The following is a 144,179-nucleotide window of genomic DNA, read 5'->3' as shown; positions in this document are numbered from 1 at the left end:
TTCGAGCCTATACAGCTTGGAGTAAGACAACATGCATGAAGAGGATGAAGTGGACAAAATACTCATTTGCCTAATAATTCTGCACTCCCTGTACAATGAACTGACTCTGTAATGTCAGCTGAATCAACTACTTAGAAAAATGCACCAGATGTTTGTAATGGTTGTGAACGCTCACATCCTACATTTATGACACTTAAATGCACACTTTAAATAATTCTGTACATTACTAATATTCATAGAATTAGCACAGAAATACAGTGCTGTGGAAAAAGTCTTTCAAAATTTTTCTTTGGCCATTAGCTGCTTTTCATTCATTTTCCATCCAGTCCTTGTACCTTACTATTTTCAGAAGAATGTTCTTATGTTTCTTGAGGTACTTTACACTGACCTTTGAATCATTCAAGAATAAAAAAGGCACCCGACTAAAGGGATAATTTATTACACCTTAGCAAAGAATGCATTTTTTGCTTTTTTCTGTCACAGAAACACATCATCTGTTCCCATTTCCTGAGTTATATCTAAATAAATGTCAAAGATAACACAGTTTGACAAGCATGAAATTGTTTTTTGGAGGGTTTTTTTGCATCAACAAGGTGATTCCTAAAGAGCTGTTTGTTAAAATCCTACTATAACATTTCCATGTTGTGTAGTGTGTCGTTGAAAAATTTGAGGCAGCTGGAAAAGTGGAGGTTGAAAGAAGTGCATACAGTTAGATCCATATATATTTGGACACCGACACAGGTTTTATTACCTGTTTACTGAGACAGGAGTTTCAACTCCTTGCCATGTGCCATCCTCTTGTTAAAGGGACAAAAAGTAATTGGACTCTATTTTGTGGGCAGGTGTGGGCAGTTCTTTTGTTATGTCATTATCAATTAAACAGATAAAAGGCCTGAAGTTGATTTAAGGTATTGTGCTTGCATTTGGAAGTTTTTACCATGACAACATGTGGTCAAAGGCTCTCGTCATGCAGGTGAAACAAGCCATCATGATTGAAACAATATCACATCATCTGTAAAACGTGGCAGAGGCAGTGTGATGGCTTGGATGTGCATGGCTGCCAGTGTTTATTAATGATGTGACACAGGACAGAAACAGCCGAATAACCTCTGAGGTGTTCAGAGACATACTGTCTGTTCACATCCAGCTAAACACAGTCAAACTGATTGGGCAGCATTTCATAATACAGATGGACAATGACCCAAAACAAACAGTTAACGCAACCCAGGAGATTGTTAAAGAAAAGAAGTTGAATATTCTCGAATGGCCAAGTCAGTCACTGATCCTGACCCAGTTAAGAATGCATTTCACTTGTTCAAGACTAAACTTCAGACAGAAAGGCCCAAGAACAAACAATAAGTGAAAGCAGCTGCAGTAAAGACCTGGCAGAACATTACAATTTCAATTCACTGTTGTAATGTACAGAACCAAAACTTTCTAAATATTTATGGCTCTAACTGTACCTGGATAGGAAAAGTTAATTGAACACTATCAGTTATGGATCGGCCTCCCCAGATTTCAGACATCAACATGACAGAGAACAGAAAAAAAGGCAACCAGCATACTATTAATTAATACTATTAATGAAGACTACTTCAAAAAATTATAAGAAAGCTTGAAGAAGAGTGTTTAGATGTGATGAAGAGTATTTGAAGATGTTTAGAATTGTACAGACCCTGTTTTTGCCTTTTTATACTGTATTTCCATTTATGTTTGCACATGTTTTAATAAATAGCTTGCACCCATTTCCCATTTTCCCCAGCAAAATATAAAGAAATGATGCGTGGTTCATGACTTTGGCGCAGTACCTTATGATTTCCTGTTCTCATGTCTCCAAATATCATCAAAACATTAGCTAAACTAATGTGTTGCAGCTGCCTCATTTCTTTCTGACCGGAATTGCTGAAACCCACAGAGGTTGTGAGACCTACATACCAGCTGGGAATTTCCCATTTATAACTCGAACTCCGTCATATCCAAGAAAATAATATTGCCTGGTAACAGGAAGAGTTAAATCTGATGAAGTGTTATTTAATATTTCTTTAAGCTAAGACAGAAAATGCTGGATTTTTAATATTTTGGTTAGATTAAACTGTCATGGTCCTGGGTCGGTGACCCAGCGCTTTTAGTTATCATTTTCTAGGTTATGATGATGATGATTATTATTGTTTGAGTTCTGTGTGTTATATTTGGTCTGCCTTTGAGTCTGTCTCTGTCTATGGTGTCACCCCATCTGTTTGTGAATCTGTCTGTTTAGTTCAATGTCTTGCCTGGTTCCATGTGTCTGAGTTTCCTGTTTTATTGTGAAAGTTTGTGTCATATGTGAGTGTGCTCAGTTACGTTTCCCCTGTCTCGTCAGCTGTGATTTCTCCCAGGTGTGTTCTCCTTCTGTCTCTCATCCCTTGATTACTGCCGTCTGTGTATTTAAGCCCTGTGTTTCTCTGTGTCAGTGTCGCGTCGTACCCTCAACTAGCTGTGTGTTCTGCTTCTATGGTCCTAGTGTTTGGTCTCCGGCTCCAGTTTAGTGTTTCCTTCCAGTGTTTCAGTCCTTGGTTCCTCTGTTCTGACTTTTGGTTTTCTTTTGGTGAGTTTAGTTTGTACGAGGTTTTTCCCAGCAATAAAGCTGCGCCTTAAGTTTCACTTCCGTGTCTGAGTTCTGCATTTTGGGTCCACCACTCCTGCTTGCCTGCCACACAGCGATTCATGACATAAACTCAAAGTCATGATTTCTAATTTCCTTTTTTGGCATGTGACCCCTCAAAATAAATGAAGGTCTGCTTTTAGTGAATGTTTCAGCTGAAGAATGTTTTTTTTTTTCTTTGTTTAGTTTTATTAATTTTTAGAGGAAAAATAAGAGTGCAAAACAAATGTTTCTATTTTAATTCTACTGGAAAATATATGTGATTGCCAGCCCTGCCAATGTATTCTCCTTCTACTGGTTCCTTGTAGAGCCGCCTTAAGAAGCAATAACTAGACTAATTGTTTTCTGTATGACTCTGTATGACAATACTTCCAAATAAGCCATACTTGTTCACCCTGTTTTATTGTACTTTAATGAACTTTAACATTTAATTTGCTGATTGATGCCTGTAGAGTCTAAGATGTAACTCTTGTTATTTTTATTTGATTCTTTTTGCTTTTTGGTCAGACCTTGGGGTGAATTTCCTGGGACATGCACTCCTGGCAAGCCTAAAAGATGCCTTGAATCCTTTTTCATTGTAAATAATCTTCCCCACTATAGAATGATGGAGCTTAAATTGTTTGAAATGGCCGTGTAACCCTTCCAGATATTGATGAGCATCAACAGCTGCTTCTCTGAAATCATCCCTGATGTCTTTCCTCCTCTTCATTGTGTTAACACAAACCTGATTGCTCCAGACCTGCAAACTGCAAAAACTCCTGCTTTTACAGAGGCGTTAACACTTGCTGATGATGAGTTAATGAAGTGCATTTGATTAGCAGCACGTGGCTGATTAGCAGTAAGGATGTACTTAGATTTTCACACACACTACTTCTGCATTTTGGCTTAATGTTTGTATTAATAAATAATGGCGCAGTTTGGTGTGTTATATTTGGTTGTATTTACGTCATTTTAAATGATTATTTTCATTATGGCTTGAAATGAGAGAGGGTGCACTTTCTTTTTACTATGACGGTAGCAAGATGGCTTGAGAGCATGAGCTTTATAGTGGAAGAGTGGGGAGGGTTAGTACAGTGTCTAGTTTCCATATGCCTGTCTCTTAAAAATAAAGCAAAGATTAAGAGTTACATTGAAGGTATTGTAAGGTTGGAAATAAAATGATGAGGGCATTTACGTTTTGGGGATATTTCTTAATGCAAGGAGAATTTCTTGATGTTTCCTTCCAGGATGGGTTTCCCTCAGACTAGTACATGATTCAAAATTAGAATCAGCTGGTCCACTACAAAGTCTCTCACTGGGTGTGTTACACTTGTTTCCCAGGGTGGCAGTTAGCTGCTTCAAGAGGCAGGTGTTAGATCATGTGGTAGGATGGTTGACATCTTGTCTAATGCTGCTTGGCTTGCTCGGAATTCAGAAAACTGGCCCTAATTGTTTGTCAGCTCATTGGCCACTATTTTCTCAACTACTTACTCAGAGTTTATTTTAATAGCTGGCAATGGTGTTGTGTGGGCTAAAAGAAACACTGTCGTGTCTAAGTTTACCTAAACAGCACTGAGAACTATCTGTGCTTAATGGACTGACATTTATTAAAAGCATGCAACCCTATATACCTTCCTGTTTGGAACAACATTAAGTAGATTTCCTCTGTGGCTTGAGCAGTCGTTTGGACTGTTACTAATGTGAGATGACAGGTAAACTTGTGACTCTCTCCCGCATCGCAGCGACCGGTACTGAGAGTCTGTGTGTTTGTGGCGCTGTAGGGGAGTAGCCAGCAGTGTGTCAATGCAATAATCAGCTCGTAAACTCCATTAAGCTGTGTTTTCTCTGGAAGACTTTGGGGGGGACCAAGGAAAAGCAGGAAGGTGGGTGAGAAGGAAATAGGCAGTAAAAGCTTGGTTAGCTCTGTCCACTCTCCTTCAGTCAGCACAGGGGAACAGAGCAAAGCCTGAGGAAAAAGGAGAACATAAAACACGGGGGAAGTCAAACAGGTTGGCAAAGAGTACGAGAGCAGCAGGACAAAAGAAATATATGGTTTCTCTGGGGTTTGGAAGTATTTGTAAAAATGTTTTATAGAATGTTACAGCCTTCTGTGGCGGCAGATGGCTGGAGTTTGACACATGTGACAATAAATAAAAATTAATAGGCTGACTGGGGTTTGGGTGTGGGGGGATGGTGGTGGTCTGTCCTCCAGTCACAGCCCTGCATAATCTCAGTCATCACTTGTCTCTCGTTTGTCAGTAGCAGCAGACACATGTGGCGCACTGAAACACACACACCCTGCTGACTTCAGAGGTCATCCTGAAAGGGGGCGTGTAGAGGAGGATGGGGTTGATGATATGTTAAGGCGTGTGTGTGTGTGTGTGTGTGTGTGTGTGTGTGTGTGTGTGTGTGTGTGTGTGTGTGTGTGCGCCTAATGTTGCAATGTAAATGGTCAACTCTGTCAGGTTATGCAGTGGTCACAGCAACTGTTGCGATGAAAGCACAACTTAATTAGATACCAAACAATCACAGGCACAGGACCACTCAGACCAAATAACTAGAGGTGTGTGTGTGTGTGTGTGTGTGTGTGTGTGTGTGTGTGTGTGTGTGTGTGTGTGTGTGTGTGTGTGTGTGTGTTCTTTCTGGAGTATTACTTGTAACAGGACCCAGTAATGAAGCTCTTGAGAGCTTCCTGTTTTGACTCTGAGCTGCTGTGGAAGTTCAAACACTTGTTCCCAACAAAAGTAACCCAAACAACAGTTCACGGCCTCGACTGTGTTTTAGCACATCTGTTTATTTTAAGGCTATAGCACACTTTTACTTTAAAAAAAATAGTTCCAGTAGCGTCATTAAACTGATATACATAATTTGGTCAGTTTCAGACTGATGTATACTGTTCTACATACTGATTATTTATATTTATAGTGCAGAACTCATACTGTACTTGTAACAGTGTTTTATCACTGTAATCCAGCTACTTCTACTCAGTAAAGGACCTACTTGTTTCACATGACTCATGAATACATTGATGCGTGAGTTTGTAGTACTCGCAGGTTGGATCCTACCCTACCATCATTTACCTCAGCTTTCAGTCTGATCCCAGCTGCACGCTCAAAAAATGTACTGGCTGCATCCTACTACTGAGCTGACAAAATCTGCTTAAAGACAAGCTATACAGTTCTGTGCAAAAGTCTTGAGCCAGCCTTCGTTTCTTTATATTTTGGGAAAATGGGAAATAGATGTATTGTTTTATTAAAACACTTACAAGCATGCATGAGAACACAGTATATAAGTCAAAAACAAAATGTTGTACAATTATAACAAGCTTGAAAGTCAACATTTAGTATGACTTTTCTTCAACACCACTTGAATTTGCTTAGCCAAGCTTTCTTTTAGTTTTGCTAAGCAGTCTTCAGGAATGGTTCTCCAGGCTTTTTGAAGGACAGCCAAAGCTCTTTTTTGGATGGTTTTGCCTTTTGTTCTTTGTTCTGTCCAGATGATCCCACACTACTTCTAAAGTTGAGATCCGGGCTCTGGGGAGATGAATCAATGACTGATAGTGCTCCACTGTGTGTTTTTCTAACCCTGGATGTTTTTACTGCATTGTCAGTGTTTGGGATCATTGTCATGCTGAAAAATGAAGGAACATGCCAGTCAGAAACTTTCAGATGGAATTGCATGGTGGAACAAAATCTGATGATACCTTTCTGTGTTCATAATTCCATCAATTTTGAGATTATCCCCAAAAACACTGGCCCCAAAACTTAATGTAGCCTCCATCATGTTTTATAGATGGCTGTAGACACTCATTGTTGTACCTTTCTCCCCACCATAAATATTATAATGAAATTTTGATTCATTACTCCATAAGACCTTTTGCCACTGATTCTCATCCCAGTTCTTGTGCAATCTGGGATACATATGTTGCCCTTCATTAAGAAAGCAACACTTCCACTGAGACAATTTCTGATGAGGCTTGATTGAACAGTAGATGATCAACTGAAGGGTTAAGTTAAGAAAAATTTTTGAAAGACCTTTAGAAAGACTGGAAAAATATTGCTCAAGACCACTTTAAAAATGATACGAAAATCTGGCTACTTAGAAGCAAAATATAAAAAACTGAGAGTGGCTCAAGACACAGGTAGAAAGCCACATGCTGTGCATACTGTGACATTACCGTCACACACGCCCTAAACTTGTACACAAATTTAATACATTTTCTTATTTTGAAAAGCACCAGCTTTATCACAGATGGTGTAAAAGATGTACAAAGTTTACAGGCCACCAACAGAGAATTACTTATTCTGTTTTATGAAGACCTTTGATTTTATGGAAGTTTATGGTAAAAATAGCTCTTTCTCCATGGCTTTGGTAAGCACTCTATTGCTAGTTTCAGGACATCCTGAATAAAACATCAAGTCCACTTCCCATCCACTCCCTTGTTTGTTGCAGTTGTTTTGCAAATTTACCAAAGGGTGTCATCATGGTCCATCTTTTATACTGTCCATGGTACTTTGTTTATGGCCAGAAAGACAGACAGCAACTACAAGATGGTTATATTTATCTATGCCTCAGGTTCAGTATGTTTTAATAAGTGATCGCCTCCATGGAGGATGTCAAATTGCCACTATTGTTAGTTCATCTCACAATAGCTCAGACACATTTTTCCACAACATGAGTGACTCAAACAAAATCTGTCCAAATTACAAACTGTGTGTAATTTCTCCCATTTGAGATTTCTGGACAGGCATGAGGTTTTTGGTAAATGTACACATAAAGATACGCATTAAATTTGCATCTTTCTTGTCTATTCAAGCACATGTATTGTTATTTAAGCTCTGGAAAGGAACAGACAGAGCAGCATTAAGCTGTTTTTACCCAGAACAGAAAACGTTGATTTTTTTTAAATGATTTTTTAACCCCGATAATTAAATGAATGTACTTTTGTGAGTGATATCAAGAATGGCTTTGCAGATCTATGTTGTTCTCTGCTGACAACTGTTAAAGGAAATTTATCTTGAAAGATGCAATCACAGACTAAGGGAGGCGATTATAAGCATTTACAGTTGTTGACATCTCAACATTACCGCTTTTAAATCATTGAAATCAAACAGCATGTGATTCATTCTTTGTCTGAGTTTTCTTTTCTTTTTTTTTGAAAAGCAATTAAGATTTTAAAAAGATTGATTTTTGCATCTCCAGCCACCCCCCATACCTGCCATCCCCCACTGTAACATACACTTAACATACACGAATAAATGTGCAAACACTCACACTCACACACACACTCCCTTGTGAGATCTCACACTGAATGTTTGAAGCTGTAGAGATTGTCAGGATGCATTTTTGCCAGAAAGCCCATGGGCCTCATTTTCATGTTTAAGAATAAGGAGGTGCTTTCACATGTTTCATGCGGCATAGGAGAGAAGGTGATGTAGGAAAATAAATAAATAAATAAATAAATAAATAAATAAATAAAGCTGAAGAGAAGCTGTAGCTGTAGAGACTTTTAGATCTCATGTTAACAAAAATAAAGTGTACAACTCGGAAACACATTTTGTTAGCAGAAACAGAAATTATATACAGTAGCAAAGAAGTGTGAATATCCCTTTAAAGCCTGAACCATGAAATTATTGGCATAAAACTCAATTTTGGGGGGGAAATGGAGAGTTTATTGAACCATCTGACAAATTTGTCTAAAAATTATTTAAAATTTGAATTTCCATACATTATTATGAATATTTGCTACGCCAGCATTTTAAAAAATTTCCTGTGCAATTTATTTAGCTTTTTTAGGGGGAAGAATTACATTGATAAGTCTCAAAAACTTTAAAAAAAAAAAACTTTATGTATCAAATATGATAAACTCGACATTAAGGGGTTAACAGACATCTTCAGCAGCCAAACTAGATGGTTAAGAAATTAAAAATATCAGATCAACTGAACCCTAAAGTGCAAAACAAAAGAAAGAAGGTGGCTCTCAATACATGATCATGTTTGTTTATATTCTTATTATGCATTTTAACAGCTGAAAGCCTGGACCAAAAGTTTATCACATTTAACTAAAGAGGAACGTGTCTTGATTCAAACAGATGTAAGCTATGAAAATCTTCCACAACAAGAAGCTTCCTGGTTCAAACCATAGATGACGTCTTTTTCTCTGTGCCTGCATGCGTTTTCTCTGCAAATGTGCTTATAGAAGAAAGTGCTGTAAGTACGGTTAAAACTTGCAAGGAGACCCAAACTCTTCATTAGGGAGAGTTCCAAAAAAATGATGGTATAATCAGCAGAATTAGTTAAATTCACTGTGTCTCCCGCACCACCGCCACCACCACCCCAGACAGGCTCACGTGGGTGGCAGCACCAATTTTTGTCGCTGTGGTTAATGTAGCTGAGGTTAACACAACACTGTAAATTACTACAGCATGTACTGTTTATAACATAACATGAACTAAATGTGTGTATGTGTGTGTGTCTGTTTGACCATGTGTCACATTGCACTGCATGTCCGTGTTTGTGCGCTGTTCTAATTGAGCAGCCGTTGTGTGTAACGGCTGTGATGTTTATCAGGGTGGTAAGGTCAGGTACGATAACGATCTGGGTTGCCAGGTTTGGTCTCAGGGTTGCAGGACATGGTCTTGTGTCGAGAGCCCCTCCTGCAATGCATTATGAAGCCTGTAATGAGTGACAAAACAACTTAATAGAGCAGCAGAGGGGGGGTTGCTTTTTTCTGGTTCATTCCCAGAGTACTGAATGTCGGTTATTTATCGTCACTCAAGTCTGAGAGCCTCTCAATTTATTTATAAAGTTGGATCAGTGGCAGAAGCAGACCAGCCTTAAGCAGCTATTTTGGTAAAATGTGTATACAAGAACGCTTCACTGAACATGGACTTTAAGATTAATTAAACTCTGTGATCAGTGAAGGCTTTTGTACTTAGTTTACCTTAAATGAACTTTTAAAAAGTCATAGATTTGTGTTGTTGACTGATAGCAAAGCATTGTGTCAGACAGATGTTATGTCTTGTGGTTCCTAGGTTATTTAAAAGTAGAATGGGAGGCAGAGCCTTCAGCTTTCAGGCCCCTCTTCTGTGGAGCCAGCTCCCAGTTTTGATTTGGGAGACACACACCCTCTCTACTTTTATGATTAGGCTTAAAACTTTTCTTAAGCATATAGCTAGGACTGGATCACCTGATCATCCCTCAGTTACGTTGCAGTAAGCCTTGGCTGCTGGGACATTCCCATCATGCATCACTGTTTCTTCTTCCCATTCTTCATCTCTTTTCAGTACACAACTGCATTTAATCATTATTAATCTCTGGTTTCTTCTTCTACTCTTGCCCCATCTTCTTTCCATCCATCACAGCAGATGGCTGCCCCTCCCTTCCTGCTAAAAGGGAGTTTTTCTTTCCCACTGTCACCAAGTCATTGCTCATAGGTGGTTGTCTTTCTCTGTGTTATTGTAGGGTCTTTACCTTACAATATAAAGTTTGGTGCTATATAAATAAAAATGAATTGAACTGAACTAAAAGTGCTCACCATGAATGGAAAATGACGAGTTTAAGACTGTATCAAACCTCCCCTGAATCAATCTTGGTCTTGACATTTCAACGGGCTTTGTTGAGATTAGGAAAAATGGGGATTACAGAATATCAGATAACCTAGTGTTTGGGTGGTTTAGCATAGACCGCATGGGCAAAAATGTTCACAGACCCAGAGTTTGCTTTCCCAAGTGGTTGACCAGACGTTTGCGTTTTCTACTCTCTAGTCCAGGCAAAATGCTTTTATTCATGTTTTTTGTTTTGTTTTCATCTCTATATCAGCTTTAATTTGATAAAGACAGAGCATAAAAGAGAGGGGATTTCATTTGGTTTATAGAATATATATGATATAAAGATGGATGTAGCTCCTGAGCCTGAAACATGACATTTTTCAGGTTCAAAACTCCAAGTAGACAACAGCGAAAAGACCACGTCACAGGAGTACATCCATCTTTTATACTGTCTATGGTTTAGCTCAGCACCACACTTGATCATTTTGTTTGGCTGTAGTTGTCAAACAAACTGGTGTCAGACTACCAGTCTTAAGCCCTTTTTTTCCTCCCAGTATGCTGTGTAAACATACCAAAACAACACAGACAAACAGGGGTTTAAACACAGCAGTCTAATGGTTTCCATAATGTGTTCAGCATTCAGTGGCCTGAAGGGAAGAATAAGCCTTACTCTTGAACTTGCAGAGTGCCTTGATGCTAAGATCAGGTCCTGGGCAAATCTTAAGGGCAGCTGCAGCCATTCATTTGTGGCCACCCAGGACAAGCCTTTGCATGTAAGTGTATGTGTGTATGTTTGTGTCTGTCTGTGTGTCTGTGTGTGTGTTATTGAGTGAGAAGGCAGGACAGCTGCAGAGGTCTATTCATAGTGCACTAAGACTGATGTCTCCTCCGTGCTCTGAAAACCTACCATCCCTCCATCATCTTGACTTATTTCTGTCAGTTCTACCATCACTGTTCTTTTACAGCTTTTGCAACTATCACATCATCTGCAAGGAGGATGTAACACACCTGTGAACAGGGCAAAGCTGAGATGGATGGTTTTTTATCAAAGCTGCTCGCATCACGCGGATATGCACAAGGCGTCCACTGGAGTTCATACTGAGAGGCACAGAGGTTATGATGAGAGTGGCACACGAGCATTTTGCTCTTTAAAAGAAGACCTGGCATTTAATATTACATCGGCACCGACACGACAAGGTATCTCACAAACATAAGTGACAGATTTTTTAAATCCTGGATTGCACAGTGAACCAACTACAGAGGACCTAGTCCTTTTTTGTTTTGCATCAGCCCTTTACACTGCAGTTAATTTTATTTGTCATGACAATGCCATGAGATTGTGAAATGCAAAAACATCAATAACAAAATTCACTTGTGTTGTCTCTCTTGTGTTTTACCCCAAACAAGTCCAACAGACACACCACCAAATTTGGAAAAGAAATACTCCGTTGTCTGCTCCATCTGTCGTCCCAAGCTACATTTGATGGTCCTCAAGGGAAATTTGCCTGTAAATGCTGACAGGGGAGTGGCTTCTCTGTACTCTATATATCTATCTATCTGTCTGTCTATCATACCTGGTTCTAAGTTCATCTTCCCACACCCTGTTTTCTTGTCCTCCAAATGGTCTATAAGTCCATAACTGTTAATACAGTTATTAGCCTCAACACAAACTTACTGAACAAAATGCACACACATACACACATATAGACACAAACAAACCACAACTGGCCCAGCAGAAGCACATTTAACCAAGACGCCTCAAGGGACAGCCAGAAGGTAGCCGGAGGGTAGAAAATAGAGCGAGAATGAGGTGGAGGGTAGAAAGAAAAGTGCAAACATTTAAGGTCACATACCTCGTGGTGCAGCTAGCTTCCCTCTTTGATTAAAATTGATTTGAAGTTTTGTACCTACAATTATTAGCATTAAAGAGACTCTGTGTACGTGGGAGTATTTCTGCATGCCAGCATTTCTTGACTTAACTCTGACAGACATCGTCTTGTTCGTGTAAGCCGCATTCTTCCATATTTGGGCATCATTCCCATTTCCTGTTATGAATATGTATGTAAGGCGCTGGAATCTACCATAAACAGACCACAGAAGGCCTCTAACACACACACACACACACACACACCTGAATACCAAGTAGAGCTGATTGATGTATATAACCCACATCAGTAGCTAAAAAACTCAAATATGTTACATATAAGATATATAAGGAAAAGTTAAAGCAATGATCATTGTCTGCTTGATTAATAAATAAAGTACCACCAGGTTGGTCAAAGTTAATTGTGTAACTTCCACAGAAACACGTAAATTTACCAGATAGTATACCTTCGTTGCTATACTGACTATAACCAACATGTAGCTAGAGTCCTGGAGTATAAGTGAAATGATGAAGATGGCTGTGTTTTGTCCTAACTAAAAGGTAAATAGTGCCAGTCTTTTCATGCAGCTTTCACAACAATTGCCTTTACCGCTGTTAACGTAGAAGTACAAAAATAACTGTCTACAGCTTCAAAAGTTTGAATTTACTGTGGGAAAAGAACAAGAATGTGACGGAAAACTGTGAAAACTGTGCACAGGCCAGAAACAACTCTCCACTGCTGAAAACACACTATCAAATCTCTCCAAGCTCTTCCAACGACAACATGCTAACACTGAACTAGCAATAAAAAACACTTGAACGCACACAGGCTTGTAGCATCATACATTTCTACCAGTACCTCTTTCTGTCGCAGATTCATCACCACACACTTTTTTTGTGAACTTTGTTGTTAGCCTTGTTGTAACATTCACTACTGAAGAAGGATCTTGTGCATGTTCTCCTTCTTAGAATGTAGGGATATTTATGTTGTTTCCCCTAAACATCCACCAGATCAGGGCTGGGTCTTATTTTAGCTACATGCTAAAGATGCAGAGTTTTGAGAAACTAGATAATGCAGCTAGCTGCTGAGTTTAAAGTTCTTTGAAAGTAGTGGGAACACTTAACCCTGACCCTAGATGGGTTGAACTGGTGAATGTTAAGAGGTTAAGCGATCCACTTATGGTTATTTTACTTGTTTTGTTTAAAGCTAGTATAGGAAATAGTATACTAGCTTTACAATAGCTAAAGTTCTCTCTGGCTAAGAAAGAAAATCAGTGGACTTTTTAATAATGCTACATTCACACTGAGGACAATGGTAATGACGATCACAGCACAACACTGATGATTGAAACAGTGTACAATGAACTTACAATCTGGTTGTATTTAACACAGAGAGCAGGTGTGCAACCACTTGCAGTCAGTTACCATCTTCAAAGCAACTTTGATGCATGGCTATAAAACAGCTGTTAAAGTCAGTCCATATTAGTTTGCAACTGAATGGGGTAAAGTTGGCAATTACACACAATGTGTTTGTGACAATATAACAATTAACTGTGATAAATCAGCAAAAGCTGCAAATCTGTTGCGTCTACATACAGAAACATTTACGTCACAAGTCATGATTACTGAAGAACATTGATTTTGCCAAATGACATAGGTGCTCGGTAATCTTTTATATAAACATACAACAAGAACACAACCAGTTGGCAACCAGCTGAGAGGAGTCCACTATTGCAAAGAGATGCATCAGAGATGGGTTGTGCTCATCGGTGCAGACTGACTCAGACTGATTGCAACATGTTAACATTTTTCTGCCTTTAGAAATTAGATGCTAACAGTCACCAGTTTTTCTGAGAATGACAAGTCAGTCCAAGTTTGTTTGGAGGCAGGTTACCTCCTTACATGAAGTAACTACAGGGAGTGCAGAATTATTAGGCAAGTTGTATTTTTGAGGAATAATGTTATTATTGAACAACAACCATGTTCTCAATGAACCCAAAAAACTCATTAATATCAAAGCTGAATGTTTTTGGAAGTAGTTTTTAGTTTGTTTTTAGTTTTAGCTGTTTTAGGGGGATATCTGCGTGTGCAGGTGACTATTACTGTGCATAATTATTAGGCAACTTAACAAAAAACAAATATATACCCATTTCAATTATTTATTTTTACCAGTGACACCAATATAACATCTCCACATTCACAAATATACATTTCTGGCATTCAAAAACAAAACAAAAACAAATCAGCGACCAATATAGCCACCTTTCTTTGCAAGGACACTCAAAAGCCTGCCATCCATGGATTCTGTCAGTGTTTTGATCTGTTCACCATCAACATTGCGTGCAGCAGCAACCACAGCCTCCCAGACACTGTTCAGAGAGGTGTACTGTTTTCCCTCCTTGTAAATCTCACATTTGATGATGGACCACAGGTTCTCAATGGGGTTCAGATCAGGTGAACAAGGAGGCCATGTCATTAGTTTTTCTTCTTTTATACCCTTTCTTGCCAGCCACGCTGTGGAGTACTTGGACGCGTGTGATGGAGCATTGTCCTGCATGAAAATCATGTTTTTCTTGAAGGATGCAGACTTCTTCCTGTACCACTGCTTGAAGAAGGTGTCTTCCAGAAACTGGCAGAAGGACTGGGAGTTGAGCTTGACTCCATCCTCAACCCGAAAAGGCCCCACAAGCTCATCTTTGATGATACCAGCCCAAACCAGTACTCCACCTCCACCTTGCTGGCGTCTGAGTCGGACCGGAGCTCTCTGCCCTTTACCAATCCAGCCACGGGCCCATCCATCTGGCCCATCAAGACTCACTCTCATTTCATCAGTCCATAAAACCTTAGAAAAACCAGTCTTGAGATATTTCTTGGCCCAGTCTTGACGTTTCAGCTTGTGTGTCTTGTTCAGTGGTGGTCGTCTTTCAGCCTTTCTTACCTTGGCCATGTCTCTGAGTATTGCACACCTTGTGCTTTTGGGCACTCCAGTGATGTTGCAGCTCTGAAATATGGCCAAACTGGTGGCAAGTGGCATCTTGGCAGCTGCACGCTTGACTTTTCTCAGTTCATGGGCAGTTATTTTGCGCCTTGGTTTTTCCACACGCTTCTTGCGACCCTGTTGACTATTTTGAATGAAACACTTGATTGTTCGGTGATCACGCTTCAGAAGCTTTGCAATTTTGAGACTGCTGCATCCCTCTGCAAGATATCTCACTATTTCTGAGCCTGTCAAGTCCTTCTTTTGACCCATTTTGCCAAAGGAAAGGACGTTGCCTAATAATTATACACACCTGATATAGGGTGTTGATGTCATTAGACCACACCCCTTCTCATTACAGAGATGCACATCACCTAATATGCTTAATTAGTAGTAGGCTTTCGAGCCTATACAGCTTGGAGTAAGACAACATGCATGAAGAGGATGATGTGGACAAAATACTCATTTGCCTAATAATTCTGCACTCCCTGTATTTGACCAGATGAAGTGGCATGAATGCTATTAGAGTTTCTGGTCAGTTGTAAGAGTCATAGGCTGAGCTGTCTGCAGACACCGGTATAATTTTATTGCCTCTCTCTGTGCAATGTCCTCGATTACACTTAATGTCCAAACATTCTGCACATTGTTGTTTGTTTTGGTTTTTTGGTGGGGGGTTTTGCAGATGATTGCAGACTTCAGAATCAAATTATCACATCATTACATTGAGACAATGCTTATGTTTCCAATTAGCTCTTTATCTCAGCCTTGTAGGTAAGACTGCAGAGCTGTGCAGCAGTTATAAACACCTATTGTGAAACAAGAGCGCACAGGACACAAGCTGAGTGAGAAAAAGTTGCAAACACCTCTGACACGTTAAGACAATCGGGGGGTGAGGTGAGTATCCACAGTTTTTCCTTATTAGTGTCACAACATTTAACCTCAGCACAGTATCGCACTGGTGGAAACAGATGTGCACCACACAGACATACAGACAAAAACCTCACTTTACATAACGTGCATATTGCACACACAGACATATTCACTCTGTGCTGCTGCTACACTGTGATGTGTGACAATGATGTGGAGCATCATTACACAGAGACAAAGCAAACTATTTTTGTTCAGCAAAAACAAAACAGGATTCAACACTTTGTAGCATTCTGTTTGCAGACAAAGTATAAACAAGCAGTATAATTATGGGCTCATTTCGAGACAAACAACCAACGTATTGTGTGTGTGTGTGTGTGTGTGTGTGTGTGTGTGTGTGTGTGTGTGTGTGTGTGTGTGTGTGTGTGTGTGTGTGTGTGTGTGCGCGCGCGCGCATGCACATGTGTGTAATTCTGTGCAAACACAACTATGTTCTCTATCAGGGATGAGATGAGAGGAAAAGGATAAAAGATATCTCTGTCTTACTTGGCAGATGACAAATAAATGACAGCACGCACACGCATCGATACACACCTACACCCATGTATGCGCACGTGTAACAATCTCACACGGGCACACACACACACGCACCACACAAATTTGTTTGAAAAGTGACAGAAGTCTCACACTGTCATTACACTGCTTATGGCTGTCATTTTATTGTTTCTCATCAGTACATCACACAGACAAAAAAAAGTGCTCACACATACATGTGCAAGCACACACACGCGCGCACGCACACTGCTACCATACTAAGCTGACAAAATCCCTTTAACACAAACAGTGTGCGTGCACAACCTGGGAGTTACAAAACCTCTTGCACTGCTACAAAACAAACTGCCTTTTTAGCTGTGATGAAGCTCTAACAGCAAGTGCTAATGAATACAAACACACATATGGTGGATAAAAGGATGTATGTTCATATGGGGTAATATTAGCATCAGAAACTGTCAGTTCTGTTCTCTCGAGGGAAAGCACCACCACACGTATAAATATGATGGGTTTTTAGTGTAAATATCATATAGCATCCAACACCCCTCATATGTCACAAACGTTTAAATGCATGAACAAAATGTGATTGTGGGCAGAGACGACTACGGTCTGTAACAGAATAAAGAATAAATAAATAAAAGGCCAATCAACATCTCAAGACTAATTACTGCTTTAACTTATTTTGCTTGAGCTAATATCGCTGGTGAATTTGCAGTAAATCACCTCAAAATGTGTTTGGAGCAGTCACAGTATAAACAAGAGTGATTATCTTTTGATTAAAACCATCACAAACTTCCCCGAAGCGCCTGTTGCTACAGAACTGGCTCTAAAACAATGCTTTTCAGATTTCTTTTATGACTTCTGACCCCTCGGTTGCAACATGTAAAATCCATTTCTCCCCCCCGAAATGGAAAGACACTGAATCATGAAGAGGTCGGCTCTTTTTTGGCTCAAATTTTCTCTTAAGTAATTCTACCCTTTTTAGCTCAAGGGGGGCGCCAAAGGAAAACTGTGTTATTTTCGCCTTTGTTTGTGCAAACTACCAAACTACATTGTTGCATTTTTCATTATGACAACAAGAGTAGAAAATAGGTCAAACCGAGACTTATGTCACTCTTTAGCGCTGCCTCTATTGAGATTTTCCAGCTCCTGGAAAGATCACATCAAGCTGCTTTAAAATATGCATAAATCATATTGTATTCTATTACAGTGTAAAGCACTGTCTTGTACATTGAAAGAGTGCTTTGGCAGACTGAAGGGTGTGATGGACAGAGCCACACTGCCCCCTGTTGTTATTGTTGTCAAACAGAGTCATATACTATATATAATCTAAAATAAAGAGGCTCACGGCCTTTCCTCATGAAGGTAACAAATGCTCAGCAAGAGGAGCTTTTAATGTGTCAGTGTGTTCATATTTCTCTGCAGCAATGGCAGTATTTGAATCCTTCAGTAAGCTTCTAATAGGTTAATGTAATAAAAGTTTTAAAGATTTTTTTTAAAGCACACATACACGAAAATGAATGTGAACAAGTAAATAAATTCAATTCAAAGTAAAAGTACTCTTTTTGTACAAAAATGACTCATATATTATTAAGTATGGTATTTGGGCTAGTTTAGGGTACTGTTCCAACCTGATGCTGGACTGATGCTGACAAGTGAACCTGTGTTTAGGTTCACCTGTGCACCTGCTTGTTTATGTAGACATCTATTCAGCCAATCACATGACAGTGCATTTATGCAAGCAGACATGGTCGAGATCATCTTCTGGGAAGAAATGCAAGACTGCTGATCTGCTGGTATTTTCAAACACGACTATTAGCAGACAATGCTTTACTGATGCCAGAGGTCAGGCGAGAATAGTCAGACTACTTCAAGCTGATAGGATGGCGAGAGGAGCTCATATAACTGCCCATTATGACCGAGGTATGCAGAGGAGCGTCTATGAATCGACAAATTCTTGAAGCAGATGGACGACAGGAGCAGAAGACCACATCAGATGCCACTCCTGTCAGTTAAGAAACAGGAAACCGAGGCTACAGTTCACACAGGATCACCAAAATGAGGTAATAGAAGACTGGAAAACTGTTGCCTGCACTGAGCAGTGTTGATTTCTGCTCTTTGTTGCAAAAACAATATATTAAAAGTATGACGTGTATTTTTATTGAGCTAAATTTGAGAAGTCAACGAGTTTCATTACAGCTAATGATGTTATGCTGTTATCTGTATATGACAAAAAAGACTTGAAACGTGAGAGCTGGGTCCTCTGCTAAGGGTCCACACATGTAGGGCTATGAAGACGTTAGCTCTGTACAGAGAAGAGGGCAAAGAATTCTACAGTTTACGTTTTTTATGTTTAAAATAATGGATCAGTTTGGCTTTGTTCTTTTAATCTGCTATGAAACTAAAATATATCTGAAATTCAATGTCATAATCTTTAAAATGTTGTGTTATTTATTAGCCTGTCATGTATTTATATTTGTTAGTGTATGTTTTTAATGTCAATGTAAACTCAAACTGTGAATTCATAGAGAAGCAAAAGGTCAAGTGGAACTGAAGTCTTTAACTCAGCAACAAATGCCACACTTAAGGACAGTATTTGAGGAACTATAATTGCTTTCCACAAACTGGTGAACTGTATAAATAGTGTTTTATCACTAACATAAAAATGCAACTGTGGCTTGTAACATTTTCATTTTAGATTTGAAGTTACTCTCCCACAAGATTGTACTGTTTGACCCTACATTTCTCAATTTTCTCTTTCTTTCTTTCTTTCTTTCTTTCTTTCTTTCTTTCTTTCTTTCTTTCTTTCTTTCTTTTGCTCTCTGTTTGTCTGGTAAATATATCCAAACTTGGCCAGATGACTCGCTACTGGGGCAGAGAGCTTCATCAACAGAGAGGGGGAGAGGGAGGGAGAAAGAGATGGATGAACGCAGAAAAGAAGAAGACAAAGTGTAGAAGAAAAATAGTAAACTCTGACAGATGAGCGACAAAAACAGAGGCCTGAATGGAGAGATTGATGGCTGGCTGCAAAAAAGATGGAGGGTAGAAGGGGAGAGATGGATAAAAACAGTTGAAGCTGGCAGCCAAAGTGAGTGAGAGGTTGAAAGAGGAGATGAAAAAGTAGAGGAAAGGTTCATCTTTCTCCCTCTCCTCCTCTCAATCCCTTCCTCTCTGTCTTTCTCTTTTGGCCTGTTGACAACTCAGTAGGAGTCAGACGACCATCTGTCTATTGGAAAGGAGTGAACACCCTTCCACCTTCTTCTCCTCCTCCTCCTGACTAGCCTCCTTATCTCCTTAAATTTTCTCCTTCTTTGCCTCCTGATGATGAAACTCTTCCTCTCCATTCTTACAGCGTGTGAAGGAAAGAAAACCAGACAGAGCCAACTGACAGACAGGATGCTAATACACTAATATGCTAATCCTGCTTTGCACTTGTATGCTATCTGTGCTCGAAAGAAAGTGTGTGTGCATGTGTGTTTGTGTGTGTGGCAAGACCAAGCCCCTGGGTAATAAAACAATACAAAGAGAGCTTTAGGCCTGCTGGGCCCGCAACAGCACTTGAATACCAAATCAGCCAGCAGAGATCACTGGGGGAAAGGTGTAGAGTGTGTGTGTGTGTGTGTGTGTGTGTGTGTGTGTGTGTGTGTGTGTGTGTGTGTGTGTGTGTGTGCGTGCATGCGTGTGTGTGTGTGTGTGTGTCTGTGTTTCTGAAGGAGTGAGACAGATAGCGGAAAGCAGCCTTGTTTTTCCAGTGGTGACCGTTGTTCAGTAACTCCTGCTTCTAAAAGTAGGAGAGTAACTTCGCAACAGCTCTGGGCACAGCTGGATGAATTTCTAAAAAAGAGAGGAAGATTGATGATGGGGGTGCACGAAAAGCAAACAAGAACGGTTATTTATAAAAAGACATGGAGCACCATAGAAAGGATTGTACAGTTAAAATGCTATTTCTACTAGTTTCACTTCTCTATTGGCTGACACGCGCACACATTCATATAGAAACACACCCATCGCTATTTTTTTCCCTTTTTTTCACCCTTCTTTGTCGCACCCTTGTCTGTCAGCCAGCCCTTGCCTTAATGGACCATACACACAATTACTACTGATTAATCTACCACTTAGCATTTTGACCCCACTCAGGCAACACACATGCATACTCGCACCACTTAACATTCTGGCCCTGCCCTGGTATCGCTGGCTTCTCAGGTACCCAGCATGCTCTGGGGCAGCCCCGCTGAGACCACTGCTGTCTGAAGAGGATGGTAAAAGTGTTCATGTGTGTGTGTGTGTGTGTGTGTGTGTGTGTGTGTGTGTGTGTGTGTGTGTGTGTGTGTGTGTGTGTGTGTGTGTGTGTGTGTGCGAGATGAGAACATGCTGGTGCCAGCCCCTGAAGGACAACCATCCAGTTCATGTCCTCAGGGAGCCTCGACACTTTAGGAGTGGCACTACAGCGGGGTAGCACCACAGCCAAGGGGCCCACAGGGATGAATGGTGTGTGTGTGTGTGTGTGTGTGTGTGTGTGTGTGTGTGTGTGTGTGTGTGTGTGTGTGTGTGTGTGTGTGTGTGTGTGGAGAGGATGAGGTCTAGATCATCATCAAGGGGCCCAAAGGGAAGACAGACTGATATGTGGGACTTGGAAAAAGATTATAAATGTAATGGAGAATGAGTGAATGTGAAGCTGCCAAAGTATCACAATATCAAAGACAAATTTAGCTGCAGTCAAACGCGTCACTTATACTGTCAATAATATTAGATTTACTCGTAATGGAAGCATGAAAAAAACAAACAAAACCTGAGAAAACATTACAAGCGAGTGAAAAGCAAAATAAAAGTGGGTTCAGTGGGGAGAACGAGGGCTAAATTTTATTATTTATTTTTTATTTTATTATTTATTATTATTTTATTTTATCATCCTCATGATTCATTTGAATCATGCAATAATAACACTGTTCTTTTGTAGTGTTTTGTTTAGCTGCTATAGGCCAGGCTTGATATGCTTTCCTATCATAAGAGACACTTTTAAGCAATTTTAAATCCAAGAAATCTGTAAAGAGCCACAGAACATATCTGAGTCATATATATCATAGCTTACTTATTTAAGCCACTTGTTGTATGTTTGTTGTGTCTTAATGAAGGGGATTCTGCCTATTAAGTAGCAGCGTAAAGTTTATATCTTTTACCATGTGTGACTAATCCACAGTGGGCCATTTATGATTATTTCATGCATTTCACAATAATACCATGTTTTTTATTGAACGTATAGAATCACAGAACTACAATACCTGAAACTGTTTGCTAGTTATTTACTACAGGCCACATTAGGTGCTAGCTGTACCTTTGCAAATTAATCAAATTCGATAATAAATTTAAGACAAAAAAGCAGACTAATGGGTTTAAATGTAGTGAAAGTAAACAAAAAACAGGAAAGGTTTGATTTTGTTTTGACTTCAGCAGTAGATCAGGCATTGCATTAAAACTCATAACAAATCTGTCCCCACACTGTTACATTTTCCTCCAAAACTTATGTATTTTGGATACTGACTCTATAGACTCACCACTGGCCATTAATGTGTTTACAACCATGCTAGAAGCTGCAATAGAGATTCAGCAAAATTGAGAGGAAATTTTCATTCAGCAAGTTCAGGACCACTCACTGCGTCTGGCTGTTGTTTGCTGCTAGGCAGGTTTTTGTTTTTGCTTGTTTCAGAGTTTTTCATTAAAGATGTTTGCTTTCTGTGGCTGCTAACGGTGGACTAACAAAAGCTGAGAGGAGCTTCAGAGAATCAGGTGAGGGTTTTCTATTGGTTCATAAATATGAGCAACCCATTAACTCCTCATTTTGCCATCATTCCCGTATTATAAAAATGTATTTTCCAAACAAACAAAATAATGGAACTTTTCATCATTGCTGCAGGGTATTGTTTGTAAACTCCCAAATCTAATACTTCCACAGAGGGCACAGGAGGACTGACTTTCACAATTCCAAGACACTCCTTTATGGTAAGGTTTGTCTGCTGGTGATTGCAGAGGTGTTTTACATATTAACTGCTGTGTGTTTAGACAGGGACAGCATGTGACTCACTCCACTGAGTTTAAGAGAACTAAATATTCCGCAGTCAACTGTTAGTGGGATTATAACAGAGTGGAAGCAATTGGGAACAACAGCAACTCAGCTAAGAAGTGGTAAGCCACATGAAATCCCAAAGCAGGGCTGAGGTGGAAATTTCAATCCCTACAAACCTCCAAACTTTATGTGGCCTTCAGATTATCTCAAGAACAGTGCACAGAGTTTCATGGAATGGGTTTCCACAGCTGAGCAGCTTCATCCACACCTCACATAATCAAGCACAATGCAAAGAACTGGATGCAGTGCTGTAAACATGCCACTACTGGACTCTAGAGCAGTGGAGACGTCCTCTTTGGAGTGATGAATCACACTTCTCTGTCTGGCAATCTCATGGACAAGTCTGGGTTTGGCGGTTGCCAGGACAACCGTACTTGTCTGACTGCATTGTACCAATTGTAAAATTTGGTGAAGGAGGGATTAAGGTCTGGGGTTGTTTTTCAGTTGGGCTGAGCCCCTTAGAACCAGTGAAAGGAACTCTTAATGCTTCAGCATATCACGACATTTTGAAACATTTCATGCACCTAACTTTTTGAGAACAGTTTGGGGACGAGGGTTACCCCTTCCTGTTTCAACATGACTGTGCACTGAGCAAGTCTGGTGTGGGAGAACTTGACTGGCCTGCACAGAGTCCTGACATCAACTAAATAGAACATAATTAGGATGAATTAAAGTGGAGACTGTGAGCCAGGCCTTCTGGTCCAGCGTCAGTGTGTGATTTCACAAATGCACTTGTGGAAAAATGCTCAGAAACGCCCTTAAACACTCCTAAACCTTATGGAAAGCCTTCGAGAAGAGTTGAAGCTGAGGTTATGGCTGCAAAGGTCGAGCCGACATTAAAAAATGGATTAAGAATGGGATGTCACTCAAGTTCGTTTATATGTGAAGACAGGCGAGTAAATACTTTTGGCAATACTGTTTTCTTATAACTCTGTTTGGTGATACCCAAAGTCCTTTTTTCATATCACCAGAGATTAAGAGACGTACTTTGCAAAGTGATGTACCGGTACTACAAATCGAGTTCAGTATAGCCAGACTTTCTTTGCATCGTGTTTAATTTATTGTACCAAAATTGTTTCCATTTATATAGACGGAAAGTCCATGGAGTCATATTTTCAACCAATGTAAACATGGTCCCATGCAGTCCTCCAAAATCCCAACATGTTGTTCGAAGTGGATGTTGCTGACTGGTTGACAACAGGAAATAGAGTGACACTGGAATTCACCGGGTATGTGACAAGCTTAAAAAAAGGCAAAATGGAAAGCACAGAAATCGGCTGCAGTGGATACTTTTCACTGTAACACTCTACTTCAGCTTGTAAGTTAAAACTTTAATCTTCTCCACTGCAAAAGCGAGAGTAGCCCGAAGACAGACTGCACTACCTATCTTTGACACTGTCCCCATCTGACAGCACTGCAGGTAGACAGCACTCTGCAGGTAGACGAGCACGCCGAAGCTGACGACGGGCTGCGGATGGACAGCTGGCGCAATACCACTGCTGAAGCACAGTTTAGCTGACTCAACAAATCAAAAACCCTGGTCAGTTATTCTCAACTGTCTCTCTTACCTCAGGCTTTCTGCTGCAGCATCTGTGCACTAACCATAAAAGGGGGCGTTGGGCAAGTCATCTGACTCTCAGAGGAAGGGGAAACCTGTCTATGAAGAATAAGACATGAACAGCTGCAAATAAAAGAGCAATGCTGCAGAAAATGATTAATCCATAAATTATGTAATTAATTCCCACTCAGTGCGCTCTCTGTGGCGATGTCTATTTCTAACATGACAGCTGCACATTAGAGCTGGAAAACTGCAAAAGTGATGACGGAGATGTGGAAAACACTCAAAGATCAAAGTGAAATTATTTTTCCTGGTTTAATATTCTTAATGATAGAAAAACTACAAATAGACTGATTATTTCTAATCTGTGTTTTGTTAGCTGCAGTTGAAGTAGTGATAAATGTGGCGAGAAATTAGGATAGAGCATAAAAATGTTTTGTAAATTTTCTGCATGAAAATTCACATCATTCACAGGGATTAGGCCATGCAAATCCCTGTGAATGATGTGAATATGCATCATATTTGCACTTTACTGCACAGCTTCCTTAAGTGGTGGAGCTAAAGATACCCATCAGGCCACATGTATGCAATGAATTCATGTAAGCGGTCATAGCTGTATATAGTTATATAGAAGTTAGATCATACTTTAAGCATGTCAGTAGAAAAGGAGGGAAATGTAGTTACTGGTGAACACCTGGTCTGGACACGGCTATAGTTTCAGGAGGGTCATCCAGCAAGGTCTGGCTTTAGGTTCAGCAGGTCTGTAGTCTCTTACAAATATGACCCAGTTTAAATGGACAAAACTGAAAGGAAAACAAAACAAACAAACAAAATGCTGACTCCTAACACGCTCTAGTAAGTGAGCTCACATTAGAATTTGTTATAAGCATTCTCACATGTACATCCAGAGCACTAAATGGAAAAGCTCCAGGCTATATATCTCAGCTTCTTGTTAAATAAATACATTTTAGTTACTTGCTTTTTCCTCAGTGGCTTGGGTCACAATGTTTTTGAAGATTCTGAAGATTCGTTTTGAGCTAATGCAGTTGTTGAATCAACACTTTATATATAACATCCAAAAAGTCTGTATGCAGTTCAAATCCATTACATTTTTGTCAGTGAACAAGTCGCTGCCACCAAAATGAAAAGTTCCTTCGACATAAGCAAACAAGATGCTTAGACATTTTTGCCAGAATGACACAGGACGTAACAAGGATGTTACTCATCTTCTAGTTTCCTTAAAATCTTGCTCACATGTATTCACAGATATTGATAAAACTAATATTTCTTTGAGGATAGGAGAACTGCTGTTTTGTCGCAGCAGTACATGAATGTGTTGTATTGGCTACACAGTAAAAACAATATAACAGGTTACACAGAACTTTAAAGAAACATCAACTACATAAGTACTACTACACATACTTTGTTTCTTCATAATATATAATAGTAACAAAACAGGGCTAGAAATCACTGGAGAGCCTGTTGTCATGTTCCTTTAGACACAAGTAACAAGGGAAGAGCTGCAATGTCACTTCCCACACCTTACTCCGACACTTTTAATTGTTTTTACGGGTATGTTCTTGAAATAATGTTCTTTCTGACAGTTTGCCGGTCAACAAGCCTGCATGGTAATTTTGGGTTTAACTGGAGAAACTATTCACTTTGTTATGGTAAGAGTGTGGAACTGAGCTGAGAGCAAAAAGGGATGAAAGAAACACAAATAGATAGGGGAATTAAACTACATGAAAAGAGAGAAAGAGAGGAAGACGAGACGTGCTGTATATTGATAAAAGGTTTGAATGTGGCACAAAGGTAGCAGGGAGGGAGAAAGGAGATCAAGGTCTATCATAGGGGCTGTAGCGATGGCGTGGCAAAGATGGAGGGAGTGCGAGTCAAAGAGAGATGAGAAGGGGAGAGGAGGATACTAATAATTTCCAGGGCAGTGATGTGAACACACCAGGGCCTCATGCACTCATGATGGAAATATGAGCATGCTTCTAACATCACACAAACCCAAGAGGCTTACTTTGTCCAAGACTACAACAGTTTGACAGGTCAGAAGTTAGAGTTTTTATTACTGCACGTTCAGAAGTGACAGGAGCAAACTGGGATTTCATTTATTTTTATACTCTCGACTGAAATTTCTCATCTATGCGCAATGCATACAAGAATCTGAGCTCTATTTTCATCACTGATGAAAATACTGTGAATACATACATGCACTTTTTGAACTGGACTCTTCATATTTACTTGAGTAAAATATTTTTTGCGTTTTCTCAATTTTTACTGTCATCCCAAGAACAATAAATCATTTGAATTCAATCAAGTAAATTATGCTGACTCTAAAGGCCCGTCAGCCACGGGTAGTGACGAGCAGTGTCATGGAGACCAGAGACCATGGAAAGTGAATGGGATGCAGCAAAGTCAAGTGATGATGGACAGAATAACCAGTGGCAAGTGAAACAGTGAGGTCGACGGTTAAATTCTTCCCAACTTCAAGGAGAACAATAAACATGCTTCTCATTCAGTGTGCAGAGTACCATTGACTGGCATATGACTGGGCAGGAAATGCATTACCTAACTATCAGAAACAAAGCAATGTGAATGAGCAAATCATTTCACTTTTGTGGATGAGGCTTTATGAACATGACAGTTCAATAAAACACCGAATGGCAACCTTATGACTGCATTCATGATGCATATGTTTGTTCACATCTAGTGTGCACTTGCTACATTTTTATGCTACATATTTTATAGCTATAGCTATATATATATATATATATATATATATATATATATATATATATATATATATATATATACATATATATATATATATATATATATATATATATATATATATATATATATATATATATATATATATATATATATATATATATATATATATATATATATATATATATAAATAAAAATAACACCCAGCACGCCCCTGCGGGCGGTTTATCCTTCAAGCTCGGGTCCTCTACCAGAGGCCTGGGAGCTTGAGGGTCCTGCGCAGTATCTTAGCTGTTCCCAGGACTGCGCTCTTCTGGACAGAGATCTCCGATGTTATTCCCGGGATCTGCTGGAGCCACTCGCCTAGCTTGGGAGTCACCGCACCTAGTGCTATATATATATATATATATATATATATATATATATATATATATATATATATATATATATAAATTTCAGTGTGTAGTTGCAATTTTGTAAAAGGAGAAAAATATATGCACACAGGTGCAGCACCTTCTACTGTCACTACTTCTGGCTTCTTTTGACAAGAATCTAATGAAACACGTATAAAAAAAGAAGGTCACACAAAAACAGTGCAGCCGACGAGGCTCTCAAATTTTATGGTAAATAACATGTTTCGGGAATTATTTATGCATGTTTGCCTGTGTGCAGTCCACTAATGAGATATTGACTCCATTGCGACTGTGCTACATTGTTTATCCCACTTATTTATTTATGAACGTTTAATATGTGAGTTCTGCCTAGTTCCTACAAACGCAAGTGGCGAACGAATGAGGCACACTGACGGAGAGATCAATGTGCAACATTAACACGGGATTGTCTTTAAAGTTATTTTCATTTGGAAGACACAGATCCGCTGTTTATTTCCACTTCCACAGCCCTCATTCTCTCGTGATCGGTGCCAGTGGTGCTCCTTACCTCAGCCGTCTCACACCCCACCTCCCCCCATCTCCCACACTCTCACAAGCATCACCCGGCCCTCTCTCTCTCTCTCTCTCTCTCCTGGCTTTGTCAGCAGCAGCAGTACTTGGGTCTTTGTGTCTCCTTCATATCATCTTGTTAAAAATTAAAGTGATTCTACTTTCCTCCATCTTCCTCTCTCTCTAATGCTAATCTGTTCCCTGTTGGACCAGTATGTAGATGAGACGCAAATACAGCGCAGCCTGATGAATAGTGATGAGCCTGCAGCATGTACACACACACACACACACTCAGGCACACACCTGAGCAGCCTTGGAATGCCCTGTGGTTTACCTGTCTGTCTGTCAATCAAAGCAGTGACCTAGTGAGGGAATGTTTGTGTGTCTGCGTGCATGCCCTTTAAATTACTCCTTAAACTAGAAAGTACCTCCTGAAATACTCTAATTTAATCAAATATATCACGTGTTTAATTTGCACGTTACCAGCTGATATTAGTGCTAAAATCTACATTTTACACTGTCCTTTTAGTGCAGAAAACTTAGCATATTTTCCCTTTGAGTCATGGGTGTTATAATGGAAAGCACCTTTGTTTAAATGTCCCATGGCCCCAGTCTTAAAGTTGGCAAACACTCACTGTATAAATACATGAAAATCTGTCAACTGTGAACCCCACTCGAGTGTTCAGCCACTACACTATGCTTCTCTAACTTAACAGGGGAAGTCCCCTTTGCCCCAGGGGGAGATGTATGGTTTCCTGCATGAGTGACCCGTATTTCAGTCCATTACATAGATAGAAAAAGGAAGACGAAAACAACTGGCTTAACATGTGCCCAAATTTGCATCTACACTGTGATAGTTATTAGAAGATGGTGGAAAAGACAGGATGTTTAATCACACCAGACATTACTTGCTGAACTGATGCTGAGTCCACACTGTTTGCAGACTAAGGTCTGATTTGGACTTCTGAGGGAAGTCTTCGTAGCGCTTACAACGTAACCATCGCCTCCTTATGCTTGTGTGTGGTGCATTATGTGTTAATTACCATGCGGTCATGTCCCAGTGTTTTATATGTGGCCAGTCAGCAGAAAAAAATAAATAAAAGGCTGGGGGGGGGGGGGGGTCCCTCCTAGGTCCCCACTCTTTGTTGTGGTCAGTTTGTGGGGGGGACAAACATATTTGTCCTTTGCACAATGCCTCACATCCGGTGCGACAGTTTCAGTCATCTCCCTCCAGGAGTTTGCTGACATTTGTGAGTCCTTATATTGATGCTATGATTATTATTCCTTATATGAGATGACGATTGTTATTCTCTCACTGATAAATATAAAATCTGTGGCGAAAAAGTAGTCGCAAACACACAGGAGGAATCGAGAGTACTGAACAGGCCAATCACAATAGTTGCAGGCTGTGTCCTGTAGTTACATTTCTTGAAAGCTTAATTCAAGCATTAGACAGAAAACTAAACATGTTAGATGTACACAGTGAGAACTACAGAACAGTAGGAGAAAAAGCATCCTCGAATGTCCTCCAATGGCCAGTTCTAAAGGAAAGTCTCCCATATTAAAATAGCCACTGTTACATCAGAAATAAACATGTCTACAGTGCGGTACAAATAAGATTTCTTGTCTCTGTAGCAAATTTCCCCGTTCACAGCCCCTTTATAAGGAGATAGATTTTATTATAGCTGACATGTTAAATTTGTAAAGTTATATATATAATCTGCAGTGTGGACACTCTGCCACTGTCAGTCTGTTAAACTCACCGTCGCTATTTCAAGTGTTGAGATCAGGTGACTAACTTCGCCACTGAAGAATATACTGAACTCTTAGGTTTGTAATGTGAAACTCTGATCAGTTTTCCAGCATTTGACTGAATCTGAGCAGACAGTATGGTCATGTACACCTCACAATTCATCCTGCCACCTTTGCCAGCAGTCACATCTTCAATAAACACTAGTGACCGGCAGCCATACATACCCATGCCATAACACTGTATCCACCACGTTTGACAGATGATATTGTAATGTATGATGATCACGAGCTAAATACTTTTCTCCTCACATGAGTCTGATAGAATAATTTTTCCCGAACTGTGTCTAATCTGGCCTTGCTCCTCTTCAGTGTAACCAGTGGTTTGCACTTTGTTGCAAACTATCTGTGTTTCTTGACTGTATTCGATGTTGTGAAGTTGTTTTTCTGAACCCCTGAAATAATTCTGTATCATCCCCTTCAGTGATCTCCTTCAGTGTTTTCAGGGGGGTTTCAATGTTGCTGAGCTGGTCACTTCATTATTTGTTTCTAAGGATGTACGAGATTGTTGGATTAGCTGCTCCTGCAGTTGTTGCTGTCTCTCTGACAGTTTTATTTTGGTTTTTCAGACTAACGATGGCCTCCTTTACTTGCATCAACATTTCCTTGTACGTCATATTGAGAGTTCCAGTGAAAAGACACTAAACAGACGTTAAATACTTTGAATCAAATCTAGATCTTTAATCTGTTTAATTTATCACGAAATAACGAGAGAACAGGCCTCACCCGCCTGTGAAACTGCTTGTCAGTCAATGGTCCGATTCATTTTAAGTTCCTGAAAAAGGGGGACTGTGTATAAACATTCTTGTGATTCCTTAACAGTTAATGAAAAAATTCCTGCTAACCCCTCAAATTAAAACTGAAGTCTGAACCTAAGCTCATTTAATTGATTTCCAATCCACTGCAGTTGTGTGTAGAAGCAAATTTACCAAAATAAAACCCAAATGTGTGTCCAAAAAACATATGGACCTTACTATAAGATAAATATCAAGAAGTTCAGTTAAACTCAAAAAATGTCAAACTGTTCTACGGTTTAGGATGAAAAGAGAGCACGATAGAGAGTGCCTCACATTTCCAGTTGTGACATCGTGCAATGCCACAGATCTCTGCACTCTTACTACATACATATATATTGCTTCTTCTTTCTATAATAGCAAGCTGCTGCTGGTAATGTCGAGCGCACACACACACACAGCTGCAGAGTAGGCTGTTTCCTGTATACCATTCTCAGTGTGTCTGCATTACTGTTCCATCTGCACAGGCATTTCCTGTCCGACCTTGAAATCATGCCCCCAGCCACCACCGTCACTTCACATAAATACATCCTCATCCCCCATTTCCCTACACACTCTGTGTGTTTTCAAGACAGGACATACTTATTTCCCTCATACACACATCCACATGCTCATCCACTGACAAACCCAACATACGTTAAGCACTAGAAAGTGTCCAAAATTAAAGAGCAACTTGGCAGAGACAATCACCAGTGGAATATAAATACATAAATGCCTCAAACATGCAATTATCTGTTGAGAAAAACCACCTATTGTTTTCATGACTAGAAGCTAAAATACAGCACAAAACTCCCGCTTTACGAGCGTCCAGAGTTACCCTAATCTGCCACTTTCACGCTGGGAAGCTGTGATGTCATCAATCAGCAACACAGTGTTCGAATGGCGGCCAACCTTCCCCAGATCGGCCACATGTGTTTTTATTCAGCAGGAAAGTTATAGCAGAAAGGTCAGGTCACAGATAGTTTACAATAATATTATTCATGTAAGGGAAAGTGGAAATGATCCCCACTTGTGACCTCACTCTATTTACACAAGCATGCCCCGAATACATTGATATCGCCAGCCAGTAAAACTCACCACGTGTGCGCACACACAGAAAGAAAGGGAGAGAACACAATACACATTCATTACATGAACTGGATTTCATAAGGTGATGGAAAGGAACCAAGCCAAAGTCCAACAATTAGCAAAGATTTAAAATAACAACCAAGGGCCCGAGGCACAGTGTTAAAGCAGAGGAGACATAATAAGGGTCAGAGTTATGATTCCAGCTCACAGGAGAAACAGAGACGCTGTTGTAGTGTCTGAATATTCAATGCCAAAATGATTACTAGCACTTGGATTAGATCTCTGGTTGTATTTAATGCTGACTTGATGAGGAATATTAATTAAAAATACAGCCCATTAAAGTTGTTGCATAGGCATTTTATAAATAAATGCTGCTGGCCTTGTTTTAAGACCACGGGGAAGGCAAACAAATGGATAGACCCAGGAGAAGATTATAAACTATGACTATTTTTGCTTTATATAACTGTATAACAGTTATATACTCTGTAACCCGCCCAAGTGAGAGTTTGTGCTTCTCCTCCCCAACTGGACACGAAAGACCTGCCCCGATGTTTCACGGTAAACCGTGAAACATCGGGGTTAAGTCTTTGTTGCTGGCTAAAGGACTGATGTAATGCAGTGTCCTTCAAAGTGACAAAAACAAGTCTGCGTGTGTTACAGTCATAGTTTCCATGTAAAAAGTGGATGCATCATCAGACACACAGGATGCAGCACCACATTTCCCATGGGAGAAAACAGAATATGGCAAGAGAGACTTAGTCATGACTGAACGTTCACATGGCTGTTGTCAAATAGTTCACACCACGCACATTTATAAACACGAAATTCCTTCTTTACTGCATGCTGAGTCCAAACCCCTGTACCTCCTGTTCATTAACGTATTTTTATTCAGTTCTGCGTACACCACGATCTCATTCATTTAGCAAAAAAAAGGCCTGGAAAGAGACATCTAATCACTGAAGACCACCATTTATCACATCCAATAACATCAGAAGTCCTCTATAACCTGTTTATGAACCTTTAAGCGACTCTGATTGTATTTTCATATTAATATTATTTGTAAGCAAACACAGGCAGTTCTAACTTTACAGCTACACGGTCTAACTGTTTGCACTTCAAAACTTTATCATTTGGTTCTCCTTTTTCAGCTGTGACTGGCAGCTTTTGATGCGTACTTCATATTCAGCAACATAACATGAAGTTGGAGGTTTGTTAGTGATTATGATCAGGCTAAATAGGCTGGTGGAGACCAAAAACAGAGCGAATATTAGACTTACATTAGGCAGACCCAGGACACGCTGGAGAGATTATATCTCTCGGCTGGCCTGGGAACGCCTTGGTATTCCCCCGGATAAGCTGGAGGAGGTGGCTGGGGAGAGGGAGGTCTGGGCCTCTTTGCTTAGGCTGCTGCCCCCGCGACCCGGCCCCGGACAAAGCGGATGAAAATGGATGGATGGATGGATGGATAGTCAGAAGAAAGGACTTTTTTGGGGCATTATTTCATATCAAGATTAAGATTTTTGAAACATTTTGTGATCAGAGTACTTGCAAATAATGAAAAGCTGGTCTGTTCATAGTGTTTTGAGTTCAAATCAATATGTAATCAAGGGCTTTCATGTTTTTCAGCACTACGATGAGAAGAAAAAAAGCATTTGCAAAAGTTTTCAAACTGATGCGTCTTCAGTTCTCGCCGTCTTTACCTTCTTTGCCTTGCTCAAAGTCCGCAGCCTCCGCTCTGTGAATGCTAAGCTGCTGTTAGTCTTTCCGCTGGTCCAACTTTGGTTTAGATTTGGGGGACAATGTCTTTTTTACAAACCCACGCACCAATAATAAACACACCCGCTTCTATAAAAGATCAACCCTGTGTCAGTTTCCCAGTAAACTGGAGCATCTGCAGCAAATCAGTGTGGCTTTTCAATCACTCCCACTTTTCTCTCTGTCTCCCACTCATTTACTTCCCCCCTCTTCCTCTATTTTTCCCCTCTTTGCATTTTTCTGTGATTAGGAACAAGTTTAACTGGCCAGAACTTCCTTTCTATTTTTCTAAAACACACACAGGCTTCTGATCCATGTTTGCTGTCATGAACAGGTGCTTGTCTTCAGCTCGACCTGCCTCATCAATCACACTTTCTCGACCAAAACCCCCAAAAAAGAGAAAGGAAAGAAGAGCTGAGGTGAAATAGGAAAAAAATATTAGAGCATTAATTTCCTTACTTCCCAGGCTCTCTGCAGAGCTTAATTCACCATCGAAATGTGGCTGCGTGTAGTCACATGTACTGCTTTCCTTCAGTAAAAACAAGTATTCTGTATTTCTGTCGTTGATGCCAGCCTAAATGACTTCTAAATGACTCAGCCTCGGTATAAGATTTCCCTGTAATCATGATTTTAAATTGACTGCATGTCTTCTTGGGCACTCGGCTGCTAAAATTCCTCCTTTACTCAATGGAAGTGCCCTCCTGTTCGCGCTGTTAATGGACCGGACCTGTCTATGCAATGCAGTGGACAGAATTTCCCATGGCTGATCATCATCTACGGTCATGGGTGCCTTCCAACTCCTCCATCTTGCCCTCTCCCCGTCCCAATGAAGAGGAAAGACAAATCAAACAATTCACAGTTTCCCATTATTCTCTCTGTCAGCATATGGTTCCAATCAACAGTGTGTGTGTGTGTGTGCGTGTGTGTGACACCATGTGAATGTTTTTATTTTCCATACATTACTCCTCAGATACAAAGCTCTTTGTTCACACTCTTTCTCCATCTCTCTTGCTCCTCCTTCCTCTCACGCCCTCGCCATCCTCCAGCTCTCTCTTTGATTCTCAGGTTTAAACTCTCTCTCTCTCTCTCTCTCTCTCTCTCTCTCTCTCTATTTTAGTCTTGCTTTTCTTGGCTGCAAGTCAGACCTCAGTCAGACCTAGAGGTCTTTTTCCCAAGCGATCTCCAGGGTGGACTCGAGGGAACAGAAAACACACACACACACTCGCAAACACGGGCCCTGCCCTCACATGCTCTTGTCCATTTCCTCCTCTGTCTCTGCTGCGATCCACAGCCATCTCCTGTCTGCACCTCTTTGTTCATTCATCGTTTTATTACTTTTAAAAACAAAACAAAAACATGTTTCAGTCATGCCTTATTGAGACAAAGAGAACACAGTGTTCAAAATCAAGTATTGTGTTTTTGGCCTGGTGAACTTTCTGCACTCGCTGGTACATTACAAGCTTTGTGGCCTGTTCTAGGACTTCATTTATCCAGGTTAGTCCCTCTGGAGTCAGGCATCTCATTTACAAGGGAGACCTGGCTCAGACTGAGGCAGCACATTTTCTCACAAATAGATCAACTGCACATGCAAACAAATGCACAAGGATGAAGAAGTGATAGAGGAATTAATAAGGCACCAAAAGAACCACAAGCGCTCATTATTCAATACCAACAACAAGTAATGGTAATTATTAGGTACCTTTCTAGTGCTGTCTAATTAATCTATATTTCCCAGTAATGCATAAACTTTATAACTTGTACGTAAAGTTAACAAATAAATGTAGTGAATATAATTGAAGATACACTCACCAGACACTTACTGGTACCATGTCGGATAACCCTTTTCCCTTCAGAGTTGCCTTAATTCTTCATAGCACAGATTCAACAAGGTGCTGGAAATATTCCTCAGAGATTTTGGTTCATATTGAAATGATAGCACCACACAGTTATGGCAGATTAGTCAGCTACATATCCATGAGCCAAATTTTCCATCCCATCACACCCCAGAGGTGCTCCATTGGATTAAGATCTGGTGACTGTGGAGGCCCTTTGAGTACAGAGAACTCATTGTCCTGTTCAAGAAACCAGTTTGAGATCATTTTAGCTTTGTGACATCACAAGTTATCCTGCTAGAATCAGCCATCTGACGATGGGCCCACTGTGAAGTACGATGGGGATGGTCAGCACCAATATTCAAGTAAGCTTCAGTGTTTAAACAATCTTCAGTTGTTACAAAGGGGTGTGAAGTGTACCAAGTGCACTGTTACACTAGCACCAGCTTGAGACGCTGATAAAAGGCAGGATATATGCATGCTTTCATGTTTTTATGCCAAATTGTGACTCATCAGCTTTGATTTTTCCAATCTTCTTTTGTCCTGTTTTGGTGAAACTGTGTGAACTGTGGCCTCAGTTTCCTGTTCTTAGCTGACAGGAGTGGAACTACAGCCTATGTGCTCCAAGGTCTAAGGAGGTGAGATGGTCTTCTTCATGCCTTAGTTGTAACGAGTGGTTGTTTGAGTTGCTGATGCCTACTGTTGAATCAACAATACACATTTTCTCTTTTTCATACCATTCTCTGTAAACCCTAGACAGGGTTGTGCAGGAAAATCCCAGTAGATTAACCGATTCTGAAATACTCAGATCAGGCATGCTATGTTCAAAGTCACGTAAATCACCTTTCTTTCCCATTTGAACTTCAGTAGTCTACATGCCTAAATGCATTGCAGTGTAATTGGCTTGTTAGATATTTATGAGTAAGTGAACAGTTGTACCTAATGAAGTAGCTGTATGTGAGTGCATAATTACAACAAACTACCTCAAAGCTTTACTCGTGTACAGTATTTACTACCACTGTCTGAGAGCCATATTTAGTAAGTCTCACAGTGGATTTACAGTCCTGACATAAAATTTTACATGTCAGATTTGAAACAGTGGAAATAGTTTTTGTTTACAAAACTTTAAATCTCTTCTTTAAAGAAGCAGCGCTGTTTTGTTTCACCGTGACATAACTGAGAGAGAGCAACGATAAATGAGGTTAGTCCGCTAACAGAGGCGACCACAGGGTTACAGTGCCATCTAGTGGTGAGGCAAAGTAGCACGCAGACGTTCTACACTAACCATGATCAAATGATGAGAACAACGAATATATTTGTATGATGCTGTCCTCGTTGCTGTTAATAAATCCATGCATAAAGTTTGGTTTTCACACGAGGCATATGTAAAACCTTCACAGTGATTCGGGGCTGAAAAAGAATTTAAAAAACAGGGGGAAATGGAAACATTTGGTTTAACATATTGTGCACAACATGTAACTGCAATGCAAATACTTAGCAAACACATGATTCCCACATGAAGGGGTAAGAAGGCTGAGGAGAGGACTGGAGCATAGGTTGGTGGCGTACGAGAGGAGGAAGGATGGACAGGAAGTGGGGCATGTGGAAAGTGGCAGAGTGGCGAAAAAGAAAAAATTGGAGCATTAAAATGATTGATGGGGCTGAGGAGAAAGCAAAAGAGCAGAAGAACCTCTCTCCTTTTTCATTTTGCCCTTTTTCTCTGTCACTTTTTAAGGCCAGCTTCTGAAATCAGCTGACGTGACATAGTTTAGCATTTTGTAACAGGAGTTTGGTTTCATCCTCCAGCTTGGACTCCTTTTTTATCCACTCTTTCTACTTGGTGAGCCACATTTCTTCTGTATTTTCGTAATGTTTCTGCAGCTCTTCCTTTGCTTCTCACGTCGGGGAATCCTCCAGAGCCATTTTTCCATGTTTGATCTCTGTCTTCTGTCCCTTGAGAAGTTGCCACAGTGGCCTCCATCCCACTCTATCCCTAGCATCCTCCTCTGTCACACTAACCTTCTCCATGTCCTCCTACATCCATGAACCTCCTCTGAGCTCTCCCTCTTTTCCTCCTCCCTGGCAGCTCCATCTTCAACACCCTTTGTCCAATACATCAACGATCCTTCCTCATGCCTCCTCTGCACATGTCCAAACCACCTCAGCCTTGCCTCCAAAACACTCAACTTGAAATGCACCGATGATATAATAATGTCCATCCCGGTCACTTTTAATTAGTGCCACCGTTACCAAACCATAGATCACAGCAGGTCTTCATTACCATCTTGTAAACCTTCCCATCTATCGCTGCTATCTTTGTGACATGAGTGTCTCCTGTAACACTTGTCAGTGCATCTACCTTTATCTGGTTTTAACTGTGACTCTCCTCCCTGTCTTCATAAAGATGTCTCAAACTAAATAGACACAGCAGTACAGATCAGACTCTTAAACAGAGGCAGGTGAGCAGATGTCCCACCATCGTTGTCTTCACTAACTGGTTCTTGTTTTAAGATTCCTCTCATATTAAGGTCGTTGATGTGCCGAGTAATGTTCAGTCTTTGAAAATCACTTTAATAAAAGTATTTTTTAGAACCAGCAATCATCTTTTTGTTGTTTATAGTGTAAATATGTCTTTAGTAGCCAGCTGTAGTGAAGATTTGGCAATATGCTGAATATAAATACACCTTACAATTTGTACCAAGTGGCTGAGTAAAATAAATGTACAAGGAGTCCCGTTTTTCAATTTTTATGCCATTTTTATGTTTTTTCTTTACAACTTTTGCTCAATGATTTTTGCAGTGTGTGCAAACGCTGATGGCTTCTCCCTTTGCAATCTCACATTTCCATCATGTGATTATTTTATGTTCCAATACTGCTCGGAAAATTGTCAGTGATTAAAGAACGAAACAAAGCAAATGTGAAATAAAATGAAAAACATAATGAAGCCAAACACGTTCATATCCAACAAAGTTTCAGTCTCTCTTGTGTTTTGTCATTAATATTTAGCTCTGTCACCATAATGCATAGTGTCAGCAAACTGCACTGAATTATGGGAGCGCTGTAAGGTGTAGCAAGCTGGTTGAGTGCATGTCTAATTACAGGGTGAACCACAATGATGAAAATAGGTTAGAGAAAATTAGTTTTATTTTCTACATTACAAAACAGCTTAAACTGTCCAAATTCCTCCTCCCTTTCTCAACAGGAAGTTTTCCCAAAGTTCACTTTAAGCAGGACATCCTAGTTGGTTGACACAGGGCCATAAAAGGAGGATGAGAGTATCTAAGCTTCCTCATCCTCACTTCCTGCTAGGCTGCTGTCAGTGGAGTCCACTTCCTCCTCCTGTTGCTCCTCTGAGGACTGCGGTTCTGATTTGGGTTGCTGCTCTGGCTCAGTGGTGCTGGAGGGCTCGCTAGGTTCTGTCGCTGTGCTGCTCTCTGCAGGCTTGGAGTCCTTCTGCTGTTCTCCTTCTCCACCCTCCAAAAACTGTGACCAACCCTTCAGCCGCTCCTCTCGCTCGCGTGTCGTCTCTTCTACCTGCATGTACAGAACATGAAAGGCGAGAGATATTACCACGTGTAGAGTCTAAGGCAGTCTAACGTATCAAAATAATTCAAATATAACCTGTTTTACTTAAATAAATACCAAATGGGACACTGTGCAATCACTGAGTCTACCATGAACTCCTCTGTGTACCAAATTATTCTAGAGATACATGTCAGGCTATCTGTCTGATAGTTAAATTTGGCCTTAAACTGGGTCATGAAACAGGACAATTACGAAACATTCTTTTAAAAAAATACATTTAAAATAAAATAAATATGTTCCCTAAAATTTAATCAGCACCTCATGCAATAAAGTGCTGCTAGCACCCAAAAAAGTGACAATAATGTACATGAACTACAGTAAAAAAAAAAAAGATGTACTAACTTTCAGGCACAAAGCACATGTTGAACTGTACAACAGAATGCTAAAGACAATTACAGCTGTCAGAAAGTGAAAGAACAACCAAGTAAAGCTTTAACTGCAAACAGAAGCACAGAAAACGAAGCAGACTCTGAAATCTGTCCCTTGGAACAATTAAAACTTTCGCAGATTTCATTTCATGCAGGAACCAAAACGTCACTTAGAAATTGTGAAACTTACTCCAACTTGTCAGGGAGCTAATTATATGACAGGCTAGGTATTACTGCTTTTGACTGTGAATCACCAAGACCCCCAAAACCTCAATATTTCTGTTGTCTTTATTTACCTGATAGTCTGTCGTTCCATCCCAAAGCTGAGCAGATAGCTGCCTTCCTCCAAACCAGCGCCCGTTGAACGACAGAATACACGCATCAGCTTCCTCAGGCTCCTTAAAAGCAACTGATGCCACGCCGTCCGGGTGTCTCTGCAGCACAAATACAGCCACACATCCACTTCATCTCAACTTTTTCTTAGCTAATTTCCTACCACGACCTTCAAAATACAGAAATCAAACTCACATCAAAGAGGATGACCTTCTTAACTTCCCCAAACTTCTCACACTCACTCCGCAGATCCTCACGATACTCATTCAGCACCAGTGGGTCCTCCTACAGAGAGCAAAGAGATTAATGCACAATGCTGTGTGTGTGTGTGTGTGTGTGTGTGTGTGTGTACGTGTTCCTCTCACACCTCAAAGTCACTGGGATGGAACATATTCCTGATGATGACAACTTTTTCATGCCTCTTCCTCGCGTCTCCTTTTTTCTCTGGCCTCCAATCCAACTGTCTACAAAACAAAACAAAGAATAAAGAAACAGCGGCCAGTAGTGCTTCTACTGAGGAGTTCATTCCTGCTACACAGAAATAAACAGATAAGAACAGAAAACAGAATTTACTTCTGCTGCTGCTGTAGCTTCTTCTTATAATCTTTGCTTTTCTTCTTCTTTTTGCTGGCGTCATACTGCCCCTTCAGCTCAAACCGTGCGGCTTCCACATGCAGTTTATAACCTCGGACCTCTGACTCATCAATCAGGCGTATAGCCAGATCCACAGACTCCTTCTGCAGAGAACCACAAACAAGTACACACAGTCATTTGACCAGAGTAAAGAAAGCAAGAGCAGGAGATTTGTCTATCCACTCAACAAGAGGACTACAAATAACGTTGTTGCTCCACGTATGGCACCCTCTATGGCCAATATTGCCAATATTAAGTGACAACATTTGCACAGTTATGGTGCGTGTCTGGGGCATTGACCGAGCAGGACAGACTAACCTTTAGATAGCAGCAAAGACCATCTCCCTTCAGATTTCCTTCTTTGTCTTTGTAAAGTTTGACTTTGTACTCTTCGGTGATGGGGTCCCTCATTACAATCCCACACTTTGACATCAGCTCTGCAAACTCCTCGGAGCTGATGTCAGGAGGCAGGCCTGAGAAGAAGAGACCAGGAGAGAAAGATTAGAGCAAGAGAGCGCCACGTGATAAACAGAGTCAGGTACTTTATGGGACGCCAGCTTCTTGGCATTCAGAAGAAGGATATGTAGGTGATACTAACCTGACACGTAGACATTCGTGTTTTTATTTTCATCAATATCAAACCATCCTACGGGCAGAAAAAGGGAAACTGATCAAGAGTGACATTCCACTTACAACTTAAAAATTGCACATAACTGTATAAAAACAGTTAGTAAATTAACATAATAACAGCAGCACAATTTCTTATTAGATTTATATTTCTGTGTGTGTGTGTGTGTGTGTGTGTGTGTGTGTGTGTGTGTGTGTGTGTGTGTGTGTGTGTGTGATTGGATGCCAGTTTACCTTGCTCAGCTTTCCTCTTCTCCCCTTTCTGTTTGGTTTCTTTGCCTGGCGTCTCATGCTGCTCTGAGGCCGAGTTTGGGGCGGGATCTTCTGGTTTCTCCTTTTCTGTTGGTTTTTGTGGTGGTTTGCTGTCAGGCCCGGGTGCTGCTGGGTTGGTGCTGGTCAGGGAAGCGTTCTTTCCATCCGGAGCCGATTTCTCAATGAAGCCATAGTTGGCCTGGTAGGCTGCCATGAAGTCCTCTGTTATCTAGAGGAACAAATCAAACCTACTTAATATTGACACAGAAATCAACTCGGACCAATTTTGACACATCTAATAAAAGCTGTTATCATAAAATAAATGATAACTTTGTTTTTTCACTTTAATTTTACTAGTCAGCGCTTTTATGCTATATAAAAAAGAAAACTACACACTTCCAATAGCCAAGTAAGAAAACTATAACAATATAGTTTCTGTATCAAATACCAACACTCCACAGGTCAGTGCAATACCCTGTACTGTACTAACATCTCTCCAACAGCTGAAGCATGGCCAGAATGGGGTCATGCAACAGGAAAATGATCCCAAGAGCAACAGCAAGTTTTTGACTGTATTTATAAGGTAAAGCTGCTTCAATTCAATGTAGACTAAAAAAAGCTTAAGAAAGAAAAGCTGAGAGTCAAAGAAAGCTTGTACTTTGGGAAACCAGGCCTTCTTTTCATGATCCCAGTCATACACAGTCCCATCCTCTGGATCGGTGTAGGTGTATGGGTCTGAGCCATCTTCATTTCTCTGATCATAGAGCTCTTGCAGCCGCAGCTGCTCCATAAACTCTTTGTTGGGATCTGATTTGCCACTCATCTACGACAAGAAAGTGACACATTAGATTACCATGTTCAGACATATAGAGAGACACTGTATGACAACTTTATCACACCGAAATAGCCTGGATTTAATATCCTGCTCTGGAGTCTTGCACAGGTTCATAATCTGGATATTACTCACCCATCTAACTGCCCCTAGCCAACTAATCACATATGAGTACCATCATTGTTACTATACTGTAACTGCCGAAAATGTCAGCCAGCTGCTTTAATCCTTCACAATGTCAAGGATAACAACCGACAGCTGGACTCAATGTGAGCTAAAACCTACAGCCCGTCTTCAAAAGGGGGCTGTATCTGAGTTAATATCAGGTTAATTCGGTCATTCACCTCTGCTATATTTTTATGTCCGTGATTAACACTTAGATTAAGTGTGTTGATGTTAGCCAGCATGGCTAGCGTTACCTTTCACAGCGATAGTCCAGGCACAGTGAGCTCTGGCTGGTGCGAAAGTTAACGGTGCAGATTATCTTAGTCAGATCCCCGCCACAGAACCAGCTTTGTGCTTTGAATGTGTTATAATTATTCTTTTTTTTATTTCTAAATGAACGTTTCAGCGCAACCCGCTAACGTTTTGATTTACCCTCAGTTAGTAACAACGGCACTAAAACGAAGTACATCCGAGGTTATGCCACTTGTGCGCGTGCGTGGAAGACAAGGGGGAAAAGGAGGCATTCGATTTGCTCTTCTGCTTCTACCTTTTTTAAAAGAGCGTCTGCTGTTCAGCAAGACTAACGATCACTTTGTCCGCAGTTTGTTCGAGGGCAATGAATCGAACGTACGTCTTGTAGAATAACTAGTGTGGATAGTTAAGTGGTTGGCTAGTTCAATGCAGCTAACAGGTAAGTAATAAAATAGTCTCCTGGGTTTGGCATGGCCGAGGGAAGCGGTAATGTTAACGTCAATCCGGCCAACCTCCCACCGGGAGACCCGCAGCTCATCGGGATGATTGTGGAGCATCTGAAAAACCGGGGTCTTTTTGATGAGTTCCGTCGGGACTGTTTAGCCGACGTCGATACAAAGGTAATCTACTAACTCTGCTTTGTTTGTGTTTAACTTTAGCTAACCTGACACAAACAAAGTTATCCGTGTCAGTGCCACTTTAACTGTCCTAAATCTATCCGAGTGTCTTTTTAGCTGGCTACAGTATACTACAGTATACTTTCAACGCACAGTGTACTCCGTTACTTAGTGTGCGCTATTGCTGCATATTTACCGCGCTGTTGTTGTTGTCAGCCGGCCTATCAGAACCTGCGACAGAAAGTGGACAACTTCGTCACATCGCACCTGAGCACGCAGAACTGGAACCCGTCCATCAACAAGAACCAGATGAGGAACGGACTGAGGCAAAGTGTTGTTCAGTGAGTGTTTCCTTTGAGCTTTTTGCAACCTTTCAGCTCCTGTTTAGAATGTACTACACATGTGAGCTTCCAAGGAGCTTTTTTTCGTTTACCAATAGTTCTGCAGGCTTTCAGAAGGTCTTTCAAAGTTTTTCTTTGAACATTTGCTGCTTTTTCACTCGTTTTTAGTCCAGCCTTTGTACCTGACTATTGTTTTGTTTGTTAAGCTATGTAACACTGGCTTATGAATCCTTCAAGGAAAAAATGGGCACCTAACTCAAGGAATGAATCTTTCTTGTTGACACGTAACAGACAAAAACTGTATCTTTTGGCATATCATCTGTTCCGGTTTCTTTAGTTTAATCTATGAAAAATGCCAAAGATAATGCAGTTTGACAGACATAAAATGGTATTTTTGCACCAACAAGCTGACTGCCAAACAGTCATTAGCTGAAAAATTGGTGTAGCTCAGCATGGTGTGCAGTGTGTCCTTAAAAATATGAGGACACTGAATGAGTTGCAAGCCTTAAAAACTATCTACAGCACATGAACAGCATTGATTTTCAGTTGTCTGCCTGATAATAGGGTTAATTAACACAATTGACAATGTCACCTATAAAAATTAGTTGATGTGGAATTTCATTGTTGACGTGTCATACACTAAAACCACATAAATGTGTTTTTGTAACTGCAACACACTACAGGGAGGTATGAGGGCTTATCGCCTATGTCGTCTGCCAAGACTGCGCTCAATATTAATGAAGAAGAACGTAGCGCCAACCACAAAACAGGATGAATAAATAAAGTTAAATGCAGACTGTGCAAACCAGAGCTTTCCTTCCACAACAGCACTACTGCAGTGCACACTCACATGTTGGCTTTTGGGTTTTTTTTACATCTAATTTCTTTACGTAAATTAGTAAAAAGACTGTAGTGAACAGGTTATATATAAAATAAAGAAATGATCTGTTTTTGAAGTACTCACTTTTTGGGTTTTTGTGTTAAACATTGTATTTCAGTTTATGTTTACACATGCTTCAATAAATTGGTGTATCTATTTCCCATTTTCCTAGCAAAATATAAAGAAATGAGGAAGTGGCTGAAGACTTTTGCACGACCATGCACTCAGCCATAATTTATTTATGTATTTTAAGATCGGGCATGCTGGAGTCTGGTGTGGACAGGATCATAACTCAGGTCGTGGACCCCAAGATGAACCACACTTTCCGACCGCACATAGAAACAGCCATCCACGACTTTCTGTCAGGGGACAGGAAGGAGGAAAGCACCTCGAGTTTGAACTCTGCTCCATCTGAACAGACAGAACCACAAGAGGCTCCGTCTGCCTCTGGCCCCAAAACCCCCTGAGGTGTGTGTTTAAAACCCAAAGCACAGCGTAAGGTCGACAGCAGCTCAAAAATGAGTAGTCTCTCTCTCTCTCGATACAGGCACACATGCTGGTCTCTAGTGGTCTGCACATTCTGTATGGCTGCATTAACCTTTGGAAAGGTGCAGCATCGGACGGGTGGACGATGAAGAGGAGGAAAGAGGAGGCTGTTTTGTGCCTCCAATTCAATGGATTAGTCAGGCGTGTGTCATTGCTCCTGCGTGAGGCTGCTTCGGGAGAAGGGCTACAACGCTGAGTGGTGCACTGTCGTCGTTTGAGTGTGGATTGTTAATTTTTTTTCGGTACTGGCTTTTTTTATTTGTTTGGGGTTTTTTCCAATGTGCATTACTTTTTCTTTCTTTTTTTTTCTTTTTTTTAGCAATTATATATTTTTTAAATACAGAGCCAATTGTTCACTCACTCTGTTTATGCCTATGATATAGACATTTTCCAGTTTCCTGTTACTTTTTTTTATTTTTATTTTTTATGCTTGCACACTGTCTGCACTCATTTTTGATAGACTGAGGGGGAAAAAATTAAATTACTGAAGAACAATGCAATGAATGAATTTGTTTCATGTTTACAGGCCATAATTTTTCATTTCATCATGTCAGATTTTTCTTTGGTGTGTGTGCTTAATATGAAGTTTGTCCATCTCATGTGCTTACATTAAAAACAACTGCCACCATGTCCCTCTTTGTCTTTCTCTACCTCCTCTTAGTTGCTAAGCTTTCATCAGTGGATACACCATATTTTTATCAGTTTGTCTTTAAAGGAGATGGCAATACAGTTAACAGAGAGGAAATGACAGTAACGCTTTTTAATGATGGAAACCTCTGCAGCAATTTCTGTGTAAAGAAAGCTGGTGTATGGCGTTTATTAGTTTTCTTTGTTAAGTCTAACATAAAAGAAGCTGTCTGACGCAGCATTTCGCTCAATATGATCATTACCCGATGCTGCTGAAGTGAAGCAGAGCAAAGTCAAAGATGTTTTATTACAGACACAGGTAAGCGTTTTGCAATTTGGCATATTTTAAAAAGTTTAAATTTCTCCAGTGTTGAACAGTAAAAATGATGCTTTCTTGTCCGAGGTCATTTAAAAAAAACAGCGGGACAGCACTGCACACAACGGTAGACTGATGCATAATAAGCAAGCGAATAATACAGAAAACAGATTTGAGATGGGAAACTGTTCTTGAAGAGAGAGAGAAAGAGCGATGCAGGATGTGCGATCGTGGTGGAAGCAAATCAGCAAAAATAAAAGGGAATTAATGACGATGTTTATCAAACCTGAAGCGTAGTTTTGATCTTCTTTTGCTGTTTGTTCAGTGAATTTTGGTTGGAGAGTGACAAAACCTGCAGCTTCAGAATCTGTGTGCTGTAGGCTTTCAGCACTGAAGGTCTGTGTATGTTCAGGCGTTTCTGGAAAAGTAGATTTGTATTTAAAAATTGATTCAGGATTCAATGAATCGATATGGTGTTATTCAAGCTAAAATTGATTTAAATGGGAAAATCGATTATTTAAACACACCCCTAATAAGAACGGGTCCATCTTCCATGTACCTAAACAGTCCCGAACTTTCCAATTCATTCTCTATGGGAGTCCTAAACCACTACGAATGTAATATATTCTTTGTCCACTATAGTCTTCTGGCGCTGTTGCAAATTTATACAGTCATGTTTGGTGGTGAGCAGAGATGGGCAGTAACGCGTTACTTGTAACGCGTTACTGTAATCTGATTACTTTTTTCAAGTAACGAGTAAAGTAAGGGATTACTATTGCAAAATCGGTAATTAGATTACCGTTACTTTCCCGTAGGAACGCTGCGTTACTGCGTTACTAAAACCGTGATTTTTTTTTGCGAGAATGTCTCATGACAGTGACGTAAGCAAGTGCGACGTTGGTGACAGCAGCTGTGTGCAGATCAACAATGGATAATATATCGAGTGCGGGAGAGAGTATGAGCGTGCAGCGTTTAAAGTGTGGAAGTACTGACCTTACTTTGAGTTTGATTCCATAAAAAGTGACAAAAACATTAGCGTCCATCGTGCGTGGGAAGAAAACTTCTTTTTACAGCGAAAAAAACCCCTAAACTTCCGAGCAAGCACCGAGTAGCTACGACGTGATGGGAAACTCACAGAGACACTCGCGCGGATTCTTCAACTGACCGCAGCACACCTACACCAGGGTAACCCTCCGCCTACCCTGCTCCTGCTTTACAGGTGAAAATAGAGCAAAAGGACCGCTGAGTCTTTGACTTTATTTATTTTCTGCTGTGTTTTACTTGCATCTGTTTGAAAGAGTGAGTGTAAACACAAAAAATATTTTATTTTATGTGCTGGAATGTGTAGAAAATAGGTTTAAATGTTAAACTAATTTATTCAAGTCAGAGAATGTTGCATATAATTAAATGTTTTGCTTGATGCATAAAGTTAAAAGATTAAAACTGATAAAACAAGTTAAAAAAAGAGACTTTTCCATTTGATTACATTTTGTATGATGGATTATGTAGAAAAAGTAGAATTGGGCTGAAAGATCTATCACTTTATCACCTCTTCAGGTTGTAAATCGTGTTTTTAAAAAGTAACTAAGTAACTAAGTAACTAAGTAATTAATTACTTTTGAAAATAAGTAATCAGTAAAGTAACGGGATTACTTTTTGGGGGGAGTAATCAGTAATTAGTTACTGATTACTTTTTTCAAGTAACTTGACCAACACTGGTGGTGAGTATCCCCGCCTGTCACGCGGGAAACTGGGGTTCGATTCCCTGACGGGGAGGCAATACGTTTTCATTCATAATGTTGAAAGTCAGACTGTGACATCCTTGGGAAGGTCCTTAACCAGTGGCGGAGCGGGGGGGTGGCTTACTGGGCTTAAGCCCGGGTTGTTTTTTCAGAAGCCCGGGATCTTTTGGAGTGTATTTTTTTCATAGTTAGATGCCTGGCTGACAAAACAAAAACTACACACAATATTTGAAGCACTGCGAGTGCGCTCTTGGAGAAGCGCAGCCAGGCAGACAGAGGAGAACTGAAGTTTGACCAGGTACCAAGGCAAATTATTCGTACTGTACAAATAATGCAAATATGACGGTGTATCACAAAAGATTGATGTCAAACAGATCACTTGACCCATATTACATTACTTGCTCTTCGAGTGAATCAACAAATGGCGAAATGAAAAGCCAAACAACAACTCTGTCTCTTTAGAGAGTCTCAGCTTACATGTGTGTTTATTTCATATTTTCAGTTGTTGCCTTCCACCAGTGGTGTGTCCAGCGGGGTGGCCTGGGGGGGCACAGGCCACCCCCAACCAGACTGGCCACCCCAGGTGCCACCCCAAAGGCAAAACAATAAAATTCAATCAAATATCAAATGTCCGATTATGTTTTCACGGTGAAGCTCAGATATCCGAGTGTAAGTGAATGCAGCATCGGCTTCTGCGCTATGTGCATCATGTTAGCAAAGGTAGTTAGCAAAGGTAGGAGAGCCAAGCACGAAAGACGGCACTACAGGAAACAATTTTTCAGTGAAAGAAAATGAGAACAGAATAAATGTCCAGGTAAGTAATATTAAGTTTGTTGAGTTTAGTAAACTTCGGTGAAATTAGAATACCAAGGAAAAAATTACACTTAAAGAATTATTGCAGCCGTTGAATATATCAGACAGTATGCTACTGAGGGCAGCTAACATAAGAGTTATGAGTTATAAGATGTAATCTAAGTCGTAACATTGCTGTATGGAGCTGCAGATTTGGTTGCAGGTTAACATAGCTGGACTGGCCATCGGGCATACCGGGCATATGCCCAGTGACTTATTTTTTATTTTTTTTGTAATGGCATGAACAATGAGAGGTGGTGGATTGGCCAGATGCAGGTCGATGTGTAAAAATAACTCAGTTGTTTGGTGGTGGCTATGGCGGGGCTTCCACAGAGGCCAGCAGGTGGATGAGGGAAGGGGAGGCAGGAGGAGAGACCCGAGGCAGCCGCCGGTCCGAGTGTCAGGTGAACTGAACTTCAGGTAAGAAGTTATGACCTGCAGTCTATATGACCCAGATAGATTTTCCCATTTCAAAGAAACAGGCTCTGTGTTTTGCCTTATATGCATCCACAGGTGTGCCACCAATTTACTCACATGGACTCTACTAACCTATCAGAAGCTTCTTCAGCTCAGAATGGAATCGTCTGAAGTTTTCTTATTAATTAACAATAAACTTAGTGTACATGTACTCCTAAATTTGATGAAGGTGACAAAAAATAGACAGCCCTGTCTCTCTTTATTCTGACATTTAACTAATTCAAAAGATATTTCAATATTTATTTATCCAAAACAAAACAAGTTTACTCTAAATTGATGTTGTACAGAAAAAAAATGTTCTTGCGTTTTCCATAAAGTGTATGTAAATATCTGGTTTAAATTGTGAATATACTGTGTATTGAAATTCCTCTTGTTTTGCATAGAAATATACTGAACAACATACAAAGCATAATATATGAAATAACATTTACCAGAGTTTTTTCTTTGAAAGAAGCTCCTTATGTTCATACACTCCAAAAGACCCCGGGCTTCTGAAAAAACAACCCGGGCTTAAGCCCAGTAAGCCACCCCCCGCTCCGCCACTGTATAAGGACTAATCCATCTACCATTTACCGAAACAGTTTCCAAGTCCTTCGCTATGGGAGTCCTAAACCACTACGGATGTAATATATTTCTGTCCACTATTGTCTTTTGGCGCTGTTTCGACTTTATACATGATACGTTCATTATGGTTGTTTTGGAAGAGGTTTAGTCTCTTTCGTTGACGATAGAGAACTTTGCGTTGAGGCTTCTAGTCATTATAATCTCTGTCCGCTATTATTTGCACGTAAAACTTGATATGCATTACAGGCTATCCCACTGTGGACATAGTTGAGTCACGATTGGTACTGCAACATAAGAATCCGATGACACCTTCCTCGTTAGTATAGTGGTGAGTATCCCCGCCTGTCACGCGGGAGACCGGGGTTCGATTCCCCGACGGGGAGGCAAGATCTTTTTATGCTTGATGTTAAACGTCAGACTGTGACGTCCTTGAGAACGTCCTCAACTGCTTAATGTTTCAGGTTTCCTTGAACAGACTCAGGAATTAAACAATATTCAAACACATGACAGTTAGTGCTCTTTTCTAAACCGTAGCTTCAAAACTCTCCCTGGACAGCGCTTTGAGTGCTCAGGTAGAATAGAAAAGTGCTATATAAGAACGAATCTACCATTTACCGAAACTGTTTCCAATTCCTTCTCTATGGGAGTCCTAAACCACTACGGGTGTAATATATTTTTGTCCACTATAGTCTTCTGGCGCTGTTGTAGTTTATACGTGATACGTTCATTATGGTTGTTTTGAAAGATGTTTTGTCTCTTTCGTTGACGGTAGAGAACTCTGCGTTGAGGCTTCTAGTCATTATAATCTCTATTATTTACACGTAAAACTTGATATCAAAACGAGGGAAACAGAGATACTACCACGCTGAAGACATAGTTGGGTCACGATCGGTACTGCAACATACGAGTCCGATGACACCTTCCTCGTTAGTATAGTGGTGAGTATCCCCGCCTGTCACGCGGGAGACCGGGGTTCGATTCCCCGACGGGGAGGCAATAACTTTTTATTCTTGATGTTAAACGTCAGACTGTGACGTCCTTGGGAACGTCCTCAACTGCTTAATGTTTCAGGGTTTCCTTGAACAGACTCGGGAATTAAACAATATTCAAACACATGACAGTTACTGCTCTTTTCTAAACCGTAGCTTCAAAACTCTCCATGGAAAGCGCTTTGAGTGCTCAGGTAGAATAGAAAAGTGCTATATAAGAACGAATCTATCTACCATTTACCGAAACTGTTTCCAATTCTTGGGAATGGGAGTCCTAAACCACTACGGATGTAATATATTTTTGTCCACTATAGTCTTCTGGCGCTGTTGTAGTTTATACGTGATACGTTCATTATGGTTGTTTTGGAAGAGGTTTTGTCTCTTTCGTTGACGGTAGAGAACTCTGCGTTGAGGCTTCTAGTCATTATAATCTCTGTCCGCTATTATTTGCACGTAACACTTGATACACATTACAGGCGTGCACAACTTAACGTATCAAAACGGGGAAACGGCAATACTATCCCACTGTGGACATAGTTGAGTCACGATCGGTCCTGGAACATACGAGTCCGATGTCACCTTCCTCGTTAGTATAGTGGTGAGTATCCCCGCCTGTCACGCGGGAGACCGGGGTTCGATTCCCCGACGGGGAGGCAATATCTTTTTGTTCTTGATGTTAAACGTCAGACTGTGACGTCCTTGGGAACGTCCTCAACTGCTTAATGTTTCAGGTTTCCTTGAACAGACTCAGGAATCAAACAATATTCAAACACATGACAGTTACTTAACTTTTCTAAACTGTAGCTTTAAAACTCTCCCTGGACAGCGCTTTGAGTGCTCAGGTAGAAAAGAAAAGTGCTATATAAGAACTAATCCATCTACCATAAAACGTCATATACATTACAGGCGTGCACAACTTAACGTATCAAAACGGGGAAACGGCAATACTAGCCCACTGTGGATAGAGTTGGCCCATCGCGTATAGGTTAAACGGAGAAACAGCCAATCAAATGGCAGCTTTTCGGGCATTGGGGGGAAAAAAGAGTTTGGGTTTTTTTTTACACTGAACTGTCTGAGCGCGGGTTCGAGTCCTGGTTGGGACAAAGGTTGTGTTACATTATCAAAAGTTAAACACCATTTTCAATTTACTTATTGTGGGTAACATTTATTTTTCACTTTGCTTTTTCTTATTATTTGATTATCATTTTGTTTATATTATATAGTGTTATGGCCTGTGGAACAATTTTCCTGCATTACTACATAACTCAGACTAATCTGTATCATCACAGTTTTGAGATGATACATACCAGACATATAGTCTACAATTATGCACACATCCAACTTTTAATACAAAGACTAAAGCTAAAACTATAAACTGCTAGTTTATATCTATTCATTTTCCAGCACAAACTCAGTACTGACATCATTACTTTATTCCAGTCATGCTCTTGCCTGCCTTCACCGAGCATGGTTTAAATCTGTTGCTCTTCTGCTTCTGCGTTTCAGATCCGCAGCCATGCAGCCCGCCTCCTCTCCTTTCTCCTCCTCACTGTGGTCACTCAGAACCCTGTCCCAGCCTCCATCTTCATCTTCATTACTATCAGCATTTTGACTCTGGGGTGTGGCTTATGCAAAATCCTGTCACTGCTGAGATTTCTTCTGCTATGATGGGTCATTGGAGTCTAACTGCCAAACAGTTACATTTATTTCTGTATCTCAATAAATCATGTTCGTTTTTTCCACATGATCTCTCCTTATTGAACTGCTTTTGTAGATAAGCTTCAAGCCAGAAAGCAACAATACCTAAACCAAAAATATTATCATCAGAAGTGAGAAAGTGTCTGGACTATCTCCAGCTGTGTTGCATGTATTAAAGATAACTTCAGACACTGTCTGGTTGTCATGTCTGAGACAGGCTGTATAGTCAAACAGATAAAAGACAGCAGTCATGTTTCTAATATTACAAATCAACCAGAAAGATTATAAAGATAAAAGCTGTGAGACCCCACTAGAGAAAGGATGGCTTGTTATCATTACATGAAGTGATTTAGAAATAATATGTAAGCTTTCAGGGCAGCACTCACAGCTTTTTAAAACTGATTACCTGATGGTGAGCACACACAGGTATATAAACATACAGGTGAACTCTAAGAGGTTATAAAGAAGAGAGCTGTGCTGCTATTTTTACAGAACACAATTTATTCACATTTTTATATTTACAATCAGTTTATTTATAGAAACAAAATAAACATTACAAAACTATCTTATGTACATAGGGCTGCTCGATTATGGCAAAAATGATAATCACGATTATTTTCACTGAAATTGAGATCTCAATTATTTGACGATATTTATTTAACAATGTATTGAATAATGACTTTAAAGATTGTCAAAAAATAATATAAAATAGTGTGCAAATACTGATAACAGTGCAAATGTTTGCAATATAAAAAATAAATGAAAAATGTAAACATCTATGTTTAGTGAACTTTGCAGTGTTGCTCTGTGGTGCAGCTACGACACCGTAGCAAAGTTTACACACTATGTCTGCTTGATCCACGTCTGACTCCGCGAACCCATAATGTTTCCACACCACTGAAGTTTGTTTTATCTCTCTTTTCAACCAACGGCAGTCACTCTCCTCTCCAAATAACTTCTGTTTAGCTTTCCGAGCTTCCCTCGGGTCCTCTTAATCAACGGTCCCCAACTCGCGGGCCTCGGACCGGCACCGGTCCGTGAGTTGTTTGGTACCGGGCCGCGAGAGTTGAGGCTCAGGTGTTTTCAGGGGTTTTATCGGTTTTCAGCGTTATTTTGTTATCGTTTTTATCGTTTACTCGGTTTTCCTTGGTCTTTTCACATGTGTTATGAATAAATCATCTTTTTTTTCGGTACTGGTACTAGTTTTATTTTGTTGTATTTATCCGCGACACCTTAAAGGCCGGTCCATGAAAATATTGTCGGGCATAAACTGCCAGGTCCGTGGCGCAAAAAAGGTTGGGGACCGCTGCTCTTAATTGTTGTGACACGTGTTCGAAATGCAGAGAGGTGCTCTCGATTTGCCACACGGAGCAGCGCGAGAGTAAAGCATGAGGGAGGGGCTAATAATCGGCTCAGTCTTTTTTAATGATCGTTGAAAGCCCAGATCGTAATCGAGATTAAAATTCGATTAATTGAGCAGCCCTATATGTACAATATCAACAGTTTCTCCCCTATTTCCTCTTTTCTTCCACCCATCTTTGTCTCTCTGCCTCGTAGAAAGGAGACTCCCGAATCTCCTTCCAGGTGCTCTTGGCTCGTGAGCCAAAGCCAACCAGCTGATCATCCTCAGAGGCTTCTGCAGCAACACTCACTCTGCTGGTCTTGCAGTTCAGAAGAGTCTTTATCTCTGTAAAGCTGAGGGCATACTGTACAAATGAATGCAAGCTCTCCTTGCCATGCCCTTCTTCCACAGAGGTCCCTGCAGCCTCTTCCTTCTGGAGATCTTTGATCAGGTACATGGTGTACCCGACATCCTTCCCCAGAAGCCACCGGAAAGATTTCCCTTTATACTTTCCAAACTGCAGAATGTACTCTCCCTGCACTTCCTTCATGTCAGACTCATCCCCTCCTCTCTGATAGATGACAGTCAGAGCATTCTGATGTACAGCATCCTCCCTCACAGGTGCAGACTTGTCCTGCAGTTTGGGGTCATTTTTAACGGGTCCTGGAGAAGGTATCCAAGTGGCCCCTTGCGGAACACCACAGAGATTTTCCCTGGATATGGCGCAACTTTCTTCTGCATCTTGATAAGCAGTGAAAAAATAAACAATTATATTAAACAAAATTGATTCCAAACACAAACAAAGACATTTCAGGTTATAATCTTGCTGCTGGGTTTACACAGCAGGATGCAGGAGAACAATAACGAGACTCAATTTGAAAGAACATTGACAACATTTGCGATAAAAGTGTTTTTTCCTCCAGGTATAACAAACTGTTCTGTCTGTAAATAAAAACCTTTCATGGTTGAATGATTATTGGCATATCTGCAAAATTTGTGGTAACTGCTTAGTAGTCATGGCACATAAGAATTGCTGGTAGATTAACAACATATATGTATTTAAGCTATCGTGTTTATTCATACACGAGTGGGCATTGCTCATGTTAGAGATATCAAAACAGACTTTCGCATTGATAAGGTGACTGACCATTACAACATGAAAGCAATACATTTTTTTTAAAGCAGGTTCAGTCATTTAGCATGTCATCTCATAACAAGACACTTATTGGTTATTTAATTGTACCACATTATAGTAATGTCAGTGTCACAGCAGTCGGAAACCTACAAAGTTTATTTACTGGCAAAACACGTCAATGAAACACGCAATTTATTTAAGGATCACGTTCATTCATTTTTTACCGTGCCACTTTACAACAGTAGATAAACTCCCACGTCTTTAACTGACCGATGGATGCTTCGTAAATGCAATCGCAACACGCCTGTTACCTGTAATATACACCTGTAAATGTATTCTGTTGGTTTACTCTTATTTCAAACGACGTTTCTTACCTTTGATCAATGAATGAGGAGCGTTGGGATGTGTTGCGAGCGTTGAGTTACTCGTTTTCTCTACCGAAACGTAAAAGAGGAGATTTTTTAAAAGTGCCGCCGCATCTCAAACTCGCAACAGCGCCGGAAGACCGTAGTGGCCAAAAATATATTACATCCGTGGTGGTTTAGCACTACCATAGAGAATGAATGGGAAACGGTTTAGGCCGTTTAGCTAAAGGGTTCGATTCCCCGACGGGGAGGCAATATCTTTTTATTCTTAATGTTAAACGTCAGACTGTGACGTCCTTGGGAACGTCCTCAACTGCTTAATGTTTCAGGTTTCCTTGAACAGACTCAGGAATTAAACAATATTCAAACACATGACAGTTACTGAACTTTTCTAAACCGTAGCTTCAAAACTCTCCCTGGACAGCGCTTTGAGTGCTCAGGTAGAATAGAAAAGTGCTATATAAGAACTAATCCACCTACCATTTATCGAAACTGTTTCCAATTCGTTCTCTTTGGGAGTCCTAAACCACTACGGATCTAATATATTTTTGTCCACTATAGTCTTCTGTGCACGGGCTGTCACCATTCCCAACATTTATACTGCTAATCGGTTGTGTTAATTGAAAATCGTTGCCAAAAAATGCAGCAGTGTATGTGTGGTACATACATAAACCATGAATGGTTATTCTGTACTGGAAAAACACCATCAAAACTATAGGAGCAAAAATTGAAAAAGAACTCAAACATGTTTTTTTGTCATGTGCATCATCAGCATCCAAGTTTATGCAGCAGTGTCCCTTCCTCTGGGATTCTTGTGCTTACAGTTTTCATTGAAGAGAAGCCCCGTCACTCTGAAATCCTCGATGAACTCTGGCTTTAATCCTAAAGTCAGTTAGTCGGCTTAGTGTGTGAGTGTGTTTGTGTGTCACTGCGGCTAATATTATTGATTTTACTCCTTGTTTTCGGCAGGTGACTGATCCACACGCTTGCACCATGTGTATGTTTGCACTGTGTAAGATCCATTGGTCATCCTCCGCCATCCTCCTGTCTATCAATACAGTACTTGTGATACGTGTGATCATCTATAGATGTTCAACTGAATCATAAAAAAAAAACATGTTTACTTATTGATATCTAGTAGAAATCAAAGCAAAAGAAGATAAACACGACAGAGATGTAGAGCTAACTGGAACATCTAACCTCACTTTAAGGTGTTTTGATGAAACAATAATGATTAAAAATAAAAGCTTTGGCTGAAAATATGACTTTATTGAATTATATTATGGCTACATTAGTGACATAAATTTAAAAATGCAGTCATTGTGGTTTGGGACATTTAAAACCAGTTATATCATCCCTGAAGTTGTCCAAGTTTTGTAACCTATTGTACAAAACACATACATAAACATCTTACATCTAGTAGTGAGTCTGATTTGTGTATGCAATGAGGCAGACATGTATCGTGTTTATCATGAGAGTGCAAGAACAAGAAGGCCCTGCATACATACTATTTGCACAGCGATGTGTGTGCACTGGTGTTGTTTTGAACATGCGAGTGTGCATGTTTGTTGTTGGCAGTGAAGGGTCATTGTGTGGGTGGTCACCACAAGTTGTGGGAGGCCGAATCAGCTTGAAAAGTTATGAAAATAGTCTTCAAATGTCCAAATATTACCCCGTGTGAGAGGATGTCTTCCTATACTGGGCCCCTGCATGAACACACACACACACGTTCTGTCCTTTTTTCCTTGACCTCCTGCTGCAACGCACACACAATGTTTCTCAGTCAGTCCTGCTGAAGGCCACTTGAATGCAGTGAAGATGAAGCTAAGCTGCCAGTAGTTGAGCAGTAGAGTGAGAGTAAGAGAGATGAGGTATTTGTTTAGCTCGTATGGAGACTCTGATGAAACTCCGAGTCAAAACATTTAACCACAACAAATAGAGTGCAAGATGAGAAAAACACGACATCGGAGGCTGGTCTTTATTCAAAATGTACCATCTGATTTTTTTTTTAGGAATTAAATTCATTGCTTAATATTTTAACAAGAAATATAAATTATGGCTCATAGCACAGACACACATGAGTGGGCGCGTACAGTTAGGTCTATAATTTTTTTCACAAAGACATTGGTCCGTTGGATATAGGGTTTAGGGAGAGAATGACTGCAAATGATTTTCAAACAACCTTTTAAAACAATCCAGTTATATTTGTATGTCTGTACGATTACTTTTGAGCCTCTGGAATGGCTGACTGTGTAATAAAATATTCATAGTTCCTAAACAGTTAATGAAATACTTTTGTTAAACTGCTTAAATTAAAGTTGCAATTCCACGTGAAAGGCCAACGCAAAGTGGTGTACACGTGAGAAGTGGAATTAAAATCATACATGATTCCAAACATTTTTTACAAATAAATAACTGAAAAGTGGGGTGTGCGTAATTATTCAGCCCCCTGAGTCAATACTTTGTAGAACCACCTTTCGCTGCAATTCCAGCTGCCAGTCTTTTAGGGCATGTCTCTACCAGCTTTGCACATCTACAGACTGAAATCCTTGCCCATTCTTCTTTGCAAATAAGCTCCAGCTCAGTCAGATTAGATGGACAGCATTTGTGAACAGCAGTTTTCAGATCTTGCCACAGATTCTCGATTGGATTTAGATCTGGACTTTGACTGGGCCATTCTAACACATGGATATGTTTTGTTTTAAACCATTCCATTGTTGCCCTGGCTTTATGTTTAGGATCGTTGTCCTGCTGGAAGGTGAACCTCCGCCCCAGTCTCAAGTCTTTTGCAGACTCCAAGAGGTTTTCTTCCAAGATTCCCTGTATTTGGCTCCATCTTCCCATCAACTCTGACCAGCTTCCCTGTCCCTGCTGAAGAGAAGCACCCCCAGAGCATGATGCTGCCACCACCATATTTGACAGTGGGGATGGTGTGTTCAGAGTGATGTGCAGTGTTAGTTTTCCACCACACATAGTGTTTTGCATTTTGTTTTCATCTGACCAGAGCACCTTCGTCCACATTTTTGCTGTGTCCCCCACATGGCTTGTGGCAAACTGCAAATGGGACTTTATTGTTTTCTGTTAACTGCTTTCTTCTTGCCACTCTTCCATAAAGGCCAACTTTGTGCAGTGCACAACTAATAGTTGTCCTATGGACAGATTCCCCCACCTGAGCTGTAGATCTCTGCAGCTCGTTCAGAGTCACCATGGGCCTCTTGGCTGCATTTCTGATCAGTGCTCTCTAGGGCTGCCACGATTAGTCGACTAGTCACGATTACGTCGACTATCAAAATCGTCGACGACTGATTTAATAGTCGACGCGTCGTTTGAAGCTTTGTAAGATCACAAAAGACGCAGGAATATGTAGTAGGATTTAAGAGTGTAATAACGGATTGAAACAGAAGATGGCATGGCAGCACTGCATGTACAAGGATGCCAGCTGCCGTTAAACCCCGAAGAAGAAGAAGCTGTGTCCCAGAATTCATAGCGCGGCCCAGCTCAGTTTCCAACAATGGCGGCAGCTAGTTAGTTTTAATATTACTCTTATTATTCTTTCTGGGTCACAAAATAAACGTTTAACATATTTTCAGGCGGGAATGTAGCTGTGGAAACCTTAAATATCTGCTCAGTTTATCAAGACACCGCATATTTTCAAAAGCGCTCGACGTTTTCGGAGACGTCTGTTACCCACTAGCTCGATAGCTAGCCGGGGGCTAGGCTAACTAGAGCCGTGAGAACACCGGACTCCCGGCAAATCGTTTTCAAACCCACTGCCGTCTTTCGCTACTCAGGTTAAACATATGAGTCACTTAGATAACTTAAAAATGTTATTGTTTGGCTTTTTTTTTTTTTTTTTAGTATTTTATTTGTTCCTGAGTAAATCTGTTTGGCTGAGATTAAAGTTATAGTTTTTACACAGCTGAATAAACGTCAAGCAGACAACTGATTATCAGAAGTGTGAGATGCTGGAGAATCTACTCCGGTGTCCTGTTATATTTTAGATAGCAAGGAGTTTATTAAACTTCACCGAAACAAACTATCGTCTTGTCTTTATTTTTAGTTAGCACATACCTTAAACACTTAAAGCTGTAAGCTAATGATAGTTATATAAGAGCAGATGCTGCTGGTGCAATAAGCTGTACGTTTTACGTCCAATGGATGATGATCTGATTAGTCGACTAATCGCAAAAATAATCGGTGATTAGTCGACTATCAAAATAATCGTTTGTGGCAGCCCTAGTGCTCTCCTCGTTCGGCCTGTGAGTTTAGGTGGACGGCCTTGTCTTGGTAGGTTTACAGTTGTACCATACTCCTTCCATTTCTGAATGATCGCTTGAACAGTGCTCCGTGGGATGTTCAAGGCTTGGGAAATCTTTTTGTAGCCTAAGCCTGCTTTGAATTTCTCAATAACTTTATCCCTGACCTGTCTGGTATGTTCTTTGGACTTCATGGTGTTCATATTCTCTTAGACAACCTCTGAGGCGTCACAGAGCAGCTGTATTTGTACTGACATTAGATTACACACAGGTGCACTCTATTTAGTCATTAGCACTCATCAGGCAAGGTCTATGTTCAACTGACTGCACTCAGACCAAAGGGGGCTGAATAATTACGCACACCCCACTTTTCAGTTATTTATTTGTAAAAAATGTTCGGAATCATGTATGATTTTCGTTCCACTTCTCACGTGTACACCGCTTTGTGTTGGTCTTTCACGTGGAATTCCAATAAAATTGATTCATGTTTGTGGCTGTAATGTGACAAAATGTGGAAAAGTTCAAGGGGGCCGAATACTTTCGCAAGCCACTGTAAATAAAAACTACAATCATTTCCTTTGTCCAACAAATTTTAGACCAAATTGCATCCACACAGGACTGCACAGGTTCTCCTTGATTTCCTGATATCCATCCATATCCATTTTTATATTGTAGTATTAATCTTTACTACAATTATTGCGAATCTATTTGGCCACGATGATTTTGTAGGAAAAAAATCTGTCCTGACAGCTGAAAGTTTTTGCAAAAATATATGTAAAAGGAGAGAGCTGTACACATTCTTAAACATGCATATGCAAAGGTGCCACTGCAGTTACTCTGACTGGTTCACGTCTGTTAACTCTGCAGGTTCGTGTGCAGCTAAAACTCACTTCTTTAAATTGTATCAAGGCTTAAAAGTAAGGGCATGACTGCTGTGAATGACAGGCTATTCATGTATGTATTCAGCTTTTCAGGTTTTCTGTTACACGGGGTTTTTTTGGCTTCTCCTCCACCTTCCTGCTCAAATAACACGAGCTTATGGTTACTGTTGGTATAAAGTGTTAAAGGGGGTCTGGCTATATTGAATGATTTTACATGATATGAGCACTGGCGCTATAACTGATATCAGATAGTGCTGGTGGATTTATTTCTCTTTAACTCTTTCCCCAATGTCAAAATGACATTTGACGACCTTGCCTGTTCTCTTAATGTAAAGTCTAGACACCTTAGTTTATCTCAATAAAGTTGTGGTTTGACCTCAAGTTGAATATTTGGTGGGTTTTTCCAAGGGTGACTGCATAGGCAGAGACCGCCCTCACTAACCTCTGATGCAAACCCAGTTATTTTGTTCCCTAAGTTTCAAAAGTTGCTTCTTCTAGGCTGACAGGTGTTAAAAAGTTGAAGTTGTTCTTTAATAGTTGATCAAACATTAGTTGAGTCTCTGCTGACCCAATTTTGATTGGCCAGTTGTTCACGGGAAGCAAACAAAAAACTTGATAATAGGTGGCAACAACACTTGAATGTGTAACTAAGTCTCACACAGATAAATATCTAAGTATTCTCAAATTAATCATTAAGTATTGCCTCCAGCTCCAGTAGTGTCTTTGGTGACATTAGGGTGAAATAATATGGAGCGATTACTGGAAGGTGGTCTGATATTCCTAACATGCACAAACTGTGCAGGTTATAGGTTTAGTATCAAAGATGTGAAGGAGAATTAACTATAGCTACTATATTTTACTTTAGATCAGTTTTGACTTGAAGTCTTGGGAATGTAAATGGAGGCTATGCAATAGCTCTTTTGTGCACATCTATATTTTCACTTTCTATTAAAAGAACTTCTAAAACTGTTACTTTAGAAGTTATTGCAGTGCACTGGTACTTCTACTTCTGTTTGCTCATTTTCTTTGGTTGTCAGTAAAGATGTAGCCATAGATCAACACATCACAATGTGGGACAATGTCTCAAAAAGCGGAGTGGGCTGCTGTGCAGTCTCAGCAGCAGTCCTCATGGACAACGGGTCATACTACCTGCGCTGCTTCTTAGTGCCTTTTGAGAGATCTATAAAAGATTAAGTATTTCGCGTGTGAAAGTGTTCCTGGATGTTTAGTATAAAAATGCTGCGTGTTTACGCAGAAGTTGTTTCACGCTAATATGATGTAGGAAAACTGTAGGATTTCCTCACAGTTGGAAAAACGCGGTGCTCTTTCAATGTGCTGCAGCCCGGGCGCGTCTGACACGTTCCTCATTGCACGCCTCTGCGCCTCGCCAAGAAAGCAGCTGCAAGCCGTCAAACACACCCCCGCAGACTCTGGAGGAACAAGCGGCCTCTATAAGAACATTTTCACTTCTGGGGAGAGCTGATGGGAATGGGATTCACTTTCTTTTGTGTGTTCGCTCAACGTGATCCTTCCCATTTCTGCCTGATCCCATTTCTGTCCTCCGTGGGTCCTTCTTCGTGTGTTTTTTTTTTAACCAAGAAACCAAAAAAAACCCCGAAATCACTACTTGTCTCTTTTTGTTTTCAAATTCATGGATCTTCTGCTGGGGTGAGGGGGTGGAGGTTCCTCTTTTACTCTCATCAATGATAAACCTTCAGCTGCGCAAGTGCTGCGCGGTCACGGCGCTAGGCTGTGATTGGTGGAGACCCAAGCTCCAGCCTTCGTGAACGCGCCGGTCTCCTGCGGCTCTACATATATATAGCCTCGATCTCCTCGTCACAGAGTAAAGTTATTCAAAGGCTTCGAGCTCTAGCTGCGCGAACTTCTACCAAGAGAAGAGAAGAAAAGAGCACCGCACATACGCTGACTCGACCTCAGTGATGCCGGTGAACGCGTCCGCTGTCTCCACTGTGTTTTTTCTGCTGCTGGTGTGTCATGTGCTGACCAACGACCAGCATGATGTTCTGGAGCAAGAAGTGAGCCAGATGAGAAGGCGCCTCTCTTTGCAGAGCACAGGTGAGCCGCCACGTGCAAGTTTTCACAGGTCGTGTAACGGTCGCATTTAAGCGTCGGAAACTGCATTTTGAAGAAAACTTTACATGCCCGAGGCCCTTGTTGGCCCTAAAAAAGAGCTTGAGGGGTGCTACTTTTTTCTCCCCCTTATTGCACATTTAATCTCATTGTAAGACAACCTGTTGGCCGTGCGCGCCTCTCTAACCTCCTGTGCTGTTGGTGACTGTAATTCAATGCGCGACTCCGGTGGTTCGACCCTGTCCATGCACATTCCCTCTGTATCCCTTTGGCAACACGTCCTACCGTAAGTAGTTTATGCACATTTCTGCTGTCATAGTAATTCCAGCACAAAGTTAAGTTAGTATGACGGTTTGCCACTTAACTTTGCCCATCAGAGTATGCTTGTAGCTCATATTCATAAAGCCAAGACGGCTTGCCACTTAATTTTACCCGTTAAAGTATGCTTCTAGCTAGGATTGGGTGATATATCGAGTTTTTAAAAAATATATCGATCTATTTTTATACGAGATAAGCTGTGTGACTATATCGTTTATATAGACTGTTACGTTATAATTATATTCATGGAACTGCAAGTTTGTCTCGCTTTTCTCTCTACGTGTTACTCGGCCTCTCCTTCACTAACACAACTCTCCCTCCCCCATCGCTTCACCTGCAGCTAACGACAAGATGGACGCGGCAGCTATCAAAGAGGCGCTGGTCTGTAAAAAGAGAACATTTGGAGATTACTATTTTAGTGCTGCAGCGTTACACTCGTTAAAATGAGGTTAACGCCATAACTGTATTAACGCGACAAGTCTCCGTTAACGAGTTACCGCGGATCGCCCCGTGCGTGGGGCTGCACGGCGTCAACGCGTTAGCGTTGCGGTTAGCGGTTACCTCGTTAACGTGTTGACGCCGTGCAACTAGCACTAGTATTTTCACCATTTACAACAGCGCCATAAAGTGCAAAATGAAGAGTGTGTGAAACTGTGCTGTCTCCTGGCCCGAAACAAACTACCTTACATAACTCATATACTGTATTTTCCGGACTCTAACCTTTCACTAAAATACTTTCATTTTCTCAAAAATCGACAGTGTGCCTTATGTATGAATTCTGGTTGTGCTTTTGTGTCTAATCTGTAAGGAAAGCTGATCAAAAAGTACTATCTAACATTTAAATGTCTAAATCCTCATATTTACATTCTGTACACTTACAAATAGGTTTCTGATAGTTGAGGGGCTCGATCCAAACATGATACTGTCGATACCAACGTGGATCCATATTAGCTCGACAGGATCGATACTTTGTTTCTATCTTAAGTTCAGTATGTAGCCCAGTGAATTGTTTTTAATACATTTTTATTTGTTTTGGAAATGGAAAAATGTATACCTCTCCAAAAACATGAGTGTCAAAATGTATGAAAAGCTGAAAGGTGTGCTTTGTTTAATTAATTATTGTGGGAAATAAACAAACACAGTAATTTAGCGGTCATTAAAATGTGATCAGAATTTGCAAATGGATGATGATTCATCTACTAAATCATGACACACTCCTCTCCCCTACATAAGCTGCCTGTTTAAGTTAAAAGTATTATTATTACTGGCCCTGCATTTCCTTTGTGTTGGATTGATATGAAAAATTTGCAGTATGGCACAATACTAATTTCTGAAAAGTGAAGGCCAAAGGTCTGAGGCTTGACAGTGGATGTGTATTGTTTTTAATATTATATTATTTGGCACATGCATTCACCTGGAAAGTTAATGCTGATCTCTCACTGTGTCTCGTAGCGGAGCTCCAGAGTTGCCTGTTGAGTTCAGCTGATGTTGGCTGTGGGATGTTTCAGTGTTTGAGCAACAACTCCTGTGAAATCCGAGGGCTGGACCACATATGTCTTACTCTGCTGCACAACGCTGGACACTACGACTTGCAGGTGAGGATAAGCCAGTGTGTCTCACATTCATTCACACTCAAAATAAACTCATTAAGTCAGTTGTGTCGTTACGCCTGCGGGGCACTGACAGGCTGAGGGGAAGTTCAGAAGTTGCCTGGGCAGGGTTGGAGAAGGCATATCTGGATGCGTGTTTTTATTTCATTTAATCCCTTCCATCATTGCGGTCATTTGTGAGGAATGCTTGTTGTATAAGAAGCAGTGTATCGTTATGCATGGCAGCACAGTTACAGCACAGCGTGAGAGGGGAAGTGAAAGGAGAGAACAGGAACATCCTGTCCACATTACTAGAATAGAAATGTATGAGAAAATGATGCAGGCCTAATGTGTCCCCAGTTTGAGCAGAAACAGAAGATGTTCTTTGAAGATCTCTGAGTGAATGTACCTGATACAGATGGTCGTGGATTAAAGGATAAAGTGTTGCAGGAAACTTCTTCAGGGCTTCATGTTTCATAACATGATAAAGATGATCACCCAGAAGAATTTTGTAGAGATTTGCAGATCCCCCTAAGACCCAATATGTGCCAGCAAAAAGCCCCCCGCAGCATTACAGAGCCACCGGATCCCCTCAATGTAGGGGTTGAGCATTTAGGCCTTTACCATTCTCTTAGTGTGCACCACTTATTGCTGGGGCACTTGTTGAGGGTATAGATGACAATCTGAAATTTGTTTAGGTCGGCACCACAGGTTCGTGTTTGTTTTTTGTTTTTTTTTCTGTTTTCTTCACTGCTTAACTCGCAGATTCAAATTTGTCTTTGTACATGCACAGCCACCCTCTTATTATATCTGTTTTTCCTCACATACTGTACTAATGCGCTAGCAGCATCAAATGACCTTACTCCAGTTGAGCAGTTGGCCAAATACACTGACGATTGGGCGAGTTCACCAGCTGTCATGAAGATCTATGTAGAGCATCCACAGAGGTCAAACGGTTTTTGTGCCAGGCTGTCAACATGTTGTGGTTTGGTTTTGTGGTTTGTTTTCTCTCGCTCTCTACTGTAAAAGTGGATGAGGATAGTCTGGCTTTCAGAGCCTACCCCAAGCGTCTGTTAGAACTTCCAACAGTGTACAGAATGTAATTTAGGAAAAATATTCCTTTTAAAGTATACAAAAATGAAGTGAAATGCATTACAAGATATTTAGTTTACATACTCAAAAAGGAGTGTGAAGAAGTGGACATTTATTTAACCTCACCCCTTCTCTGTAAGTCATAAGTTATTTTTCAATACAGTTCTATTTACATGGTACCAAATAACAAAGACGGTTGCCTTGAGGCACTTTTTATTGTGAGGTAAAGATCATACAGCAAAAACTAATGTTTTTCACAGAGCATTTGGTTTTCTGGTCTCTGGACACCACAGGTTTCAAATCATTCAAGTGCAGATTTTAGCTTTAATTCAAGGGATTTAACAAAAGTATTGCAATAGCTGTAGCGTTAGCAATTCAGCACAAGAGTTCTTCAATGCAAAGAAATGGGATATTCTTCAAGTCAGCAGGTTTTCAGCCTCTGAAGATAAAACTGAAATTAAAGAGAGCCACAAATGAGCTTAAACTGAAGGTGGCTTCAGTATAGGACTGACGTACCATCTGAAGGGAGGAAATGCAGCATCTGGTGATGTCTGATGGTTCTAGACGTCACACAGTCGGTGACTACAAACCATTTTAATCCAACTACTTAAAAAAAAAATAAAATAAAATAAAAATTCCTTATTTTAAAATTGTTACTTTTCAGCCTCTAAAAATCAAGGACTGTGTATAAAAATGGTTTTATTTCCTAAACAGTACTTCAGGTAAACCCCTTGATTTAAGGCTGTCACAAATTGTTTTTGTTTGCGTAGCACTTTCATAGAACTTAGACCAACTCAAAGTACTTTATAGATGACTGAAAAGATGATAAATCAAACATGGACATAAATAATAAATCAATAATAGAATAAAAAAAACTAAATAGAAGTCTTTGAATCTGATAGAAAAGACTATTGGAAATAAAAACATGGTTGCAATAAAACATTAGGGGGGGGGGGAATCGTGTGTATGTATATAGGTTTCCCTGTAATCGTCCACTCACTGTTCTCCTTTTTCTCGCAGGGCAAAGCATTTGTGAAGGACACGTTGCGGTGCCTGGCATTGGGGCTGCGGCAGCGTTTCAGCTGCATCAGCCGGCGGTGTTCGGCGATAAAGGAGATGGTGTGCGTGCTTCAGAGGGAGTGCTACACCAAACACCAGCTCTGCCTGGCACTGCGGGATCACATGGACACCGTGGAAAACCTGGTGCAGTTTCACCTAATGTTTCCCCCTGGGTGAGAAACACAAACTCACACAAATTAACTACTAACAGCCACAATTTTATTGTTTTGATAGATATGTGTACAAATAAATGCATTCAAAATTATGTCATTAATTGCTCAAATGGAAAAATGAATAAAACTGGGACATTCTATTGTTTTTGGCACTTCCTGTAAGTGACATTTTTTCTAAATGTACATTTGGACAAAACAGCCAAGTATTTATTGATGACCCTGATGTATTCGCATCCTGCCAGGCCATACGTGGAGCTGACGAACTTCCTGCTGAAGTGCGGAGAGGAGGTCAAGACGTGGGTCGGACGCCGTTTGCGTGAACAATGCGAGCAGTACTGGGGGTCGCTTTGCAGCAGCCTTGCCGGAAACTGCCCCCTCTGCCAATCCGATACCCTCAACCAAAGCACTTTCCCACCCACCAGTGCACCATGGCCTATCGCTGCTGGGGGACCCCTGCAGCAACAAACAGAGGATGGGCCCAGGCTCAGTCATATAGACAACACAACTGAACCAGATTCAGTTGTGTCTGAGAAATCCAGTGTCACTCCTCTACAGACAGATGGAAACTGAGTACACAATTCTATAATACTAGCAGTAGTGGCTAAAAGTATTCAGTGTAGTAATGCATCATAACTTATTCAATCTGCTGGGCATTTGTGCTCCATTAAGGATGGAAGAACAATTATCTACCTCACTTCAATCTCACAGACCACTGCAGCTCAGCATCAGACGTACACACACACGGAATCAGTAGGTCAAGTGTAGCTCATGGCTCAAAGTCAGTATCCTGTTTACAAGCCCAGTTCCCAAAAAGTTGTGACGCTGTGTAAAATCTAAATACCATTAGAATGCATTATATTTTATTCAGTATTGAACATAGAAAACCTACCAAGTGTTTAAACTGGGACACTTTACTGTTTCATGAAAAACATTTGCTCAATTTGAACTTTTACACAGCATCACAACATTTTAGGAACAGAGTTATGAATCTGCTTTTGTATTTATGGAGAAAGTCATATTGTGTACCATGGAGAAACAGATGAGGCGCAGTGTGCAGAAAGGAAAGCACTCATAGGTCAATATGTGTTAGAAATGTATTTTTAATGTTCACTTGTTCACATTTCATACAGACCTCTGGTGTTGAATGTTGTGGTTTTGGGTTTTGTTTTGTTTTTTGTTTTTTTTCTCCAATGGATCACAAACTCTGAACAGTTATTTGAATTTTATTAAAATAAAGTGATACTGATGAACAAACAGAAGTGTGTTATTTAAATTAGTCCTATCCTGTTGAACAAGTCTTTTAACAGCACTGCAGTTCAAACTGATATTTTGAGTTTTAAGACATCTGCTGGTGCTTGAGACTTTTAAATGAACTCGAACCCACGGGGCTTTTGTTCAACAATCACACAATCTGACACCTTTCAGGGCAACAATCATTCACTGGATTACTGGTTCAGTAGTTTGGAAGGAAGGCATGAGGTTAAAAAAAAAGTACACTAAATACACTCCTGAGCACATTCACACTTTATAACAAAAGTAAACAAAAACAAAGGTTGGTGCATTTTGCAACCATGACCCTGACTAGTTCTGAATTAAAGGTACTGGACACTAGGAGGGCAACCCGCTTTGGGGTTGTGGTTTTTTTTTTTTTTTTCTCTTAAGCTGTAGAATTAAAGGCTGGTTAAGTCAGAAGATACTACTACAGCTCAGAAACCAACCATGACTCAACAGGAGTAGATGGAGTCCTACAATGTTGCTCACTTTTCTGTCCCCCTCTTTTCTTCCCATCTGTGTAAAAGTGAAGCTCCAGCTGAATTCAAATAAGGTTGCCCTCTGCTTGGAGGACGTGAATATTTTGCATCAGCTGAAACATTTTATCACGCAGATCACCTCTTTGGATGGATTTTGTTTATTTGCAGCAATCGAGGCTTAAAACAAGCCTCCAGTGGTCCCTTGCTTTAGTCTCTAACTCCCAACCTTTCAACATGTCTGACATGAGGGCAGAATCACAGACTACCTTTTCTTCCTTTTACACTGGACTGAAGGGGTACAAAGAGATATTACATGAGCATACAGGCTGCTGATCTTTAGATGCTGTCTTATTGCATTGTGAAACCTACAGTGTGCTTTAAGGTATCAACATTTCAAAAACTGCACACAATTTGGCAAATATGAGCATCTGAACCTTTAAGCTCTCTGTATTTACTTCAATTTAATGTAAATTTCAATGTAAACACATGAATTTCCTCAAGTTCAGGCTTTCTGAAAAAGACCCATCATCCAGAATGATAGAAATGGTCACATTAGGATAACAGAGTCCTTACTGTAACACCAGGGAGGCAGTGTGAGGCATCAAGGAAAAGGCTAAAAAGCAGCAGATCCCTTCTTCAACTGTGACCATTTGCAACATGCGTTCAAACTTTTGACAATACATTGTATAACCATATCTACTCGAGGTAGGCTGTGGCTTCTTAATGTTTTCTATGAAACTCTGGATGTCAGTTTTACTCACTTTGCTCCTTTCACTGCTGAAGTGGATCTTGAGCTTCAGATATTTTCCAACCCTTCATATTGCATATTATATGTAAGAAGTAACACGTTCCCACTTCACGCCGCCTCTGTGTGCTACAGTCCAGTTTCAGTGCTGCTTCTAAGAGTCCATGTGGTTCATGCTTCTACTTCATACCTCCTACAATTCACTGTGTTAACTCGTTCCAAGCCAGTCCCCACGTCCTTGAGGAAAAACAGACCCAGGCGGCCGACTAAATGAAGGGGAAGAGACGTTTCTTGAGGATGTAGAGGACGGTGGCAAAGAAGAGGGCTAGTGCAAGGAAGATGAGCAGCTTGTCTGTCAGCTCCCGCCGGTTGTACTTCAGGATGAGCTTCCTGCCCAGGTGAATGGTTCCTGTCATGCTTTTAAACTCCTCGTTGGTTTCCTGCACCGTCCTGGATGAGGTGGCTGAATAAGGAGGACGAAGAATTAAAGGCATTAAGGGTTTAGGAGGATCGGTTAGGAAATGTGGACAGGAGACTGAAACATAAAATTAGATTTTTACCTAGAGTGCCAATGGTGTCCTCACTCTGCTTCACCTGTTCAGACATCATCCTGCTGATAGACATCAGACTCTCTGTGATGTTGCTGCTGGTTTCCACTAAATTTTCCTTGGTTGCTTTCCTGAGACAAAAACACACACACACAGAACAGAGCAGGTGAAGTACTGCAGATGGGTTCTGACATGCCTAATTTATTATTAGATTATATTAAAGTGATTTATTGGAGACTAGAAGGAATCTTTTTCTCATTAAGTAGTTTAGAACCTTGTGTTTCTACCACCAGTGCAACTAGCCACTCTATTTTTATATTCATTTATCTTTTTTGGTTCATTTGTGCCAGTTTTTAATCAATTTTTTTAAATCACAAATTACCAAAAGCAACAATTAAAAAAATCTTATTTAATAATCGTTCATGAAAGCATTTTAAACCACAGACATTAGACAAAAGATAGTTTTACAGATGTTAACAAGTGTATCTGTATTTCAGTGTACAGCAGATTAGCTGTTGTTTTGACATAGTTGTCATACTGCGATTCATCTGATAACACTCCATAAACATAAACACACATCTGTGTAAAACAGAAATATTATTGGTGGCCTGGGCTTAAAAACAGAAAGAAAACAGTGTAATGGTAATAACTACAGGAAGTAGAGGATAGAAGTTACTGACAGAAACTATGGTATCAGTTTGAAAATCCTAAGCAGCCTTGTTCTCAAGGTGTGTACGATGCCTCTGCCCGGCAGGGTAACGATAATACCCCATCAGCCTTTTACAGCTAAACAGAAACCAGGTAAATTAATACAGGTGACATTAATTTCCTCCTGTTTGGCTGCAGGTATACAAAAATCACTGATCAAAGTTCAGACTGCATATCAGCAGCTCTAACCAGGTGTAGAAGTACGGGAATCTACATAACGCAAACAAACTCGGGGTACACTGAACTGTCTTCGTAGTACAGTGCTCTGTAGCAGAGCCTTGGCAGAAACTATATTTACCTCTGTCTGGTGTTGTGGTTTTCCTCACCATGCAGCAGTTCGTCCTTCTCCATGTTGTCTATGGCAAGTTTACAAGCCAGGTTAGCTTTTCTCCACGCTGTCTGGTTGCTGACAAGACAGACAAGAAAAAGCAAACAATTTTGAGACTGAAAGTTTTTGTTTTAGATTTTTTTTCCATCTTAAGTGCTCGCTTGTGTCTGGATTTCCAGTTTACATTATCATCGCAACAAAACAGAAACCAACAACATGTTCACTGGGACACGAGGCAAGTGATTCAAGGGGAAAATAAAATGACTGGTGCTGCACAGGCTTATTTTTTTTAGATGTGTCTGTGTGCGTCTGCGTCTAAACACCTCAGCATCTGCTTCCATTGGCTCTCGGTCTCTGTTTGGATGGCCACTCTGTCTGACTCTTTGTCCTGCTCTTTGGCCATCTGCTCCAGATCCTGGAAGAAACAAAAAAACAACAACATCATGGCATCACATGACACAGATCCAATATTAAGCAAAAAAAAAAAAAAACCTGTCAGATGCAGCACCGTGTGGATGTGTAGCTGAGGCCTGACCTGAATTCTGAGCCTCAGCTTGTTGAATTTCTCTTTGACCTGAGCATTGAGCTCCACAAGAGCAGACTGAGGTCCTGGACAATCCCTGATGTCCTACAGACAACACACACACATTGAGTTAAATATAATGTATTAGTTATATTTTATAATTATATCACATCGAGTAAGACATACATCATGTGAATTCATAAATGCACAAATCTTTGTGTGAGCAAAGGAGCTTGTGCTTTAGGAGTATGAGACATCTGGTCCATTGTTATAAAGTGTTTTGTCATTGTACATAGTGTACTGAGAGCTTGGCAGCAAGTCAGACTCATTCCCTGTGAATCCTGGACTCCACCAGCTCTGCCCCTTTATCATTGATTCTGTTCACAAGTTTTTTTGGAAGACAGTTTCTATGTGCAGCCAAGAGGTGGAGGCAGTCAAATTCAGTGGACTCAGGATCTCATCTCTGCTTTTTGCTGATGTGGTTCTGGTGGTTGAATCGAGCAATGACCTCCAGCTTGCAGTGGAGCAGTTTGCAGCAGAGTGTGAGGTGGCTGAGAAATGGTGTGTCCACCACTACACATGAGCTGCTGCCCCCAAGTGGTGGAGTTCAAAGCAACTCGGGGTCTTGAGAGGGAAAGGGGAAGTAGGGGATGTGGCACTGTAATTGCCTGCTGTGGTGAAAAGAGATTTAGTGGTTGTTCTACATTCTGGCCCTCACCAACGGACATCAGCTGTCAGTGATGATCTGGCCAAGAGGACAGCAGAAATCTATACAAATATAACAGCTGTATAAAGATACTTTAAATGGCCAAAAGGACTTGATTGATTGCAATGTAATGTAGAACCATAAAAATACTTGCAAAATATGTCATTTTTTATTACTTTATATATGAAATCCATTTTTAAATCCTGTTGACTAGAGCTATTTAGCAATATAACCAAAGACATTAGACAAAGAAACACTGGCGGTCACTTTTTGATAGGGCAGGTGTCTCTCAGCTTACAGCCGTTCCACCATCTGGCTCAGGATATACAGTATAAATTTTAGCACATTTTTCTCCATTAAAAAAAAAAACTTAATATATTTTTTATATTCATATTATTTACATTTTCTAAAACAATTTGTTTTAACTTATTTTAATTTCCCTTACTAATTAGGATATCACGAACGCAGAACTAAACAAAGAGTGCGTCGTAAATATTTTTTTAAATAACATCTGATAATAAATGATCATTTTCTTCTCTCGGTTATTTGAATAATTAGAGATTTATTACTCAAAAGTATTATAACTGTCTCAGGAATGATTTTTTGCCTAATTAAAATAAACAAAATCAAGAATGTTTTGTGTCTTTTGACTGTCGGAAAGTTAACGTTAGCTTCTTCTTAGCTCAACTTGAAGACCTGTTGTGCGCATGTTCAGCCAGCTCTCCAGAGTTACCAACGGTTCAGAAATGGCTCAGGATGAAAGGACAAACAAGGCGCTCGTTCTTCATTCCTTACCTGAATGAGAGCTTTAATTTCCAGATCATATTTGATAATTTCTTGTGCGCAAATTCGGACGTGAACATCCGCAGAAGACGCCATTGTTGTTTTTGTATGGCAAGCTGGAGGTCCAAAAGAGGTAAAGACGAAGGACCAACGGTAGTCGGATGTTAATTATCCGTGGAATAAATAAATATGTTACTTAAAATGGAACAAAAAAAATACTTAAATAGGATTTTATAATTCCTTTAAAAAAAAGTGCAGTTACTTATCATTCTGCAGCTTCCACTATAATTTTGTCCTTACTTATTGGACAGACAGGATCCACACTGAAATTTAAATGTGTTTTCAAATGTTTAAACATCATATAAAACAGAACCACTAAATAATTTTAAGTTTGTAATATATAAACTATACTTAGAGAGTCAAAAGTGGCATTTTTAACTAAAAAAAACTACTAAAATTAATTCAGCCTCGGCTGTTACTAATATACTCTTTTTTTTTTATTAACATCATGGATAGAGCCTGTACTATTACTTTTCTACTAAGTGTTAGTATTAACAGTACGTACTGAAAAGGGGGGTCTTGTGTCATTTTTACACCAGCTAATTTTGTGGAAATCCTGTAAAGGAAAAAGGAGGCCCATGTCTGATCCGTGTTCCCAGCAGTAACCCTGTCAAGATAATAGACACAAAGACACAGACAGAAATTTCTCCCTTTTTCTGATAGACTTTGTGCTTTGTCTAAACAGCAACAAACCAGCAAAATATGTACAATACAAGAGTGGAAGAGCTATTTTAATGTGGTCTTTTTCCATACTGTTATATACAAAAGACAATAAAACCATGAATAGAACTTAATCATAAGCACTTCCTGTTTAGATGCAGCCCTTTTCTGAATGTGTCCAAACCTAATAAACACATCAGTGAGCCACATTGTTGCTTTGGGAAACATTTTCTTTCATTATGAAAAGGTTGGGAGGGGGAGAGACGCCATCCCACACACCACTGCGGTGTACATGTAGGGCATCAAATTATATTAAAGTATTTTTTTAAAAAAGAATCAAGGAAATTATGTATGTAGTAGAAGCAGCTGTCTGCTTTCAGTTGTAGTCTCCCAATGACATTTGCTGGTGGTAAAAATAAATTTAGAGCCATCAGCAGAAGTGTTCCTATCAGTGGTTCTCTTTGGCTGGATAAAGGCATCTCTCCATTTCACAGGCACTACTTGTGGAGGAGATAATATGGCATTACTCAAAAATCAACCAGAAACACTGGTGAAGATCTTAAGTTTCACTTCGCTTGAATGATCCCGTTTTATTTATATATAGATTGTGCTGGAAACATTCCTCAGACATTTGGGTCCATACTGACATGACAGCGTCACACAGTTGCTGCAGGTTTGAGAACAGTGAACTCACTGTCGTGTTCAAGAAACCAGTTTGAGATGATCTGAGTTTTGAGCAGCTATCGTAAAGGGATAGACATGCTCACAATAATACTCAGGTGGGCTGTAGTATTTAAATGATGCTCAGTTTGCACAAAGGGGCCCATAGCGTACCAAGAAAGTATCCCCTACAACATTACAGCACCGCCACTGTTGATATAAGGCAGGGTGGATCCATGCTTTCATGCTGATTGCACCAAATACTTATGCTGCAATTTTAGTGAGCCCATGCTGATTGTAGTCTTGGTGTGGTCTTCTGCTGCTGTAATATTGGATCTGTTGTGTACTCAGGAATGCTCTCCTGCATATCTTGTTGAACTCTTTATGAACTCATTTGCTTAAAATACATTTTTAAGCGACGAAAAATTCAAAAATCATTTATAAAAATCAGGTTGGAAAACTCACACACACACTCGGTCAGTTAAATAAACAAGATTCAGACTGGGGTGCTAATGGTTTTATTGTTTTGATATTAAAATCAATAAACATAATCAGACAAACATGGTTACAAGCAGAGCTGTGGTACCAACTCCTGGTTGATACAACAGAGAAAAACGATTAAAAAAAAAAAAAGAAGAAGAAGAAGGAGAAGAAGAAAAACAGAAAATAAAGAGAGAGGCACAATTACACAACAGAGATTCAGGGCAGGTGTCTGCAGAATGTCGAGCAGCCAGAGACAAAAACTGTCAGAAGCTCTGAAAGAGAATCGGGCTGTTACAGTACAAACCAAAAAATAATAATAATAAAATAAAGGTCTTTTACTTTTCCATGCCTGTGCATAAAGCCACCCACTGTGCCTCCAAGAAGAGAAAAAATAAAAAATAAAAATACAACGTTAAACAAAAAGTTAGTCAAAACAAAAGTATAAACCCAGCACAACATTTATTACACAACATAAATATAGCAACTGTCAAGATATTGTATTTGAACAGGCATATATGTGAACTACAAATATAGATGTCATTGCTAAAGAGAGGATCAAGTTAGTTTCAGCAGGATACACTTTTTCTGCAGGTTTTGCTTCTTTATGAAATTATAATCACCAAGAGATCTATTATAGAGCACTTAGCAATGAAGTACAGCCCTCCTACTGAGACTGGGGAGAGGAACACACACAGGACTAACTACAGAAAGATCCCATGCTGTTGATCGAGTCAAATACCATACAAGACCAGAAGCATCGTAACAATGGCATGTAGCTGTGGAGCTCAGTATGGCCGATACCTTCCACATCCGCTACATGTTTGGACTTGTATGGATTTCCTATTATAATCCTCCGTCTGTCTGTCATTATTAAAATTTATAAAGAGAGAATAGTAACCAAACAGATGCCGTCTTTTTTCGGTAAATGTCTCTTGCTTCATGCATTTTGGCAAGTCTGGAAGGAGATGTAAATCATTGCAGTGTTTGGATGATGAGTTGGACGTATGTAGAAATAGAAAGAGGGGTTTTCTTTTTTATTATTATTATTAAGTGTGGGTGGTTGTTTGCTTGAATCAGTCTGCCGGAAGAGGAGATTAACCCTTCCCCATCATTCATTGCAAAGGGGAAGGTGAGGGGTCTCTGCCCACCAGCCTTTAGTGGCCCCTGGCTAATCTCAGGGGTTCCCTGACAAGACAACTGCGAACCAAAGCCCTTCTGATAAAAATTAAAATTAAAAAAGCACCTAGAAGGGGCAAAACATCTCTGGCGCAGTGGTAAAGTTTTACTTCCTTAAAACTAAATTTTCCCCACCAAAAGTTAGAGACCGCAAACAAGCCAACTCCTGACCTCAGCTCCGTGGCGGTGGAGCACCTGAACCTCAGCCCAGAGTCATGACCAAAGAGTCACCTAAAGGCAAGGTTCAGTCTGGTGACCCACCGAGCTTTTCTCAGGACTTATTAAACTTCCGCTTCATGGGCCCCACAGACAGCGATAATTCAAACTCACAATGAAACTGTAGTCTGACTTGGACCGGTTTACTTAGAAAATAATGAATTATTTTTATCTCCTTAGACCACCTTCAGTCTTAAATCTGCTTAAAGTTTCATTTTCAGTCTCCATCTCTAATCACAGCAAACATCTGAAGTCTCTTTTGGTTGCCTGGCCAAAAGAGAGTCCCCATATATATCTATATCACCTAAAAAAACAAACGTGCATTTGTGACTATAAAGTACTGGCAGAACTGCCCTACTTTGTCTCCTGTTTCCAGTATTTGTGCTAACTGGCTGCTGGCTGCAGTGACATCAAACTTCTCAGCCAAGTTATAGTAAGAAAACAAATCATCTACAACTTAAAAATGGTTGCAATGCTCCTTTAATGGAGGGAGTCATTATTAGACTATTATGCAAGAGGATGTCTGGGTACATGTCAGCAGAGAATATCTCATGAAGCTCAGTCACACCAATCATAACTCTATTTGCACAAAAAGAGTAAATATTTGTAAGTAATAACTAATATAGGACAATTCCTTAATTTTAGTTGGATTCACATTTGACTTTTTTTAAGTTTGTAATCGTTATGTTAAAGTGTCTATTTTCCAATTTGTGATAGGTGAGCTCAGTTTATTTAAATCTAACTGAGCATTAGTTAGTGACATTTACATCTCTAGATGCTATTACAGGTGTGTACATAAAAGCTATTTACAGAATAGGTTGAGGGAAAAAATTAAGATATACTTCCCAGTTTTTTTTCCAGACTTTTTGCTCATGATTTTGATTTTTTTCTTCTTCTTTTTTTCCCCAGTCAAAACTTGAAGATTGTTTCCAGTGGTCCCAATTCTCTTCTATACTAATTGGATCTTTGTCAAAAAAATAAATATATATAATTTTTGTATGAACAGTTTCTAGTTTCATTGTGACTTTGATTAAGATCTGTGAATCTCATGACAAGTCTCTGACTTGTGGTAAAGACTGCTTTAGTGGAAAGCTTTAAAGTCTAGCTCCAATCACTGTCTCCTTGCATTGTTAAATTAAAGGACCGAACAAATAAATAAAGAAATGGCAAGAACACTGGGATCAGAGAAAATGACAATAAAATATAATTTAGGGAAAAAAAGTGCAACATTTGATAGAGTCAGAGCATAAATATCAAACCATATTGATAATAAAAAAAAAAAGATTGAAACACACAAGCAGGACAGCAGCCATTAAAAGATACGACATTCATGATCTTTCTGGATCCTGATGACAAAGAGTCTCCCTCTGTTGAGACAACAGGAAAAGCTCTGCCAAACGCTCGTCTGTCTGTATGATCCTGCTGAGGAAGACTAGTCTACATTCATCAGCAAAGCAGCAGCAGCAGAATTATATACCTCGCTATATCAGCATACAGCAGGTCAGAAGTCAGAAACACAAGACTGACCAGAGTCATCAACAGAAGGAATAATATGGCTAATACAGCTATTTAACACAGCCATGTTAGCACCCAGCCACTGACAGATTAGCACCACAGTGTACCTCCATGCTCAGTTTGTCGCTTCATTCGCAACCTGCGACTCAGTGCCAACACTGACTTCAAGGAGGGTCTGGCACTTCATTATAGCAAAGTTAAGAAATGGAAAGTTCGCGTTTATTTGGGATCTTTTTTTTTTTTCCTGTCTCGACAAGGTCTCAAAAGGTAGCAACAGAGTGCTCCGTGTCGAAACCTTAGAAGAAGAAGAATGCATTTTAATTGTCTAGGTAAAAAGCAGGCCCAAGTCTCCCTCTGTCTCAGACACAGTGGAAGTTTGCTCTTCTCTACGCGGACACACCAGCGGTGATAGCAGCAGCAGCCAATGCAGAATACACGATAACGTGGCATAGTGGGCAGAGAAAGAGTTCAAAACAGAACCAGGTTTCCCAAAACAATTCAATTTACAGGTTGTCTTTTCTGCTCTTCTTCAGCAAGGCTATTCTACGATCGAGACATGACTAACGGCTCTCATCTGCCTCTTAGGTTGACTATTGTATAAAATGCACTGATTTAGGGTTCAGATGAGGTTTTCATTTCATTATTGAACTTCAAGTTTAGGTTTTGGGAAACCCAGTCCCTGGTTTCTGTAGGGAAACCCCCTCCAGACTGACAGAAGGTGCAGATTTGTGTTCTCATATAACTGATTAAGGCACCTGGTTCAGCAGGCATCATATTCAAAATATTTTTTTTCCTTCTAAGTGTACAAACCAAGTGCAAGGTGAGTAATGCTGTTGGTCTTTTAACTGCCACAGGGAGGGAAAAAAGAAAGATTGGGGGGACAAAAAAAACCCAACCAAACAAAAGAAAAACCCCAACAGGTATGTGTGGTATAAATATACTGTAACTGTGGTATGGACACCCTAAACCAAAATCTGATGTCTCTTTGTGCTCATTCAATAGCAGCAAGTATGAAATCATACAACAGAGCGTACAGAGAGCCCAAAAAGCCATGCAACAACTTTGTGACAATGAACACCCTTTCCTGAATTCTTCCCGATCTGCGAGGAACTCACAGACTTGATTCTCTCAGCGCTATGCAGGGAATCGCCATGCAGAGACAGCTGCGTTCTCATTTTAGGGGAAAATGTGGAGGGTAGTAGTACATGTTTTTGTTTTGTTTGTACAAGCAACAAGGGTTCAAACAAGACAGGATATACATTTGAAATGCCAAAAAACAAAACACAAAAAACCCCTCAAAGCCAGACTCTTAGACCTGACAGCACAGCTAGTCCGAGGTTAGGTCATTTAACATTTTTATTCCTGTAATGATTTTTTATGGTAATGTCTATTTTACAGGGTAAGAAGCTTCCTGGAAACAATTACCATATGTACTTTGGTACCAATAAAGGGGAACAATAAGATCTTTTTTTTTAAAAAACAAAGAAAAACTGGTCACATGACTGTCCTTGTAGCTCTGTTTTGGTCTCTACCGGTTGTTGGCTGCAGCAGACAGCCATCTACTGCAGCCAATAAACCGAGACGATGAGCACGAAGCAAAACCTAAAAAAAAGAGTTTACATGTAGACAAACTGATTAGTCCAAGTAAATAATCACTGTTTATAATTCTGGCTATAGATAAATGTCACATTGAGCTGACATGCTGGACTCCAATAATATAACTGGAAGTTTATGATTTCAATACTTTCTCCTGAATTAGCACCAAATTACACAAAGCTGTACTGGAGGAAACTGGACATTTTTTTGGAAATTATTACACACTGTAAAACAAAGCATTACCCTATTAAAAATCATCTCAAGAGCACTTCTATGCACTTAATTGCACTCATTCAAAACTGCTCTTTCTGAATGAAGCTACATCCACGTGATCTTTAACAGAACCTCTGTGGCTTTGAGCGGTGGTATCAAATCCGTGAGACTGGCTTTTACAAAAGAAGTATTGGTACGCTTAACAATAACGATCATACAAGTCGATAGCACAGAAGCGGTGTTGTTGTTTTAAACAAGAAACAGTACAACTCTTCCTCTGATTGGTCCGACAGTGAGTCAGTGAAAGTGATCTGGGCGGAAGTCTGATCTGATCATAGTTACACTGAATGAAATGGTCACACGGAGTGTTTTCTGTAAACACATCTGAATACGGGTGCCTTTTTTTTTTGTTTTTTTTTTTTATAAATCCTCGTAGCATTTCTCGGGACAACGAGACGTAATCAGCACCATGTGACAAACCCCAGCTGGATCACGACTGGAAATCAGAGTGGAAACCATTCAGAGAGGAAGATGCTGCAGATTGTGTTTGCAAGAAGACCAAATTTGGACAAAACGGTGACATTTTGTGAGTTTTTTTGTAACAAGTCTGTTGGCCTTTGCTTTTAACTTTTATAGAGCATTGCACCATAGTGATTGACATTAACGATTCATAACGCACACACACTCTCTCTCACACACATACAGTACGCACAATATTTTGTACAGAGTAAAGAATGGCGACAATAATTGGAATACATAAATATACTTTCTTTTGATTTTTATATATGTCATCACATATGTCAGATAGAAGAACGATATTACCCTGATTTGCTGAAGAAGAGCTTTATGGATCCACGTAGCTTTTATTGGACAAGAGTAGCACAAAGTTACACACTCTATTAGCTTAATATTTGACTGTATAGGATTTATGTAATCAGAAATAAAAATTTAAAAAAAAACAGAAAAGAATAAAAGGAATAGTTTTACTGGCGTGGATTTTCACTCATTTCCTTAACTGTTAAAATGCCACAGAGTCTCCTGGTTTGAATGTAAAGTTGCACAGCTTGCGCCTATTCTGTTAAATGTAAAAACCTGTGAGGACTCTTTCTTGTAACCAGCCTTGTGATCGACAGCAAAACACACGCACGCTTCTCTTGTCAGCCGGCCGTCAACCAGCGGCCCTTCAACCACTGCTGACCCCTTGCCAGACCTGGATGAAATTATACCCGAAAGCATCGCTTCCAAAGCAGTTCAAACCTTTGGAGTCATTTTCTTTCAGATACATTTCATCACGTCTGCTACTTTAGTCAAGGTTGTTTTGAGCCAGTCAGGCTGAATTGATTTGTTGTTGTTGTTGTTTACCATATCGGCAGAACAATGTTAGGCCCCCCCCCACTCTGGGCAGCCGACTTTGTCTGCCATGTTGTTATTTTTGTTTGTGTGTGAAAAGTTATTTAAGAAGGCAATAAGTGTCCGGATTGAGTCTCCATTTGTAATTGGCTTGCCATACAGTACAGTGATATAGTAACTTCCCCCAAGGCGGCCGGGAGCAACGTCTTTCAAACAAGCTCTTCCTGGCCGCCCCAGGCTAAACCCTCCTCCTCAATAAGTCACAAGTAGAAATCAGTTTACAAATGATAACAATATAGCTCTCTGAAGAAATGTGTCTACACTGTACATCACCCTGAAGAGGAAGCCAAAGCAGAATCAGTTTTTCCATAGGAAACCTCTACTGAAGGCAAATGAATCGTGACGCCAAGGGGGTCAGCATCAAGATCAACGTAGGGGCCCTGGAATCAAAACCCTCTTGTTTTTTTTTTTTAAGGTTTTTTTTTAATAATTTTTGTTTTCTTTTAAGACCACAAACATACTTTCACTCGGTCCCTGACCAGGAAATAGACCTATCCTGTCAAGACACTGGGCTTCCCAAAGCCATGCAATGGTACGCTCTTGTGCGCTCATATCATGTCATGGCTCCAGAAATGTGCAGATCTAACCCTCGTCAGGTCGTACACCTGCCCCTCGCTAGTTTACAGACCTAGCAGAGTCAGGCAATAGACCTATCCAAGCAAGTAGTCGTCAAGTACACTTGCAGCATTCACGCCAGGCCATTTAGCAGCAAATGGAAGAGAAAAAAATGCTTTTCTTTTCTTTTCTTTTCTTTTCTTTTTGTTTTTGTTTTTTTTTTTCTTTTTTGGACAAAGTGCTTTCGGTTTTTTTAAACATATAAGATAGAGTATTCTATACATATATTTAACATTTAGAAGATACATATTAACTTATAGTTTATTTACAAAACTGAATCACTACTAAGAAAATAGCTATGGACGGTAAGGGGAGAGCAAGTCATTAGGCTACAACTAGTCTAAGAATCAAATATGAATCATGGATACTCGTCATTCTAGTTTCAGAAAAAGCACCATTTCTCCCTTTTTAGACGGAACGGAAAACAGTAAAAAAATCTATATGTGTGTGTGTGTGTAGCACTAGCTGTTATTCAGTCACACAACACAAACTTTATCATCAGCAGACTCACGTCACGCCAGTCTGAATTCAGCTTTGTCAAATTCACATTTTTCTCGTTTTAATATGACCTCCAAATAAATCAATTCTGCTTGAATTGTGAAACATTCCCAGAATAGGTAGCATCTCCTTAAAGGACTTTACCGTAACTGGTAACCAAAGTTATTCTTTATGTCTGTGACCAGTCAGGAAGGATATGACTAATGGAGATTCAATTCAGCAAAGCAAGGTCAGAGGCAGCGATGACCATCTCAGGAAAATACACAATTCAACCAGCTTCATGCTTCAAGACAGAATACAACAGCATGCAAAAGTCTGGGCAAGTTTTACTCTGTATAGCGGACTAATATGAAAAGGCATAAAGTTAAAGATGGAATCATTATCTTTTTATTTTCCTCTTATATCAAAATGACACCAAAAGGTGAAGCTGTAGCCTGATAAGTGTATTTTCTTTCTTATTAGGGCTGAATTTCCTCAGCAAAGTGGGTGGCAGTAATGATGCCGCTTGGAGTAAAAATGAGTGTCAACCAGATTTTTTTTAAAATTGTTGTTACACTGATTCCGAGTATTATATGTAGATTATTAATTTGCATGATTAGAGTTCTTTACATTGCTCGTCTTTTTTTTGTTTGTTTAGATCAGTTAGATCATCTGCGCCGAGACTTTTGCACGCTGCTGTATGCATGAAAATCTAAACGACAGCGCTGAATCCAGATCAGCCACACTCAGATGGCTCTGGCTTTCTTACACCATCTGACACAACACTGTATCTCGCTCCTTATCTGCTCTCACGCTAGAACCGCCGACAGCGGCACTTCAACGTTCCCCCTCACAGACCCCTCAAAGTAGACCAGCACTTCGCGGCATTGTGTTTTATATAAATCCTGTCTTGATTCTCTGTATTTCAAATCAGCCAGCTAAGAATAACAGAAAGGGTGGAGCTTATAGATCAAACCATCAGCCAAACACCTCCACCTGTGACCAACAAACACTCCCAAACCAACGGGAAATCTAGCAGGCAGCTAAAATACAAAAATATAACAAGAGCATGTTTTTTTGGTTTTTCTGTTGGGTTTTTTGTTGTACTCTAACTTTCTCAAAGCAAGGATAGGCTTTAGAAATGTGTCATGCTTAAAAATGAATCAATTGTCATGAAAAGTGGCGTTTCACCATTCATAGATATATCATTAATGTTTCTATGTACAATATTCAGTTAATATATTTGTCTATAGACCTCATCTACATACAGAAATCAAACAAGTGATACAGGAACACAAGATTTTGGTTACTGTTTGAGAAATTTTAACAAGCAAAAAAAAAGAAGAAGAAGAAAAGAAAATTGTAACATAGCTTATCTAGTAGCACTCTTGGTATTCATCCTAGCTAGCGCCATTAACACAATGAGCAGGTGGAGGGAGGAATCAGTTCAGGAATGAAGGGCTTCCTTAAGCAATAAATCTACTGGAGAAGCCAACAGAGGGGTTCAATTTTAGATTCAAAAAATAAGAAGAAGAAGAAGAAGAAGAAGAAGCAAATGAATGTTCCTTTTCTGTACAGAATTGGACCCAAGCTAATTTCACAGTTCTATGAAGTCCCTGACCCTCCCACAAATCTTACATTCAATACGGCGTCAGGTAAGCTGTGCAAAACCTTACTTTAACTGGCTGGTCGCCATTTCGTTGCATGTGTCTTTGGTACAAAACATAATCAAAAGATAGTGTGCAAATATTTTTTTGTAACTCTAAAAGAAAAATATCTGTCATCCTTAAACCCCCCCCCAAAATCCCCAAAGACGAAAGTACCAAAAACCAAAAGTAATCTATTGCAGAGCCCTCCTATATACACAGACTCTGTGGCATCACGCGACAAGAGCTTCCATTTGTTTATGTACATTCAGAATATCTTCGAAACAGCTGAAAGACACAACAAACTCCACCAGCGTGTCCCTCATCGCACTCGCTATAAGTAGTCCTTTCCTAGGCTGGGAGTTCTGGCCGATCACCTCTCCTCGTTCAGCCCCGCTCACACTCACTCACTCTTACAGAGACGCGCGCACACACACACACACACACACACACACACACACACACATACACATACATACACAAGGCACAATGAATAGAACTCTGATCAAACACTAGTATGAACACACCAAACTGCCTGGTCATCTCTACTGTACAAAAAAGGGAAGCCGGTGCCGTTCGCTGGGAGACACAGTTATTTACAGTTTCCTGGAGGAGATGGATCACTGTTTATGTCATCTCTATCGCCGCCAACAGCACCACCATCATCATCTTCCTCACTTTCTGTCTGATCCCACACTGGTCTGTTCCACGCAGTCCAGTTATAACCAGCACAAAGGCCAAAAAGCACCATGCTACATGCGCTTCCTCTTCACATGGTCAACTATGAGCCGTTAAGCTTCCTCCTGCCTGACACGAGCTTCAAACCAGCAGGACGCCTCTCGCTTAATAAAAGCTCTAATGATAACTCTCAGCTTTATTGTTTCGCAGGGATGGCATGAACATATTTAGGCCTTCAATACAAAATATTTCTTGCCACCCCGTAACGCCTCGGAACAAGCCGCTTTTTCCACTGCAGCTTACAAGGCCATTTTCATCAAGGTGCTTTACTCGATTGGGTTCATTTGACAACCTCAAGTCCACTTTTGTTGCCCTGTGAGGTGAAAGTCTTCTGAGAAATGATAACTGGAACTTTTTTCATGTAAATTCGTCCTTTGTCACTACAACCTCAAACAAACGTGTGAAAGTATTCCAGTGGTTACGCTCATGCGGCTGTTTGTCTCAGCCTCCAACAGAAACAACCCTACACAATGCTATGTTAAACACATCTAATCATCACCAGTGGATTTAGGACGTGCTATTAGCTATACACCTAACCATCACTTGCTTTTAGAGGCGCTTTTCCCCCCCAACGAACGTTCACAATGAGTTGGGAGAACTGTGATGCGCTGATTCTGCACGCAGTGCGCAGAGCCAGAAAGCTAGGGTGTATGCCATACAGATGACATGGCAAAAACAAGCACACATACCTACACACAGGAAGTGGTATGTGTGTTTGTGTGACTAACAATGTGCATGAAAGTCTGGGTTGTAGGGGCATGCAGAGGGGAGCATAGTTACAACAGGACAGCACGATCGTAATACTGAGTCCACTGCTCTCAGTGGAAGGCGGCCTGTCTAGATTTTGGAGGTGGGGACTCGCAGGCCGACCAGTCCGCCAGTGGGATCGCCGCGTCCTGTGTTCTCCAAGATCTTGTTGACGAAGTCTGAAGTCTGCCCAGCAACAGGTGATGGCACTGCACACACAGATACAAAGATACATTAGAACATGTTTATACTAAATACTAAAAGTAAAGTTAACTTTTACTTTCAACTGAACTAAAATACGTCTACTGTATCGATCAATTTCACTGCCTACCTGAGCCATTAAAGCTGCTATCATTAGGATTATTAATTTATTATTATTTATTGATTTTATTTTTCATTGCGTAGAAAGCATCTTTATTACTCTTTTATTTAATTGGAGGACTGTTGATGTTTGCCTGTATACACCAAGCTCAGCGGTGCTTCCAATTTTGCTGTATGCTTGTACTCAGCTTATCTAATTGTGAAGGTTATAGCTGACTGAATATGGTGATAAATATAATCAATGCATCTGCCTATTTATTGTGGTTATCACTTTGATACATCATTGATTATATCAATTATTCATTATCAAATATATTTGATAGTTTTGCAATGAATTTAATTCTGATGGTCTTTAAAATGTTTTTTAAGTTATTCTTAGTCATCGTTCACAGTCACCGTAAACTACAGTATCTCATTGATTGGTGGCCAGTCAACTGTAAAAAGACCATATTATGCTAACTTAGAGGTCCACGATTTCATTTGGGGTCCTGCATTTTAGGTTTTACATGGTTTAATGTTCAAAGAACATTCGTTTTTCTAACCTTGAAAATCGCTGTAGCTGTACTAAAAGTTAAAAATGTATCTTTAACTCTTTACGCCTTGAGAGCTTACAAGCAATAACCCTTGTTTCTCTTTTCTCACTTGAAAGGTTTCTGTTATATTTCAGGCCTCCTTACAGAACAAAATGACTCTGCCTCGGCAGCTACTCTTGTAAAACCCCAGAAACTATTCTAATTGTCATCAAACCACGTGTTTATTAATACATACTGAGGTGTAAAACATGTTATTAAGAGGAGGCAATGATATGTTGTCTTTATGGGGTAAAGAGTTAAGTCTCCACATGCTAATAAAACCCAGCCTGATCAGATTGGTCAGCTAGCCCAGCAAAAGAGGCAAGAGAGAGTGTCGGTTACTAACTGTAACCAGAGACAAAGAGTCCTGAATAGAAATATTCGGCCGCTCAAGATGGCGGCCGTCCTGCTCCTGCACTGTCCCCGACTCAAAAAACAAAAAGATTTTATATTTGTGTTGTTGATGATGTCTGGTGACCGTTTCAGCTGTGCGGTCATTATGATAGCAAAGATGTAGCTTAGTGCAGTGCTTGCATTTGGACAGTATCTCACAAACATGAGTACACCCCTCACATTTTTGTAAATATTTTGTCAAATCTTTTAATGGGACAACATTGAAGATACTAGTCAGTGTGCGGCTTGAACAAAAGTGTAAATTTGCTGTCACCTCTAAATAACTCACACACAGCCATTATTGCCTAAGCCGCTGGCAACAAAAGTGAGTACACCCCTAAGTGAAAATGTCCAAATTGTGTCCAATTTGCCATTTCCCTTCCTGGTGTCACGTGAGACGTTACTTTTACAAGGTCTCAGGTTCAAATGGGGAACAGGTGTGTTGAATTGCTCTCGCACTCTCTCGTACTGGTCACTGGAGGTTTAACATGGCACATCACGACAAAGAATTCTCTGAGGATCTGAAAAAAAGAATTGTTACTCTATATAAAGACGGCCTAGCTATAAGAATATTGCCAACACCCTGAAACTGAGCTGCAGCACGGTGGCCAAGACCATGCAGCAGTTTCACAGGAGAGGTTCCACTCAGAACAAACCTCGCCATGGTTGACCAAAGAACTTGAGTGCACGTGCTCGTGTCATATCCAGAGGCTGTCATTTGAAAATAGATGTTGCCAGCATTGCTGCAGAGGTTGGAGGTGCATCAAATGGCTATCATTCCAGAAGGAAACCTCTTCTAAAGATAATGCACAAGAAAGTCTCCAAACAGTTTGCTGAAGACAAGCAGACTAAGGGGGGATTACCTGTGGTCTGATGAGACCAAGATAAACTTATTTGTTTCAGATGATGTCAGTGGTGTGTGGCGGAAGCCAGGTGAGGAGTACAAAGACAAGTGTGTCTTGCCTTGCATGATGGTGCATGATGGTGCATGGTGGTGGGACGTCGCTATTTGGGGCTGCATGAGTGCTGCTGGCACAGGGAAACTACAGTTAACTGAGGGAACCATGAATTCCAGCATGTACTGTGACATACTCAAGAAGAGCATGATCCCCTCCCTTCAGAAACTGGGCCACAGGAGAGTATTCCAACAAGATAACAACCCCAAACACACCTCCAAAAAGATCAGTGCCTTGATAAATAAACTGAGGGTAAAGGTACTTGACTGGCCAAGCATGTCATCAGACTTAAACCCTATTGAGCATCTGTGGGGCATCCTCAAATGGAAGGTGGAGGAGCAAAATGTGTCTCCATGATGTCATTATGGAGGAGTGGAAGAGGATCCCAGTGGCACCCTGTGAAGCTCTATAGTGATGGAAAATAAGGCAGTGTTGGAAAATAATACTGTCCACGCAAAACATTGGCATTTTGGGAACAGTTTGGACATTTTCACTTAGGGGTGTACTCAGTGTTGTTGCCAGCGGTTTAGACATAAATTGCTGTATGCTGAGTTATTTAGAGGTGACAGCTAATTTACACTGTTACACAAGCTGTACACTGACTACTTTACATTGTATCAAAGCGTCATATCTTCAATGATGTCCCATGAAAAGAAACAATAAAATATTTACACAAATGTGAGGGGTGTACTCACACTTTTGTGAGACACTGTATGTGTTCAGATGCTGTCTAAATGTTACTTTCAGCCAGGGATCTTTTCCCTCACGACTCACGAGTTGTTTCAAGCAATTGAGGCACACTGAAGATAAAAACTCCTGTTGACATGGATTTTGGGCTTTGTGAATATGCAGAACATCTGCATGTATAAAGAAAAAGCTTCAACACTAAAATAAAGTGATAAAACCCCAGAAAGCATAATACGGGCTTAACTTGTGTTTCTTTTCGATTCTCACCAAGGGTCTCCTTTATGAGTCTCTCCAGAGTGTCAGACATGTTGGTTGGACGCGGAGAAGAGTCCTCCACTCGCTCCACTATCTCCTCTTTGATGGCGTTGATCACAAACAACAGCCGGTCTGCAGGAAAACACCAGTTTGACCACAGATTATTCACAAAAAATTCTGTGCTTTTGTCTTCTGGTTAGACACTGTAACAATTCTTTTTTAAATTGGTGACAAGTATGAGCAGTTATTTAGTTATTCTTATCAATCATGATCTTATTTCTAATCTGACAAAGAAAAGAAAAAAAAGAAAAAAGTAAAATGTCATAACAGTCACTGTCATCATTGTCTATTAAGTTTCCGTTGAACTGCCAACAGTGCAAGAAAAAATACATGCAGATGTTGTTTCTAGTAAAGATTTAGATCACGTAGCGTCAGAGCCAACGTACCGTACTCTGTGCTGAGTCCCCAGAGCTTCACTTTATTTGCTTCATATTGGGCTTTCTTTTTTAAACGGCAAGCTCTGAAACACACAGACAGAAAGAAAGAAGAGTTTCTAATCAATAGGAGGAAAGAGGATCTCACTGAGAAACAAAGGTTATTTTCAAATCAGCATCTTTATTACAATCAGGCTCGAGAGGGTAAAGCCTTTTGAAAATAATACTGTTGCAGTCATCAGGACTTTACATATGGCTGTTCTCCAGCTGTCATGTGTACACAGCGAACACATGAATGCGTGGTTTACCTGGAGGCCAGCTTGTTTTTCTCCTTGCGAGAGCGTGGCCGTGCAGTCAGTGGTAGCTCGCTCACAGGAGTCAAGTCGCTGATCACCTTGTTCAGTTTACGAAGCTCTGTGCCGATCTGCAGCAGCTTGCGTGGATTGGGAGTCAGGTCTTCCACATCTGTGCGGCGAGACTTCTTCAGCATGTATTTTCCTTTGTAAAGATCATCAAAACAAAGGAGTTAGACATCAATCGCATTTTATATGTTTCAGTTCTCGAAAACATGAACAAACACTAGTTGTGCACATGGTACTTCAAATTAACCAGCCAACTGCAAGTGTACCTCTGTTTTTTTAAATTGCTTGATCTGGTTTTAAATAGGGCTGTTCGATATAACAATATATATCGGGTGACGATATAAAAACGTCTATCGTTTCATTTTACGCTATCGTTTGTTTCGTGGTGTCGCAAAATAAACTGTTAACAGCAATATTTTTTCATCGTTTTGATGGTCACTGTAGTGGCTATATTAATTTCTTAAAGTTCCCTCTTTCTCTTATATTTTATATAACCACACTACGGACGGACAAGCGCCTGCTTTTATGCGTTGTCGTTAGCAACAACGACGGTAAAACCATTGCGTGTCCGCTTGTTTATTTTCTACATAAACCTTTCACAATAAAGCTCAAGATCCTGTTGAGACTTTTCAAAATAAACTGAATCACGCGAAAGAGTATGCAGAGTGTTTACGGATGAGAAGTAAAAAAGAGCCGCCAGGTGCTAAAAAATAAACCTTAAGAGTCAAACGTTAGAACAGGCTTTTCCCTGCAGCACGCCGTGTAATAAATACTCACAAAGAAAACGGCAGCCGTTACAACTTATGTCTAAAAATGTATCGTTTCATGCATCGGTTAAAACATTCGACTACAGGTACACGACGCCCTGCTGGAAACACTTCACGCAAGTGGAGCTGCCTGAGATTCACATAATTTACAGAAAATGTTAAATTTTTGTGATTTATATCGTAATCGGGACGATAGATGTCGGGATATGAGATTTTGGTCATATAGCACAGCCCTAGTTTTAAATAAAGATTTTCTACGCACCAACAGCTGGTAACCTGCAGTGGGTCTGACAGGTGTGGGGATGCATTAATAACCTAATTATTAATCATCAAACAGCAACTTTTTGACAATGACCTTAACTTTTAAAAGCCTGAAACTATGATGATCAAAATCCAACATGAGTCATTTTATTCAACTTAAAGAACTCCCTTTACAACACTGAATAAATAAGAATATGGATACAAGACAAATAGTTTGCTGCATTGCTGCAAACAGAGGAGTCCTTTAATGTGTGAAATAAAATATACATCTTTAATTTATTTAATAACTCCAGTGTGATTACTCAAACTGTAGCATGACTGCAACATGCTGTGCACAGCTGCTGCTGTGGAAAATCCAACCGATCCAACCAGCCTGTCTCTGATCACTCTGCATTATCCACTAAAAGCCGTATACGATCATTTTTATGCCGATATTGGGCATGTAAAATAAAATGTCGGAAACACTTAAATGCAAAAGATTATTTAATTCCATATAAAACTGAAGCTCAAAGCGAGACTTTAATAATGCCTGCATGCGCATATAGTTGTGCATGTGTGAGTACCGTGGAGAGGCCCGTTCTTCTGGTACAGGTTGCTAGGCAGCGTGTGTCTGTCCCACTCGGACGGCTTGAGCATGCGTTCCTGTTTGGAGGGGGTGAGCTGCTCGCTGTACTCCCAGAAGTAGCGGCGCTTTCCTCTCTTTCGGCTGGAGACTCCTGCTGTGAGCCCTTTAATGTCCTCCATCAGCTCCATGTCACAGCCTGACGGAGGCAGAAGAGAGAGACACAGAAGGAAGGGGAGGAAATTAATGCAACAGAGACAGAGACAAAGAAAAGGATGTATTGTGTATTCAGTATTGTGGTGACACCAAATACCAAGTAACACAATACTGTAATCATCTGCTTGTAATGTAGCAATGTATCATATTTTTTTTATACGTTCAATGAGATTATAGTTACTGAAAATGGGACCACACATGCCTTTTCACATGTCCAAATTACTTGACCTCACTCTTAGCCACTTAATTTTTTAATGCTTTTTGTTATGGGTAATTGTTGTGGATTTATATTTTATGTTGTACGTGTAGAGTTTTTTCAATGTTTTGGGTTGTACAGCTCCTATCTTGATCAGGTCTCTCTTTTAAAAGAAATTGTAATCTCAATCAGACAACCTGGTAAAATAAAGGTAATAAAAATCACTTTAACTATTTTAAATAGAGAGTAGCTACCTGGCTCAGAGAAGGCGTCACTCATGTCATCGTCCTTGTCTGCTTCGTAGTCTTCGTCCTCCTCCTCTTCTTCCTCCTCTTCATTCTCAGACAGCTCATGCTCACTGCCAAAACCCTCATCGTGGTCTTCGTCTTCTAGCTCCAACCCATCTCCTTCCTCTTCCTCTGCCTCTGCCTCTTCCTCATCCTCCTCATCCTCCTCATCCTCTTCCTCTGTCTGCGGGTGGCCTCTGCTGCCCAGTCTGCTGCGGGTCATGAAGAGAGAGTAGTTGTGCTCCTCTTCCTTGGTCTTCTCCGTACCCTCAACAACCAAAAGACTGCCAGCCCCGCTGCAAACACCATCGCTGATCACCAGCCCAGAGGTGCTGGTCTCCAGAGCCTGGCTCGCCTCAACCAGCTGAGGCACAGTGGCAGACCTGCCTACAGGCATCTCTCTCCTCGCTGTCCCCTCTACTCTCCTTTCAAAGCTCGCCAGGCCACCCGAACAGCTGGCGGCGGCAGCACCAGGTAGTCCCACTAAGGCGGCACTTGCTGAAGTAGAGGCTTTCTCAACTCGAGGCTGGGAGAGAGGTAGAATGGGATCTGACCTCTCAAAATCCGTCTGGGGAGGCATGTCCGCTTGGGTCTTATGTACAGCACTGACACGGACTTTAGCCTTGCGTACAAAGTCAGAGCTGTAGGAAGTTGGGGCTCCCATTTTGGTTCCACGCACCATGGGCTTTATTTGAGCATGACCATGGTCCTGGGTGAGACTGAGGTGGCTCTGAGTCTTAGCCATAGTCTCAGTGCTGGAAGGAACAGGTCTGGTTGCTCTTTGGGAGCCTTCAGGAAAGTCCGGGAGAAGGCTGCGCGAAAGACGGGAAGAGGATGTGGAGCTTGGTGAAGGTTGAACAGAGCCAGGGCCTGATCCTTGGCCGGGGACCAGGAGAGTCTTACTGTGACAGGGAAGCTGGGATGACTGAGTCTGGGGCAAGCTCAGGTCAGCGGGAGGGTAGAGCGTCTCACCCACAGGCTGTGAGTCCTCACTGTTGAGCTGAGCCAGCGTCGGAGTTCGACCAATCACCTCCTCGTCCTGGTAAGGACTGGAGAAGTCATCCAATCCCAGGAAGTCCACCTCTTTGGTGCCCCAGATATCACAGCTGGCCAGCCGTGTGTATCTGTGAAATACAGAGAGACACAGACTAGCAACAGTGGAAACCTTCGCCTTCTTGTCATAGTATCTTCATTACATCTTTGCATTGCAGCTGTTTCCTATTTTTGTCTACATTTGAATAACCTAAGCTTGTTAAATCTTTAGAATACTAGCTTGTTGATGCACATTTTTATCATGCAAATGACCCTGCAAATACAATAATCAGCCGACCAACATGATCATCAGAGAAAAACTAGAATTTACAAGTTATTATTCATGAAAAACTACTAAAACACTATTTCAGCATGCTAAACATTCATGCTCTGCTGTTATATATGAAACTTGAAGATGAGTAACTGACTGAAGGGAAATATTGGAAATGTTCAGCAAAACCAGTAATGGAAATATTCATTTACTGCAACTTGCAGTGAAAACCTGTTTTCCCCACAGAGGGATGCTAAATGTGGAAGTGCACTTGTCTCTACTTAGAACTGCAATGGCAGCCTGTCACATGATGGCAATGGTCCAGTCATATAGCAGTTAAACAGCACAGCACAGCGTGACTCTTCCACTTTCACTTTTATCTTTGCAGAGCTTGAGACAAATGCATTTTTCCAAGCTGGAACATTTCAGAGAAAATCTGTAACTGTTCAACTTTCTTTTTCAACTTTACTTTTAACTTAGTTTAAAGTTTGTAACTTCAGTGAGAAACCAGTGATAACAGTGAAGCCTCTTCATGCCACAAGATATAAACAGGAAGCTCTGAGGCTCTCTCAGCACTTTCAGTGCGGTGAAGAAAACTATAGTTTGGTAAGACCAGCAAGCACCAAACGTTATTTTGGTGCACCAGAGCACAACAATATAACAAAATTAATCTGAAGTTGCCGAAACACACATTCTTAGTCAAAGCTGGAAAGTATGGTTTGCACATTAGGAAAAAAAGATACAGCAGTTTCCTCTGTTCCACTTCGGCACAACCCAAACCTAAGTCTGTATGCAGCAGATTTTTCAAACCCTGCAACAACCAGCACTATTCCACCCCGGTTTTAATGGACTTTGTTTTTCAGAGACAGTAGTCTGCCCTCAGTTTGCACTCAACATTGGGGAGGGGAGTACACAAGCTACTCTGGCAGCAAAACATCAGGGTAGCTGCAGGACAGACGGAGCATCACCTGAGACCCCAGGAGACTGCGGCAGCCAGCTACTTTGTTGTTTACAGGCCTCTTAAACCACTTCCTGCCTCCCGGCTAACCGACTATCTGCTTCAAATTCTCATCTGCTGCGTCTATTTGAGACCAAAAGGACAGGCCTTCACAATTACTGTTCTACTTCTGTACAAACCTTCAAAGCCTTCTGACCTTTCTCATGAGGCTCATTGAAAGACGTAACAACAGATTTAACTAAAACCAGATTTAACTTAAAATCAGTCGTATCATCAATCGCAAGCTTATAAAAAGCAGGGGCCCACTACAGCCTCCTCATACTACAAACCTGGCGTGACCACAGTAAGATGATGGTGAAATATCTAAATAATAGTTTAAAAATACAGCATAACTGTGAGTTTCAGATTTTAAATGTTAGTTTAAAAAAATACAGGAAGCCTACCTATCTTAATAGCAGCAAATGACATGAAAAATAAACCAGATCAACAACATGTTAATGCATCTCATAATAGTTCAACACTTTCTGCTCCGTCAGCTAACCCACGTGATTCAAAGCAAAGACAGAAAAATTTAAAATTACATAATTTATAAGAAACTATCACACACACAAAAACCCACCAAGTCAACTTTACGGGACTTTGTTGATCAAACACTGGATGTGTTTCTGTATGATTTCAATATTCAAGTTGACACATGTAATATGTGACCTATGCATTTTCAACTGTTGCTAAAGGCTTCTCGTTTTCGCTTCTTTCTTAGAGTCAGTGATTTGCTCCATTTTTCTGCTGCTTTTAAGCCTGGCTTTGTATGCTCTGTATTGGATTTTGTAAAGCACTTTGTGACTCTTTGAAAAGCACTATATAAAGTATCTGCTAGTTATTCATTTACAAACCAAACCAGCTTCACAGAGTTTAAGAGGTCAAAGTTTTGTGTGTCAGTTACTTGTTGTTGTTGTTTAACATGGCCTAAAAAAAAAAAAAAAAAAAAGCTGCAACACATGAATAAATCATAAGTACCTGGTGAGGTCTTCCCAGTAGGAGTCCCACTGTTCGAACGCCGAGCTGCTGCAGACTGTCTCACATTCACCCAGACCCATTAGCTGGTCCACGCAACCCTCAACCTCCTTGCCTCCATCCCCGACCCCCACAATGCTGTCCCCACAGGGGCTCTGCTGGTGGCTCATGTCTCTGTCCTGAAGAGAGCAGCAAATTAAAGAATTACCTCCATGCAGCTGTTATAGGATAGGATGATCTGTAAAGTTAGAGTGCGTGTCCTTGTCCCAGACACAAAGGATCATGGTAAATGGACTGGTCCTACTCTAATCAAAGTGCTTCATACAACATGCCTTATTCATATGAGCACCTTTTTCTACCTAAATGCTTTTCCAACAGTCATGCATTTACACTCCAATGAAAGCATCGGAGAACAAATTGAGGTTCAGTATCTTGCCTAAGGATACTTTGGCATGCAGACTGGAGCAGCCAGAGATCAAACCACCAACCACCTTCCTCCTAAACTTCAGCCATGCAGTGTCATCATTTCACTATCTAACTGAATGTGAAATATTCCCACAATCTCCTCTTCTGTTACTGAGTCAAGGGCACCGACTAGTGAAGATTTCACATTGAAGTCATGCTGACCTATTGGACATGAAGTGCCACCGTTTCATTTTATCTGATGATTAGACCTTGTGTGAGATTTTGTAACAATTAAATGCTTTGTTGAGTTTAAAAAAAAAGACCTTTAAAGTCCTCCAAAGTGTTTAAAGAGACAGAGAGCTGATCAAGGCAGGTGGTAGGGTAGGTGATGTTGTATGAAATTCTACTTAGCTTAGATTTCATTATTGAATGATTTAGTTAACTTTCATAAAAGACATTTATGATAACAAGCCACCACATAATGCCAGCAACCAGGTGTTTGACTGTCTGGAAATTCACTACACAGCGGTCCCAAACAGCAAAAGCCATAAAGAACCTGCATGAAAGGACCAAGATCAGGGAGCCCTGCAACAGATGGTACAACCCCCACAGAGCTCTGATGTCAACATTGTGAAATCAGTCTGGGATTGCATAAAAGGGCAGAAGATGCTGACGCAGCCCCAGACAGGATTTCCAATACTCTTGTTAAAGAAAAGAAGAAAAAACACCCCACTGTGCTGAATAGCTTAGAAAACTCTGCACCCTGACTAACTAGTGCTGCTTTAATAATAAATGGGTGTCACACCAAATGATAAACAAACTAACTAAAGGAGATGGAAGGTCATCCTGCACACCATCATCTCATTAATGGGTTACTAGGGTGAAAGAAATTGAGAGTGAGGCAGTCAATCACTATTGTTTAGTCTACAGAGGACAGTAAATTAAGGCAGACACCTGCAGCTGACAACATGAGCGGTGCTTCATATCACCTGCCTGTGAGCCTGGCAAATGTCAGACAGTTTCTAAACAATTAGACACGAGTCTCTGCTTTGATAAACGCCAGTCTGGAAGTTAAGCCAAGTCCACGGCAGCATTCATTAAACGTTTCTATAAACCTCAGGATTTCTCACCATTACTGAAATAATCCCTGTAAATGGTGAGGAATCACGTCCGACCTCAATATTTTCAATTGTGAATCTTGGCGAAGAAGTCCTTTTGCCATTGCAGCAGATGGTTTGACAGGTATTATCTATCACATAAATGATAGCTTCATTCTACGGAAGCATCCCAGAAAACCAAAGTGCCTTCTGTTTCATCCCAAATGATATCCTGCCTGTTTTTCTGTTTGCAATTAATAACTAGCCGTAACTAACCAACTGCGAGGCTGATAATTTGTGTGAAAATCATCACAGGAAATGACTTTGGCTTGTTTATATGTGTTATGTTAAAAGCCTAGGGACATATTAGTTCACCACAGTAACACTGTTGTGCCACTGCACTCTTGTCAAAGACAACTCGGGCTGAAAAATAAATTAATCGATTTATACCCACCAACTTCAGATCAGCAAAGTCCCTACATGACAGGCCCTGATTCAGTTTGGCTTGACTGTTCCAGTGATTTCTATTTAGACATCGCACACAGATTTAACAAATTGTCAAACAAGTTGCACAATTTGAAATGTTTACAGGAGAAGACCAGCGAAGCAAAGATGCTGAATTGAGAAATTAAACTGATGAAATAACTTTGGTTTCTAAGGTTTCTTGAAGTCAATGTTAGGTTAGAAAAAGAAGAATTGGAACATTTATAATATGGTTTCCTTTAATCAGAAGAACGATACTGGATTTCCTGCAGCTTTCCTGCTCTGTGGCCCCTTAAACAGTGTGCTGTGTAACCTTATATTGATCTTTGATATTTGTGGGGGTGCTTGGGCCAAGCTGACCCTTGAGCAGCTGTGTCTGATCAAGCCCCGCCGGCAGAGACTGGGTCTCCACTGGCGAATCTATAAATGTGGCTTAGCACAATCAAAACCTTCTTAGTTTACAGCTCAGCTACTTGAGTATGTATGTTTAGAATAATCTTGGTGACTTTCAGTGTTTATATTGATTTTTTTTGACAAATATATATAAGTCTTTTAGAGCAACTGTAGCACTTAACAAGAATCAATATAAAAAGAAGCCGGATTCAAAGCATGGTTACCAAGGTCTTACGTCTTTGTGTGTGTCTACTCACCAGTTCGTACATGAAATCTGGGTCAGAGCTGGTGGCGAGCAGCTCAGTGCTGGTCAGAGCCTGGTCAGCAATCGAGTAGTTCTGAAAGGCATCCCCAAAGGGAGGCTCCATCCCACTGACGCTGGGCTGCAACAAACACGGGGGGGGGGGAACACTTGATTAAACAACAATGCACAGCAACACAAGTAAAATCTGATAAACTCAGTTCAACCTTTGTCTTCCTTTTAATGTTGCTCAGTTTTTAAAAGATTATTGTTTAAAAGAATATTGTTCTGTAATGTTTGTTGTCATATTATCAGATGTGTGTTGTTGTTTTTTTAAATCATTACTATCTGAAAGACACTTCAGATGTCATATTAATAACTACATGTCCTCATCAGTGCCCCTCACATGTGGTGTCCCTCAGGGCTCAATCCTTGGTCCAGTTCTTCTTTCTTTATGTTACTCTTTTCAAGTGTATCTCCTACAATTGCTGTGCAGTTGGGCTGCCACAAACAATTATTTTGGTAGTTGAACAGTCACCGATTATTTTTGTCGATTAGTCGACTAATCAAAGCATGCATCCATTGAACGTAAAACGTACAGCTTATTGCACCAGCATGCATCTGCTCTTATATAGCTATCATTAACTTACAGCCTGAAGTGTTTTAGGTATGTGTCAACCAAAAATAAAGACAAGATGATAGTTTATTAAACTTTTAATGAAATTTGCAGATTGTCTCGGTGGAGTTTAATAAACTCGGCCGTTGCTCCTTGCTATCTAAAATATAACAGGACATTGGAGTAAATTCTCTACCATTTCACACTTCTGTTTAATCAGTTTTCTGTTTGATGTTTATTCAGCTGTGTAAAAACTATAACTTTAATCTCAGCCAAACCGATTTACTGAGGAACAAATAAAACACAGAAAAAAAGCCAAACAAGAACATTTTTAAGTTATCTAAGTGACTTATATATCATGTTTAATGTGAGTAGCGAAAGACCGCGTGGGGTCTGAAAACGATGTGCCAGGAGTTTGCTGTTCTCACCGGCTCTAGTGAGCCTTGACCCTGTGTATACAGCAGAGCTGCTGCTGAGACCTTATTCCTCTCCGATAATCTCATCAGTGTCTCTTAACTATTTCATCCTCCTATGTTAAAATTTAGAGGTGACCGCACTTTTGAGGTTAAAGCTCCTAAACTGTGGAACAGCCTTCTTCAGCCTGTCGGCTCTGTGACTGTGGGTTGTTTTAACCGACTGATGAAAACTCATTTTTAAAGGACCTTCGCCCATATATTTCTCGTTCTTTCAACATGTGCATGCAGGAAAGAATGTAAGACAATATGTTTGAACATGTATACTTGACTTTAGTGTGTGGTTTTATCTAAAGTGTGAAGCACTTTGTAACTGTGCTATAGAAGTGCTATAAAACTAAAGTTATTACCATTATTTTTACATTTTGTGTGCCATACTTTCAATTCTGCCAGGAATTATTATAAGCTAGACGGAGGAAGCTACAGGTGTTTTCTGTGTGTATTTTTGTGTCATTATGATCAAGGTTTGTACAACAGCTGAGTGGACACACAAATCCGACTTGAGTGCAGTTATTTGAATTATGTAAGTTCACAGTTTAGCTGACTTCAATTTCTAAAGATAGATGAAGCTATCATTTGCTGCACACAGACCAGTTTACCAGCGGGACTGTTTTGCTACGGAGCTGTGCTCTTGGAATATGTGCAGAATGCGGTTTGACATTGTCTTATTTGAAAGGGTTTCACAGAAGTGCAAGTTACCAATGCACCTCCCAGATGCATCACATCACAAATGCATTTGACCTGTGCAAAACAGGCTGGTATTTATCGATGCAGTGTTCACAGACAGTGGGTTTCAGAAGTGCTCCCTAGCTCACGCTGTGATTTGCACTAAAAAAGTCATGTCTGCCGTTTTGTTTGTTTGTTTGTTTGTCCGAAGGCCTGAAGAAGAAGAAGAAGAAAGTGTACTTTATTGGTCCCCGTGGGGAAAATCCCTCTCTGCATTTAACCCATTCACTCAGTGAAGCAGTGGGCGGCCACTGGGCGCCCGGGGAGCAGTGTGTAGGGACGGTACCTTGCTCAGGGGTACCTCAGGGTAGCTGTTCAGGGGAATCGAACCCCCGACCTTCCGATCATGGGGCCACCACTCTACCTACTGAGCTATCCCTGCCCTCATCACCAGTCAATATTGCCTTGATTTCAACATCATCTGTTGAATCTTTTAGGGATATTTTGTACTGTACATGATTACATTATCCAGGTCTTTGCAATGTGACACTAATAAATGCTCAATTTGCCCACGCAGTCTTTCACAGAGTGGTGATCACCTCCTTATCCTTAATTTTAAAAAAAAAAAAGCTTTTTCTTTTCTTTTTTTCCAAATACCCAATCGTGAGTCTATTGTTGCCCCCATGTGCTGCCCCTCACAATTAATAGCATAAAATTGCGTTCATACCATTTACTGTTAATCCTAAAGTTTTACATGACTGCCAAATCCTTGAATACTCTTTCTGTATATTTTACATAATATCAGCTTTTTGGGATCTTGAATGAGATGAGTCTTGCCTAACCAACGGGAGACATCCTAAGGCTACGTCCATCTTTTATATTGAGTTCATGCTGTTTCTCAACTTCTTAAATAGTCTGACCGACTCTGCATCTCATCATTCCTACATAATATAATCAGTCACAATACAATTATCTGTCATTCAATCTTCCTATAATCATTAGATGTATTTCAATAAACAATAATACTAAAAACTAAAACAGAAAGCAGTGTGCATTTATGAGAGAGAAAAGAAAAGATAAAGCACTGACTGTGCAGTCATGTCTCATGTCAACAGCAAATAAATAAATAAATAAAAAAAATTTCTGCATTTAGAGCACACACAAAAAAAAAACAAAAAAACAACCAAAAACACTGCAGCTATTGTGCCCAAACACGCAACTATGAACTGAGCAAACTTAAGCTGGGCACTGAAGCATAATCAAATACATGAATGGGAGGCTTTTTTCCATCCGCTCCCTCATACAGACAACTTTTCATATGTGATTTTATTCTGCTCCCCCTCTACTGCCACACTGGACACCGAAACACGACATAACAGACATGAAAAGTGAGAATAATTTTACCACCATTGGAACATCAGAGGAAGTGTCTGCGTGCACACCGATCTGATTAATAATCAGTATAACCCACAAACATGGCTACTGACAGGTGCATCAGGAAGCAACAGCACCTGCTACCCTGTAATGCTCCCAGACATGCTCCATGACTTTGACAGAGAATAATATATTGTAGTTAAAGGTTATGAGAAAAAAACCATGTTACATTCAGTATATCAGTGATCTAATATGTCAAAATAATGGATAGCTGTCTGATTTTTTCCATCATCATCATCATCAAGGAAAAAAAAAAAAACTTCCATCAGCAATAGAAAATACTGTAAAAACACTCCTGCAATTTAAAATAAAACCCATTACTAATATATCTGCAATAAAGTTAACATCTACAGATATTACTCCAGAGCTGCTGTTGTTATTTTTGTTCTAGCGCTGAAGTTAAACACGTGTCTCAGCCCAACAAACCACCAGCATCTCCTGTTCTTCACTCTAACAGCTGAGGGAATTATTTGATAAGATTGCAGCTACAGACGCGCTGCAATCACAACATACTTGCACATTTTGCAAGATACCACAAAACCCTAAGAAACAAACAGTCCCTGTGGTATCTAATATGAATAATAAAACAGGAGAAAAGAACAGCAGAAAAAAAAAGAAAAAAAAAAAAACACTGTCAAGGCTGACACCATCATTTCCGGGAGCTGACTTTGCTACGTTGCTATTAATTCGGCACCGCAGAGAATTACAAAAATGTTAAAGCCTGCTCAGAGTTGGCACTCTGCACTTATTTTTTTAGAAGGACTGAGAAAGTCGCTCACAGTCAGCCCATCTGGCTTCAGCAGCTGTTTGGATGCAGGGTCTACAGACATCATACAGCACTGGGGTCAGTCACTCTCCTCTTTCAAGCCCCTGAACCGTGTTTCACATCTACGATTCTGTCTGTCCACAGGTGTTTTGCATACTTGCTCACAGGAAGTTTTGTCTCAGATTTTTGTGGAGAGTTCATTCAGACCATTTAAAAATAAAAAAAAATCAAGTCACTTTTTGTTCGTGGGTTTATGGGTTAATGGAAAAAAACAAATCAACAACAGCGACAGCACAATTTCCCCTCCTCCTATCGTACCTCTTACCTGAGGCATTGCCAGGCACAGCTTAGAGCTCCAGTGGTGGGAACCTCTGGGTCTCCTGTCCAGTCCCAGTGGTGTGAGGTTGTCCGATCAGCACAATAAATTAAGGGGGGGGGGGAGAGGGAGACTGTGAATAATTGGGCTCAACCTGGTCAGGTCTGGTCTGTTGTGGTCTGGTGCGGTTCTTGGTAAGCTTCAGGTCTGTGGTTAGAAGAACACACAGAGAGCAAGTATTAAAATCAAAAGAGTTGAAAACAAAGAAGTAGACTTTAACCACAGCTGCTGTGTTTGGTTGTTGTTCTCAAACGAAACCGCAGGATGGTAAACTGTGTAATGTTAAAGCAAACGACAAAATAAAGTATACAGAAACAATTCGGTTCTGTTTCATCAAACAACAGCCAAAATATTCAGCAGACTGAAATAACTTTGTGACATAAATGATGCATGATGTAAAATTGATGCAAGCAAGAAAAACACACATGAAATACTAAAAATTGTGGGTAAAGATCATTAGTCTCTATGACTCGAGACTATAAACGGAGCACCGAAAAGTAGACAGCAACGCTCTACCAAATTTGTGCCACCTTCTGATCCCTGTCCTCATCAAACATTCGGTAAGCAGCCTCTTTGTCAAACTCAAATGCTGCCAAGCAATCGCTCACAGTTAATCTGATCTGTTCTGAGTCAACCGCGCATCAAGCTTAGCTGCAACCTTTTTAATTACCTCCGTCACCATCATCAAGCTTGGTTCATTCTTTGCTTGTTTGTCATTCGCTCACTTTCTTGCATCACCAAATGATGGCAACATTTAGATTGATCTTTGGTCCTTTTGCTGCTTTTGCATAGCAAACACACGAGAGTCTGCGTGGAGACACGACCCCAGCAGCAATCTGTCAACACAATATCACACACGAATCACACTCCTCTCTGAGCAAGATAACAACATCACTTCCTCTTGCAAATGAACTTCTCACCCCTGAGCTATGTATACACACTTTTGCATAGAGACAGGAAGTGGGCAAAAAAAAAAAAAAAAATACACAGCCGTGCACGCCTCTGGGACAAATGCATTTGTAAAAGCAACACCTTCACCAACATCAATGCACATGTGAGTAAACAAGTCTCTGCACACACACATACACACTAACCACCTTGGTCACCCATTTGGAAGCTCCTCCTCCTCTGAAATACAAATTCTCTTATTACCATATCATGATGTGCACTTCCTTCCTGGGCAGCTGTGTCTGGTTTCATGTTTAGAAAAAAAAAGCAGAGTGATGACATATATGGCCTGAACAATAACAACAGCATCAATCCAAACTCGCTGCTATCACAGAGGGGAAACAGAAAGCCCGTGTCCACAACCAGAGGTCCTCAAAAACATGTGGAAAATGAGCCACCGTTATCCAGTCGAAGTAGCACTGAATCTTTTCCAGCAGCACAGTTTAATCCAACTCACTACCCAGTGGGTGACACAGGCTGTGATGCAGAGCCAGATATTTATGACCGACCGTGGCAGGCTGCAAGAACCCAGAAGAAGAATTCCTCTCTCTGTTTGGTTGGACTTCAGAGATAAAAGCGCCTCCATTAGGTGTTGTACATTAGGACTGAGCTTTATTTAAGGCCACAGCAACCTCCGCTTATATCAGCATTCTTGTACGAGCTCAATCATTTCTGTTTTTTCTCCAAGGCTGCTTTTGGGAACATTAAAGATTTTATTTCTTTCTTTTATAAGGCTTGCTATGAAGATAGAAAAAGTCGCTCAACAGGTCAGATTCTTTTGCAGCATAATGTTTACATCTTGGTTGAGTCTGAACTCAGGGTCAGCTTTTACCCATCCAGACCAAGTAATAAAACACAGCACTCACCATCAGTAATGTAAATGACTTCTGATTATGCTGCTAGGATGCACTCTGGCTGCATCATTCTGCTCACACGCTTTACACCATTTTTACAATATGAATTGTTGTTCTCTATAACAACTCTTGGCAACTAATTTTGGCTTTTTTGGTCATAGCGCTATTTCACTGCAAATCTATGGTTTCTTGTCTACAAAATGCTTAAAATAGTTGTCTTTGTTTCTGTGTACAATGAACAAACACTGGGTGATTGATATAAATGTCAACCAGTAGAAAAATACCACTGAATGCAACATTTTACAGCTGATCTGTTAGTATTTATTAAAGCTTGTGAAGTCAACAAAATACCAAAACAACCTTTTAGCACGTTGTAATTCAGACGATCTGACTCTGCACCTGATCTGGGCACAGCTCTGTTTTCAGGCTTCAGAAGAAGACTTTGGCCATAGTTCAGAAAGAGGGCCTTGCATTTGAGTATTTTAAAAATGTATCCCATCAGATGGAGACACTGGCCTGCACCATTTATACACCTGTGGTGCACTGAGTAGCCCAAGCCAGCATATCCTTTTAACAATAACACATGTTGAGATGTCTCATCCCATTTAAGCAGCATACAGACCCACCTAGGCCACATGACTGAAGCAAACATAACAAGGTAAGCCTTGCAGTCATAAACTGATCATAACGCTGGTGTATCTGCTTAATGCCAGCTGTTATTTATGGGTAATATTTAAGATCCCTGATATCATTTTTTTAAACCTCTCTCAAAGGTTTCCCCCACATTTAAAACATGTTCTCAAGTTTTAAGCTGCATTATTTTTAATGTTTATAATGTATGTGTCTCACCTATGTGTGTATATTTATTTTGTGTGCTTTGCTGTGTATTCATGTGTGCATTATTAGAGTATGTATGTAGCCACTGCTGATTGACCTGCTACCCATCTTGGCCTTGGCGATTTTCAATAATTACACTTGTGGTTAAATAAAGGAAATTTTAAAAAGTAACAACAACACCTGCTCCTCGTTTCTCATCACTGCACTGAATGATTAAAACGATAGCAAATAATGAGCCGATAGCAAAACTGCTGCATTTTCAATACCAAAAACCATTTACTAAAATTAAAAGCAAAACAGAAAGCGTGACTATAAGTGTGAGAGTGCAACATGTGTCACTGTGCTGAGACTAAATCTATAGATTTGTGGGAAAGTAGCGTTCAAAGGCGACCATTAACTTTGAAGCTTCAGACATTTATATGTGGAAAAAAGCATTTAAAAAATCATTTTTTTAAAACCCAGTGGTGTTTGTTTCCTCTCTTCCCTATTAGTTCAGTGCACTGAGGGTTAAAAAAAGAAAAAAAGGGGGGAGTTGAGTGTTGAGTTCAAATCATGAGCTGCGCTATCATGCAAACAGCTCTCGTTCTCCACAACACTGGACGTGGTCCAAGTAGGCCAGTCAGCAATGTCTTATTTGGAATGAGTTACCTACTGATAGCAGTCAGCCCATGATCCCTACAGTGATAACAAGCATGAGACAGCAGTCTGTTTCTGAGCACGGACATGTGAGGAAGTCTGCAAATATCAGAAAAGGTCACCAATCCATAAGTCGTATAAGAAAACTAGGTATGAGCGCTCACTGACAGGCAACTGTGCTTAAAGGCTGGAGATTATTTATTTATACATAAGTTTACGACTAAGTGGTACAGGCACAGAGCTGGCACTAGAGCTGGCAATTATTGATTATGTGTCGGCCATTCAGAGGAATCATCTAGTGATGAATGATCACAGTGTTTGTCTTCTGACAGAGAAAAATATTAATAACTTTAAGTTGCTTTTCACATTTAGGTAACTATCTTACACCTTGAGATTTTCCATGTTAAAACATATACCAACATTAGAAAAGCAGCTGTGTTTATTAAGGATGTACCAACAGACGTTTATCTATTTCTTTCTCTCTGCTCTTATATATCTGGAAATCAGTTTCATGCATTTTTAAGAAAAACAATGTTCCGTTTTTTTACAAACTCCATGAAAAACTGTTATTTTAAACTTCAGCATGAGCAAGGATTTGATTTTTAAATCTTGAGACTGATTTCAGTTCACTGAGCAGCTTTTACCACAGCATCCTCCGCAGTGAACAGATCTTAACTCTTGTTTCGCTTTTCTGAACTGAGAGGTTTCTATCATATTTCAAGCCTGCTTATAGAACAAAATGACAGGGTTTGCACACGAAGTTAGTGAGGATGGTCTCTGCCTATGCAGCACAGAAAAACCAGATACAAATCCTAAAGGTTTTCAAAGCTGCAAAAAAATGTTGTCTTTATGCGGAGAAAGAGCTAACGCAGCAACTTCACATGGGAAGATTCAGAGACTTTTTTTTTAAATTGAATATGTTTATATATTAAGCCAGCATATTAAGCTATAGCTCTTTTGCACACGTCTGTTTCAAATCTCCATATTTTGTCTCCTTTTCTGTCTTCAGCTATTTATTTGTACTATTTGTATTTATATGTTCTATTTCTATTGTATATATTAATTGGCATCTGTGGGTGGACAGCAAAGAAAGAATTTCATTGCACAAAGAAATGCCTTTTCTCTTGTGACACATGACAATAAACACTTTGAATCTTGAATCTTATGACAGTGTTTTCACTAACCCTGCAGCTCAGTAATCTTTGCATTCAGCATCTGACAAACATCAATCATTTCACTATATATAAGCACTGATGGCTGACGCCTACTTCACTTCAGATGTTTGATTTTAGTCCACAACGTCATACCTGCAAGAAGATTACAGGTAACACAGCAGTTCCAAAACTGCAGGGCGGCTGGCTGCCTTTGAGAAGGACAGAGAGTCATTGTGCTGGGCGGGCACGTGATCGAAAGAAAAAAACGAGACGTGAAACTTAACTGAATTAATTGGATTGTCACAGACAAACGTAATGCATACCACTGTGGCAAAAATTCATGCGACTCAGCTACCTCCTCTTCTCCTGCCACGACAGGCCTGCTTTGAAAGGCGTAGATAAACGTGAATCATTTGGAAACTATACAGAAAGAAGAGCTGTTTAAAGGTCTTAAAGCAGTCACAAGATTGCAACAAACAAAGTTAAAATTCAAAAAAACAAACAATTTAAAAAACAAACAAACAAAACAGTTAAATCTGGTGATCCCCAATAAACCAGTCGAGTCTAAAATATTTTCAAATCAATCTCAAGTTCACTATCAGCACTGCAGGACAGGCTTTTGGGTAATTAGGTTTGGCGCGCTCTGATCCCAGCATTCCTTCAATGGTAAAATTACTTTGCTATCCAGGATCCTTTTCTCCTATGTTATTGAAAGCACTGCTTTCAATAACATATGGTTTCAAATTATCTTTGATAAAAGCAAATAAAATCAGTATTTCATGCTTGAAGGCATTTTTTTTAAACTACCCTGCATTTGAGGCATATGATGGCCTGATAACTGTATGGTACAACACAGATGTTTTTATCCTGTTAAAAGGAGCACTCATAACTAAAATCAAGCACAGATAAAAGGTGATGAATGCAGGGTGAGCTTTGTAACATCAACCCTGCACAAAGACGCAAATACTATCTGCTTCTTACTAAATGTCTTCCATGCACATATTTGCACCACTTCGTGGTGGATGCATTTGTTTTGCAAAAGCGTGCGCATCAAAACAATAATCGGAGTATACCGGAGTGGTGTACATTACAAATGGCCTATTACAAAACACCAGTAAACCCATAAATGTCACCAGTATCTCACCAGTCACTGCACTCATCACAGATCCTCAGCAAAGCAAAACAAAGCCTCAAACTAACCATTCTGTGCCAACACCCACGTAATCCCAATCCTCCATTGGCCGAGCTGAGAATATGTCCCGCCTCTACGTGTCCTGGAATAGCCGTCGCAGCCGTCAATCAAACGAGCTGCTTCATCACAAACAGCCTGGATTCAGCCTAGGTTGAGGCAGAAGATAAACAACTTGGAGGCCTACATGCCCGTGGCCTAGATAACCGTGTTTCACAGATATTTAAAGTAAAATCCACCACCTACCACAAAACCTCAACGCAGCACTGCAGTACGACTCAATCTGGGGCACGTTTAGTCATTTATATCGAAGAAGAAACACTGAATCAAACGTTTAAGTGCCCAATCCAGACGATAAACTATAAAGGTGAAAACCCAAAGTAATATAATAACACTAATAAATCGTCACTAAGGCCATTTCCTCGGTGAAAATATAAGTCTGCTGTTTGCCTTCAACCACATGGAAATTTCTGGCTGTGTCGAGTTTTTTTCCAGCTGCTCTCGATGTGTTGTGCATTGGGGGGCGTGTACCTTAATGAGACTTCGGGCTGCCTGCAAAAAGTCACAGTAGAAGGGGTTTCACGCGACTACCGAGGCTTTTCCTACCACAAATACACCTCCAAACAGTCTACAATTGCTCTGCCACACATATAAAGGCATGCTGTGTAGTTTTAAGTGCATTCCAAGCCGTGCAGGATGACTGTAGGTAGTTTTAAAGTAGAGTTCAAGCCAATCTTCTTACATAAGTACACTTTTGACCACGCTGATCCAGAATCAGTCACTTCTGGGAACTGACCCACTACACCTTAGAGGACTACATCAGCTAAACAGTCTGTCTTTTGTGGACAGGTTTTTAGGCTCGGTGATCGAAATTTACCTGAGCTCGTCGTAAAGCATTAGCTAGCCACATTTCTCCACTTCCTACAGGAGCTCAACAAACTGCGGTCCAAAAAACAGAAAAGAAGAAAAAACAACAACAACCAAACAGCTCGTGTTTTATTCCTTCTGGTTGTGTTTTTAACGCGGAACTGGACAGTCTCGCTTCCTTTTCAGCTGCAGCCTCAGTCAGTATGGCCTCCGTCCGCCCCCTTCCTCATCCCAGCTGAAGCCCGATACACAACAACAACCGACCGACAGTTAGCTTCAAAGCTAATCCGCCGCGGCGATGAAAACACCCATCCGCTGCCAAGCCCAACTTTCCCCGAAACGGATGAAAAACGGTCGTACTCACTTTGAGGACGCCCCCACACACGTTTCTCTCGGTGTTGGACCTCGTGTGTGTCCCGTGTTAGAGATAATAACGTTCCCTTTTCAATGGAGTCCGCACGCTGTTACAGCTCTCTCGGGTTTGTTTTGTTTTTCTTCTTCCTGACGGGTTCCTGGAAAGCGCGTGACTGCCTTACCACGTGGTGCGCCGCAGGGCCAATGGGAGAGCAGCTCGAGGCTGGACCTTAACATCCTGCAACATTTCACCATTGTTTCCCACTTTCTTGAGGAGGTTCAGCTCATTATTTAATAAACAATTTATTAGACTTCTGTCTGCTTTAGAAAACTGAGACCAAGCACTCAAAAGAAACTATCCCCAAATTTATAATTTTTATTATTATTTTAATTTCTTACATTTTATTTAGAAAGCTTTAGATTTTTTGTGTTTCTTGGGAATCGTGTTTCGCTATAATATGTTTAAAGTGATTTTGAATTGTTCGTCAGGCATTAGGAAGGGTCTAATCAGTGTCTAAATAAGTTTTTGTTTAGACACCGATTGCTTTTTCATTCATTTTTGGCCCAGTCCTTGTACCTAAGCATTTTCAGAGGAATATTCTTTGTTTGTTTGTGTGTTTGTTTGCTAAGACAGTGAACTCTGATCTATGAATCATTCAAACACACAAAGTCATCTGACTCAAGGGATGAACCAGTGTTGTTTCTACACATAACAAACAACTTAGCAAAGTACCAGTTTATTTTTTTTTAAATCTTTAGTCACAAAACTTTTGCTGAATCTACAAAAATGCCAAAGATAACACAGTTTGAGAGAGATAAAATAGCATTTTTGCACCAAGAAGGTGATTCCCAAAAAGCTGTTAGCTGAAAACTTGGGATATATCCTTAGTGTGTCCTTTGAGTGTGCAGTGTGTCCTTAAAAAAGTGGAGGACAAAAGAAGAAGGGGACATGCTAAAAGTCTATCTGTAGCAGATGTCATTAAGAAATGGGGAAAAGTATAGCAAAGACCTGACACAACACCTGAGAGATGCATCTGATCCTTCAGATGATCTATTGCTCACTGACGCCTCATCAGAAATGGTCTCAGTGGAAGGGTGGCTGTCAAGAAGCCATTAATAAGGAAGAGAAACAAGGCAAAAAGGTTGAGGTATGTCAAATTACACAAGAACTTATGGAGTGATGAATCCAAATTTGAAAACATTAAGAACAAAACACCATCAGTATGAATGGTGAAGGTCAGGAGAGAACGTCTACAACTATCTGCAAAACATAGTTGAAACATTCAGATACAGTTGAAATGTTACAAGACTCAAAACCAGGTCAGGCAGTGGAAAACACATCACACAAACACACAACTGAAATAAGCTAAAAAAACCTAAAAAAAACAAAACACTGACAGAGGCATAAAGGGAGAGAATATAAACACGACTGCAACAGTGCAAATTTTTGGTATGTGTTGGGCTTTATGAATCAGTCAATAACCCTGAATAAAAACAGGAAACTCTATGGGTGTGCAGTCACTAACACTGAGCAAGGACGGACAGATTCCCTTCACAGTTCTCCTTAAAAGTTTTGAGGAGTGATAATGATGGGGTGATAAAGTGAGAATATACTCAGATGCCATGCGAGTTCCTGGCGAGATCAAATGAACATCCATGGTTATGACTAACTGAGTAAAGAACAAACAAAGTTATCAAACAGCTTTTTAACAAAGAGTCTATATGATAAAACAACTTAGTGTCCTTGTCGAAGAACAGACACATCCTTCCAGATTCACCGAAGAAGCAGTGGCAAGCTGAAAAATATAATTTAAAAGCTTTCAGCTCTCTGACTGAGGAAAAGCAGGACTAACAGAGTAAGTCTCCATTGAGTTCATTCCAAAATAAATTATCCAAAAGGGGGTCATAAAGCCAACTGTTCCAGGCAGCCTCCACCCACCTCTTCACTGGAAAGAGAAACCACCAAGTGTCAACACGGGTACAGACTGCCACAAACAAATTTAAATTTACCTTTAAAACATCCTTGGAAAAAAAAAGATCCGACTTATATTTTGATCTGAACTAAAAGTCTTGATGAGAGAAAGGGAGCAGAAAAAAATCAGTCATTTTAACAGAAAATGAAACAACATAGCTCTTTCAGTTTCATTTTTACTCAGTCCAAAAAGTGAAAGTCCAAAAAATGTTAGTACAGTAGTGAGGTTAATAATACGATAGTTGGGGGGGTTTGATGGGTGGTCTTCAGATGTGGGGGTTTGCAGTCAGAGGACTCTCTTAAAGAATCACATCGATCTCTTCTGCAGACTTCCAAGGCAGACTTAAGTTGTTCTGGTAACATATGGTGGACCAATACCTCACTAAGACAAATATGTGTCAGTTTTTCCTCTTTAATTTGTTTCCCATCTGTATCTGTCAGCTGAATACAGCAGTCTTACAGACTTCCACTGATTTAATAGCCTCAGAGTAAACAGATCACATGCACATCAAACGGCCTGTGGGAAGCTCGGCCAGGCTGGTAAGGGATGGGAGAGAATCAGATAGAAGAGAACAGTATGAAATATGGAGTGTGTGTGTGTGTGTGTGTGTGTGTGTGTGTGTGTGTGTGTGTGTGTGTGTGAGTGAGTGAGTGAGTGAGTGAGTGAGTGAGTGAGTGAGTGAGAGAGAGAGAGAGTTCTGTGGAATTTCTGAGCCTCTGCTGAAATTAGATTTCACAGGAATTCACTGCATCCTCAGAGCAACTCGTGTCTGCCCACTCAGCTGCACTGTTATCAATTAAATCCCTTTATTTAGCACACGTTTTTGGTTATGAGTTATCGTTCCGCCAGCCTAGAAAAGGATCATACTGCATAGTACTACATACTGATCATCTACCACAAGTGGTAGGGGTGAGGGGAGGAAGACAGGACAAAGACATGTTGTAGATGAGAGCCAGTGTACATCATGGAAATCCCCCAGCAGCCTACACCTATTACAGCGTAACTAAGGGAAGATTCAGGGCCACCTAATCCAGCCCTAACCATATGCTTTAGCAAAAAGGAAAGTTTTAGGCCTAATCTTAAAAGTAGAGAGGGTGTCTGTCTCCCAAATCCAAATTCAAAGCTGGTTACAGAGAAGAGAGGCCTGAAAGCTGAAGGCTCTGCCCCCCATTCTACTTTTAAGTACAAATAAACTGGCGGTCTGGGAGCAAAGTGCTGTAACAGGGTGATATGGTACTACCTGATTATTCAAGACCTTGTATGTAAGGGGCAGGATTTTGAATTCAATTCTGGATTCTCTTTTTAGTCCCTGTCAGTACTCTTGCTGCAGTATTTTGGATCAACTGAAGGCTTTTCAGGGAGTTTTTAGGAAATCCTGATAATAATGAATTGCAGCAGTCCACCCTAGAAGTAATTAATGCATCAACTAGTTTTTCAGCATTTATAAGCATGTAGTTGTAAATCCATCAGTCCAATTTCTTAACCACTTACCCCACATCTAAAATATGTCTAATAGCAATTTATAATTCTCTAAAAAAAATGCTATAATCAGTAGATGTATTTCAGATAAAGATAAACCATTTGGCTTGTGTCTGTATGATACATACACTCACCAACTACTTTATTAGGCACACCTGCTCATCTGCTCGTTATTACAAATATCTAATCAACCAATAACATGGCAGCAACCCAGTGCATTTAGGCATATAGACATACTCAAGACAACCTGCTGAAGTTTGAACCGAGCATCAGAAGGGGGAAGAAAGGTGATATCAGCATGAATGTTGGATGTTTGTTGGTGTCACATGGGCTGGTCTGAGTGTTTGTGATGAGAATGTTTACAGAGAATGGTCTGAAAAGGAGAAAATATCCAGCGAGGAGCAATTTTCTGAGTAAAAATGCCTTGTTGATGTCAGAAGAGAATGACCAGACTGCCTCAAGCTGATAGGAAGGCAACAGTAACTCAAATAACCTCTTTTTCCAACCAAAAACACACAGAAAAGCATTGGTGAGTGCACAACACTTGAAACCTTGAAGCAGAAAGCCAAACCATGTGCCACTCCTGTCAGCTAAGAACAGGAAACTGAGGCTACAGCAACTGAGGAATGGGCTCACCAAAATTAGATAGAAGATTGGAAAAAAAAAGATTTCCTGGTCTGGCCTGCTGGTGTAAACAACCTGAAAGCATTATAAAACCGACTGGAGAGATATTTTATTGTTCAGTTTTCATTACTAATGATGTAATGTCCCAAGTATTTAAAATCAAGGGGAACCTTGCATCTGAAGAAAACATCTTCAGTCAATTCATTATGAGTTATGAAGTATATAAAGGTGCATGATGACAGGCTTGATGATTTATGACTATGGTCATAACTCATCAAGCCTTTGTAAAACAGGGTAATGGTCACATAAATATTTAATTATAAGAGTTTGACCTAGTTGGCTATGTGCCCATCAACCCGGTTGATTGAATGACGAAAAAGTGCATAAGTGGTTGAGCCTTGGGAGACTTGCGTTCTATTTTCAGCAGTGTGATTGTTTTCCTGCTGCTAGGAAGCCAAGCAGGAGAAGCTACAGAGCCCATTATATGTTACATTACATTGCTGGAAGCCTGGAGATGGCTTTTATTGCCTTAAGTTTCCTACAGCAGCACCATCATCCGTTTACATGTAATAACCTGGAAATATATTTAATTGCATTTCTTTCAGTAGATGATTAAAATGTGTTTTTAATGTCTTTATCTTCAGTAACCATCTGATCTGATCTACATCAGAAATTCTGTGATCCAGAGAACGACCAAAGGACCTTGGGTAATCTTCCTGGAGATAAGGTCAATTCTCCAGGTACAGACGCAGTGACAGGAAAAACAAAACGAATAATTCATTGTGGAATAAGTACTTACCCTGTCAGAGTGATTTAGATTATATGCCAACTGGAGCACAGAATTAAAACTTCACTGGACACCAGGAGGCTTGTTTTTCAGGACTTTGCATTATTGAACAAATCAATTTTCTTATGTGTAATTATTAATAGAGAAGAAATGAAACCCTGTCTGCTGACACATAGTCAGCACTGAAGTAGACTTCTTAGTGTCCTTGTTTGAAAGCCAAAATGAACAATAGCTCGCTACAATAGAATAACTTTTATTCTATTAACAGTCAGAGAAAAATGCAAATTACTCTAAAATGCATTATGTGCATCAGAAAGATTAAATGCAACATGTTGATTAATGCCACTTCATTTTTACATTTCAAAAAGAAATACATTTAGGCAAGTACAATATTTTACAATCAGTGTATGACATTTTGTGAAATTAAACACTTTGTTAAACATTAACTTGTTGGTTCCGAGTGAATTAAGGCATCTGACCTCTAGCACAGAAATAGCCCTCAGCTCATTATTGTTATCAAGTCTTTAGGTGGTCAAGCCCCCTCAATAGCCCCTCAGATCTCTCATATGGAGGACTTGATCCCAAGGACAGGAATCACTGGACTGAACTCCCCAGCTGGATGTCAAGTAGGTAAAATTGCCTTACCAGCCAGCTACAAGAATAACATGCTGTATACAAACCAATAAGGTCATGTACAGTTAGTTAAGTATTTGGACAATAACAAGCATTTCGTTAACTGATTAGGAACTGCAGACATTTTTATTTAGTCCTTCATTTTCCAAGGCTCAAAATTAATTGAACAATAATGCGACAAGCACATTGATGGCCAGATTAAAGATCTGGAGCTGACCTTCGATTTGATAGCTCTTCACTGGAACTCTATATCAGGTAAGAAGAAATACTTGATGCCTGTGGGGGTGGACATCATTAGGCTGAAAACCAAAATAAACATACAGAGAGACAGGAAAAACTTTAGGAGTGGCTAAATAAACAATCTGGTACATTGCGAAAAAGAAGGAATGCACTGACCAACTCGGAAACATCAAAAGGCCTGAAAGATCACAGAAAACAACTAAAGTGCATTATGACAGAAGTATTTCCAATGGTTAATAAAAAAATCTTTACAACATCTGACCTTTATTAAAGAATGCTTTTCATTTACTGAAGACAAACCTGAAGCCACAGACACAAAAACAAGTAGCAGCTGAAGGCGGCTGCAGTAAAGGCCTGACAGAGTATCTAAAAGAAGGAAACACAGCATCTGGTCATGTCCATGGGTTCTGGACTTCAGAGGATTGGACTGCAAACGATTTTCATCAAAGTATTTAAAACAATTCTGGTATTTAAAATTATGTTTGTCCAATTACTTTTGAGCCTCTGGGGAACTCTGTATAAAAATTGCTGTAATTTCCAAACAGTTAATGCAACACGTTTGATAAACTCACTCAACTAAAGATGAAAATCAGCACTGTGGTGCTATGCAAAGACAAAAATGCAAATATTGTGTCATTATACAAATACTTATGGACCTGACAGTATAATGAGTAATACCAAGGGGCAATTTATTACTACTTTCACTCTGTTCTTACAGTACAGCTTTATTACATCTTTATGACTATACTAATTTTTACTTGTAGAGGAACCCCACCCCCCGTCATTTAAGTACTACTGTACTATTCAGAGTGCACAAATTGGGACGGGAATATTTAGACCATAAATACAGGAGTTTGCCAGATAATTCCAATTTCAGACCCCATTCGTCTTTAATTTGATCATGTTTTCATGATCAGAACTTTACAGCTGACACAGACAAGTAGTCTGAACAGTATTGAGATGTGTATTCGCTAGAAGATTTATATACGAGCACTGGGGCTACAAATTGTACTGTTCTGCCTAAAGAAGCAATTTTTGAAATTTGAAAAAAAAAAAAAAAAAAAAAAAAGGCTAAAAATACACAGTTTCCACCACATTGATTCTGAGGCCATCACAGTGTTTTAAATCAGTGTCATCAGCCACTTTTCAACACACAACAGAAATCACATTATCCATCAACTGAAGCCCTTTGGAGTTACAAGGTTTTCTAGAAATCCACTTCAGCCCAAATCCAGTGCAGATAAATTAGAAATTCAGAAAACAAGACTACTCAGTCACATGAAGATAATCAGCTGTCAGTGATTTCTCATTGTGTCTTCGTAAAAACCTTTTCCCCATTCTGAAAGTGAAACCCAAAATTTTCATGTGTGTGCTTTACATGATTAAAGTCCTCAGCAGAAAAGCTTTTTTCCCACTGAGGCTTTTAATGCTTGCGAGAAAATGGAAACATTTGTGGTCAGCAGCAGCAGCAGCAGCAGCAGCACGGATCTGTCCTCTGCTTTTATTCAGTCCACTGTCAAAGCTGGCTGGCTCATTTCCCTGAAGAAAAAAATAAAAATTCTGCTGGATTATGCAACAAAAGCAGCAGGAAGGGGAGATAATGATGAAAGGGACAATAGAGCACTGCACCAGTGGCCACTACCATGGGTTGGTGAATAATTATTAATTTACAGAAATCCTACTGAGATTACTTTAATGAGATTTCATTGGTGGCAACAACCAGTCCATTAACAGTCCCTACATTTACAGAGAGTAGCAGCAGCAGTGCTGTGGTTTTGATTAGATGACAAAGTTAAATCAGTTACATACTGTACAACAGCTTATTGTTCTAAACGCTTTCTTGGCTTGGAAACAGAAACATTTTTTTAAGAAGAGCAGTACCAAAACCGTAAACTGGTATTTATATTCAATGGTGTTCATTAACAGCACTACCACCTCCTAACAGTCCGTACAGTATACAGTACGCCAGCTGGTGTTCTCCATATTTGCTTGGTTTTCTTATTTCTTGGCAAAGGAAAGGTCCTTGCGGCATCATTTTTGGATGGAAACTGCCAATTAGCATCGGCAATAAATCCACAAACAAAAGTGCAACATGTCTCTTTTATGTGGCACAGAGAATCAGTGAAGTGAAACAGGCCTTTTGAGTAGCAGAGCAGGACCAGAGTCTATAATGGTGCCAATATAATGACTTATGGTTTTTGATGTTTACGTTTAGTTAGGAGGCAGCAGGGTTATGTTCAACTTACTGTACTGACTGAATAAATTCGATACATTCACGAAAGGTTATATTATATAAATGGACATCTAAATTCTCTTGCCACTGGTCAAAATCACAAAAAGTTTATAATTTGGTTGGGTGAGTCCATACACTCAGACATACATCACATTACTCATCTGGGTCTTAGCATTCGTTTGTTATAGTTCGGTTTTGATCCTGTGCACCAGATCTCTCTGGTCCACCATGTCTGTCTGTCTATTCCAGCGGTGGTAGGCTAGCAGGGCGATGTTTTTGGCAGCCACTGAGCTCATCTCCATGGCGCTACCAGCCCACTCAATCCCATTGAGGTAGTAGAGATTGGGGTGCAGCTCCACAGGTGGCAGCCGCTGGCTGCTGCTGTAGCGAGGGTAGGCCTGCCACTCCGTCACCTGCACTGAGTAGTACGACCTAAAATTGAAGAGAACAGTATGATAGAGTAAAGCAGCCAATGATCTATGTGGGTGGTAAGATCACTAAATAACTTTTTTAAATAAAATTAAAAAAACAACTATAATGTATTTAGAGGATTCTGATAACAAAAAATGTTCTCCCCTAAACATAAATACCTAAATTTCACTACCTGAATAGGAATATTTGCTGGTTTTCTCTGTCTTATACAATAGTAAATTTAAAAACTTACATTAGAGCTTGACTGATATTTACCGATATCAGCGCTGGCATTTATCACAGCTGATACATTACAAATTCAATAGGACGAGATGGTAGAAATACCCTTCAAACATGTAATAAAAGCACAAACAACAGCTGAACCAGTCAGAGCCTAAACAAGTAAACGTGGAGTCTTCCACGACTTGCTGTAACCACAAATCAAGTTTATTTTTAAACTAAACTGACTCTTACATAACTACACTTAAGAAACGTTAGGGAACATAATCGGCCAATATATTGGATTCTTACAGATTGGTTTTAAAAATCTCATATTCGTCAGGCTTTACTTTGGACCAAACAAATACAGAATTGCCCAGGCATGACTATGGGATCAACTCCTGGGAAGAACATGGCTGACCTGAATAGTGTTTTGAGCTGAGACTTTTCCAGCAGCTGTGGGGAGAACACCTTGTAGACTCCAGCCTCCTGCGGCTGCTTACGCCGGAACCCTGCTGAGATGTTGACGGGACAAACACTAGCCACGCTGTTAAAGAACAGATCAGGTGTGTCAGTCGTCAAGACGCTGGCGAAAGGGAACAGACGGGGGTCCGGGAACCCAAAGAAGGAAGTGTTGAGGTAACCATGGACGATGGTTGCTACAGTGCTGTGATAGCTGCCAGGCAGCTCATCAAACGGAGGCGTGAAACCTTGAAACTGGACTCCAGACCCGACGCTAGCCTGTAGAGGCGTCGCCAACACTACAATGTCATACAGCTCTGATGCCGTCCCTGTTGCCGTGGTGAAGCTCAGCTGGTACTGGAGTCCCTCTCCTGTATTACAAAAAAAGCTCTGTGGATGACAAACCATCTCATTCTTTCTTTCATGTTTGCTTTTATGTTCAGCTCCCTCTTCAACACAACAGGTGGATTATAATATACAAAGGACACACAGACTCACAAAGAATAATCAATACCAGTAAAGCTGTCACAGCTGAAAAAAACCCCTTAAAAAACAGGACACATCAGGATGGCGTTACCTGAGTGGATGGGAGAGATGGAGTTGACCTGTGCCTCCAGCAGGTTAGCACTGGCCATTTTCAGCAGGCCTGAACACACCAGCTTGTTGCCTCCTTCCACCGCCCACAGGTTGTTCTGGGCACCAGCTAAAGACACAGCTCCTGAAACACACACAAGCACACGCGCGCTGAACAGACAGTGCCAAGTGCTTTAAACCAATTATCAGCTGCCCACACGCTTTCCTGTTCTCTCACTCCCACAGACCACCCCGCTCCCCTCTCACCTTGCCTTCCTCTTCTACTCTCAACCCTGCATCTCTTTTCCTCTCTCGTCCTTTCCTTTCTCCTGAGCCAAATCGGAAAGGAAGACGTTCAGGTCATAACTGTCCCCGAATGCACCTTCACAGCTGTTGCCCTCTTACTTCACTACTCATCACCCCTTCACTTCTTCCTCCACTGCTGCTTGCATCTTCCCACTTAGCTGACCTACAAAGGCTGGGATGCTGACATTCTGTCCGTAGTTGATCCTCATCACGGGTGCGATAACCTCATCAATGAAGCGTTGGGACACACCCAGCTCCAGCAGCGAATCGGACAGTGGCCTCCGGGTCATGTTGATGAAGCCGCTGCCCCCGAGAGAGTCCAGCAGTTCCTCTACGGAGCTAAAGGCGTAGCCGTGGGCCTGGTATTTGTAGATCCTATATTTCACATGCACAGACACACAAATTATAACAGTTAACGACTAAATCAGTAGACAGAGCAATATGGAGATGTTTTGTTTTTTGGTTTCGTTTCCTGCTCAAAGTTATTCAGTCAGCAATAATCTATTGGCAACAAATCAGAGACGGAGAGAAAGATATAGAGGCTTGTGGTTGTCGACTTAGAGAGAAGAAAAGAAAGAAAAAAGTGATGAAGAGATAAAAATCACTTCCTGAGGGAGGAAATAGATGTTGGTGGTGGAGGAAGGAAAAAGCAAAAATCTGTTTCTGGTTCATTTTTCAAGGCAAAACTGAGCAGAGGAAATATAAATGTAAGCAAAAGATTTGACATGATATCTGAAATACACTCATGCAATTCTACACTGTATATTTGTGTTGATGGAGGATAGAGACAAGTTTCATGTCAGTGGTCCTTTCTCTCTGGCAAATCCCAGGCAGATGGCTATCTATATTTACGCAGACCTCATGCTCGGAAAGGCACACAATGAGTCAAGGTTTTGCAGTTATTATGGCTGCAGATGCCTAAGGCGCAGAGAGCAATAAATAGCTCAAAAACAGGCTTCCCCCACTGACTGCAACACCAGAAGGGAATGCTATGCACATTTTAAGGGCAAGACCTTATCTTTGAGATAGAAAAAACAATTTTGGGAAGAAAAGCACTCAAGGCATGAATGACTCAGCTGGATCTGCAGTGCCAATTTTGGAGTATTCCTGTCATTACCACTAATCAACTTATAATACTGCCACCAGAAAAAGGCAGGAGAAAAAATGAGCATTAAGAAATAAACAAAGCTTTGCTTCCACTTGCAGAGACACCCACAACAAAGTTATGATACCCTGACAGTGCAGTTTGTAGCGGCACCCCTGCCACATCCCATCAAGTGTCCAACATGCAAAGAAGCTGAAGAGACAAAATAATAAAATCAAGGCACTAAAATTTCTGACTCACCTCATAAACTTCTCCATAATCTCCTCCACCCACATCTGCAGACGTATGAAGCTAATACCATAGCGCCACCACAGCCGGAACAGGTCGAGCAGGTACCAGTCCGTCTCCTCCAGAATCACCTCTTCGCCGTTAAATACCGCCATCTTTCCGGCCACGTTGCGACGATACTTCAAACCTTGTTTGGGCAAACACAGGACGACACGGAGGACCAACATAGTGTCAGGTTTCTAATTTTCCTCTTGTAAAGTGATCGCTTTTGCTGGGGAATATTTAAAAAAACGCAAGAATCCCTCCCCTGGTTTGAAAAAGCAAAGAAAAATTTTAAAATCTGACCTCTGCTGTGACTAATTAATGTCTTTGTCCATAAACTCACCCAGCTGCTTGACAAACTCCTGCATGTGGAGGTTGAGTGAGTGAATAATGGAGCCTCCAGACTCATAGTCGTTGTGATTGACGGTTACGGTGGCGAGACGGCCTCCCACCTCTCCCTTCTCAAACACGTCCACCTGGACCTCTGGGCCAAAGTGCTGCCGCAGGAAGTGGGCAGTGGCGCTGCCTCCTATCCCTGCCCCAACCACAGCTGGAGAGCAAGAGACACAGAGTGAGGTTGGGTGATGAAATGTGCCTTAAATCTTACGGAGATCTATAATACAGCGTAAATTTGCTGTTTGCTGGTGTTGTTGGCCTCTCTATAAGGGTAATAACAGTTTCATCAGTATTTACTATTCATCTATAGGTGGACTGAGGATGAGGACAATAAATTATGCTTTTCTTGAGTTTTTGGGTTATCTTGAAGTATAGAGATGTTGAATAGGGCACATTGATAGGGCATACTGTTTAATCTCAAATGATCTCTTGTTAAAGCACTTCCACTCATCGTGGGGATGAAGGTCATTGTAATTCTGGCCTTTTAATGATTTCTTTGAACTGTTCTTTTTTTCAGGGCGAAATGACTGTACAGCATACATCTTTACATATGACTTTAAAAAACAATAATTGGGTGCACAAGTTTTGGATTTTCTTTAATCCACATAGGGTTCAAATTAAACACAGATTCAAATATATATACACTCAGTTAAATCTTTTATAAGTGGCGCTAAAGGCTCTACAATGTTGTTTAGTTTGACAAGGCCAAGGCCTACTAACTTCTCATTAGTGATCACGATTGGGAAGCTCCCTTGTAGCCATTTGTATACAACTGCAGATTCCAGGATTATCAGACAAATGTAATTGTAAATATTATTCAGATGTATCAATACTTTGCCTGGGGCTGTTACCAGTGGTACTGGTATATTGGGGGGAATAATGAAGAAGGACTAATTCTTCAACCTTTGGACACAGGTGTTCCAACAGAACAATGACCCCAAACACACATCGAAACTGTTTTGAAAAGGCTAAATCAGACTAACATTAAGCTTCTGGGATGGTTTTCTCAAAGCCCTGACCTCAACCCTGTTGACACTTTGTGGACTATGCTTAAAATCTGGGTCTGTGCCAGGAAACCAACCAATTCTGCCAATAAACTCACCTTGAGAAAGAAACCGCCAAAACAAAAACATAAAAAGACCCAGGAAAAAGGAATTTAAAAGGAATTTATTACTTTGATGTTTAACTTAAAAAACAAACAAACAAACACATTATTATTTTGTTTTTTCAAGTGTAAGATTTGCTGTATTTCCTCTTTTGTGCTTTTATATTTTCCGTCATATCTTTAGGTTTTTTGGGCCTCCTGGCTGGTGATGACAGCTGAAGCTTTACTTCCTGTTTATTTGAATAAAGGTTGCTTCAAAAAGCAAATTAACAGATAACTCGTGTCTATAATTAAGCTTTCTTAATCACGTGACACACAATGTTCAGACTAGGTTAGTGTTTGCCTTTATCTTCAGTATCAGAGACCCCTGATGGATGCTGCTTATTCATCAGCCCTCAGACTGACTGAGAGGCTAACATTAGCTGAACTAAACAGCTAACTAGGATGGTTTAATAACTGCTTTTCTTGCCTATCTTTGAAGGCGGAGCTCCGTCGACAGGACCGTGTTCCTCCGGGTCTGCGACAACAAACCGGGCTGCCAACACAGCGACGAAAAGAGGGAGCAAAGAGCAGCCCATAGCGACAGCAAAGCAGCGATGATCGGATGGAGAGGAGAGGATGCGACCGTTAGGCTAATAGCACACGAGGCTAGCTTCTACCTTCTCTGTGCGTTCACAACAGTAGAAACTCAACGGAGTGACGATTAACATGTAAGTAAATGAGGCCGAATAAGACGAGAATACAGCACAAAGGATGGATGGTGATGATGGTGCAGCAGTTGGACCGCCACTCACGTCTACGTCCGGCAATATCACGTGATCCAAACAGATTTTTTCGACCAATCAGAGACGGCCGACTGCTGTGTCGTGCATGTCAGTGGTTTTCAAGATTACTGCTTCCAAATTACGCTGAAAAGCAGACCTTTAATGATATCTATAGAAAATATATATATTATATAGCATTTTTGGTTGTCAGATGAACGCATCTTTGTTCATTGCTTTGTTTCTGGTGCCCTCTTATAGAACGTGAAGTTTTTTTTAAGGAGAGATTGGATTTCAGTTGCCTCTTTCACTTGCTTGGCGGAATGCTGGCATTAGTTAATACCTTCCAGAAAATGACTCACTGTCACTGGAGGCTGTTTACATCCAGCTGAAACCATAAAGCAAACTGCTTTCACAGGAAATTTCCACCCCTCAGGTGGTTTTGTGTCAGAGGGACAGCTCTGGAGACAAAATTACAGAGACAAGGCTGAGATGGTTGGGACACGTACAGAGGAGGGATATGTTTTTTTTTTCCAATATATTACTTAAAATTGTGTGTATTGTACAATTTATTTAGGTTTGTCACTAAAAAAAATAAATTTCAAAAACACACATTTAAAATATGATACACTTGTTGTTACAGGGTTAAGGAGTATTTTATAAATACTTGCAGTTTTAATAACTGCCTAAATAAGTGTCCCGGTGCACTTAAAGATTCTTGCTGAGCAGCAAGACTTAACTTTTTGACATGTGTTATTTGAGAATAAAGTGTTACCTCGATTTTGACATTTCAAATAATCCAGAGCACAGCATATTGAAAAACAGTGGAAGTCGTCTTTATTTCATTCAACAGAGAAGCTGCTGCAACATTGGAGTGAACCACTGAGCAGAAACTAACATTCACACTGAGCCGCTGAAAAGATGACCTGGCACAGTGGATCTGTAAGGCTTAAGGACGCCTCAATCACATGCATACACACACTCAACCTCATTTACATCGGCTATCTTACACCTGTGTGGCTGCACAACCTGCAGCCTCATTGCTATCCCTCCTCCCTCTAATGTGGTCAGTCAGAGGTGAGGGGTTAAGGGTCACCTTGGGATCAGGTAACCTCTAGTCCCTGCGCCTCAAACGCAGGGCTTTTTCATCACTTTGACATAACACAGAGACGTTAACCGTTCATCTCTATGGTACACATCTAAGCAACGTAACCCCCCTGAAAAAACACTGCATGGCCAGCCGTGGGCCTGGAGAGCGGAGATCAAGGGGTGCTGAGGGGAGGGCATGCTCTGGCCAAAGGGAGGGCGAGGAGGAGTACAGCACTGGCCAAGACAGTAATTAGATTGGTCACTTGGTAGATCGTCGGGTAGGCTCAGAGGCGGTGGGAGGAGGTGGCGGGCCACGGCGGTCTAGATCTTCAATGTAGAACATGATGAGCTTCCTGCGCTCCTCTGGGACACACTCCAGAACAAGGTACCGCTTGTCGTTCTGAAGAATCTTCTCTACGTCCTTCAGATGCTGCTCCGACTCCTGGATGAGCTTTCTCGACCTGCGCACAAGGAGACAGGCAGAGCGCGCTCACAAGCAGGAATACAATAAGATGAACAGCACCCTCTCCGAGTCCCGGGGATGGAGTGTACTCGCTCTAGAGCTGAATGTTTTTAAGACGTCAGCCCAATTTAGTTAGACTCAGGCATGCTGCATATAGCTGCCTTCAGTAAAAATAGCTGTGTTAACTGACAGCATGTCACCACTTCTAAAATTGGTCCTCATGAAGCTACAAAATGTAACAACGTTGCATCCTGGATGCTCTGCAGCAGATAAAAAAACTATTTTGCAGAGGGTAATAAAACCAGCAGAAAAGATCACTGGCTCTGGTCTTCTGTTGCAATCAAAGAGACTGCAGAAGCAAAGACACCACTCAAGAGCTTTATATAAGAGTCACTAAAGACAGATCTCATTCTGCACTCACTGTTTGACCTGTGCTAGATGCTACAGGTCCATCAAAACAAGGACACGTAGACTAAAGAGCTGTTTTTATTCAGCTGTGCTACATCAAGCATCATTACTGCAATACACTATGAGAAGTTCTATTTAATTCTCGACTCCTTCATATTAAAAATTATTTATTATCTTTTACTGAGAGGGCTTGGATTATTGTGTGAATGGCTTGTTTTTGTAGTGTTCTTTATTTTGGGAGTAGCACTTCTGTTATGTTGTATTATTTTAACACTGTAGACAAGATTCTGAAAATCTTGAACCTCACTGTGCTCTGTGTGGGCACATCAAGGACTAGCGAGCTGCTGAGACAAACTAAAGCATACTCAGGTGTGAATTGTGTGCAGCGCAGTGTGAGTGCAGGCCAGTGGGGATACAGGGACAATGGTTAAAAACTGTAATTCAGATATTCTCACTATTGAGCAGACTACAGTTTCAAGTCATGCAACCTGTGCAAGAATCTTCCAGTGTCGTTATAAAAAAATAAAAAATAAATACGATTTCACCCACACCAGTTTTCCACTTAAACATTTAACACACCATCTGCTTAAAGTTGCAGAGAAATAAAGACTAGATGAGCTTTATTTATAACAAGTTCCTAGGAAGGGGCACAACTGTGTCGGGTTATGCAAACTGAACATATGTGAAACAAAGCACAGACCTGTATGTGATGAACTTTGTCTCCTTTAACAGTGTCCTGAAGTCAGCTTTGGCTGTGATGTATTTGTCTTTGATGTAGTCTTCGAACTCCCGCTGTCTCTTCTACAAACAAGGACAAACAGGAGTCAGAACTCCAGAAAATGGAAGTGTACTTCACACAAATAATTAAACTCACATTATAATATGTTTAAGATATATCAGCCACTGTTGAGAAGGTTTGCAGTCCACAGGCAGCAGCTTTCATTGTAGAGGAAGGATTATGAATAGAAACACCCCATGAATCCAAAACAACGTAAGCTGCCAAGTCCTTGAGATCATGACAATGAAAGTAATCATTTGATTACAAGAAGCCTTTGAATAATAGTGTGAATTCATGCATGCGTTTTTTTTCATGCTGACATTTAATTTGTAATTTAGCGTTTGCTTCGATCTAAACGTTTCCTTGAATAGGACGGATGCGGTTCAGGCGTCTATTAATTGGAAGGTCAGCGGTTCAATACGTGGGTCCCCCTACTCTGCATGTCAATGTATCTGAATCCCCATCCATTTAAATCTTTTAAGCTTCCCCAAATCCATCCATTGGAGTGTGAGCGTGTGCGAAAGATACACAAATGATACACAAAACTGCTTGTATGAATGTGTGTGTGATGAGTGAATGAGGCTTGTAGTAAGAAACCACTTTGAGGGCTCAAACTCAGTAGAAAGCCTCCTTGTAGTGACACCTATGTAATGGATTTCAAAAGGTTAATTGGCACAATGTATTCTTGGCATCTCAGCTCGCAACCAAAGGTGATCAGGAGATCCAGCACCACCTTATGGCAACAACCAACATGGGTTTAAACTAAGCAAAAAATGAATTAATTGCTGTTTTAATAAAGAAAAAAAATAGAGTATTTGTCCTTTTTCTGTCCTTCTGTAAACGATGGTGATGTTTTTATGCTGCAAACAGCAGAGCACATTGAAAGCGAAAGTTAAGACATTTGAACTCTGGAATTTTTTGGACTTCCCCTTTCTCGCATTTCGCTGAACAACAGAGAGAGTCTATCCACAATAATTACCACACACACCACCGAAGATTCAGCAGAGAGCGAGAGATACAGCATCACTTTCACTACCCTCTTGATAAATTCAGATTCATGGTTTGGATTTTATTAGACGCACTTTTAAGTCAAATCATCTTTTGGGCTGACTGAAGAGACATGGAGAAGGACTGGATTTATAATTCACTTTTGAATTATCCGATTCTTTTGTTTAGACTGGCGATAAGATAAGATAAGATAAGATAAGATAAGATAAGATAAGATAAGATAAGGTTTATTAGTCCCACACGTGGGAAATCTGTTGTATCACAGCAGAAAGTGGACAGTGCAAAGTTATAGTAGCAAAAATTTAAGAAAAACACTGGAATAGGATAAGAAGCAGCTGTGAAGACTGCTACAGGGTGTTTACTCCTAAGGTGTGGCATTAAGTGAGATTTTAAGTGAAAGAGACACACTACAGAGCAATACTGCTTTCTTGTGACGTACTTTTGCAACACGACTAATCTCTTATCATCTTATAATAATATAAAGATGGGTTGGAGCCCATAACGTCTTACCCTGTCACTGGAAGAGAATTTAATACAACGAGGATCGTCTTTGATAACTTTCTTCACCTCCTTCCATGTGGTTGTCAGAGTAATCTACAACACACACAAAAACAACAGCCTTTTCTTTAAAATTGTCAGTGATCGAGCTGCAGATCTATCATATATAACGTATTATAAATATAGCATATAAAATGACTTCTGGCACCTTTTTCTGTCCTGTTTTTTCACTTCTTACCATGCTGGTCTCATCCAGCAGTTGTCTGAAATGTTCCTTCTTTTTCTTGGCCAGCGCTTCTACATGTTCATTAAACAGCTTCTCCTTTTCCTCTCTCTCCAGCAGCGAAGCTGACTCCCAGCGATGGTCTTTCCGCAGGTTACGACGTGTGTCTGACCATGTTGCATCAGAAGAACGGACCTGAAGGGCGAATACAAAAACAGTCGTGGGGAAAAAAAAAAAAACTGCTTGAAGGGATCAAAGAGGGGGAAAAAACCCATCTAGTAGGATTATCCCCAAAATAAGCAACACATGAACTGTAACATTTCAAACACTTTTTGACAAACAATGATCACAACTTAACGAAACTCACACATGATAAGAGCATGTGTTTTTTCACACCCCAGTGTTTCTGCAGAGCACCTCACCATGTCAGACATTAGAGCTTTGAAATGCTGGATGGCCTCCTCCCTCTTGTGCTGTTCCCTTTCTCGGTCGATCTCTTTGGTCTGTTCTGATCGGGCCTTCTGGACCTCCCGCTCCCTCTCTCTGAGACTGGCCTCAATACGAGCCTGGCGTTCCAGCTCTCGCTCCTTCTCAATGTCAACGTTCTGCAGGTGATATCACAAGAAGTCTGTGTAAGCTTCTTTCGATATGTTGCACTAAATTCTCTCTTTTAGAAATACAAGTTAGGTTGAGCTGGTGCCATATACATCAGGTCAACGTCCAGTTAGTTAACATTTATTACATGTGCACCTCCCTAAAAGTACATGAACAGTTATTATTCCAATGAATGCTTTCGAACACATCAGATAAACCCTGATCAGCACATAAACCCTGACATTATCTCCACAAAGCTGCTCCTACCTTGGCTTGTTTTTCCATGAACTGTTTGAAAAGCTCTTCTCTGAGTGCAGAACTCTCCACATTCTTGTATCGCGGGTCAGTCTCTAGCCTCTCTTTCACTTTGCTCCACCGCTGACCTCCCTCTATGTGCTGCTCACTCAGAAGATCAAAAAAGTCCTGCTTGACCTTAAAGAAAAAAACAAACACGTCAAACTTTATTATAAATCTGTGTAAAAACAACGTCAGCAGCAGAGACGCAACTCTGGAGAGTTTAAGGCTAAGAAAGAAAGACGGTGCACTTTGAGGTGTGAGTGAGTCTTACCTTCTCTCCCCTAGACTTGGAGTCCTCTTTTTCTCTCTTCCTCATAGCGGTGATGAATTCCACAAAGATAGCCTCCCTGTCTTTCATCTTCTCTATGGTCTTAAATCTGGGATCTCGGCCATGCTTCACTGCAAATTCACTAAATGTTGTCCTGCAAAAAAGCAACAATGCTGATTATTAGGAAGCAAAACGACCCGGTACAAAGATATTTAAAGTCTAAAAAGGACCTTGCAAAAATACTGGTGGCTGCCAGTGCTACTCTTTAGCCTCCTAGTAGATGCACGCATCTGAGTTTCAGAAAACCTGACCTCTGACCTTGAGGTCAAGGACCTGACCTTTGGGGGGGTGGGTAGAATTTCAAAATATTACGCTACCTGGTTCCTGCATTTATTCATTCATAGCCGACCAGCCTTTAGCGGCTACAGGATAAAAACTGTTCAACATGTGTCGAGCTCTCTTCTGATGTCACTTCGATGTCCTGCATTACTGTGTGGTGTTTATGTTGCATACAAATTACATCACGGCACTTTCTCACCACCTTGCTATAACGACTAGGGCTGGGTATTGTCACTGATTTCTAGAATCGATTCGATCCACGATTCCATTCAATTAGATTTGAATCGGGGAAATTTTGCCTCAGTCTATTCTATTCTACCATTATAATTCTGATCACGTATCAGTACATTTCCATATTTTTATATCTATAAAAAGAAAGCTGACAGTTGCGAGCCTTTATCAAAAGTGTAAGCATCACAGCAGAGGCCTTTGTGTCAAAGTAACGGAGGATAAAACACAGAAAAACATGAAGGCGACTTTCCTTGCCTGGGATTTTATAGCAGATGACCTTAAAAATATTCTGCAGTAGATCAAAAACGAAAGAAAGTGATTAATCAACATATGAACATTACCTGATGCTGCTGAAGTGAAGCAGAGCAAAGTTACAGAGGTTTTATTAGAGACACAGCTAAGCGTTTTGCAATTTTGCATAATTTTAAAAAGTTTACATTTGTTCAGAAGCCTATTGAACAGCAGAAATGAGGCTCTCTTTTCGGAAGTAAGTAAAAGGAAAAAAAAACAGCGGCCGACAGCGCTGTAAACAGCGGTAGACTTGTGCGTAATAAGCAAGCGAATAATGCAGGAAAAATATTTTTAGATGGGAAACTGTTCTTGAAGTACAGAGAGAGAGAGAGACAGCGAGCTCTGCATGATGTGTGACTTTATCGTGGTGGAAGCAAAACAGCAAAACTAAGAGTGAATTCATGACGATGTTTACGTGAAGCGAAATGTGAAGCGTAGTTTGGATCTTCTGTTGCTGCTGGTTCAGTCAATATTGTTTGGAGAGAGACAAAAACCTGCAGCTTGCGCAAAAAGGGCATAAACACAAAGCGTGGACCTGCCGAAACCTCCGAATCAGCGAGCTGTCAGCTTTCAGCCCCGACCATGTCCATGCTGTCGGGTGAGAAAGGCGACGTCTCACTGATTCTGATCCGTCGGCGGGTTCGAGCTTTGTGTTTAAGTCTTTGTGCAGAATCCGTGTACCTGCTCACATTTACTGTTTTAGTTGTTTGGTGGTTGTTGAAATTTTGTGAAGTTTAACCTGAGATTCTGGCGTTTCGGGCAAAATAAAAGTATATTTAAAAATCGATTCAGGATTTTAATGAATCAATTTTACATTATCCAAGCTAGAATCGATTTTAATTGATAAATCGATCATCAAAACCCAACCCTAATAATGACCCTACCCACATTGAGGAGGTACTCAATTGTAATGGAAAATGACCGAAACCAATGGTTGAACGGAGCTTAGTAGGTACTAGTAAAAAAGAGGCAAACGAGTAATGTAATAAGACTTTTCTTTGAGGGTAATTGTAGTGGTGACTGATTTGACCCCATAAAACCACTATGAAATGTAGTAAAAGTGGACTGTCCTGTCACCTTGGTGTGAGCTTCGCCTCCTCCATCATCCTCCTGAACTCATCTTTGGCCTGCATCAGCTTGTTCTTCTTCTCCTTCCTTTCCTCCTCTGCTCGTGTCTTCACATATTGATCAAATACCTGAAGCACAATTATACCAAAATGACTCAAAGGCCACAACAAAGTGTAACAGCTAAAAATACAGTACAGAGAAATACTGAGAAAAGGGTAAAAACAAAAAAAAATAACCTGTTTCCTTTCTTTGGGGTTCAGTAGTAGGTAACGTGGGTCAAAAACAATCTTGTGGAGTTCTTTGTCCCAAGTTGAGAATGCAGACACCTACAGGCAGGAAAGACAACAAGACTAAACGGTGACCACGTGTCTGACAAAAGCCTGAAAGATTTGACATTTCCGAGCATGTGCAATGGAAAGAAAATCTCAAAAAGTGGGAACAATTCATCTCATGTGGTTCTCTCAAACAAACTTTTTTTTTTAAAAAAAAGATGTGTTACCCCTCTCTCCAACAACATATCTTTGAACTGGGTCATCCTGGCCTCTAGTGGCACTATAGCTCTTTCTCTAGCTGCTCGGAGCTCTGCCTCCATGGCTGCTTCCTTCTCAGAGTCTGCCTCTTTCGTGTCCTCCTTCCTGCAAGTGTTAAAAACAGAGGTGGTGGTGAGAGAATCATTTTTTTAAAGATTAATGAATCAAAAAGAGAAAGGAAAAAAAGAATTTTTCACAGGGATAGGACTTACTTCCTCTTTTTGGCTTTGGTTGGCTCCTCATCTTGATTCTCTTCAGCAGCAATGGATAGTTCTGGATCCTCCTTGCTGACACCTGTGTGTGAACACAGACACAACACAAATATAGTGAGCACAGAGAGCCAAGAATGACTGCAACACTTGTGTTTTTTTTAGAGGGCTGCCTGCCAAAAGGTAGTGCCACACAACTTCAACGACTACTAGTTCAACTTGGACTGTTTAAGCTGAGCATTTGTTTGTTCTGAGGGCATGTGCTGTGTTCATGGCTAACTGATAAGAGCTGAGCCTGTCCCTCTAATGAACGTGGCCACGTGGTTAACTGTTGTGTGACGCAGGACTATTGTTGCAGAAAGTGGTTTACCAGCGTGCAGCCATTGTGAAGTCCACGCTAACAGAGGTGACTGTAATTAGCCTTAAACTGTATAAAAGTGGAACAGCTACCCAAAGGTCATGCACAGGGTTTACTGTTCCAAAAGAGAAAAAATAAACACCTGATTTGTGCAACTACATCACTGCTGTCTCTCCGTTCACTGATACGTTGTAATGTTCAGTAAAAGGTGGTTAAGGGTGAAAGTCAGAGGTCTCACAGGTGGGTTGAAGACACAAGTGTACGACTGTATCAGTTTTTATCCCTACTGAGCCACAAAGATCGACTGATTATACAGATTCAGATGCTGCAAAAATTTGGGGAAAAAACAAAACAAACTCTGGAGTCTTTGCTTCTGGTCTTGACTTCTTCTCTTCCTATATCAGATCTGATGAGGGAGTATTGTCTCAGTGGCGACACCTATCATTCAGGTGAATATGGTAGCTTGCCCCTTAATGTTGAGCATGAATAGAAGTGGCCGTGTGATGATGTTGCCAGCAGCACGTGAAGTATATTTTAAGTGTTTATTTTTGTTTCCCTAACATGTAGTTTTAAGCAAAATAAAAAAAAATAGGGGATAAAAAGTTGATTTCAACAGAAATACATTATGTATTCTGTGGCTCGTTATTATGGAAAATCCATAAAGCTTGACATAACTTGAAAAAGAAAAGAGGAAAAACACTCAAAAATGTGAAAACATCTGACTGAAAATTCGGACCACAGGCTGTACTCTTGTTGCTTCGTCAAATAAAAAGATAAATAAATAAATACTAATGATAATAATAATAATGACAACAATAATTAATATGCTTTTCTTAGCTTAAACCTTTCCTATATCAATACTCTCAGTACATAATGTATAATTTATAAAACATTGCATCCACACCTGTCTTCTTGCTGTCCTCCAGACCCCTCTTATGTGGTGGCTCCTGGATGTGCTTGTCAACATCAGCTCGACCAACCAGCTCCTCGGGGCGGTCCCACATGGAGAGCCGAGTTGTCGGGTTGTAGAAGAATACACGATCATCGCCTGTCCACACCACACACCTAAAGCAGATTAATAGACACAGAAGAAGAGGAAAAAAAGGGCAGCATTATATTACCGCCCTGCCATATACCATGAAGGAAAGTGTGCGATGATATGCAGAGTCTGTACCATGGCGTGCCAGGAATAGGGTTGGTGGCTACAGGTCTGGCTTTCTGAGCTGCCTTTTCCTCCTCCGTCATCTCTTCTTCTTTTGTCTCCTTGATAAAGAGAAAAAAAAACAAGAAATGGTTCTTTGTTGCTGCTACCTTCAGATGGTTTACTGGATTCAATCTGTTTTGGCTTGGCAGTGCAAGTGGTTAATCAGATACCTCCTTCTCATTATTAGTGTTTTCCATTTTGTTCTCCTTATCCTCCATCTCCATTGCCTCAGCTTCCTCCTGGGCAAGTCGCTCTTTTGCCTTTTCTGCTTCTTTTTCTACAGAGAAGGGAGGAGAAAAAAACCAGACAAATGCGGACGGTGAGATAACTTAAGTTTGACTTTACATCTGGTCTGACAAGAAAGTCAAAGTGGTTATAGCCTATGAGTTTGGTAAAACTGAGAATGAGCCCTTTTAATTTAATTAACTCTTCCACTGAATGATCTGGAGCCTGAAATCTCAGCAGGATTGGGAATCAGTGTATACAAGCTTCAAACTAACTAGATACTGTGGCCATGCACTCACCAGTCACATCATTAGGTACACGTTGCTGGCACCAGGTTGGACCTCCTTTAACCTCCAGAACTATTTTAACTCTATGGTCCATATTGACATGACAGCATGAAGCAGATTTATTGGCTGCTCACCTATGACGCAAATACCACCATACCCCAAAGACTGGACTGAGATCTGGACACTGTGGAGGCCATTTGAGTACAGTGAACTCATTTTCATGCTAAAGAAGCCAGTTTGAGATGATCTGAGCTTTGTGACCTGGCGTGTTATCCTGCTGGAAGCAGCCATGAGAAGACAGGTACACTCTGATCATAAAGCAATGGACACGGGCAGAAGCAATGCTCCAGTAGGCTGTAGCTTCAAAATAATATTCGTTTGGTAAAAGGGGCCATCAGCAGAAGCCTGAAGTATTGATACAAGGCAGGGTGGAGCTATACTTTAATGTTGTTCACACCAGATTCTGACCCTGCCATCTGAATGTCAGAGCAAAAACTGACCCCAGCATTTTCAGAGAACTGCTGCTTATGGGATATTTTCTCTTTTTCAGATCATTCTCTAGAGATGGTTGTGCAGGAAGATCCCAACAGATCAGCAGTTTTTGAAAAACTCAGATCAGCCTGTCTTGCACTACCCCAACCATGCCATGTTCAAAGTCACTTAAATCACCTTTCTTCCCCATTCTGATGCTCATTGCGAAATTCTGCAGACCATGTTGGCTATATCTACATGCCTAAAGATAGCAGATGGGCCAGTTACATAGAGCAGTGCAACAAATGTGCCTAATGAAGTGACGGGTGAGTGTATGTAAAAATGACGAGTCTGAAGCAACATAGTTTCCTGTGTTTTGCAGTACAGAAAAATCGTTATTACAGATTTTTGGGACATTTTAGAAGATTTAGAGGATTTGAAAAGAAATTCAGCTAGACCCACTATTTGATTTGCATTTAAAAGAACACAAGTCTGTCTTTTTTTAAAATACAGATAACAGATAGCTAACAGATAGCACAGTTTTGGGAAAAACTCATAGCTCAAAAGGATAATACTGGATAAGACACATGATGTCAAAGCCTACCTTTCTCCAACACAGCCTGTGGTTTCTCCCAAGTGGACTCTAGCGTCCGGTTGTTGTAGTAGTACGTTTTCCCATCTGCTGTTTTGTACTCTGACCACTCGGGGAGCTGCAATGATCCAGCCATGGAAGCAGGAGCTGCCGAGAGCGTCAGCTGGGGGTGCATCACGGAAACTAAAGGCGGGCCCATACCAGGAAGCATGCCTGTCAGCAGTCATACAGGGAAGAGAGAGACCATTGTTGGCTGAGTGTCATCTTTATGTCTGAGCCACTAACACTAGCTACAATGGCATTAGTTTAGACATTAATGAAGGCGATTTCATGACCCAGACTGTTACCAACATGTGGTGATAGTAATAACAAAAAAACCCACATCTTAGTAAAACCAGAGGTAAGAATAACTCACTGCAAGCTAAAAACTGTCGGTGTGAGGGTTTCTCTGCTCATCAAGCAGAGCAAGACGAGGGAAAATAAAAAGAGAGGGTATTGTGATTTTTGTGAAAGAAACTCTTCACGTCTAAAATGCTTTGAACAAGCAACTATATGACAATGAACACAGGCCACACAAACAGACAAATACAGTAGTGACCACAAACACACAACCATGCCACAAAGGAGGACGACCACAACAACACATCATGTAGCCCTAACCGTTACACTACCAAAGCCCTGACACAACAATGAGACTGCCCTTAAAATATAAAGATGGTCACTCCTTTCTAAACCCCACCCCCCACCCCCACCCCCCCAAAAAACTGTTTACGGTCGACAACCACATGCCTAAAAATGCCCCAACAACCAACAACTCAGTAACATCTAACAATTTAGAACAGTTAACAGCAAAAAATTACCCCCTTCCGGTTCAAAGAATCAGTGTCAGTATCATTTATTAAAAGTTAAATCATGTTCTTGTATGTTTGCTTCTCTTCTTCTTCTTCTTTTTTTTAAAGTGGGTGGAAGAATTCAGTTAAGAAGAAACTAGAAAAGATGTCACACAAGATGAGAATGAAGCACTGTGCGTGACTCTATCTAATCACCCTCTCTGATCATGGAAACAAAATTAAGTTTCTGTTTCTATCAGCTTTAATGGAAGGAATTTCACCACTGTACACCCAATGGACCATGTTCACAGCACTCAACACCATGCCACTGTTTGTGGGTCTGCATATACACCAGACTACGCATGTAGACATCATTCACTACCATGCGATCTACTGTAGATCTGATAGGCGAGCGGCTGGGTGTTTACCGTTGGCGCTGGGGCCTGCCTTTACACAGGTTGCATCTACTATCTGCATCATTGCTACACCTGCAAGAACAACGGACAAGCAAGCATCTGGTTGAACACAGCAGGACACTAGATATCAGCTACCATGTTGTGTAAGAGCTTGTATATGTTTGGCCCAGTTCAGACAAAACACACAACCAGATTTTTTTTTCTGCCTCTGTTGAAATTCATGTATATTTAAAGATGTCAGGAATCAGCTGCACAACATAACGTACGGCCTGTATTGATGGCACATCTGAGAGAGTGAATCCATAATAACAACACCGTCAATCAGGAGATTCCAAGTCTGACGTTTGAAAACCATCTGTCCTAATTGAGGTGTGCTTTCAGCCAATTTTGATTTTAGCTGGCAATAAATTTATCCACCTGCATGACCTTTCACTTTAAATTAGATCTAAATAATGGGCTGGAGCTGGAGCCTGCTGGCTACCCAAATCTTTTGTTGTTAATATTTACAACAATAATAAAGCTTCTTTTGGGTGCTCCCTTATTCACAAGGGGTCACCAACGCAGATGAATCTACATGTAAGATTTGACACAGATGCTTACACCCTCCTGACACAACCCTCCCAAGTATCTGTGCCTCTTCCCAGTCTTGACCTGGGGATCTTTCACACATCAGGCGAATGTTTTTATGACTGCACTATAAAGTCACAATTAAAATAAAATAAAAATCTGGGTTTCTACCCAGAACCCCCCCCCCCTCCCAAAAAAAAAAAGTTGCTATCTGCAGTACTGAGTGAGGCCGTATCCAAATACTTGACTCTGTAGATTCTTCTTTATTGTTGTAATTATTCAGTTTCATCTCTTACACTCAAAAAAGGAGAGAGATCGCGAACTGATCTTTTGCTCTCCTACAACCCTAGAATCTGGTCAGTGACCCCCTGGCAACCTTCATTTGGAAGTAAAAAATGTGTATTCCCCAACTGGTTGGCAAGCAGTTGCTGGATGTCGCTGGGTGAAATCGGTCATGATGAGGGTAATGTTGGGTTGGGCGATATGTAAAAATTTTCCAACTGGCAATCGTTAGTCCAACAATCGTCAATGGGCGATATAATCGCAGAGTTTTTGATGGGCAGGGCAATGTGATCATGCACGGACTGATCACAAAAAACAAAAACAAAAACAAAAACCCAGCTGTCAGCGTTAATGCGGCTTAAATGCAGTCATCACGATTAAAATTTTTAACACTCTCAACCCATCTGGAGCGCAGAATGAACAAAATTTGGACTGCCAAAATGAGTTGACAGAGACATTTCAGGGATTTTGACTCAGTCTGCGCTCCAGATGGGTTAAATGGAAATTCCTTCCATTAAAGCTGAGGGGGAAGGAACGTGATGAAGGCACGTTAACGCTGACAGCACTAAAAAAAATATAAAGTCGACAATTTGGGATTTTTTAGGCGTTAAACCGGATGAAAGGGGCAAACCTAAGGATGTAACCAAAGTGGTGTGCCACTTTTGCAGACGTTTAGCGCGAGCTGAGTACTTAAACACGGTTAGCTTGCATGAGCATGTACGTGTCCACCATCCAGCTGAGTATGCTAGGCTATCACCAGCTTCTGCAGCTCCATCAACAAGCATTTGGGCGCACTCTGAGGAGGGTGCAGTTAAAACAGCGTTATTATTTTTTCTATTGACTGCTCCATCATTATTAGCAAACTTACTCATGGGCAAATAAATAAATAACACCCTTGTAAAAACTATCGTCGATAGTAGATATATTCGTCCAATCGCCAAACCCTAGGGTACTGCATAAAAAACTCCTTGTTATTGCTTTGGTTGCTAGCAGATTGAGGAGGTCGCTTATTGTTTGTTTAGAAGATTGGAAGATCACTACAACTCAGAGACTAAGAAGAAGAAGAGAAGATGCAGCACCTTCTTTGCAATTGATTTCACCATGTGACAGCCTGCAACCAAACAGTTGGGGAATACACATTTTTCCCTAGCAACCTGTGGTCCACATGGTTAGTGACTGACTGCTAGACCTACATGAATGAGGTCTAACAATCACTGTCTCTTTGCTATGCAGTGTAAAAGAGCAGGAATCTGGGGCTGTTTCTAACATTTTCTCTCTTTCTCTTTTTACTTAAATGTAATTAAAGCTAAAAATCACAACACTAATTATATTTAAATCTAATTTGTGGCAGTTCTGCTGACCAAATGTTCCCTTTTGATTACCACTAAAATGCCTGGAGTCCAAAGAATAGCATTCAGGAGAATCATACACCCTATAACCAGCCCTACGTGTCTTGTGCACACCTGACTGGATTGAATCATGTGTACATCCAAATATTTTAGAAGACCTTAGATACAAAAAACCCTCCTGGACTGTAAAAGACAGCCTTACAGCAACAGCAGCAGGCCATGGTGGACAAAACATTTAAAAACATGGCCCAATGAGGCAGAATAGTCATTACAGTATATACATGTAAAGCTTGACTAAAGGTTTTTGTGTCTCATTCTCACCTGGTAGAGGGATATGCATGCCTGGCAAAGGCACCCTGAAAGGTGGCACCATGACAGGAGGGAAGGCAGGTATGGCTGCGGTGGGCTGGGCCACACTGTGAGGCAGGGCTGCTGGCAGCAGTGGCACGGTCTGCACTGCCGTAACAGGAGATGGCACCGTGGAAACAGTCACCACAGTGACCGGAGAAACAGCAACAGATGAGGTCACTGTGGCAATAGGAGGGAGGTCTGCTACAACGGTGGCTTTTGGGAAGAAAAAGAAGTACTTTTGGTTTTATTCTTGCTTTGTGTGTGTGTGAGTATGAGATGTTGATGAGGTGCTGTTTACCTGCTATGCTCGCAGAGGGGGAATGGGTGGTGATGGAGTCTGGACTGGAGGTGAGTGTGCGGGAGGGGGCCGAGGATGGAGCTTGAGTAGGGGAGGCTGCTGCTGCTGTGCTTGCTGTAGTATTGACACTGCTTGAGCTGGCGGTCACCCCAACATTTGCCCCTGAACCTGCAGCCCCAGCCACGAGAAGAGGGTTGAGCTCAGACTGCTGGATGACCTTCACACCATCAGGTTTACTCCATGATGACTCTCTGGTCCGGGCGTTGTAGTAATATGTCTGTGAATGAGAAACAATCACAGTTTTTTTTAAATATTGTGAAAAAAATCAGTTTTTTATGATTACAAAAAAATGAAAGAACAATTTGTATTGCATTACAAATAATTAATAACAAAAATTTAATCTTGTTACAGCAGAGCTCTGATTTAGGGAATACAGCAAAAGTGAAAAGGAAGGTTTACAAAATGTTAGTGAGACCTGCTTTGACACATGGTTTGGAGTAGGTGGCAAAAGCAAAAATACAAGAGGCTGAGCTGGTGGTGGCAAAGCTGGAAATGCACAGATTTTCACTGAGAGTGACCAGAAAGGATATGATTCAAAATGAAAATATAAGAAGGACCAGCTCAGGTTGGACAATTTAGAGACTAAGTTATAGTGGCAAGGTTGAGAGGGTTTAGACATGTGCAGAGGAGGGTTAGTGGATATATTGGACAAAGAATGTTAAAAGTGGAGCTTCCAGGCAGGTGGAAAAGAGGAAGACCACAGAGAAGATTCAGTGAAGGAGAACATGCAGTGGGTTGGTATAAGAGAAGGATGGAAGACTTGGAGGCAGATGATATGATAAGTAGTAGTACAGTGACTGGGAGAGTGGCAGGTGCCCACTTGATAGGCTTATCAATTATAACTACACTCAAGAGGTAGGTCCCGATTAACTAGTTCTGAAAAGATGACAGCAACATTTACAGTGAGTGGAAATATGTTAAAAACTGTTATTAGCAGCCTTGTTGTCTTCCAACGGTGACTGAAATGCAAACCAAGTAAAACCAAGTAACCAATATGGGAACTTGACAGCTCGAGTCTGATGACTGAGCTTCTAGGGGCAGCAGCCAATATTTCAGGCTAAGCAAGATTTCTTGTTCTACCAACTAAGGAATTTAGCAAACTGTAAAAATCTCATTAAAAAAAAAAAAACACAACACACCACTTTTAATTAGAGACAATATTGATGCAACCATAAGCTTTAACTAAGTGTGCACAAATTATTATTAAAGCTGTTTTAGTGCAATCAACTTATTTATTACACATATCATCTTGAGGATGCCTGCTATCTGCTTTCATAGGACCTCCACCTTACCTTTCCTTCTGGCGTCTTGTTCTCTACCCAGATTTCTTCAGCAGGGTTGAGCACAGGGTTTCCAGATGTGGGAACGGGAGGCATCCCAGGAGGAAACAGCATTCCTGGTGGAGGTGGCAGGTTACCAATAGGAGGGGGAAGGAACGGAGGTCTCTACACAATAAAGAGAGGGCACAGAATTTAGCTTTCATATAATAAAGAGCAGAACTGAGAGTCTAGATTATCCCGTTAAAGCACTCTATCCTCCAACATAATGTGTCTGTAGAGGATACAGAAAAGTGCACAGTCACAAGCAGTGGAGGGCTCAGCTAGCAGATGATGCTAATTGGCCTTTTTGGATTCCAAATAGGGAGATTTGTGCATCATTACTGTATTTTACAAGAGAAAAATGACATTGCACCAAAGAATCAATCATGAACCCAAAGAGATTATAAAACAAAGATTAGTCATATGCTTCCTTATTGTCTGCCCCTCCTTTTAAGAGTTAATACTGCTGTTATGCTGTAACAGAGAAGGACACACTCTTCTTTGCAGACTCTACCTGGGGCTACACAGCTGATCGATGCGTATTCAATAATTTAAAATAATAACTCAATTCACTTCGTCTCAAAAACCATTGTGAGCACGTCGCCAGAATAGGGTTGTCGCAATATAAGAATTTTAAACTTGATACCAAAACCCATGACAATACTTGATACCATTTCTGATACCATGAGGAAGATTTTAAACCCATCCTACATCACCAGAATAAATGGCGAAGAAGTCATATCCTCAACTTGCACTCACTGTGAAAAAGCCCTCACAGCTGGCTACATGAAATAAAGAAACATATTTTTTAGAAATTATTGTAGAGGTAAAAAAGTTAAAGTTAATTATCTAGTTCACATCTGCCTGCAGCCTCGCTCTCATCCAGCATGTACACTGCTCCAACTCTGCGTTAAGAATTGAAACCGCCTGATTTCCCGCTTCAGATTTCCGTCTTTATTTGCTCGGATTAGTTCATCACATTTCCCTTTCTGCTTAGCTCGGCTACGGTTCACTCCCTGCTCTGAACAGCCAGGAACCTGCCAGGTTTTCTGTTTCTCCATAACCACCTCTGCCATGGCTAAGTATTCGATCAGCCACTCGTTCAACCTGCAATAATTATTCATCATTTTTCTAACTACAGTCCGCTAGCCAACACGTTACTAATAACAGACAGCTAACAAGGCTGTTGGGTAACTGACAATAGTTAAATAGCTAATGTTAATGTGTGCACTGGTCGGGTTAACATTTTTATCTATTAAATACTTTCATGCTGTTGAAACAGGAGCTTTACTAACCTTAAAAATTCCTCTTAAAGTGTTGTTCAGTGTTATGAACGTTAACTACTACAGCTGGTAATGACAGGAGGAGCCATGTGAAGTTGTGTGTCATGGAGGAAGGAAAGACAGGACTGTTGGTATCAATATTGTTGCGAGTATCAAGTATTGATTTTTTTTAACAACCCTAACATGAGGGTAACATTTCCATGATGAAAACCATGCTTGTAAAAGAATGTGGAGCAGTTACCTGTAGGTGGGGAGGCCCAATAGGTGGAGGCATCCCTCCTGGTGGAGGGATTGGTGGCATGCTGGGGTCGAAGGGTGGACGTGCAAACGGAGGTCGTGGCGGAGGTCCCCTCATCATCCCAAAAGGAGGCGGCGGTGGCCTAAGGAGTGGTGGTGGGCCTCTTAACACCGGGGTCTGTGTAGGCGCAGGCGCAGGGCCACGAAACCGCACTGCCTGCTGCGCCATTCTGGCACAACATAATAAAAGTTATAGTTAAAGCTTATGATCAACACTAGACTGTAAATAAAGCCTTTGAAAAGAGTGCAGAAAGCAATTATTAGCTTAATTATTAAATATACAGTAGGGCTGTGTGATATGACCAAAATCTCATATCCCGATATAAGAATTCTATCGTCCTGATAACGATATAAATCACAAAAATGTAACATTTTCTGTAAATTCTGTGAATCTCGGGCAGCTCGTCTTGCAGGAAGTGTTTCCAGCTGCGCGTCATGTAGCTGGAGTCGAGTGTTTTAACCGATGCATGAAACTATACATTTTTAGACATAAGATGTAACGGCTGCCGTTTTCTTTGTGAGTATTTATTACACGGCGTGCTGCGGGGAAAAGCCTGTTCTAACGTTTGAGTCTAAGGTTTATTTTTTAGCACCTGGCGGCTCTTTTTTAATTCTCATCCATAAATAATCTGCTCTTTCACGTGATTCAGTTTATTTTGAAAAGTCTCAACAGGATCTTGAGCTTTATTGTGAAAGGTTTATGTGGAACATAAACAAGCGGACACGCGATGCTGTTACCGTCGTTGTTGCTAACCACAACGCATAAAAACAGGCGCTTGTCCATCCGTAGTGTGGTTATATAAAATATAAGAGAAAGAGAGAACTTTAAGAAATTAATATAGCCACTACAGTGACCATCAAAACTATGAAAAAATATTGCTGTTAACAGTTTATTTTGTGACACCACGAAACAAACGATAGCGTAAAGTGAAACGATAGACGTTTTTATATTGTCATCCGATATATATTGTTATATCGAACAGCCCTAATATACAGTAAAAATTATACAGTGCAATGACAAATTATCCTTCACAATCCAAAAATAAATTACACTACAAAAGTAATAACATCTGTAATATCATATTAACATCTTAATATTGTAATTTTACAACCGAGGAAGCTGCAGTATAGCCAGGAAAGGTTAGCAATGAATACAAACACTTTCTGCTGACTAATGTGAGACTTGCTGCAGAAATGGGCCAGCAAACAGCAGCGGAAGAAGTGCTCAGACCTATTATCAAAGTCAAAGTAGCAATAGCACAACTTAAAACCACTCTAATATGAAGCAGAAGCTTTGTGTTACGTCGCAACAATTTAATGCTGGCTAAATGTTCAAAGATGCTATGATAGAAATGAAAGATTTCTCTGGTTCTCTGACACAAAAAATAAACAAATATATATAAGTAAATAAAAAAATAAACTCTGGGCCATTGCCCATCACCTAAACTGCCATTTTAATCCGAATTTGCCTAGAATTTCACAATCAGTGTATCGCTAAAGTATCCATCAGACACCAACATGAGCTCTGTTGCATGCTACACTTATGAACTGTTATTACTGATGCATAAACATACATTTACATGTACGGACTGTAAATACTGCTCGCTTTTCTAACCAGGGGCCTGTTCTTCGTACGTCGCTTACTACATCCAAGATCAAATGACACATCCAAGACCAAACCATCGCGCTAACCGTGAGCTCGCTAATCCGGTTCCCCGAACACACCTGCTGTTGACGATTAGTACAGCTGGACGCAGTAATGTGACATCACTGGGTGTCGTAAAAGGGGCTACGCATCGATAGTAGAAACAGTGATCGGCAACCCGCTGATTGGTCGGCGAAAATGTCGAAGGGGCGTGCTCGGTATTTTCCGGCAGCAGAGCAAGAACTCTTGAGTGAGGGATTTCAGGAGTTCCAGAGTTTAATTAAAACGCAAGAGAACACTGCAAAGGCTGCAAAAGCAAGGAGAGAGGGCTGGCAGAAAGTTGCTGACAAATCAAACTCGTAGGTAATTTAATAATAATAATAATAGATTGGGTTTATATAGCGCTTTCCAAGGCACCCAAAGCGCTGTACGATACCACTATTCATTCACTCCCACATTCACACACTGGTGGAGGCAGCTACGGTTGTAGCCAGGCTGCCATATCGCGCCATCGGCCCCTCTGGCCAACACCAGTAGGCGGTAGGGTAGATCTATCATATGACACTATATTGTCCAATATCATATGGCATTATATTATATTATAATATGTTATATTATATCCCCTTTCACATTAGAGCCACAACAGGACCCACAAGAACATGGGAACAAGTAAAAGTGGAATACAGGAGTATTCTACAGAATGGTAATATTTATCTCTTAGACTGCTTTTCGTCTCTTGGCAAGGTAATACTGGCCTGTAATACTCTGTTAGTTTGTTCATAACAGCAACCAAGAAAAGGGCAGAGGAAAAAAAGACAGGTGGTGGTCCTGCACCCCCTCGTCAACAAGTTGGTTAAGTAAATAATACCCTCACGGGAATATCGATATCTCTCAATGAGCACACTGTCGCGCTGAGCTAAAGGATCCTGTCTATCCCGCAATATACGCTGAATTCTGAGGACTCTCCTTATCAATCTTGCACCTTCCGCAATGGGTTGGTCGCGTATACGGACAGGACATGGCTGCGACAGACTTCCCAAATCCACCTTCGCTTTTATAGCCGTGGTCTCTCATCTTGATTACACGAAGTAATTTACAATTACTACTCTGAAATATGAATTACATCTGTAATAATCACATACATGTAATAGAATGTTAATAGTACATTTCCCTTTTTTAGGAAATGACCTGTATGTATCTGTGTGACATCAATAAAAGGATCAAGTGCTGCATTATCTTTAGTTACATTGATAATATTTATTTATGGTGAAACAGTGGTGGAATATCGCTGTTGCTTTCGTATAAATGAAGCGGACATACCTGCGTGGCCGCGATCTAATCCTGTTTACATAAAGTAAACCTGCTCCCGAGCAGGTTTACGCTTACGGCTCTGTTGCTATGACAGCAAGTCCCGGACGAGCTTCGGGGAACCGAACGATCCAGGATCACGCAAAATCGTCAACAATCTAATCCAGCTAACTTACTTAGCGAGGTACGAAGAACAGGCCCCAGTTGACTGGATGGTGTATAACACATTCATTTCAGTAACTTGAAACTATGTCTCTCAGATACATGTTCCTTATTCAAGCAACTCAGTCCAGTCCAGACGCTTTTCTTTCCAAGCTCCTTAGACTACGAGGACCTGGATGACTGAGAACCTTCACAGATACATGTTCCTTATTATAAATACCTTAGGATTCTACTTAAGGACATCATTTAGGGTAAATTTACTTAATTGCTATGCAAGGCTGTTTGAAGACGGTGTGACGTGGACGGGTTGTCCATTCAGACTCTGTGGTATTTATATTCCCTCATATCTACATGCTGAACCCTTCAGGGTTATACCCGCTTGGCCGTAGATGAACACAAACATTCAGCAAATGTCGTCTTGTGATAATCGGGCTAACATCAACCTTTTTTCTGTCTATTTAAAACAGCTACTTTCCAATCACTTTAGCATATTTTTGCTAGCTGGATATAATTGATAACAACCGCCACGTTTGAGCCCAAGCACAAAGCCGGGTGATTGGGGTGGCCTTGCGTGAGAGGTAAACATCTGTCTGTTTAATCTGTCTGGCCCATGTTTACCGCGTGCCGGGGAGCGGAGAGCAGAAATCGAGCCGCTCTTCAACACGGGGGCTAGCTAGCTGGAAGCTAGTTAGCTGGCGTGGCTACATTGACATGCACGAGCGCCACATATCAACACTACTGAACCTAAAGCAACGCAGACCAGCTGCATATTAAATGTCCGCAAATGCTTTATATTACCCACGATTAATAATCATTTTAACGCTTTACTCGCTGTTATCTGACCTGTTGTCGTTGAACCCGATAGTCTCGCTCTCTGCCTGGTCCGCCATTACAGGAAAATGTAACCGCTCTCTTCCTGGAAACGCCCCTTAGCGGTGACTACTTTTCCTATTCGCCAGGCGCGGACCTCAGTCACGATACAGTTCGAGCTGCGTGGACTGTGATTGGATATTGTCTTTCTTGCGAACGTTCAGTAAAGTGTTCATTGGTCCGTTTGGGTCCCATTTTTCATGATGTCTTTGTTCAGTCGGTGCTCCGTGCTGTTGATAATAAAGCGGATTCTAATCACTGGAGATTTGCACACACTCCACTTGTGTTTTGGTGTCCGTGTTTTGTTTGATTTACACCTGTTGAGATGGCATTCCGCTACTTAAAATAAGTGGCAGTACACCATATAGTGGAAACGCCCTGCGCTTACTGGAAGGCCTTCATTCTGAAATGTAGTCACAAACCTAAAAGTGCATGATATCATCTTAAAATCAC

At 40.6% G+C, this 144,179-nt stretch overlaps 6 protein-coding genes, 2 long non-coding RNA genes and 3 other non-coding genes across 19 annotated transcripts; 5 read left to right on the top strand and 6 right to left on the bottom strand.

Annotated features, from left to right (window-relative positions):
* Positions 1-38,173: 38,173 nt before the first annotated feature.
* On the bottom strand, positions 38,174-42,350 carry htatsf1 (HIV-1 Tat specific factor 1). The gene is made up of 10 exons (XM_026181492.2): positions 42,097-42,350; positions 41,504-41,668; positions 40,828-41,074; positions 40,565-40,612; positions 40,285-40,439; positions 39,907-40,070; positions 39,701-39,797; positions 39,529-39,618; positions 39,297-39,434; positions 38,174-38,581 (listed from the first exon to the last, which is right to left on the bottom strand). The coding sequence occupies exons 2-10, from the start codon at positions 41,666-41,668 to the stop codon at positions 38,327-38,329; spliced, it is 1,359 nt and encodes a 452-aa protein (XP_026037277.1). The 5' UTR covers positions 42,097-42,350; the 3' UTR covers positions 38,174-38,326.
* On the top strand, positions 42,325-67,222 carry bod1 (biorientation of chromosomes in cell division 1). The gene is given in 8 exon segments (XM_026181494.2): positions 42,325-42,714; positions 42,928-43,052; positions 44,186-44,514; positions 47,407-47,431; positions 61,728-61,798; positions 63,584-63,726; positions 65,833-66,044; positions 66,287-67,222. Coding segments are annotated over 8 exon segments (1,383 nt in total). The 5' UTR covers positions 42,325-42,564; the 3' UTR covers positions 66,615-67,222.
* On the top strand, positions 47,839-51,787 carry LOC145431425 (uncharacterized). The gene is made up of 3 exons (XR_013911730.1): positions 47,839-47,977; positions 48,349-48,435; positions 51,552-51,787. It is a non-coding gene; the product is annotated as an uncharacterized LOC145431425 (long non-coding RNA).
* Positions 49,368-49,439, top strand: trnad-guc (transfer RNA aspartic acid (anticodon GUC)). The gene has a single exon. It is a non-coding gene; the product is annotated as a tRNA-Asp (tRNA).
* On the top strand, positions 49,978-50,049 carry trnad-guc (transfer RNA aspartic acid (anticodon GUC)). The gene has a single exon. It is a non-coding gene; the product is annotated as a tRNA-Asp (tRNA).
* Positions 50,627-50,698, top strand: trnad-guc (transfer RNA aspartic acid (anticodon GUC)). The gene has a single exon. It is a non-coding gene; the product is annotated as a tRNA-Asp (tRNA).
* LOC145431426 (uncharacterized) lies at positions 52,227-54,710 on the bottom strand. Its single transcript, XR_013911731.1, has 2 exons — positions 54,595-54,710; positions 52,227-53,826 (listed from the first exon to the last, which is right to left on the bottom strand). It is a non-coding gene; the product is annotated as an uncharacterized LOC145431426 (long non-coding RNA).
* Positions 67,127-72,280, bottom strand: bnip1b (BCL2 interacting protein 1b). 2 transcript variants are annotated; one of them, XM_026181495.2, is made up of 6 exons: positions 72,149-72,280; positions 70,660-70,752; positions 70,448-70,539; positions 70,095-70,202; positions 69,101-69,219; positions 67,127-69,003 (listed from the first exon to the last, which is right to left on the bottom strand). In XM_026181495.2, the coding sequence occupies exons 1-6, from the start codon at positions 72,230-72,232 to the stop codon at positions 68,807-68,809; spliced, it is 693 nt and encodes a 230-aa protein (XP_026037280.1). In that variant the 5' UTR covers positions 72,233-72,280; the 3' UTR covers positions 67,127-68,806. The 2 variants fall into 2 exon arrangements, with proteins under 2 accessions (XP_026037280.1, XP_080163303.1); XM_080307177.1 differs by having other exon boundaries at positions 70,448-70,752.
* A 1,738-nt stretch (positions 72,281-74,018) lies between these two features.
* Positions 74,019-107,938, bottom strand: crebrf (creb3 regulatory factor). 3 transcript variants are annotated; one of them, XM_026181832.2, is made up of 10 exons: positions 107,692-107,938; positions 100,785-100,989; positions 96,528-96,653; positions 93,896-94,071; positions 90,585-91,741; positions 89,920-90,117; positions 88,275-88,464; positions 87,979-88,052; positions 87,545-87,664; positions 74,019-84,557 (listed from the first exon to the last, which is right to left on the bottom strand). In XM_026181832.2, the coding sequence occupies exons 3-10, from the start codon at positions 96,636-96,638 to the stop codon at positions 84,439-84,441; spliced, it is 2,145 nt and encodes a 714-aa protein (XP_026037617.1). In that variant the 5' UTR covers positions 96,639-96,653; positions 100,785-100,989; positions 107,692-107,938; the 3' UTR covers positions 74,019-84,438. The 3 variants fall into 3 exon arrangements, with proteins under 3 accessions (XP_026037617.1, XP_026037615.1, XP_026037616.1); XM_026181830.2 differs by having other exon boundaries at positions 100,792-100,989; XM_026181831.2 differs by lacking the exon at positions 107,692-107,938 and adding an exon at positions 107,338-107,513 and having other exon boundaries at positions 100,792-100,989.
* A 6,884-nt stretch (positions 107,939-114,822) lies between these two features.
* pcyox1l (prenylcysteine oxidase 1 like) lies at positions 114,823-121,312 on the bottom strand. 3 transcript variants are annotated; one of them, XM_080307176.1, is made up of 9 exons: positions 120,967-121,312; positions 119,340-119,546; positions 118,967-119,141; positions 117,736-117,996; positions 117,583-117,644; positions 117,320-117,460; positions 116,702-117,113; positions 115,798-116,082; positions 114,823-114,956 (listed from the first exon to the last, which is right to left on the bottom strand). In XM_080307176.1, the coding sequence occupies exons 1-8, from the start codon at positions 121,073-121,075 to the stop codon at positions 115,833-115,835; spliced, it is 1,617 nt and encodes a 538-aa protein (XP_080163302.1). In that variant the 5' UTR covers positions 121,076-121,312; the 3' UTR covers positions 114,823-114,956; positions 115,798-115,832. The 3 variants fall into 3 exon arrangements, with proteins under 3 accessions (XP_080163302.1, XP_026036977.1, XP_026036979.1); XM_026181192.2 differs by lacking the exon at positions 114,823-114,956 and having other exon boundaries at positions 115,094-116,082; XM_026181194.2 differs by lacking the exons at positions 114,823-114,956; positions 117,583-117,644 and having other exon boundaries at positions 115,094-116,082; positions 117,785-117,996.
* Positions 121,313-122,070: 758 nt separating this feature from the next.
* On the bottom strand, positions 122,071-143,850 carry tcerg1b (transcription elongation regulator 1b (CA150)). 4 transcript variants are annotated; one of them, XM_026181188.2, is made up of 21 exons: positions 143,700-143,850; positions 139,686-139,911; positions 138,135-138,287; positions 136,783-137,059; positions 136,455-136,697; positions 133,948-134,007; positions 132,702-132,902; positions 131,285-131,391; positions 131,085-131,173; positions 130,815-130,975; positions 129,556-129,637; positions 129,313-129,448; positions 129,050-129,139; positions 128,823-128,941; positions 126,888-127,038; positions 126,587-126,751; positions 126,148-126,330; positions 125,711-125,920; positions 125,515-125,598; positions 123,919-124,019; positions 122,071-122,808 (listed from the first exon to the last, which is right to left on the bottom strand). In XM_026181188.2, the coding sequence occupies exons 1-21, from the start codon at positions 143,744-143,746 to the stop codon at positions 122,607-122,609; spliced, it is 3,087 nt and encodes a 1,028-aa protein (XP_026036973.1). In that variant the 5' UTR covers positions 143,747-143,850; the 3' UTR covers positions 122,071-122,606. The 4 variants fall into 4 exon arrangements, with proteins under 4 accessions (XP_026036973.1, XP_026036974.1, XP_026036975.1 ...); XM_026181189.2 differs by having other exon boundaries at positions 125,741-125,920; XM_026181190.2 differs by lacking the exon at positions 133,948-134,007.
* Positions 143,851-144,179: the final 329 nt, after the last annotated feature.

Source organism: Astatotilapia calliptera, chromosome 10 (genome assembly GCF_964374335.1).
Source record: "Astatotilapia calliptera chromosome 10, fAstCal68.1, whole genome shotgun sequence".
NCBI classification, from domain to species: Eukaryota; Metazoa; Chordata; class Actinopteri; order Cichliformes; family Cichlidae; genus Astatotilapia; species Astatotilapia calliptera.
This window is presented reverse-complemented; position numbering and strand designations above follow the sequence as displayed.

Coding starts and splice junctions, on each gene's coding strand:
- bnip1b (XM_080307177.1), bottom strand. CDS start 72,232: ATGGCGTCTTCTGCGGATGTTCACGTCCGAATTTGCGCACAAGAAATT. Junction 70,753..72,148: donor AAATTAAAGCTCTCATTCAG/GTAAGGAATGAA, acceptor TGTTGTCTGTAG/GACATCAGGGATTGTCCAGG. Junction 69,004..69,100: donor GGACACCATTGGCACTCTAG/GTAAAAATCTAA, acceptor CTCCTTATTCAG/CCACCTCATCCAGGACGGTG.
- pcyox1l (XM_080307176.1), bottom strand. CDS start 121,075: ATGGGCTGCTCTTTGCTCCCTCTTTTCGTCGCTGTGTTGGCAGCCCGG. Junction 119,142..119,339: donor GGAGTTTGTCAAGCAGCTGG/GTGAGTTTATGG, acceptor TGCCCAAACAAG/GTTTGAAGTATCGTCGCAAC. Junction 116,083..116,701: donor CAGCTCAAAACACTATTCAG/GTCAGCCATGTT, acceptor CTTCAATTTTAG/GTCGTACTACTCAGTGCAGG.
- tcerg1b (XM_026181188.2), bottom strand. CDS start 143,746: ATGGCGGACCAGGCAGAGAGCGAGACTATCGGGTTCAACGACAACAG. Junction 132,903..133,947: donor GGCAGGCCCCAGCGCCAACG/GTAAACACCCAG, acceptor GACTGCTGACAG/GCATGCTTCCTGGTATGGGC. Junction 131,174..131,284: donor ACACTAATAATGAGAAGGAG/GTATCTGATTAA, acceptor CTCTTTATCAAG/GAGACAAAAGAAGAAGAGAT.
- crebrf (XM_026181830.2), bottom strand. Junction 91,742..93,895: donor TACTGGGAAGACCTCACCAG/GTACTTATGATT, acceptor TGTATTTCACAG/ATACACACGGCTGGCCAGCT. Junction 88,053..88,274: donor AAAAACAAGCTGGCCTCCAG/GTAAACCACGCA, acceptor TGTGTGTTTCAG/AGCTTGCCGTTTAAAAAAGA.
- htatsf1 (XM_026181492.2), bottom strand. CDS start 41,668: ATGAGTGGCAAATCAGATCCCAACAAAGAGTTTATGGAGCAGCTGCGG. Junction 40,071..40,284: donor GTCTTTGCTGCTATCTAAAG/GTTAGTCTGTCC, acceptor GGTTCTCTGCAG/AAGGAGTCTGTGGATCTGGC. Junction 39,619..39,700: donor TCCATCCCAGTGACTTTGAG/GTGTGAGAGGAA, acceptor TGCTCTCTGTAG/GAGGACCCACTGGTGCTGAA.